Source organism: Chironomus tepperi, unplaced genomic scaffold (genome assembly GCF_022539635.2).
Source record: "Chironomus tepperi strain 1889 unplaced genomic scaffold, CSIRO-AGI_Ctep_v1 contig_19, whole genome shotgun sequence".
Lineage (NCBI taxonomy): Eukaryota > Metazoa > Arthropoda > Insecta > Diptera > Chironomidae > Chironomus > Chironomus tepperi.
The window spans coordinates 45,698-179,162 of NW_027226141.1; the positions used below are offsets into that span (position 1 = coordinate 45,698).

A 133,465-nucleotide genomic window follows, 5' to 3' on the forward strand; every position below is an offset into this window, starting at 1 on the left:
GGTTAAAGCATTTTTAAGGCAATGAAAAAATATTTAGAGATCAAGAGTTACTCAGTGCGCCGATTGGCTAAGTTCAAAATGTCATATTTTGACTACCTCTACCAGGTGCAATGAGCATCCGATTTTTATTTTTTGACATAATTTCCATGTTTCTTTGCTGGAATTAAAACATAAATGCCATATAAATGTTTTTTCATCCTCAAAAAGTTCAAATCAAGACATAGGAAAATCTCGAAAATGTGAGTCTTTTTGGAAAATGAGGTTTTTTATTTGCACCTTTAAATGAAGGAAAAAATACTTTTACGGTTAAATATTTTTAGTTCCAGTATAGAAATATGGAAATTAAACCAAAAACTAAATATCGGATGCTAATTGCACCCGGTAGAGGTAGTCAAACTTTGACATTTTTGACTTAGCCAATCGGCGCACTGAGTAACTCTTGATCTCTAAATATTTTTTCATTGCCTTAAAAATGCTTTAACCTTTCTAAAAATACCAAATTTATATCATAAAATTGAAAATTACAAAAGTTATGAGCAAATATGTCAAGTGTAGATTTTCAAAACCCTCAAATTTTTGCTATTTTTTCAAACTTTTCACTGTATTTAGGAGAAATTTTACTTTGATGTTACATATTTGGTATCGTTGGAAAGGTAATTGGATCTGCTACGCATAAATAAAGAAATTTTTTTATAAAATTTAGTTACAGTCCACTTAACCCTCAAGAAATAGATTGAAAAACATGAAAAAATGAAAATTGTCAAAATTCAACAAAATTACACTGTGTAACAATTTTTTTATTATGTGTATTAAGATAATGGATATATAAATATTATGTGAAAATTTCACCAAATTTCAATAATATTGGCAAAAGTTATAAAACTTTGAATTTCAAGGTACCCCCTAGACCCCTTGAGGTCGATTTTTGACAATTTTGTTGGTGGTATTTTTTTTGATTTTATTTTTTTATCTAGTAGTCCATTCAAAGTTCTAATATTATCAAAAATAAAATGAAACAGCTGGGTTACACCGTGGGACATATCTGGTTCTAAAGGGTTCGTACCTATGAGTTTTTCACTTATAAGTCGATTTTGACCATATAGACGTCAATATTTTTGTGCATGATGCAGGCAATTATTATAGATATAGATAGGATATATAATATAGTGTAACTTAAAAAAATAATTATTACACTATGCGATCAATGTAAATGAAAAAGTGTAAAAAATCACATTTTTTCGTACTTTTTTCAATTTTTGATCCCACAGTGGGTTAAAAGTATATCATGTGTGGTATTAATGAAAAGCACTTATTTATATCTATTAAATAAAAAAAGTTTGAAAAATTTTGGATGAGCTGGTAATGAGTTATAACATCTTGAATATGTCGAAAACACAAAAAATGTTTTAAGCTATATCTGGTGGACTTTGGACTTATGGCGGGAAAAATATTTTTCCAGTATACTACTAACTAGTGTCTATAATATAGCCATATCAAAACAATTATTGCCATACTTTTCACTTTTTTGCCCAATGTGGCTTACAAGAGATAAAATAGAAATTAATTGGAATGGATAAACATTGTCGTCCATTGCTCGTGTACAATTGTTGAACAAACTTTTTTTTTTTTAAATAATCTGATATGATAATGTGAATGCACCGCAATGACATCCTGTATGAATAATGGATGTTCTTTTTTTGTTGTTGTTGCTGGACACTATGATAATTTGATGTGTCTGCGATGGAGGATGTTTGGTGAATTTTTATGAATTTTTAGGTGGACTTCATGGTGGGGTGGAGGGTCATTTAATTTTAGTGACAAACTTCTACTTAGGAATTATCTTTGGGAGCTATATTTTGGATGAAGCTATTTTGTGCCTGTTTATCCAATATGCTAGATATTTCTTGCGTAATGAAATTGAAGAATCTTGTCCAAAAAGTCAGAAGTGACCAGGAGGGTTGGCCAACTTATCCTTCCGATACTCTCCTTCCTGACCAAAGCCTTTTGGAGACCTTTTAGAGAATCCTGTGGGTTTTTCTGCGTGTTTCCCAATATGTCATTGATCAACACCCGGAGAAGAATAGGAATCTATTCAACAGGATGCTTTATTTGCATTCTCAATTACTTCGCTGACTGTCCAGATCAATTGTGATTCATGGTCTCCCTGAGATGGAGTTTAAAAATGGTTCTGTTGCTGCCTACCGTCAGTTAATTTCGTTAATGATCTTTAATGGATATTTCAATCTTTTATAGTAAGCAATTACACAAAAATGCAAATTAATTCAAAATTTCTTAATAAAGTATCATATTGAGGTAAAAGGTCAAGCCTAAACATCACAGGGTGTTCGCAGAGTACTGATATGTCGATCCATTAACGGTGAAATGCGATGTTGCCCTATTGTTCCCGTAACGACTGATTTCGACTCATTTTTTCAGTTTGTCGTATTTTTTTGTTGAAAAAGATCAATTCAGCATAACAAAAACATTCAAATTCCCACAAAAAACAGTCAAAAATCATCCACTTAAAGCTCAACTGAATCACAAAAATATTCAAAAAGAAAAACCTTTCAAAAAATTCATCAAGCATTTTTTCCAGGGCGTGGTCGTTAAATTTAAAACACAAGAAAAAAAAAATATGAAAAAAAAAAATTGCCCAAAACACCATGAAGCATAAAGGCACAGTCAATGTGAATTCAAAATCGATAAATTTCCGCACACAAAAACACACAAATTTGATTTCAAAATTGATTTATATATAGCCATGCTGTGAAGCTTTATATCGGAATCGTCTTCGTGCTCGATGTGTTGCTTATATGTGCTGCTATATTGCCGAATAAAATATGTGGTTATGATGCTGTTTTTGTTTTTTTCGTAGAATCAAAATTCTAGGAAAAAATTATCAGTTTTTTTTGTTGTGCTGGATCAGGGGTGGGCAACCTTTTGTACTTCTTGGCACATCTTGATTCTAATCCTCTGCCAAAACCATACACGACGTACGGTTCATGACATTCCCAACAATCTTTAGAGTACCGCAGCACAAAGGTTGCTCACCCCTGCACTAGTTTGTTTAATATAGGAAAAGCACATGTGGGAATAATGGGGATATGATGGTTTTGTGAATTGTAACGGATCGATATTAACAAAAGGGATGAGATGTGATTTTTTGGTTATGTAAGCACTGCTGCCATATTGACTGTTAATATTTAACAGATTGGATTTTTAATTATTTTGCTTAGTTTTTTTGGGGGGTTTAGAGATGATAATTGGAAAGTTTTTTGTGGTGGAACTAAAAATATAGCTGCAAATCGATTGGTAAAGTTGTTCATACTCCCTTAGCAGGCAAAGAGCGTGGTCTCAAGAGCGGGTTACTCATTAACATCCTTGGATGGGGTGCCGATGGATCGATTGCTACATACTCTATAGCAGGCTCTCAAGAACAGAGTACTTACCTACTTTTATGGCTTGGGCGCTTAAAGGACAATTGCCACGCATAGAAGACGTCTCAAGCCGGCTAAATTTTTCGAGAACTGCGGCTTGCTAAAGACTTTAGCGTCCTTAACATTCACATCCAATCCAGGATTTCATTGGCCTTTCTCGAGATCTCTTACCATCCACAAAAGTCCGTTACTGTCACCCCATATACTGGGGCAACTTATGAGTGTTTGTGTGCATATCCAGCTCATCTCAAATGATTTATTTGGAGAACTGTAATGAGTAGAGTCAGCTGAGACCAACGCTCATGAGCGTTGGAAAGCTCTTTGCCTGTTAGAGCAGTGATGGACAACCTTTTTTTTTCGTGGCAAATCTTTGTGTTAAGACTCGAGCGAATTCGTACACGGCATGCGAATCATGGCAATTTCAAACATTTTTGGAGGCATATTAGAGCAGAGTTGCAAAGCAGGCACCTGTGACTGGCATAAACCGTACAAATTATTGAAGATTTGTGTGATTTTTATTACAAAACCATACAAATTATCAAGAATTTGTATGGTTTTTGCCTGTTCCACGTGCCTGTTTTGCAACCCTATACTAGAGTGGCACGACACACAGGATACCCACCATTGTGTTAGGGACTGACATCCTGACTGATTATCTTCTTTAATTTCCCAAAACTCTTAATACCCCAAAAAAACAGAAAATCCCATTCAAACTTGCAATACATGACTCTTATTTGCGTCTATAAGCAGTTTTTATTTATAGAATATGCTGTGCTGTGCGACAAAAAAGGGCGTTTTATAGCCCCAAAAAAAATTTTTTTTATTTATTTTTATGTTTCTGTGCTCACTCATAGGCACAAAATATCTATAAAAAAGTATATATTTGCATTTTTTGGTGGAGATGATAATAATATTGGATGTATTTATATCTAAAAATAGGAACAACACACTTCATCCAAGTGGGTACTTTTGGGTATCCTTTTTTTTGTGTGCTGCATCTTGTTGTTCGTCCAATTTCTATCGATATTTCTTCTCAATAACTGAACAAAGCTATTTACCGCATTGTTTGTTGATTGAATTGCGATCTCTGGATTCGCGGAGCTATTTGTTGATTTATGGTGTTGTTTTTTTTAGGGGGATAAGATATAGTATTGTTATGGTACAGTGTTAGGAACAAATAAAATAGACATTGAGAAGGCAATTTTGCTGTTATTTGCCATTATCGACATTTTCAGACAAAAACAAGAAAAGGGAAGAAAACGATTTACATTTTCATTTCTATTGTACTTAACATATAAAACAGGGTTGCTCAAACTAAGGGCTGTGACTAATGCGTCATTTAACCACTCAGGAGTGTTGTGAAATGAATACCTCTTAATATACATGGCTTTGTTTAGGCATTTTTTTACCCAGGCAGAATCTATGTCTAGACAACTTTTTAAGCATACGAGAAGACATGTCCATACGTAGATATTGCCTAGACCGAGCTGAAGGTTGCCATAATATAAGTAGGCTCCTATTTAACAATTCTGTTAAGCAAAAAGCTATGTTTACGCTAACCCGAGTTGCAAAATGCGGCAATTTACAGTTTTCGCTTTAAAATGAGTCAAAATCAGCCGTCATGCAGTCGCCTTAGCAACCTTTCGACCGTTAGTACGTCGACATTCTCGTTTCTAGCGAATACACTGTACTATTCGGATAGATACGTGATTTACTGCGTCGGCGTCAAAAAAGGTTGAGAAACACTGACAAAGATGACAAATTTATTTAAAATAGACAACAATAAATTTGAATGTGAACTGAACAGAACAGAATAGGTCCTTTGTTCCTGAATTTAGAGTGATTGTGACGCTTGAAAAGCATTTGAAGACATTTCAATGGTGGACCGTTGACATATTATGCAACGGCTTTGGAGATGATGAGAAGGAGGGGTCGAGATGTTGAGGTTTTTGTGCATTGTTTTTGATATGGAGGCTTCTAAATTTATTGTAGAGAGCTCGATTAAGTCTTGCAATTTCGTCTTTTAAGACTAAATGTATTGTTATAGACTCTTGGAGCATTGAGCTTCAAATGAAGCTCTTATTTTGAAGATTAGATAGTAATGACAGTAATTGAGTTGTTGAAAAATTAAGTTCTGAACAAAGTTTCAAATTAAGGACTAGATTCAAATGTGTTAGTTACTTACTTATATGGTAAAAGCACACGAAGGTCCATTGCCATATTTACAGTTAGTCGAAAGCTGGACCATTCTTTAGAAAACTTATGTCAGTTTCAAATTCCCAGCACTTTTGTATCGTTGTTTACACAATAATTTCATGAGCTCTTGGGTCTACCTCAAGATCTCTTTCTCTCCAGAAAGTAAGCAGTTGTTAATTTAAATATTGAGGTAACATTTGGCAGACATGATCAGCCCATTTTAACCGAATTATTCGCAGTACTTTCACTAAAGCAGTATCCTATAATAACTCATAAACTGTTAATTTGGCTCAAACAAGCGCTTTTGTTGAACAAGCTAATAATTGATAGAAGCTAGTCTTAGTATGGCAATCATTTGACAAGATCTCATGATCATGCTTCTATCCCATATCCAAATCAGCTCATCCTAATTTCTTCCCATCCATAACATCCTCATAAATCATAAACACAAGCATAAAATGTGTTAAACTAAAACAATTCTTGACAAAACCACGAAAATGATAAGGCATTCGTTAGCACAACCGCATTCAAAATATATTTTCCATCTCCAAACTAACGCCTAATCCTTTCTATTACATAGCATTATATTCAATATCGTGAATTGACAACAACGTGAACAAAATGAACAATATGAATTGCTTACTATCAGGCAGTTGTATTTATTTAACTAAATTGAATGGCATAAATGGGTAGTAAATTATCGAAAATTGCTGGATTATAACCATCAGTTTTAGTATTATATGATGCATAGATGAAAAGTTTAGTCAGCAGCAACAAACAACAACAACAAAGGCATTCCCTTAACAATACAAATTTGAGTTTTATTGTTCTTTAAACATTCCGTCCTTTTCTTAGATCCAGAGTTGCAAAACAGGCAAAATCCGTAAAAATTCTTGATAATTTGTATGAAAAAACATGCATAAACCATACAAATTCTCGATAATTTGTATGGTTTTGTAAGAAAAACAGACAAAAACCGTTCAAATTCTTGATAATGTGTAAGAGAAACAGACAAAAACCGTACAAATTCTGGATAACTTATATGGCTTTGTAAGAAAACAGGCAAAAACCGTACAAATACTTGATAATTTATACGGTTTTGTAAGAAAACAGACAAAAACCGCACAAATTCTTGATCATTTGAAAGGTTTTGTAAGAAAAATAGGCAAAAACCGTACAAAATCTTGATAATTTGTATGATTTTCTAAGAAAAACATGCAAGAAACGTACACATTTTTGATAATTTATATGGTTTTTGCCAGTAAAGCACCTGTTGTGCAACTCTGTTCGGCTCATGTCAGCGAACCTCACTCAACTTACACAATAATTTTCTCGGTGTGCCTCTTATAAGTAACTTATTCCATTCGTTACATTTTTCGACAGTTTGAGCTTTTTTTTGTGAGATGTCACATGTGACGGTAGCAAGTGAATTTCAAGGAAAAACAACAAAAAAGGAATTCCATCAGAAACAGATGTGGTTCCATATCAAATGGACTCATATCCCGTTAGGCATTTTTTAAACCATTTTTGCCATTTCATTTTCTATGAATGTTAGTCGGAGGCTATTTACTTCATATGTGGAACATGTGACAGCTGAAATAAATACGGGAAGGAACAAAAAAGTATCTAAAAATAAATAGAGGGACTGTTCAGAATAAGTTTTGGGAATTGTATCATAGTGAATTAAGTTTTGATAGACCATTGGATTGTTAGGGGTTAATATTGAGGAATTGAGGATGCTATTGAGGAATTGAGGATGCTATTGATGTTTAGGATGAAAATTGAAATTTGAATGAGAAGAATAAATTGATCGGAATTAAGGGGTCATCACTTTGTATTGGCAACTGTAACATAAGGGGATATTCTTGATGAGCATCTTATTCCGAACTGGATATTAACATGAAATTAAATAGTTTTACGGTAGTCACTCGGGTACTGTACTAATGAGCATGCTAAATAGGAGCACCGTCAAAAAGTTGATTAACTCGTGATACGCAATAATGGGTTATTCACGTATTACATAACGCTTAGAATAAGGGAGCAGGGGAGGAGCTAAGGGAGCGCTCTTAAGGATCGATATTTTGTGATGGTTCAAAAAATCAAGGAATGCAACTAAAGGATGCTGTCGTTAGAGACTTGGTATTGGTGATTGACAGAGGGCAACCAGCGATAAAGCTAGTTTTCGACGCCAACTAAGAGTTGCCATGGATCACAGCTGATCTGTGTGACCAGCGAAGTCAGCAATAAGTCGTAAACTGCTTTTAAAGTTGTATTATAAATTGTCGCAGTGGCACATGTGTTTTGAACTTTAGCACTTGAATGCTGTCTAACCAACACTTCATGTGTTGGTCGAATCTCAGTTCGAAACCCATGTTCGAATCTCAATAATAACTGACATAATGACAATTTTTACATCCAAATTTCCCCTCCATCCATCGATATGCTCCTTAATAAAATCACAGCATTTTTCAGTTGTTGTTATGTCTGTTGTCGTCTTATCGTTTGATACACACATGCATGAGAATAAGAATAAGAATAGAAATAAAAAGCATATATCCCCATTTTCTTTTCCATTTTATTTCGGGTCAAATCAAATGGCGAATATACACATGGAAGAGAGAGCGGAGTGAATTCATGAATTTATATGAGGATGAATAAGATAGCAGCAGCAAAATAAAAATGGATACAGACAGAATGGGAAAGAGAGAGAGTAAAATGGAGAGTGACAGAAGAAAATCCACTTGTGAATTTATTACTGTGATGAATTCTATTTTTATAGCTGGATTTTTTTGGTTTATTAATTTAAATTAAGCATTTTTGGATGAATACGAATCGAGGGATGAAGACGTATTTTGTGAAGAATCATTGAATCTTGAAAAGCTTTTATGCTTTCTACAAAGACTTCTTTTACATCGTCACATGATCACTCTCAAAGAGTTGAAGGACTTTTGAGATTTTTCTGTATATCCTCTGTAGATAGATGTGAGAGTGTCGTAGAGATATGAGATGTTGTGGATGAATGGAAGTGTGTGATGGGGATAATTGAGAAGTATATTGAAAGGATTTGATGTTCAAAAATTATGCTTGATTTATTTTGAATTGAGGAGTTGAATTGAGGTGTTTTCCTGATTTATTTGAATTTTAAAGATACAAAGATCAAGACTAGGATAAATGCAATTCTAGGTGAGAGTGGATAGGGTGCAATTTGACTAATTTCATGTCTTGTTCTAAGCAGAACTCAAAGATGATTTGGATTTTTGATAAAGTTTAGTCGACTTTTCCAAACAAAATCAGTGTCGGCTTTAAAATCTTGTTTCTAAGGATGATTTTAGCTGTTTCTCTACTAGGATGATATCAGCTGGTTTGACCCCAAAATCCCTCGAGGTTGGTTAGACCCTCACTAACTACCCTTTCTAAATTCAGTTTTGGGAATGAAAACTCTAATTTTAACAACCTTACCAATTCTTAAGTTTTAGAAAGACAAGAAAGCTCCAGAGGGATTCGAACCCAATATCCTGCATTCTCGATCATATGTCAAGTGTTCTAACTAACTGAGCTACCGGGAGTTGTTAGGGAGCCTAGCACAGATCACTCTTAAACCTTCTTCGTCATTTTGTAATCATCGCTTACCTCTTATCGTTGTTTGGGAGTCAAATCCAAGCTGGAAATCCAACAATTAGTCAACCACAAAACATTAAACATACAATTAGTCAGAACAATATAGAGATATTCTATCCAATTCAGAAGATATTGTAGAAATATTGAACTTTTTTCCTGTTTCTACAATATTCAATTCTGAATGTCAATGTCACCCTTCAGAACATTCAGTCAACATCCACTATTCCCATTCCACCTAGCAAATAAGAATTCAAATTCATGAAAAAGCTACTTAAGCTATAAATAGCTATCACAATATCATCAATAAAGCCCCATATTTAATACTAATCCAAACAACCTTCAAATTCATACCAACTTCCATAACTTTACTGATTACTTCCTTCTTTATATACTTGATACTACTTATAAATTTATGACCATCTGCAAGTATTGATTATTGCGCAATAAATTTCCTACCCCAAAAAAACCCAATCATGAATATTATCTTCACGTTTGTGCCATAACTGACAGTCAACTGTCTTTAATTTATCTTACCATAAAATATATATATATGAACATATTTGGACTGTAATGATGTTGTCCAGTGATAAGAAGGAAATATCAGAGTTTTGTTGGGAGATGGGGTTGATAATATTGAAGGTAGGATAAGTGACTCACCTACCTTGTTAGGCAAGAAACTGTGAATTTTATAAGAAAGTCACACAATACTGATCTAGATCTATGATAAAAGGTTAACAGCTCTAATGTATCTTAGTAGCACATAATAGATGATCATGACAGAAGTGTATTCAGGGTGGGAAGTGGGTTGGGGTTTGATGGAGGGGAAGGGAATGTTGGGGGTTTAGCGATCAAGCCTCGTCTTTTTATGGAAACCAATATTCAATTTTCTAGGATTTTTGATGGTAAAATCCAAAACCCACCATGCTTCTGCCATATTGACCTTTCTGCGTTCCTTCCATATTGATCTGGCTACTTTTATGCCATATTGAACTGGCTAAATTCTCGCTATATTCATCTGGCTACATTCCTGCCATATTGATCCGGCTACATCCATGCCATATTGATCTGGCTGCATTCCTTCTACATTGATCTGGATACAGTCGTGCCATATTGATCTGGCTACAGTCGTGCCATATTGATATGGCTACATTTCCGCCATATTGATCTGGATACATTTCAGCCATATTGATCTGGATACATTTCTGCCATATTGATATGGCTACATTTCCGCCATATTGATCTGGATACATTTCAGCCATATTGATCTGGATACATTTCTGCCATATTGATCTGGCTACATTTCTGCCATATTTATCTGCCTACATCTCTGTCTCAATATTGATTTTATAAAGTCATCAGCCTTACTATACATCAAACTTTTACTACAGATTCTGTAGTTTGTCTCAAATTTCATCTCCAAATTGAGAGTGATCTAAAACATCTGCTTGAAAAGAGGATGTAAAATAAGGAATGGAACATGAAACCATCAATTTCAATGTTGGTATATGTGCTATTTATAAAAAATTAAAGCTCGCTTCTTTTAAGCACATTTTCTTGCTATTTTCATTCACAACCAACAGCATAACTCGATAAAAATGAAAATATTGTTTACTTAGCCATTTTTGTAAGTTGATTCCATTCTTATAATATCCTTTACGCTCTCTTCCCTTCAATAGCTTATTTTTTGCTCATTCTTTACTTTAGCCATTTTTTCTTGTGCCAAGTTTGTCGTGTTATTGACTGTATCGTGTAACAAGGCAAAGAAGAAAAAAATAGAAAAAAAAATTATGGATGGATGGAATAATAAGAAGAAGTTGAAGAAGACGCCGTTTCCTCTTCTTTTTATTGCATAGCTCATCTTCATCCATGATTAAGCATATTGGTTGCAAGTGGATGAAAGCGAGAAACAAATGAAAAATTGATGATATGGAATGAAATGTCCGAATGATGCGGAAGAGACTTTAAGGATGTGACTGGAATTTTAACGTTTTTTTTAGATATTTTTAAAAATCGCTTAAAGTTTAAAATTCCTTAAAAATAGAATTTATAACTCAATAATTCGCATTTAGAATATACAACTCAGGGACGTACCCAGGGGGTAGGGGAGGAGTACTCCTTACTTATCCTGTTGTACAGATCAATTGTGGTTCACAATCTTCCTTAGATAACGCCTAATGCTGTCTGTATGGCTGGCTTTCGTCCCCAACCCAGGAGTATAGTCAGGGGGGTTGGGGTACTTAACTACTACGCTTGTTGAACAGATCAATTGTGATCCAGGGTATACCTCAGATGGCGACCAAACTTATCAAATTGCTCCATGACTCTAAGGCAGGATTTTTAGTTTTATCGCTGACTTTATTGCTTCATCGCTTGCTTTACAGCTTTTGCCTATCAATTGCCCATAATCCTTCCAAAAGTGGCTGTATAGTTATATCGCTGACTCTATGGCTCTATTGCCTTTTTTTCCGTCTGTTTATCGCCAAAACTACAGCTTTCTTCCAATAGTGGCTGTATAACTCTATGGCTGGATATTTTGCTCTATCGCTGACTCTATGGCTATATCGCTTCTGTCTGTCAATCGCCAATACCACAGCTTCTTTCCAAGAGGAGCTGTATAACTCTATGACTGGTTATTTAACTCTATGGCTGGCAATTTAGCTATATCGTTGATTCTACGGCTCTAACGCTTCCGTCTGTTGATTACCAAAATCACAGCTTTCTTCCAAGAGTTCTTTGGTCTATTTGTGGTATGGGGTATGGGGTCACTTTGAACGGATTACCAAAATTTAAGGGAGGTCTTGTGATTTTTGTCACGAAAAATCTTAAAAAAATTGTACAAAAAAGGGATTGAAGGGGGTTAAACCCACCCCTACCTCCTAAATACACCCCTGATAGCTCCAACCCCACTCAGACGACGCTCCACAGTCTATCTTCCTCTAAACGGCGACAAGACAAGACAGAACGTTTAGAATCTATGTAAATTGAGTAGTGCTGAGGCATGAATATTGTTGATTAATTATATCACATAGCAGTTAACAATTTATGTTCATAGATGTGTGTATGAAAAAAAAAAGGCAGCATGGAAACATTATCAAAAAACAGATGCGATCTTATGTACATAATAATAATGTATTTAAAAATATTCCGGTTATAAAATCGTTCCATCATCAAAGTTTGTGTGGAAAATGGAAATATCTCATTCTTATCAGTAAATATGTACGAGGAATGAAAAGGGTTTGAGTGTACGAAAAAAAAAGAAGATAAAATGAATAATTTGTACAATTCTAATTACTATCTGACACTCAATTACATTCATTTCGCTATCATCCATAAAATTCTTGCTTTCTCTCTTTTGTGCTTTGTTCTTTATGGAGCCAGAGTTGATAATTGGGTGGATTTTAGTGAATTTTGTAGGGTTTGCCAAAATTAGATGAGCATAGATGCACAGATGCAGAAAACTGCAGTCCTGCAGCAGACCTGCTCATCTGGGCGAACCCTAGAATTTTGTGTCTCTGAGTGTAAAATCGACTCAGATTTTGGATGGAATTTCGACTTGAGTTCATTTAAGATTTAGGTAGACTTGGAGCTCTAACTAGATCTCAATGACGTCCTCGACATCCTCTTTATCTGATTTCTTGATATATCCCTTCAATATTCACTAGAGTAGGTGTAAATTGAGGTTGTTCCATTGGAATATCAAAGAATCAATACCCTGGAGCTAGTGGCTTGGTTTAGAGATATTTAGAGCACTTACAAGGGTATACCAAAGAATTTATCAATCCATCGGACGCTGACTATGATTTTCTTGGGTTGCGCTCTTGAAGTGGTTTATCCAGGAGAAGCTGGTTAAGGGTAGACTCTCTCTTTCCTTGGTATACCAAATTCACTGATTTTACTGATTTTTTCGACGCAAAAATCCTTAAGATCTCTAAATTATTACATTCCAAACCAACTCTCCACCTCAAAATGTGGCTGGGTCCAAAACGAAATAATGAATAATGTTCTAAAAGATGTGAGAAAAAAAGCATTGTTTTACCATTCACATAGGTTAACTACCGAATTGAGCTTAGTTACTGCCGCTTTTTATCGTTGTATTTTAGATGTTGACTAGAAACCGATCTCTGATCTTTTTGAATAGTGTTTCTCATATTATCCTTTACGATTATATCAAATTATTGCATCTGCTTCTTAGTGTCTCGTTCGAACAACACAACTTGTTCGCTAGGGCATCGCTCCATCGGCATATTAACGGTAAGACGCGAAGTTGTCCTTATGGCACCGTGAAGGCAAATTTTGACACATTTTTGTAGCGAAAAGTGCACTTTTTGAGTCTCTCAAATCATAACACCCTTACAGACAAAGAGCATACACTGAGTATACTCACTTTTGTGAGCATGCTCATTTGAATGAAAAGAAGCATGCTTTGAGTATGCTCATTAATGTGAGGATGCTCTTTGTATTTTAGGTACAGCTGTTAATTAAGGTTTCCAAAAGTCTCGGTCTTGACAAACTCTCGAGACTACTCAGGAGTCTCAGTCTCGGTCTCAACATTGGGAACTCTTACTGCCAATCCTAATTGTCGCCAGAAGATTGCAACATTCTAAACTGCTCTATTTGACATCTTCATCAACTTCATCATTATGTTGAATATTATGCCAACTCTGCTCATCTGTACACAAAGCAACGACAATGACGAAATACTGTAATATTTGCGTCAGACAGCAGACTCTCAAGCTCATTCGAGTAATAAATGTTTTATTCATTTTATATCATTTCTATTGTCTATTTTTCTGCTTTAACGAATATATCTCCTCTCTTTTTTTGTGTATACATGTGTACAAGGGGCTGATGCTGTGAATTAGAGACTGAACCCTATCTCGTTACGACAGTAATTAATTGTTTCATATTCCATTGTGTATATTTCATTTCTATAGACTAAAAAATTCTTATTTTTAATCAAAGTTTTGGTTTTTTTGGCTGTGCGTTTAATTTTCTGTGTGACTGACTGTATAAAGCGTGATGTTTAATTCCATTTGTACATAATGTTTATTATTGATATGAAAAAGAGGCAGCTTCCGAGAATTTGGAATTGAGTTTTTGAAAATGAAAATTTTAATTGCCTTTTGGCAATAACCACAAATGGGATGCCTTGATGCTGTTTGCTGTTTTTCCATTGAAGTTTTTGCTTTTTTAGATGAAAATTGTGAAACATTTGTTGAAGTTAATTAATTTTTTGTGAAACAAATTTGTGGGGGATGATTGTGATGGATTTTTGAATGAGTTTTGAATTTACTATTTTTGGGGATAATTTAATGAATTCTATGCTTTCTAGTCTTGTAAAATGGAATTGGAGATTAATGTTGATTTTTAAAGAATATAACGACGTTGTATATTTAGAATATTGAAGACTATTGCTGAGTGGAGTGGATCAAACTCAAAATTTTGAAGGTTTATTGTGGGTTGCATACTTTTACAACTGTGTTATGCTTTGTTGCTTTGAAGCTTGCTTACTTACTTAATGGTACAACACGTATAACTTAGATCGCAACAAAGGGCTTTCCTCAAGCTTTCCTTTTAAAATTATCGCTGGTTCCATTATCAAATTTATAATTCTGAATAGCGGTACCCGAATGGGACTCGAACCTTTGTCCTAGTATTTCCGGATACATGCTTCTACCACTGAACTATCAGGGGTAATTCGACTATATGACAAAGTGCAATGTATGAATTATGCATTTTCAATAACCCACTTATTTCTGCATTCCCAATGATATACACGGTATTGTTTTAAGTGCCTTTAAAAAAGCGAAATCTTTGCAAAGTCAATGGCAATCCATATCAATACTGATAAACCGTTGACAGTTCATTTCAGAAATCCCATTCCAACAATAAGCTGACAATGTTTCATCAATGTTTTACGTCCTGTAATTTTTGCAGCTTCCAGAATGACTTTATAGCTTGTCAGAATGCAATTATATGATTTATTCGGCTTTGAACAGTGTTTTAGTCATCATTACTGGTGTGGCTTCATTAGGGAACATTCAATAAAAGTTGCAGACTCAGAGTAATCTGAATAATAGAACTAGTGCTTCCTGAAGTCTCAATTTTGACTAATTAATGAGATCTAGACCAATATTGAGACCAAGACCGAGTCTGGCTACAAAAGAAATTCATCGTAGTCTCGATCTTGAAATTTGTCAACATCTCAGTCTCCAAGACTTGGAAGTCATCGTCACAGCATCCAGAATCCATGTATGGAATCTCCAAGACATCTGTTTTTTGATACTTAAAACCCTTTTTTGAGCCGTCTCCTGAAAAACAGTACAATATAATGTGTTATATGAAGTAAATTAAAACTTTAAGGTGCCAGATATACTCCAACACCACCAACTCAACTTCATTAATTTACTTTCACATTCCAAAGCCAACAATTATGTTCCGAAACTACAATAAATTAAAATTTTTACAGTACATCCACTTGGATAATTTAACCATAAAAATAAAAGTTTTTTTTTGTTACATTTTTCAACACTTTCCATGTTTTGTACATTTTTGAATGCCTGTGTAAAGCAACAAAAGTAAGTGCACTTAATTCTATATATCCAGAACATTCCTGAACATTCGTGACATTCATACAAACCTGAAAATATTTTTGGAGATATGTTTCAGAGTAACATAGGGAGTTCAATGGGGAATCGCTATGTCCTGAGAGACATACATGAAGAAGACTCTGAAATGGAGCTTCTAAGGCTTATTTTTTGGCAGCCATATGAATGCTTAATAGCTCCGTTAAGTTCAACGGCTTCGGTAAGCGTACATATGGCTGTCATTGGGCTTAAAGGAACCGTTGAGCTAAACGAAGCCGTTCGGATTAACAGAGCCGTTAAATGTCCATATGGCTGCCATAAAAAAGCATAACGGAGTCATTGGACGTCCATATGGCTGTCTAAAATATGCTTTAAGAGGAAGTTTAATGGAACCAATGGACGCTCTTATGACTGCCTAAAATTAGCCTTAAAACGAGGCATAACAGAGCCGTTGGAAGTCCTCATGTCTGCCAAAAATAAGCCTTAAAAGGAAGTTTAACAAAAACGTAAATTTGGATGTTAAAAATAAGCCTTAAAAGCTCCGTGGCGGTGCCTTCTTCATTTGTGTCGCTCGGGTGTCGGCGTTCTAATGGAAAGACACATTTTAATGGCATCATAATGGCTGATTTTGACCAATCTAAACGGTAAAAAATGCAGTTCGCTGTATTGTGTTGCCAGGAGCTCACATCATTGTGTTGCTCGGGCTCAATACCCTTTGATCCACCTGCTATATTTTTTAAGCTGTAAATTTTTGAATTTTCCACTTCAAATACTATTAATCCATACTTCGATCCATCAGCCATCCATAATGATGTCACGAATATATTCACATAAGCTTTGCTGCTGCTCCTCTTCCATTCATCTACACATGATGTAACGGAACAAAAAGGAAGCAAATAAAATAAGAATTTTCAACAGCTTTGAACTTGTAACCATTAAAAGTAAATTTGAGGTTTCGTATATTGCATGACAATGTACACATATTCTAGGTATAAAGGAAGAATTGTAGCAGAAAATGACAGAAACTTTCTTTTTTCAATTTTTTCCTTTCATTTCCACACACAAAGCGAGAATGAAAAGTTTTTCTATTTACTTCTTTTTTTTTTCGCTTGTCTCGAGGCACTTTTCATTTGCCTAAAAATAGAACATTTTCTTGTTTCTGTTTTTTTTACTCTGAACAGAACATTTTCTCGGTTCTTCTGCATAAGGCATTATGCTAATAAAAAAATATGTCACGTGTAGCAATGTTGTTCGTTAGGGGGCATCTGCAGGATGAACAAAATATACAGACTGTATATATCATTATGCGGGATAACAGGATGAATGTGTTGTAAGGTGAAAAAGTGGATGGAGTTGAAGGTATGATATGAGATGAAAGAGCAATGGCATCAGGGGGGCAGGCAGTGACGGATTATTTTTTGTGGATGGAATTAAAGATGAGTAATCTCTAGAGCAGTGTTGGGCTTACGTTTTTAACATGTTTCCAGTTGAAAGCGCCTGGCTTGAAGTTAGGCTTGAAAATCAGCTTTCTAAGTGTGCTGTAATTTTCGAATGTTCCAAAGGATCTAATCCAGGAATTGGTCCCAACTCTTTTGAGATTAAGATTTGCATTTTTGGGTGTCAAACTCAATTTCTGAAGTGTACCTCAATTAATCCAGAACTAAATTGAATGATCCAGAAATGCCATCCAAGAATTGAATGCTTCAAATGTAGGAGCTTGGAACCTTGCTTCGACTAAAGTTCTACAGAATAGAGTACATTTTCTCACAACATAATCTGAGTGAGACTCGAACCCACTCTTTCTTAATTACATGTCAAGTGGTCTTAACTACTGAGCTACTAGGGATTGTAATGGGAGCATAGCACAATGTCCAACTAAATTTTAATTTTCTATACTTTATTGCACTTATCGTTGTATTGAATCAAGATACAAAATCAAACAGAAAATCCCAAAAATTGAGATAAATATCAGGAATTGAGTATGGCACCCCTATATGCATGGGAAACATTCAAACCTTTACTAAAATTCAAATCTATATTATAACATTCTTGCTAATCATGCTCCATTAGTGTTCCTCCGGTTTCTCGGCATACTCCTACTCTTAAACTTACCTCTAACCAAGGTATGCAATCACCCTTGCCCTTTTGTCCCTATCCTAAAATGTACCTTAGAAAATGCACCAAGTATACATAGATGTATGAATAAGTGTAAGGGTAATTGTGCACCAGGAATACAGCCCCTTCCCAGACTACACACCTACGTTAATATCATCCCATAAAGTACACATTTTAATGCGACACATTTAGTACCGTGAAGGATATAAAAAAAAATAAAAAATTCATTTCACATAAATAAAAAAATTTTAAAATATTATTTTTTTTCGTGTCCCCTTCTCATTTAGCTGGATTGCCATGCCAAGCTTATGAAGGCATCATGACATTTTTACATTATTATAAATTTACAAAGAAGAGGATGAAAAGTTTATATTCATATCTGTTGTGCAGGCACGGTGCACATGACAATCCATATGCAAATTCATGAATATTTTACGTGAACTTTTAGCTTTTTTTTTGGGACATAACCTCACTTTTTGGGTTCAAGCAGCATGAAAATGACTAGAAAAATGTAAAGTACATCCACTAAAGTACATCCACAACAATCCCAAAACTTTAAATATTTTCGATCCAAATACCAAATAAATTCCTACTCAATTCATGATAATTGAACAAATCAACGCCTTCACACCTCCTGCTCATCCATCCTCACTCCCCAAAATAAACTCTACAAACTAGGTCACTTGTTCCACTGCCAATGACGTCATTGCATTTTCGCCATTTCAATTTTTGTTGTTGTTGGATTTTTTTTTATCACAGCTTGTCTGGCTGTTTATTCGACTGCCAAAAGTTCTGCAACTGCTCATTCTCATTCCATGGCTCTTTGTGTACAGTATTGTCTCTCCATTACCATTTCCGTTTTATGTACTTACTATCTACATTTATTTATTTTGTATTTTATTCAATTACTGCTTTTGTTTTTTGGATGTTTTTTGTAATGCTTTCTGTTTTTAAGGGAGGAATTTTTTTTTTTGGAGAATTAATTGAATTTGTTGTTTTTATTTGGAGATAGTTTGAATCACTTTGAAGGCAGGGTAGGATGGTGTTTAATTAGGTTGATTATCTGGATTGGTGAAAAACAGTTTAAAAGTTATGAAACTTCAATTGTTTTTATTTCGCTGACTAGCTTAAGAGCTTAAGAGTTAAGATTCTGCTTAAGACCAGATGTAAGTTAAGACCAAACGTAATAAATGACCATACTTACATTACACCTGAAACTAGAGTTTTCAGACAAGACATGCATAGATAAAATCAGTGTCTAGCTAGACATTATTCTTATAATAATCTCCTGATCCACCTCGCCGATCTCCACCTCGCCAAATCAGACTCGCTTACATAAAAGATTCTTCAGTCAAGGTTTGGTATCGAAGTACTATGAGAGTCAAAACCTACTCTCGAGGTTGGATTCTTAATTTATTCGGGATACACTGCTAGGGATATCCTAAGGCACCCACATAAAATACCTACCTAAGCTATCCTAGGATGTCCACCTGAACACCTACTTTGACTTTTCTAGGATATCAACATAGAATATCTATCTAGGCTATTCTAGGATACCCATCTGAGTCCATTCCCAGGCTATCATAGGACACCCATATGAGGCCTTTCAGATAGAAATGCGAAAACCACAAATTTCAGAAATTGAACGATATTTCTAAAACTAGTAATTAAAAGTATGACATATTATATATTTTTGGAAAGGTCTTTCTTTTGGGTATCCAAAAAAATAAGTTATAGTTTATGAAATTGTCCAGGGTTGGAACACAAGAGCTTTGAATCATGACAAAACCATACTTTTTAATCACTCTAGTTCGGCATGTTCCAATAACTCAAAAATTTTGCTGTTATACGTTTATAATAGAACATCTACCATACTAAATTGCAGTGAAGAGATATTTTGAATACAACTCTGTTCAACTGAAATATCAATATTTCAACTCTGCCTATTTTTACATGAAATTTTCACAAAAATCAGCATTATTAATCACAGGAAGCGACATTTTTAATGATCTAAACGGATTCTGGTAGACAATTTAAAGTTTAATTTTATGAGCATAAAAGTTTTTTGATTACATAAATTTTGAATTTATAAAATACGTTAAACGCAATTTTTCAAGCAATTTTAAGTTTTCATTTATGTTTCACTTTTTATTATTATTTATTGATCAAAGCATATTTAAAATGTTTATTTTATTACTATGATCTTAATTTTTATGAATTAGATAAGAATTTCAACTAAATCTAAATTACGATAATAGTTGGGTAAAAATTTGGTAAAAATGGAAAAATGCATTGAAATTGCGTTTAACGTATTTTATAATTTCAAAATTTATGTAATCAAAAAACTTTTATGCTCATAAAATTATACTTAAAATTGTTTACCTGAATCCGTTTAGATCATTAAAAAAGTCGCTTCCTGTGGTTAATTATGCTGATTTTTGTGAAAATTTCATGTAAAAATAGGCAGAGTTGAAATATTGATATTTCAGTTGAACAGAGTTGTATTCAAAATATCTCTTCACTGCAATTTAGTATGCTGGATGTTCTATTATAAAAGTATAACAGCAAAATTTTTGAGTTATTGGAACATGCCGAACTAGAGTGATTAAAAAGTATGGTTTTGTCATGATTCAAAGCTCTTGTGTTCCAACCCTGGACAATTTCATAAACTATAACTAATTTTTTTGGATACCCAAAAGAAAGACCTTTCCAAAAATATATAATATGTCATACTTTTATTTACTAGTTTTAGAAATATCGTTCAATTTCTGAAATTTGTGGTTTTCGCATTTCTATCTGAAAGGCCTCATATTGAATACCTGTCTAGACAATTCTAGGATACTTATCTAGAATACTTGTCTATGCTTCCTAGAATACTCAACCTTTCCTAAAATTGCTCCGTGCTTAGAGTTCCTAAGATAGAGTTGAGTAGAGTAATTTAGGGCATCTAGAGTAGGTGGAGTATCCACTGCCACCACTGCCTTTTCAGATAAGATAGAGTAGAGGATCCCGGGTAAGTTAAGAAACCGGTCCACAATCAGCACAAATTTAAATTTTGCCAAAAAAGATGTCGAGTTGGCAGTATACTTAGAATCAAGTTTAAGTCACAAGGCACAAACAGCTAAATTTGCCACTTTGCAGTCACTAAATTCTAAAGAGACTGTCGCTTCATCACCATAGTTGCAACATTTCAATATGGGTCAATCGAAACTGCATCTAAATTTATTCAAATTCACAGAATGGAATTTTCAACAACTTCTAAAATAAACATTCTGTTCTTGGCAGTTCCTTTCCTTTTTCTCAGTCAATTCATTTCCAATTCCCTTCAGTCGCATCCACAAAAAAAATACAAACATTCTTTTGCATCACTCTGTTGCAATATCGCTTAAAGCTATCGCTCTATAAAAGAGCATATTTATACATAAGTTCATCTTGTTGTGTTTGTGCTTGTTGTTAATGTCACAGTTGGTTATTGTTGAAGTTGGCATGTATCGAATGATCTGATAATCTATTGTTCAATAAATTGAGAACATTTCGTATCAGCGTTGATTGATTCCATTTTTGTGAATGGATATAGTATTCAATAGAATTAACAGAATCGTGTATGTTGAGTATGAGGATGTTATGTCGTGCATATAAATAGACATACACATAAAAAAAAAGTTTTCATTTCCTTTTTTTTGTGTGCTGCTTATTTACCGAGAGTTGCTGACCTAATTGATCCCATTTGGGAATATTTAATGTTATGACATTCATTTTTGGAGCCAAAATGTATCATAATTTGTCTAAGTTTTAGTTCCACTATAGCTTATGACCCTATGAGCATCATTAGTATTAATAATATTGTGGATTGTAGACAAAAATCTTCAGACATTCCAAATTAGTTTAATGATATGAAATATATTCTACTCTAAATAGTATCTAGGTTAAGGGATATAAATGCTTACTCATTGTCTTCGTTTGTGCTAATGGAACTTATGCATTTTTTAAAAGCTGTTTTCTGGGAAGATGGGAAAAGCTTTTAAAGGATTATTTTGGATAGATTTTTATTAAATTTTAAGAAATTTTTGGGGGAAGTTCAGTTGTTAAGTAGCTCAAAAGTTTTTGACTTTTTGACACTTCCTTGATCTCTAAAGGGAAAAAATCATTGCATTGAAGGATAACAAAATTTTAAATGCCCTCCACCTTCTAAGGCAAGCGTAACAAGCACTCTAAGGTCCCTTGCACAGTTCCAATGGAATTTGGGTTCGAAACATTGCAATTCCGAGCTATCGTGACTTATAAGACCATCCACAAAGAATATTCCTTAACAATTCATATTTTTGGACTCACTTGTTCAGCAAATACGATTTAAAACTGCCGTATGTAGATATACTGACACACAATAACGTAATATGATTGTAATAGTCATGATGTGTCGCTTGGAAAATTACAGTGTAACTCAGTGTTGTCTAAACTTACATAGTTGTGTCATGACACACCTTGGTGGTAAGCCATGATTTGAACAAGTACACGGTATAAAATTCATGATATTTCCAGAAAATTTCTGCAGCACACAGTTTGGACAACACTGGTGTAACTTGTTGATAGCAATTTATTGTTTAGTTCTAACGTATTTCTGTTCTCCTTTCAAATAAAGGTTCTCAATACCGAGACCTAGACTTTTCGGTTTCGGATTTGTTATAGACGAAGTGCGGGAAGGGAATTTATTGTAAAAATCCACTCATATTTGGAAGAAACTCTTCAATTTGTTAATTTTTTTTGTGATAAAATCTAATTTTCTTCCTAAATGATTGCGATGCATACACAAAATTCAATACCCGGTCCTAAAATTCTCAAAATTCTAGCTACGATCCTGATTCTCAATCTCTAAAAATTTTTCGAAACCGTGACTTTAATATCCTCAAAATTTCAAATCCCTTTCAATCCCAGTAAGCCAAATGTTTCAACCTATCCCACATCATAGCAATCATAGTAATCAAAGTCAAACAACTCGTCCAAAAATATTCAACAGTTTTCAAAAAATTTTACTGTGCATCCTTCTGTGAATGTACTTCAATTTCCTCTATTGTTCCGAGTATTAAATGATTACAGTAGTAGATTAAAATTCCACGGACCATAAATTTCATGCATATAAGCATTCATACAAGTTAATTGTCTGTAAAACAATAATTGAAATGTGCTTCAAAATGAACAAAAAAAACAGCAATCCACAGCAGCAACAACAACACGAGATGAGGTTTATAGGATCAAAAAAAAAAAAAATTGAGATGAATCAACAATCCGCGTAAATAAATATTGAGCATCACTGCGGTGCCTGTATTTGAATAATAAAATAAAGTTTCTTGTTGATTAATTCAATTATGCTTTATATTTTGCAGTTAGCGCCATTATGTCAACAGCCAAAAGGCTGGTGTTATCATTAGCTGGTCGTAAAGATTCAAATCAAGCAACAGGCGCATCATCAACACGTCTTGTAGGCAATAGTCTTTCACCAGGACATGAATTAGATGAGATTGCAGTTGTATCAAATAGTGGCACAGAAGCGTGTGGTCGTGTATCATATGGAAGTCTATCGTTGAATGGTCCTCGCTATATACCTGGTAAGTGCAGACAATCAACAAATCCTCAAAAATAAGAAAATGCTAAGCATTATTGTGGCAAATGATTTATCTGTAAATTATCTTATAAGGAACTCACTCGTTCCTACATCTCTAGGCTTAAGTGTATATATCATCATTGTTGCAATGATTTTCGTGTTCATTGTAATGAATCATTCCTCCCTATGTTCTATTTCGATGTAATTTTACTTGCTTTTATCATGTCTGCGTGTGTATGAATCTCTTCCTGATACAACCGAACAATTCTCTCTCATGTACAGTCTTGTGAATGATGAGGATGATGGAAACCATTAAATATGATTGCTGTTTTGTTTCATTTTATTCACATTTATCTTCTCTTTTTTTTTGATCCCTTCTTCCTTGCTGCCATTGTATCAACTCTACTTACGATTTTTCTTCTACTTTACATTTTGTTTTATTTGGTTTTTATCTCTTTCTTGCCATATATACTTACCTAGACTAGATTGAGGGTGATTCTGTAGATAGATCTACTTGTCATCTGTTAAGTGGAGGCTTTGGCCTTGGTGTGCTTTTATGTTGTGTTGATGGAGAATTTTACATGGTTTGATGAATTTTGAATCATGAGACAGTGTTCAGGGGTCTATTCGGGATACACCCTTCCTTTACAAGGAATACCCTAAGGTAAGGGAGAGTCCCTTTATAAGGGAGGATAGGGTCAGGCCGATCTCAAATTCAAATGTTGTGTTCATGGATATTTACCACAAAGATACTTTACAGAGACATGAGGAAGTCTGTCTCTGACACTTTCTGGTTACTTACTTTCTAACTTGCCATGCACCAACTTGGAGCATAGGTTGGTCCTCCAATTAATTGTACAAATTCTCAGTTTTGACATCTAACTGACATTCCTTCAGCCATGTTGCTTATGTTGCCATCCCCCATTCTTTCTGGTTGGAACTCTTCAATTCAAATATGCTGTGTTGATTAAAATTTACTATATAGACATTTTAAAGTGGCATATCTAGAAGAAAAGAAGCTTGAATGAAATTATAGTCAAGCCTTCCTTTGCTCTCTTTTTGATTGAAATTCCTGGAATACACACTGAGTAGAAATTGTCCAAAACTGACACTAGGCCGACTTGACTCTAGCCTGAGGGTAAATTATATCGAATAAGGCCTGCAGCAGTGTCATGCTGGCCTGGGGTCGAAATTGCGGCCATTTCTAAACCGTGTGTCTTCTGGTATTCTTCAATTTGTCAAGGTTTATAGAGTCAAAAACTTGTCATGTGATTTTCCAAGTTTCGGTGGATTAGTTGCTAATAGTTGTAGTCCTAGGCACATAATAGGAATCAAACGTATGCCGTTAAGGCAAAGGTTTTAACCATTGCATTCGGTCACTTATACTCAGGGGTGGAGGTGGATTTCGTTATCTTTGTCGTCCTGAATACGCATTAGCATAAACTATACATTAGTGGCAGACAAGCCATGTGTCACGATACATTGGTGTACCATGTAAAACCCTAATGTCATGCTAATGTCATGAATCATATATCATGTGCGGTTTCATCATCAACTTAATCCGCGAGAAATAAATCCCACCTCTGCACTGTAAATTCCTCTACAAATAACTAAATAACTCAGAATCTACTCTGGTTAGTTAGTCTATATCATCCACAATTCATGAATTAATCTTGTCAATCATTCTTTCAAGTCTCCCCTCCAACAAAAAAACTTTTTCATCTCTTCCATCATCAAATCCAATCAGTTCCGCCCCATAAAAAACAAATACTCACTTTATCTCTAAAATCACCCAAAATGATAGACTAAACTAAGATGATGATATATGGAAAAGGTGTGAAGTTGCGTTGAATGGAACCAAAAGTTTATCTATGTGACAAATAGTTTTTTGATGTCATTTACTAAGTGAGAAAAATTGAATGGATGTATATCCCCATTGCCCTTCAATTTGCCAAAAAAAAAAATCATCATTTTTCTTATACAGTTTCTTTGTTCTGTCTTTTCATTCCATGACGGAAGTTGAAGAAAGAAAATTTATTGAAGAAAAGTTTGCAGCTTTTTCGACACTGAATTTTTCATTCAGTTTCTGTTATTTCTATTTGTGGATTGAGATTAATTAGGGCACTCAATTTATCTTAAATGTTCTTTTTGTTCGAAGCAAAAAAAGTTGGAAAAAGTTGCAGACTTGAACAGAAAGAAAAAAAAACAGAATGAAAGAGGTTAAAGCTTCAGAATAAAGTTTTGAATTGGGAAAATAAAACTTTGTTATTTTGTGGATCAGAGTTGGGAAAGGGTCGGGTATTGTCGCTTGTCAGTTCATGTTCCACAAGTGGATGCCTTCTACAAGTGGATGTCTTCCTCAAGTAACCTTACAGAGCTTTCGTTGATGACTTTTTCTTTAACCTGTGAAATGGGGTGGGTCATTCAGAATGGGTCATTGACGGACGGGACAGTCTTCATTAGGTCCCTTCGATCGAAAGTGGAAACCTTCGGAATGGATCATCGATTGAAGGGTTATCAGTGGAAGTTCACAACCTGCGGAATAGGCCATAGATGAAAAATCACAACCTGCGGAAGGGACCATCGAAGAAAGGAAGAAATCGACAAAAGGAACCAACAGCGGATTGTGAAAAACTGCTGAAGGTGTCATCGGAAGAGACAACCTTCGTTAGGGGCCATCGGCTGAAGAGACAATTCTCGCAGGGCAATCCTCCTTAAGGGCAATCGATGGAAAGTGAAAACCACGTGGCAGAAGGGATCATCGGCGGAAGGAACAACTTTCTTTAAGTCCCATCCATGGAAAGTGAAAATCTGCGGAAGGGGCCAACTGGGGAAAGAAGGTAGCAACCTGGGGAAGAAACCATCGAAGGAAAGTAGCAAACTGTGGATGGAATCATTGGTGAAAGGTGACAACCTGCGGAATGTGCCATTGGTGGGAGGTAACAATTTACGGAAGAAATCATCGGTGGATGGTGACAATCTGCAGTAGATACCATTAAATTTGTACAAGCTAAGTGACTGGCTCTGTCAGTCAGTCTGATGAAAAGCCTGATGTTGTTACCTAAGCTCCACATATGACCATGGTTGCAGTGAAGTAAGTAAGGTATCTACTATCGAAGGAATATTGCAACCTACAAAGGGGTCATTGGCAGAAGATGGCAATCTGTGTAAAGGGTTTGCGCAGAACCTATGATTCCTCGTCCTTTTACTGATTATTCCCACCTGCATCCCAACCCTTCTATAGATTGATGATACTAAATATCCCTCTATACATATTAGTATAAATTTGAATAGAAATGGAAATAAAATGACTTAAATCAGATTATTATGCTGAATTGTTCGTTTTTGGGTAAAAAGTTTTTGGGGATGTTGAATCATACTCAATCTTTAAATGTTGATACAAGTGATGAACTTCAACATTGTGAAGTTTGTGTTTGCAGTTCTTCTATGTTTTGTACTGTATTTGCACCTACTATGCTTAATTAAAAGTGAATTAAAATTAGATTGTATGCAAGAACTTGGCAGGAAAGCACGTGGTGTGGAAATGGCTGGAAATTTGAATCCAGGCAGACTTGACACTAGCTTGAGGTCGGGTTTCATCAAATCTGGCATTAAGCAAGAGTCATTCTAGACTGGGATTCAATTTTTGACCATTTATACACCATGTGCCTTCCTAATTGTAATGTACATTGAAAAAACCTCCATACAAAATTCAAATTTCAAATTTCCGTTACAAAATTCCAACATTCTTAATCATCTAAATCCAATTTTTAAGACAAATTCCAGCAATAATTCACAACAGAGTTGACAAATAAAATTCTTCATTACTTCCATTATGCCATGTTATTACAGACCCAATTTTTTGCCATTTCATATACAAATTGCCACGTGTATGTGATTTCCGATAATACTACGTGCTATACAGCACAGTTTATGAGACATCTAAGACTTTGTGGCAGCATAAAAAGTAAAATCTATTTTTAAATACGATGAAGATTAACTACAAAGAAATTGTAAATTTACTTGAGGAAATGATTGATTATTTTAATTTAATTTTATTTAATTGATGACTTGATATTTTATGCTTTTTAATGGATATAAAGAAGGGAAATAATGTGGAGTAGTCGTAGTTAAATTATGTAAAGTTGTGCTTATTTTTGGAATTTTTATAGTTAGGAGCAGAGTTGGCAGGACTTTGAGAGACAAAACTCCAAAATTCCAAAAAGTTTGGACTTTATGGAGTCCAACCCCACTGTTTTTTGGGAATCTGGACTTTAATTGAGTCGACTGCACTTTGGAGTCCTGCCAACTCTGGTCTGGAGTTGATTCCTTCAATTGTGGTATGGTACGGGACGATATAGGTACCAATTGTCTCTCAATACTGTCCCATCGTCCCATTATTACTATCCTGAATCAATGATGCACGAATACTTACTTACTTACTTCCTTGGCTGGGGCGCACGGGGGCCCATTGCCGCGTTTAAAGAACGTCTGTAGACAGCTCTATCTTTCGATAACTTCTGCCAATTAGGGATATTGAGAACTCTAGCGTCCTTATCCACACAACCAATCTAGGACATTCTCGGTCTTATGCACGACTACAGGTACATAAATCCACTCCTGTTTGTTTTATCGGGTTTGATCATTTTAGTAGGGTTTGGCCAAGAACCGCAGGCATGCATTTCCTGCGTTTTAGATACACAGGTCTCTAGTATTTGACTGTACATTATAGTTCGTCCAAGACTGCAAACCTGCATTTTTGCACGTAACATTGCAATTTTGGACGAATCATACATCTTAGTCGTTCATAAATAACGTCATATGTATATTCAAAAATATCCTAATAGACATTAAACATACTCATCTAAATGAGTATGCTGTTGAGTACCCTCAGTAAATATATAAGAGGATGCTCAATTTTGAGAGCATATTCCAGGGTTTGCTCCTTGTCTATTAAGAAATTCTCACAATTTCACTAAAAATTCCCAATATTATTTATTAAATTTTTTAAAATCCTTCCATAAAATACCTTAACTTTATGACAATCAGGATTGTTGTTTTTTTTTTCATCGAATTAAATGCTATACATTGACATTATATTCTATTAAGCTCATCATTATTATTATCATACGCTTATATTTAATTCCATAATTTTATTAATCGAATGTTGAATATTCAATTTACAAGTCCTTTTTTCATGTCCAATTGCGGACGTTCTGGATTTATGGATAATTAATTGAATTGAGGATGATAAAAAAAATAATTATTTATGAAAAAGTTTTCGATTAATTAATAACTGAAATTATGACAATGTATTATGGATATAATATTAATTATTTTTTTGATAAATTTGAAATTTGACCAGACAATTATAATAATTGGAACTAAGGGGAGCGGGGTATAGTCAGATAATTTTTTGTATGGATTGCAAAAATTTAAGAGAGTTTTGGGATATTATTCACGAAAATCCTAGAATATTGAACCTTGTAGGATGTAGGCAAGCGAAATTTGATCCAGAATCAACTCCTGCTCCTCTTTCTTGAATACACTGTTGTAGCTGATACAAGGAAAGCACATGGCGTATCAATGACCGAAAATCATGTCTCCAGTTAGTTATACTCTGTCTCCAAGCCAGATTCGATGAAATCCAGAGGGCCAGACCCAAGTTAACATGTGACGGGATGTTTAGTCATTTTCGAAGTAAGTTAAAGAATTTTGTCCAAAAAAATCGAGTTTTGACCCTCAAAACTCTTTGATACGCCTCTAAATGAGCATATTATCATCATCAAATATTCCATTTTATCCTTAACTAGAATGATCCCCCACCAAGCAAAGTATGAAAATTTTAATTTAACCATTAGTCGGGCTTTTATTGAGATTTATATAATCACAAACAAATCGCACAAAGTTTCCCAAATTTTGGTAAATTAAAGTTTTGCAAGGAAATTTGAAGTTTATGTGAAGAGAGCGGAGCTTATAGTGGAATGACAGACAGAAGGACAAATGACCTAAATTATAGTAATAATTGCATCACATATCTCAACTCCACACGAGATATTCCAATTTTTCAAAATATCCTCGGTCATTTCAGATACCCGAAAGGCATATGGTGTGAAAAATTCGGGATATTGTACCCTCAGGTAGGGATGACTCTGGCTTTGAGCAGCTTTTAGTAGGATTTTGCCAAATCCGACTTCAAACTTGAGTCATGTCAACCTGAGGCCACTATTTTAAGACTTTTTCACGTCATGTGCCTTTCAGAATATTTTCATAACTTCCACTCCTTAAATCCAATAATCCCTCATCCCTAACTGCATACATTGTCCCAGTTATTCCCCATAAAACATCCACTCCATAATCTGATGATTCTATATTTGCTTAACTTATGCAGACTGTTTACTTATCTCCTCACAATCTTTAATACTTCGATAATAAAACTAACAAAAGATCTCAAAAGCAAAACTATTAATTTATGGCAGCACATTCATCCTTTATATCCCATAGATAAACTTTTATTCTCACCAAAAAAAAGAACAGAATCATAAATTAAATTTATAAACTTTTTCAAGATCTTCTTTTTTGGACTTTTTTTTATTCGGTTCATAAAGCTTCTTGTGCCTTTCTTTTCTCCTTATCTATGTCTAAATAAATTTTTAAGCAATTCCGTATCAAGGAAACACGTCGAAGAAATTGGATAAAATGTGAAAATTTTATTTGCTATCTATTAACACTTTTTATTACTTTGTTGTTGTAAAATACGATTTTTTTGGGAAGGTTAAGGCAGCGAAGATTCTTCTTTTGAGTCTTATGGTCCCTTTCAACCATTTTTCATCATCACTCACCATGATACGCAGTGAAACGTTGCCTTTTTTTCGAGTTAATAAAGATTTTTGTATTTGGGTATGTGTGAAGGTTTAAACTTCCATGCTTGATATAAATGATAAATTGATAGTCGTTACTGCTATTCATGAATGAAGTAAGACTAAGGATTGTGACAAACTAATGGTTATGAGATTGAAGGGAAAGTTTTTTTTGGGATTTTTTTCTTATTTTTTTAGGCATTTTTCTTCATTTGTCTTTTTTGGTGATATTTGGAGTGACATGGAAACTTTATGATGGAAATTTATGGGAATATTCTGTTGATTTGATGTGGTTGAAAGGAGATTTTGATGATTTGAGGAATTTTTGATGAATTTTGTTTGGTGATTTTGTAGCTGATTGAATTAGGTGCTATTAATATTACTTCTAGAAAAATTTACTATTACTTGTCATTGATCAAAATTGTACAAAAGAGGGGGTTTGCCTGAAAAGAACTCGAAAAGCGCAAAAAGAAAAAATGAAGCACCAGGAAAATGCAAAGCCGAAGCAAAGTCATATACAATTAGAAGCTTTTTCCAAATGTGAGGGGAGGAAGTTATTTGACCCTAACCCACACTTCCTGAATATGTGTGACATTCTGTAGGTTCTAATGTATAGACTGTCGATACAATCTACTGTAACATTGTGTCAGTTTGGAGAAGGAGCGGAGTTACCAAATAAAGAGTACGGAATTACACTCATAATTATGATGATTAGTTCCTATTGATCCACTGTGAATCGTAAAACTTTAATAAAGCGTTTGAACAGGTTTCTGATCATGTCCAGAACGGCTTATTCTGCTAGTTCCTTGTGTTTTTGTTCTGCCTCCATGTCTATGGGTGTAAGACTAGTTATTTTTCTTCTACCAATACTACTCGGATTTTGCGTTCAAAAATTACCTCGAACAGAACAACGTATTCGTTAAGGCACCTAATCGATTGAACTGCTCCGCCCTATTAAGGATAAACTGGGATGCTGTCCTATTAACACCATGACGACTGAGTCCGACCCATGTTTTCGGCAAAAACATTGAGTTTGCCGCATTGTGCAACTTGAGTACCTAGATTTATTGTCATTCTATTGTAATTTTTCATATTTGCAAAAAATTCGAATTTAATTTCGAAGTAATTTTGAAAATTTTGAACTAAAACAGCGATAATCCATACTAATCTATACCATGATGATGCTTCCTTTTGCTTACAACCAAATAAATATTCTAAAAATACCATACACAACTAAGACACATCATTCACAACCCTCATTAAATAAATTATTCATCAACTTAATATTTCAACAATCAAAAACTAACAAGAATAAGGAGTACGCGGAAGTCAACAGCAAGCAAAGAAGTAAAAAAAAATCTGTTTTAAGCATCAGAAGGCGTGTGAAACACAAAATAAGAGCTTAACATCATGAAAGACTGAATGAAGTGAAGGAGATAAATATTCTTCTTTACATATTTAATCTCCATACATTCAACTTATGAACTTTCTCATCGCAAAAATACTTTGTTGTTGCTGCTTTTCTTTTAGTTATTTATTTCACTTCCTTTTTTTTTTTACATTTCTATCAAAAACATAATTTCACTTACTTACTTGACTTTCTTATAAAAAAAGACTTGAATACATGATGTTTATACATTTTGAACAGTGGTGAGCAACCTCGGTGCTGCGGCACAACAGTGGGCAACCTTGGTGCTTCGGCACATTAGCGGGCAAGCTTAGTGCCGCGGCACATAAGCGGGCAACCGAAGTTCCGCTTCATATTAGTGAGCAATATTGATTCCGCGACACATTAGCAGGCAACCTTGGTATCGCGACATATTAGTAGACAACCTTGGTGTCACATCACATTAGTGACCAACCTTGGTGCTGCGGTATATTCGTGAGCAACCTCGGTATCGAAACACATAAGTATCCCGCCTATAATTTTTCAGAACAGCCATATACAGTATGTCGTGTAGGGTTTCGATAATGCCTTTCCACCAAAATGTCCCACCAAAATCTTAGGTTGCCCACTCCTGATCTACAAAATTATAATAATATGTATATGTATACATACCAAACATTCAGTTATAATGTTTGTTTAATCTAAATATTGTACATGATTTTACTGAAAAATAAAATGTCGGCATTCGGTGATGAATGAGTATAAGGATTTAGGATGATTCGTATGTAAAATAAAAAGAATTATTGTAAACAATTTTATGCTCTAAAGAAGCGAAACATCCCTGCTAATCAAATATTTCGGGATGTCTTGATGAAATTTGGAGTGGTGGGGATTAAAAATTTGAAGAGTTGTAGGATATTGAGGAAGAGATGAGATTTTGGTGATTTATCTGATCAGCATATTGGGGTAAATTGCATTTTTTGCTGTAAAATGGATCAAAATCAGCCGTCATGGTGCCGTTAGGGCAACTTCGTGTCTTATCGTTAATTGGTCGACTCGGTAGAGGTGCTTGAATGAATACGTTGTATTGTTCAGCTTAAGGAAGTAGTTGGAAAAAAGATTTAACCAAAATCTGTCTTAATTTCCAATTAATGACTCGAACAGCATGAGCCGGTTAATCAATCTAAAATCAGGCATCAGAGCTGCATAATTCTGCCATGGTGCCAGATTTTAATCGAATCTAAGGAAGTAGGATTGCCAAAAAACAGCACTTTTCCTTGCTATCGGTTGTCAGTACTCGATTCTCAGTGCAATATTGTCTCAATCGACAGTCAATCGTCTCATGCCATGGTCTCTAGCTATGGTAACCTAAGCATTAATTCGCAGAGCTCAAAGTCATCTCGGATTTCGGTCGATTCAACTCCATATAAAATTCACGTAAACTTTTAACTCTCGACTAATTTCTGCAATGTCTCCCAAACTATGAATCCAAGAATATCCAATTCCATACACTTAATAATCCACGTTTCAGCTATCATTATGAAAATTACATCCAAAACTACCAAAAAATTTCCCCAAATGATTCATCCAAAACTGACTGCCAGGATACAATCCATTATGGAATAGGCGTATAAGAGCACTAAATGTATACATCCATTCATATTCTTATTTTTAGACATTTCTATAAAGCACATAGGAATTTTCAAGTAATTTGATGAACTTCTTCTATATTTTTTTTGTGGATGTAGTTTTGTGCCTTCATCTTCATTCATATTTATGTTTTTATTATTAAAATTATTTTCACTCTATTTTATGTGCAGACATACATAAATCAACAAACTTATTATGGAAGCATAAAATTTCTGTCTTTCGCATCATCCTTCCGCCTTTCATCATTATCATGCATGTTCTGTGTATATGTATGTACATACGCTCTTTGGTATAGACTTGAATATATATATAAATTATTTATTTAATAACTGTAGTTCATTTCTTGCTGAAATTCCATAAAGAAGAGTTACTGCCGCTTACTGTTTGTTTTCCTTTCATTATTTTCATTTCATCTGAGAGCTTTTTAGCTCAATTTCCGGGATATGTCGGTTTTGTCCACACTTTGTCTGTCTGTCACTGACTGACTGTGTCACTGTCTGTCTGACTGTCTCTGTCTCTGTCTGACTGTCTCTGTCTCTGTCTGACTGTCTGACTGTCTGACTGTCTGTCTTACTGTCTCTGTCTGACTGTCTGTCTGACTGTCTGTCTGACTGTCTGTCTGACTGTCTGTCTGACTGTCTGTCTGACTGTCTGTCTGACTGTCTGTCTGACTGTCTGTCTGACTGTCTGTCTGACTGTCTGTCTGACTGTCTGTCTGACTGTCTGTCTGACTGTCTGTCTGACTGTCTGTCTGACTGTCTGTCTGACTGTCTGTCTGACTGTCTGTCTGACTGTCTGTCTGACTGTCTGTCTGACTGTCTGTCTGACTGTCTGTCTGACTGTCTGTCTGACTGTCTGTCTGACTGTCTGTCTGACTGTTTGTCCGTTTGTCTGTTTGTCCGACTGTGTGTTTGACTGTCTGTCTGACTGTCGATCACGAGTCACAACATCCTTACTAGTTTTTAGTCGTTTGTAAGTTTTGTGCCTCATTCTCATCCTCAAGGGGACATAAAAATGTTCGTAATTTTCTCGCTAATTTTCCATCATCTTGTTGTTCTGTTTACCTTACCCTCCTGTACACCCAACCCACCCAATTTAACTAAAAGTCACGTAAAATTTTCGACTTCTTAAATGATGATTATTATCTTTCGTTGCCTAGTTTGTGCCACTCGCAACATTGACTCACTTGACGGTTAAATGTATGGCAATTATGAACTCATAATTCAATTTAATCAAAATGATAATGAGATGAGTTTCAGTCTTAAGTGTCACACGACAGTTTTTGATTATTTCCCTTGAGATCGTTAAAAATTTTTGTTTATTTTTTGTGTAGCAACTGACGGCTTTTCCATGTTGAGGTTAGGAAGTTTTGCGGGTAAAATAACGGAAAAAACTTTTATATCAGATAAATATGCAAATTTCTTCGTACCTTCTTCTGAACACTTCTATTATCATCTACTAAAAATAAATCTCGCTGTTCCTTTCATGACATAGTTTATTAGTCAACTTTATGTCCATTTGGTGTTGGAGTTGAGATAGTGTTACGAAAAGATTGGTCAACTGTCGATAAGATTGGAAATTATAGTGAAAGTTTGGAACTTGATATTGCTGATTATTTGTTAATTATCGCAGTTTAAGTATGCTTTCTTGAAATTCCGATCCCGACTTTTGAAATTTTTGGGATACCGGGATTTTTCGAGATGTCCCGGGAAATCCCGATCCAGAATTTTGATACCAGGAAGGCATACATTTAAGTTGTATTTAATATTCAAAGCTGAAAGCATCAGCAGTGGCGTAGTGGTTAGAGTGTCGGACAATCGATCCTAACGAAGTGGGTTCAATTCCAAGGAAATTCAAGTTGAATTTCAGGATGCTTTTTCGCTGATCTATGGGTTCGAATCTCAGTACAAACTTAGTGAAAAGCGGCTCTGAGCATTATTGGGCTAGTGACGGTCATGCAATCTAAGGAGTGGTTCTGATTCCCCATCCCTAACAGATAAGAAGGCATGCTCATTAGTATAGTCTCAAAATTGAATCTAAATAGTCAAAAAATACCTAAATAGCCTAAATAGCCAAAAATAACAGGATGAAGGCAAATTACTGTCCAGCAGATGACTAATTCTAACGTATTTTAGTCCACTTGGTAAGCATACTCAATTATATTGATTTATATATTCATGAATACGCTCATTTAATTGAGTATGTTCATTTTCCTGTTATGGCTATTAAATCTATAAGTCTACTGACTGCAATGGTCTTCGACATCCTTACTAGTTTAGCAATTATTACCCACTAAACGCTGTTGTGCTGCTCTAGATAGCAATGATCTTGCAGAAATGTAATATTTCTGAATAAGGAATGACAAACATTTTGTTTAGACCAGACATAGCCAGATATAGACTAGATACAGCATAGCAACTTGACATAAGCATGATTCTTAAATATATTTACGACCTAATTATGCATTTGAGTTAAAAACACTAAAAAACTTCATCATTAAAACTTCCCAAGCTATTAAAAATGAAGCTATCAATTAAATTTCAGCAAAGAATTTTAAATGCAAATATTTAAAAAATTTATAAATTTCCATCATCATCATCATGATGCAGGAAGTAAAACTATTTATGCTCATAATATGAATTTCAATTAAGGACTCTCATAAACTATTCAATAAACAACAAGATTTATGAATCTCATTCCAAAAAAAGGAAGAAAAAGAGAAAAAAACTTTTACTTAATTTCATGCAATAATTTTTCACTTGCGGAAAGTTTTCTTGTATAATTAAAATGGAAAAAAAGCAGAAAAGCATGAAAAATCTTTTAATCTATCAAATTTCCCCCTCGATGCAGCACAACTCAATGCCTTTTTTAATTTTTCATCTCATTTCTCTTTGTTCTTCATTTATATTTTACAAATTTTTCACCGTTATGAGCAGCTTCTGATGTACGAAGAGATTTTTTTTGGATAAATATTTTATGAAATTACAAACTTTTTTGGTGCTGGATTTTTCCTTAAAGTTTTCATCTTTTTTCGTGTCTACATTCTTTGAGAATTTTCATTCAATTAAGCTTAAAGCTATTTATACAATTTACCATTTAAAGGAATATAAAAGCGATGAATATTCAACGACCACAAGGTATTAGCTTTCGTATTAAATTATTTCCTGTTGTATATTTGAGGTTAGAATGACAATTATTTGCTGTTAAGGAATTAATTGTTTTGTGGAACTTGCTGGAAATGTACACAGTGAGTTTTTTATGTAAAGAGTAAATTATAGTTAAATAAAAGTTTGAAAAATGTTTAAATTTGAATGATAATTGACTCGATGCACTCATGAAAAAAATTTAAAAATTTTAAAATTGAACTTTTCAAAATTTTTTAAAAGTTTAAAATTCAAATTTTAGATAGTTTTAAAAATGAATTTATTAAAAATTATAAAACTTAACATTTTAAAAGTTTTGAAATTTAGATTTTTTAAGATTTTAAATTGAACTTTTAAAAAGTTTTAAAATTTAATTCTTTAAAAGTTTTTAAATTTCATTTTTTTAAAAAGTTTTTAAACTTATTTTTTTTAAAATTTTTAAAATTTATTTGTTTTTAAGTTTTGAATTTTAATTCTTAAAAGCTTTAAAATTTAGTATTTTTAAAAGCTTTAACATTTAATTTTTTAAAAATTTCATAACATGATTTTTTAAACTTTAAAAATTGAAATTTAGTTTTGAAATTTAATTTTTGTGAAGGTTCTTAAATAGAATTTTTAAAATTTAATAAAAAAATATGAGGTTTTGAAATTTAATTTCTTAAAAATTTAAAATTTACCCTTTTTAAAAATTTTAAAATTGAAACTTTTTAAAAATTTTAAAATTGAAATTTTTATAAGATTCAAAATTTAATTTTTTGAAAATTATAAAATGTTTTTGAAATTTAATTTTTTGAAAATTTTAAAATTATTTTGAAATTTAATTTTTTAAATCTTTTAAAATTTAATTTTTCAAAACTTTAAAAATTTAGTTTTGTAATGTTTTTAATATTTCACTTTTCAAATGTCTTAAAATTGAATTTTTTAATAGATGCAAAAATGGATTTTCTTTTAGCAAACCGAATTCCAATTCCAATTTCCTCTAAACTGACGAATCACTCTTCCTTATTTCTAAAAAAAATCACTTCTAACACACATAAATCCAAAAAACTGAAGCATTTTTCTTCCAAACGACGATAAAAACTTTCTAGATATTTAGATTAAATGATTTAATGTAATTTCTCACTCACCATTCAACATCACCTTCCATTTTTCACTTAACTCATTTTCCTACATCCTACATCTTCTTTTTCCTCTCTCTTTTTTATCGTATTGCCTAATTCAATTAACCGAAAATAAATTAATTTTTGCGTTTGCCAAAAGTTGTTTGTTTGCTGAAGGTGGATAGATGTAAAGTGTAAGAAAATAGAAACGAAAGAGCAAAAACACAAAAAAAAGAGGAAGAAATTGAGCAAGTTGGAAAAAAGTTTATTAGAAAATGTGTGGCGCAATATCATTATGATATCATCTACTGTTTGTATACGTGAGTTTATGTGTATATTTATTGAATGTAAATTGAGGCAGTAAAGGAATATTTTTATGAATATTTTGTTGCTGGCTGGCCTTGCGGTGTCCAAACTTTTTTGTGTTGAGGTGTTTGGAAGGAAAAAGTTTTTTTGTAAAAGTTTCTATGAGGTTGAATAAGTGGTTGGAATATAGTTTGTATGTGATCATGTGGGATTAAAGGAATTCTAATTTTAAAATAATTTGAAGCTTTGAAATTTTTTAAATTTGAAAACCTTTCTAGGATTTTAAATATTATGAAAAAAGTTTCGAATTTTTTTTTTTGGAAAATTTGAATTTTAAATGGTTTTTTTAAAATTTGGATTTTTAACGGTTTTTAAGATTTAAAGTTTTTAATGGTTTTCAAAAATTGAATTTTTTAGTTTCTTAGATTGAAAATTTTAAATTTTGAATGGTTTTTAAAAATTGTAATTTTTAAGTTTACGATTTTTTTTTCCAAGTTTTATACTTTTTTTTAAAAATTTAAATTTTATTTATTTTCTAAAATTTTAAATGTTTCTTAAAACATTTTTTTAACGATTCCTAATAATTTAAGTTTTAAATAATTTTGGTTAAATTTAAATTTTAATTTTTAATGCTTTTTTAAAAATTTCAAATTTTGTTTGATTCCAAAACTTTAGATTCAAAATTATTTTCAAAAAATTTTCAAAATTTCTAAAAATTTAACATTTTAAATGTTTTAACAAACTTTTGAATTTTTTGCAAACGATTTTTTATTTCAAATTTGAAAACTTTAAATTTTTTTTTGATTTATGAAGTATCAAAAATTCAAAAATTTGAATTTTTGAAGCCATTTCTAAATTTCTTTAATTTAAAAGCAGATTTTAAAAATTGAATTGTTTGTTAAAATTTTTATTAATTTGTTGAATTTTTTAAATTTTTACACTTCTTATGAATTTTTGAAATTCTGAAAACTATTAAGATTTTTTTTTAAATTTTGAAAAACTGTTTAAATCTCAAATTTTTAAAATAGTCCTTAAAATGCTCTAAAAACAATCTCATCAACATTCCAAAATCATAAACTAAGTTTTGTTATTTGACAAAATAAAGAAGAAGAAGATGAAGAAAAGTGAAAATATTTGAAAGACCGAAAAGAAGTCTTGTTAGTTGTTATTTTTGTTGTCTCATTGAAACTTTTCTTCTCATGACAAAAATTTTCATGATGTCTCATGTGACAGCTTCCATTCTTCTTTGTTTTTTTTTTGTTGGTTATATTTACATTATGAGCATGTAAGTTTATGTGATTATGTAAGGAGTATAGTCGTGCAAAACATGACTAATTGATTTAGGATAGGAAATAAGAGTAGAAAGGAATTCATGTAATATGAAGAAGATGAGGACTTGTTTGTCATAACTTCTGTTTAATAATTAAGAGCTTTTTGCATGATAAGAAAACTTTGTTCAATATAAATTGATTTTTGAGACATGACAAGGCTCTTATCATAATTACATGAATGTGGGTGCTTTGTTTACTCAAAATTGAGATGTTTTGTGTACATTTTATAAAGAATTATATTGTAATGAAAATATTTAGACAAATTATTAATATATTGAAATTTAATTTTGATGGATTTTGTAGAAATTTAGGTTAGAAATAGAAATAATAATGGAATTGTTAAATCATGAATTATTGATATATTTGAAATGTTTAAAAAGTGTTAAAATTTATGTTTTTCAATAAATTTTTAAATTTTAAAAATCTGTTTTTCAATAAAATTTTAAAGATATTTTGAGACTTAATAAATTTAAATTTTTGAAAATTTGTAAAAAATTTAAATTTAAAGTTCAATAAATTTTTAAAACGTCAAATTTAAAATTTTGAAAATGCTTAGCAATTCTGAAACTTTTGAAAATTGTTTTAAAAATTCAAACAAGATTTGAAAAGTTTAAATTTTTCAAGAATTGAAGTTTTTATAAGATTGTTAATATTTAAAACTCTTGACAAATTTTAAATAATTTTTCGAATTAAAAAATTCAAATTTAATTTTTTTTCAAAAAAATTCAATTTTAGAACTTTTAAAATTTCTAAACAATTTGTCAAATTATTTTAAAAATTTGAATTTTTTGAAGAATTTTTCAATTTTAAATTTTTTTAAAACTTGTTTTAAATTCTCAATTAATTTTTTAAATTAAGAATTTCACAAATCTTCAAATTTTATATTTTTTAAAGAATTTTTCAAATTTGATTTTTTGGAACATTTTTCAAATTTTTAGAGAATTTTTTAAATTAAAAATTTCACAAATTTTCAAATTTAATTTAATGAAATTTTTTTCAATTTCAATTCCTTAAGATTCTTAATAAATTCAAGCAATTATTTCCAAAATTATTTTAGTTTAAATAAGAAAACTTTCTAAATCTTTCAAGTGAAAAGCACAAGCTTTAAGGCAAATGAAACAAGACAACTTGATAAGTAAAATAATTTTTCGTGACGTTAACCATTTCCAAAAATAAAGCACGAAAAACTTTTCCGCTTCCTTAAACCAAAAATTTTCTATTTTCTACATTGTGCATTTAGCTGTAGAATTTTAGTTATTATGTATATATGTATGTAACCACGCAACAGCCATCAAGAATAAGAAAAAGCTCCGGATATAACAGCAGTAAAGTGTTTAAAATAAACTTTCAACAACGAACTTCATCTCCGTGTTGTTTTATGCTGCTTTTAATAATTTATTTATTTATTAATTTGAATAGACAAACTTTTTGGTTCGCTTGGTGTCGAACATGGAAAAAAATATTATTTAAGCTTTTTGCACTCAAAAGTTCCAAATTTATTAATTTATATTTGCACAGGGAAACTTCTTTTGTGGTTAAATACATGCGCTGTTATGCTGGTTGTGGAAGAACATGAACTCTTATGTTAGTGAAGAATTTGAAAATTAACTTAGTTTTTTTGTAGATTAAATTTAAGGATTTGAGAAAAATTCCTTAACATTTATACTTTATATTGCCTTCTTTGTACAAATTTAAGCCAGATTTGTTCCGTTGTAAGCTTTACCTACCCGACGAAGATGTCATGATAGTCTTTTACTCTATTCTTTAACGTTCTTATACCAGCACATAGCTCGGACTGCTACTACTGGAACCATGCACCTACTTGGAGCCTAAATTATTACAAAAGGCTTTCCAACTGGCTCTATTGCTGGTCAATTCATAAAGCATGTACAAATTCTCTGCAAAGGGGTGTATCCATGTGACGTTTGATTTGCTTCAGAGTCAGTCATTGGCTTCCCGAATCTTCGATTCCCCTAAAAACGGACCTTTTCGTTAAAAAGGTTATAATATGATTCTAAGCTCTAATCCAATTCTAAAATCTTTTGTATTTCCGTGTTAACTGTTATGTTATGACTCACTGGAGAGTAAAAACAGTTAGGTCTTAGTTGCAGGGTATTCAGGAATGGGGTAGGTAGGTTGTTTGATTATCAACTACTCCTTCACCTTTTCCTTTATGGAAAAACTATTTAATTTGATATAGTTTTAAGTGAAAAATCTCCAAATCGGTTGATCAATCCCGATCCATACAAGTGTTGGGCAACCTATGTACCTCGGCACTAAACTGCGTCGATTTCAATCGAGGCTTATCACTAAGATGTGTCGCAAAAAGAGGTAGTCTGTTTTTATACCAACTGCTAACTGTTTTCATACCAAAAATTTAGGCTACGCCCCTGATTGATGATCAACTTACCCCCTCCTCCTGTTTTTGCTAGGGTTTTGAAAAATCTATCCACGTTCTAAATTTTTGGGTTCCATAACGCATCCATCCCCTTGGGTACTCTCCTGATGATCCATCTTGACAATCCGACCATGACTTGACATCGACCTAACATCGTCTTGATGCTTAATTTTCCCTACTTATAATTCCAGAATATCATATATTCTAGATTATTTCTTAATTCATTCAACTTAATCAAAGTTTTAATGTATTTTAATTCAACGTTTAATTTAATTTCGCATACATAATGCTTAGAGGCATTAATCAAATAACAATCTCTTCATCATTGTGTTTTTTTCTGATGGCAAACAGATGAATAAGAAGGAAAAAAGTTTTCCCTCATTTATGAAAATTAAACTTACACATGCAATGTCATCAACATCATCACAATTTTATAATTGCAGAAAAATAAGAAGCAAAAAAAAACTTAATTTTCACATCTTTCATAACGTAATTAAATTTTTTAAAATGAGTAAGAATAGAAATTTGTATGAAAAAATGATTGAAATATTCTTTGTATGAGGAATATGTTGAGTAGAAAGTTTTTCATATTTATAAAAAGGTATGAAGTTGGAAAAAATTTGTTACAAAGAGAGTTTAATGGACTTTATTTTGCTGTATTTTATTGTACACCTCAATTTAAGTTCATAGTTCATTCAATTTACGGGTGAAATTTGCTTTTACTTTAGGAGTCGTTGACTTATTATGTATGCTTTTTAAGTGAGGAATGGGGTTTAATGGCTTGCAATAGACAAAATGGAGGGAATGGTTTTAAGGAGCAATTTTAATGAGAGAAGGAGATGAAATGGGTTTGCTGTCTCCAAAAACACTAGCAAATTGCAGAATTTTGTACCAACTTAATTTTCATGATACTTCTCAATGGGTTCAAAATCTGATGTTTTTGCGTATCAAAAAAGCGATTGTTTGATTGCTCAAATTCTGTGATGGAAAAACTGTGTGTCACGTTACACTAGTGCATCATCAAATATTTTTGGAAATGACATGTGCAGTTTTGATCGAGACTCACCATCAAAGTGTGTCGTGTTAAATAAAAGGTTGATAACCACTAATGGTTCGAGTTAAACTCAAGTAACTCAAACGAGAAATGTTCAATCGGACTCCATTAAGAATCTCTCATAGATACCATTCCTGAATGGATTGGGTTGCGATTAATCAAACGTTTGCCCAGCTATGATACATATATCCAGTTCATAATAAGTCTAACGGCCGACTAATCACAGCTTGTTTTTCCCAGTATTTATAGTCACTATATCGACTTTAGTCTACACACATAGCTCGAATAGCACAATTCAAGTCTTTACTGTCGTGATTCTGATATAATCCTGGATTTATACCAAAAGCGATAAGTAGAGATACACAAAGAGATTTTGAAAATTATGAAGTGTTGAGACTTCTTTGGGATGTTAGTGAGTTTATACGTCTTGATGAGTGTCAAGACGAAGCTTTGCTGTACTTTTTGCTGTTTTGGGGAAAAACTAGAGAAGCATAGAAATCAGAGCTCGAAATTGATTAGCATTTTGCATGAAAAAGTCGATTTAAGTCAACTCGACTTCAAATAATGTTCAACTCGACTTTAGGTTCAGATAAAAATAGATGCTTAAGATTAAAATTGATGCATTTTGTTCAATTTTTCCAAGAAATTTCGCCAAGAATCATCTGTTCAAAGTTATGAAATCAACTTAATTCCCGCAACCAAAAAAAATAGAATCATTCTTCATTTCACATCCAATCCACAAAAAGCACCAAAAATCTTTGCCAGAGACATTGAAAAATCCTTTATTTTGTTTATACATGCAACATAATAATACATCATCCATTCTACCTCTCCTTCTTTTTGTTCTTCTGCATCTATGAGTTTATAATATGTGATGCATATTAATGCCTTTCAAATCTTTCTGTTTATGCTGTTTGCATTGGGAAAATTATCCCATCTTCTGACTCCGCTCACTTTCCTATCAGACAAATAATTTATATTTCTTGCAAAAAAAGGAGAATTTCCATTTTTCATACGTCGTCGTGTATATGTACTGAATATGCATCATAAGATATTTTTGTGTTTATGCCAGAGTTGGAAAATAGGTGCTTGGACCGGCAAAAGCCGTACAAATTCATGATAATTTATAGTTTTTCTTACAAAACCATACAAATTATCAAGAATTTGTACGGTTTTTTCCTGTCACAGGCACCTGTTTAGCAACTCTGGTTCATGCAATCACGAACTACAGACTTTTTCTATTTTTAGTACGATTTTTTTCATATTAAAATGCTCATTCAAGAGTTTGAAGGAGGAGAAGCAGCAGCAAAAAAAATGAATTCAATATTGTTCTTCCTTCCTGCACTTTTCATTGCTTATTTCTTTCTATTCTTTCTCCTTTTTTTCAGCAGGAGTATATTTTGCATTGTTCATTTCTATTTATCTTCTTATTGCTGTTGCCTTGTTATAGTTTTCTTCATTTCATATAATATAGTGCAGTAATATTTTCTTATTTTTTCAAATCTAATGTAGGATTCACATAAAGAAACTGATTACAATAGATAAGTTCATTTGAAATGCTGAAATTGCATGATACATGCATGGTTGCTATGTTATACAATGAATTCTGAGATTAGATGAGGAATATCTTGAATATCTTGAGGATTTTGAGTATCTTTATAAATTTTTACAAAAATATCTCGATGACCCTTTATATAGCCACTCTTAGAGATTCTCAAATTTCTGTGAGTTGTGATGGGATATTTAGAATTACTACATAGACGAACACCCGAATAGCACAGCGTCTATCGCTAGTACTTAGTATACATGACGCGAAGTAGCCTAGACAGCACCAAGAAGTCTGTTTTCGATTCGCGGCATTGTGCTGCTGAGGAGAGACACTATGATATTTGCAATTAGTTGATCTATTGAAACGAGATTCCTGTAATGGTTGGAATATCTCAGAGAATGCGGTCATAAGAGGAATTAGATCACATATGTTAACTTTGCTATAAATCATAACCACCCCCAATAGCTTATTGGTAGGAGCATGTGACCGGAAATCTTAGCAAGTGAGTTCTAGTCCCACTCGGCATCCGTTATTCGCAATAATACTTTGTCTGCTAGGTAAACAAGATCTGTTGTTATCTCATTTGTTCTAATGATTAAATACAGTTTTAAGAACGTCGTAATGGAAAATGAGCTACGAAAACCAGAAATGACCTGGGATTGAACCCAGGACCTTTAGCAGCTAAGAGGACCTTTAGCAGCTAAGGCTAACGCACTTTAATTTAGTTCACTGTTACCATTTCCAAGTTCTTACAATTTTCAGTTCTAGCACTGAGCTTGATCGAATTATCAATATACTAGACAGTCTAAAGACAACCTCCATCTAGATCACATCACGAAACCACCCCGTTTAGTTCAAAACAAAAAACTTTTTTTCTCTCATTTGCAATTCTTCCACGTCACAAACCAATAATAAACTTACCTAACTTTTTTGTTGCTAAAAAATCAAAAAATTTCATTTTTTTAACATCCACATAAAGGCAAACAAACACAAAGAAAGAACAGCACCAAAAAATATAAAAAAATCTCTGAACAATTTTGCAAATTCTCACTCAAAAAAAAAAAAAAAAAAATTATGTTATGTACATAAACTTCATGCACACAACATTTGCCGCTTTTTTTTTTTGTTTTTTTGTTTGCCACTTAAAGAATACCAAGCAAGTTTATATTATTGTAGCATTAAAAGCATTTTACGAGATGAATTGTTTACTTGAATATTCTGACATGCAGGGATTTCAATATTAATGTATGAGTTTGGGGGTAGAGAGACTAAAAAGCATGATAGAGTTAAACTAAAAAAAGCCAAAAAATCTACATACGTATACATAAAAGATATATATAGTCTTTGTTTGCAACATTTTATGACGTTTCGTGTGTTTACATTTACTGTTGTTTTGTGTATATGCACACACAGAGAAACACTCACGAGTTAAATTTTTGTGTGTGCTAAAAGAGGGAATAACTTTTTTGTAAGATGAGTTGAATATTTTTTAATGGTGGAAAATTAAATAACGCACACTAACGTAGACTAGATGCTGTAACATGAGCTGAAAAAGGAGAGAATTTGGTGTTTTGAGATTTTTAATTGTAATTTTTTTCCTCCAGAACCATACAAATTATCAAGAATTTGTACGGTTTTTGCCTGTCACAGGCACCTGTTTTGCAACTCTGATTGGGATCCTACAGTACTAAGGTAGATGGGGCTGTTATGGGATACCACATCTTACTTACTTACTTACTTCGCTGACCGTACAGATCAAGTGTGATCCATGGCCTCCCTCAGACGATTCTTGAAGCTGGCTTTATCGCTGGCTACCGCTTGCCAATTACCAATTCCAAGTGTGACACTATCTCTATCGACAGCTTCTTTGATACCACAACTATGTGCTGTAACTTAGCTGCTCTTAGTTATCCTACCCCACTCTATTCTAGTTATCCAAAGGCTGCTAAGACAAAGAAGATCCTAGGAGAATAACATAACCGAGTGCTATCCGAGTAAGATTGTGAAGTACAACCTTGCTAGGGTAGCATACGGTATCCAGAGTACAACCCGGGTTAGGGTAGTGTGAGGTATCCCGAATGTACCCGGTGAAGAGTACTCTTAGGTATCCCGGATAGGGTAATGTTAGGTATCGCGAGTCAACCCGGGTTAGGGTAGTGTGAGGTATCCCGAACCTTACCATGTAGGGTAATTTAGAGTTATCTAGATCTACCTAGTTTGAGTAGTGCAAAGTATCAAGAGCCTGGCCATTTAGGGTAGTGTGGGGTATTTCGGGAATATTAAGAAACCGGTCTTTAACTAAGTGATAATCCAGATATTCCATCTTGGTTACATCCCAGAACCAGAATCATCTTCCAAGTCTTCCTATTCTATCCTATTACTTCCAATTTCCTTCGAAAACTTCTCTAAATTCCCAATTGACTTTTCCATATTTAATCGACTCAACTCCATGCATTACATTCAATCATCTACTAAATATGCCATAAAAAGTGATCAAATGGCAAAAAGAAAAAAACTCTTTTTTTTGTTCCCTTTAGTCAATGACTTTTTAATGCGATTTTCGATTCAATGATGTTTTTTTTTCTGCATCTACTCACCCATTTTTTTAATGCTACGGGATTCTCCAAAGAGAAATGTTTTTTTTCATCCATACATAAACTTGTCAGTGCGACAGCAAACAAAGAAACTTTTTTTTTTTTGTTACGTCTTAAATCCGCATTTTGCATTCATGGAAATGAAAATTATAGCACATTGAATTTGTGTTGGATGTACCGTTCACATATAACATATCGCGAGAGACAGACAAAGACAGCAGAGAAGAAAGATTCTCGTTTTCGTCGTAAATTTTTTCCATGTGAAAGCACTGTAAGCGATCTAAGTGTATAGAGATATGTACGCGGCATTTTATGTAACAAGAATAATGCCGTGATGCGGCTGTAAAATATTAATAAAATCAAATTGAATTCCCCTTTTCCTTTTTGCTTTGGATATCTTGTGATATATTCTTGTTGTCGTCGTAGGAAGGATTGGAGGAAAAGTTGTAGGGTTTGATGATAAGTTTGTCTTTAGGAGTAGCTTGGAGCATTAAGATCCATCAAAAAGGATTAGATTTGGGCAAATATTCGATTATATTACATTATATTTTTTTCCAACGCTATACAGGATAGAGTTTTTCACTAGGAATCCTAAATAAATTCAATTATGCTACCATATTACATGCTACACCTTAAGATAAATAGTTTTTCAAACCTACACAGTTTCTTAAGCTAGGGCATATCCATGCAATGTACCTAAGGGCACTCTAGACTAAAAACAAGATTTCTCAGTCTCGGTCTCGAAAATTTGTCCAAACTGAGTATCGCGATTCCATCAAAACCGAGATAAGGTAGCTCGAAAAATAACCCCAATCCGGGTTGTTAGAGTTAATTTTTTGACACTCTAATCGCAACGCATTGCTAAAACTACCACTCATTGCTTTAACTTTAAGCACAATCCCACTGTTGATTAAAAATTACTATTCTACTGGGTCTTGCCTTACAGTAAATGAGGAAAAATCTCCTAAATTAGCATGAACATAATTGTGTAATTTGATCAAGCTTTAAGTAGCATCATTCAAGCATTCTTATTAAAAGACTTTGGTTCAATTCCCATCCGCCTTAAAAGTCTCGGCATTATCGATCTTGTCAAAAATGCATTTAAAAGCTTATATTAGACTCATATAGCTCTAACTACAACTAATGCTGTTGTTTTGCAATTTAAGGGCCTTAAAACTAGACATAGAATGTCACATGAAACCTGTTCACTTTAGTACATCCTTTTTGAATTCCGCATAATTCAACCAATGTCCTGAGTATCCAAATCAGAATCAAACTGACCTAAGACTAGATTTTGGATTGATTAACCGATTTGTGTGCTTTTGAGCTTTTTCAGCATAAAAATTACCATATGCGTACCAATAACCCCTTACTTACTTAATTCCTTGGCGAAGGCTCACGGGGGCTCATTGTCACATTTAGAATTCGTCAAAAGCTGGATAAGGGGACCAATAACCCCTACATACCAATAACCCCAAAAAAACCAAATTCACAACTCCCTTTTTTATTCATTCTTCATCTCACAAAAAGAAATCACAAGGAACGAATATGTACAAATAAAATAAACGATGGCATTCATCGTCTATACCATGTAAGGTAGAAAATGACATTTCACATGGGAGAAATTTTTGCTGAATTAACTCTATCACATCCCACGTCAAGGAATAAAATATGTATGCACATAGACGATGAAATAAACCTCTGACAATACACAAAAAATAAAGAAAGGAATCAGTGCGCTATTAACATCAAATGTCTTAGCTGATATTTCTCATACAGACACACAAAAAAAGGAAGCATATAGAACGTTTAATGCTGCAATAAAAACAAAGAAAACTTTTTTATCTCATTTAAAAAAAAAAAAAGATTTCTTTTGAGTTCATCCTCAACTCTGTTGATTCCATTGATGTCTTGGTGGATATAAAGGAACTTTGAGTGGGAAGGAACTGAATGAAAATTGTGAAATGAAATGAGAGTTTTTTAATAATTTTGGCAATCACTAAAATGATGGTAATAATCACGGCATTTACTTTAGTTGCCATTGTCGTTATTGTTTCTGTGCTTGCTTTTAAGTGCCTTTTTACCTAAATATTCTTAAAAGTTCCAACATTTTTTGAGAGCTTTTTAAGAATTTTAAAGTGAAAAGTTGATGGAAGTTTGAGATTGTTGAGCTTTTGTGTATGTCGCTGGTCTAGACGACTGTAGAATAAGAAGGAATCATTAATCTTACTGGAGATAATGCAGAATTTGTTAAGAATTTTTTTGGCAATATATCGTCTGGGAGTTGACATAGTTTAATTGGATATGAATATGGAGATTTATTTCTATAAATTTGTCTTAATTTATGTATTGAAAAATTTCAAATGACACTCAAAAAGCGCATTGGGTTGAAATGGATAGTAATCCGAACCTAGGTCGACTTGACTCTTGCATAATTAACTTACTTATTTACTTCGATGACCGTACAGAACAAGTGTGATCCATGTCTTTTCTCAGTCGGCGCCTGAAGCTGGCTACCGTTTGCCAACTACCCTTGTCCATGTCCATGAGTCTTGCATAATACTCAGAGTATATCAATGCAACGTTTCTAGTCACAATTTGTCTAATCTAGTCTAGTGTCGCGAATCACACAAAGCGAGTTTGAGTGACTAAAACAGCGAAAAAGCACCCAAATTCAACTAGACTTAACTTGGGATTGACCCCGGGACTTTTTAGTCGACTGTCCGACTTCCTAATCAACTAGACCATTGCCGCTCTTTTGCCGCTTTTGCCTGAAGCCGGATTGCATTAAATTTGAACTGAAGTTAGAGACACACTGTCCTGTTGTCGGATTGTTTGGTCAATTTCATTCTGAATGAGAACTTTTTGTGTGCCAATACAATATCATTGCAATTTAAAGCTGTTCTTGGGCGTTTTTAGGTTTCTGTGCTTACTATAAAGTTCTCATGAGAGCTGTCTTAGGTTAAAGTAACGCTCATGAGTATGCTCGACTACTACATTTAAAGAAAGGATGCTCTTGTTCTTTGCCTGTTAGGCTTGATTTAATTAATCTCTAACATTCAAATGGAAGCCAAATTTTGCAGATCAAGAAAACAGGATGTCAGCTAATGCAATAAGCAAGTGTTTAGTACCATTAATATCTACTAACAAACCCCTCGTTTTTATATCAATTCCTCCCTTGTTTCATCTACAAATATTTATTAAAGAAAATTTTCTTCCACTAAACTTCAGTAAAGTGAAATTCTTCTTCTTCCTATTTCCATACCTTCCGTTAATAAACATTAAAGCTCCCTAGTAATAAAGCATCATCCATTATCGTAGTCCTTAAATTTTTATCACATTAAATTTTGATCAAAGAAAGATTTTTACTTAAAAAATGTTTAAGGCTCTTAATCTGCCTGCCACATTCCCATATTTTTTCAATTAACATTTTCTGAGGAATTTTATTTCAATTTTTCCCGACCTTAAAAAAAAGAATTTTTAATTTGGATCATGAAGAATTTTGTTTTGTTTGAACTTTTTCGGGAATATTCTCAAAATTGAGGATTTAAATTAATTTATGGAAATCCAAAAAAGTTCAAATTTGTTCAAAATATTTTTAAATTACCAATTAATTTCATGCATATTGGCAAAGCTATGCATAATAATTTTGTAATAATATTTTAATCCTCTTTAGTTCATTGAGTTGGATTATTGACACTCCTTATAAGTAATTATTGACATAATAACCATTCAATATGATTAAATTCCTTACATCATTTGAATATTGAAAGCTTTTGTGGAATTTTTGTTGATGGGTTGTAATTTTGGAATTTGATTGGTTAAGAGGGTGTATCCAAGGGGGTGGCCTGGAATTCCACCTTTAAACCCCCCATAAAATGGCCTCATACCCTCCCAAACTCTTTGAAAGACAAAATTCTCGTGAGACTGACTTAATATCGGATTCAATTTAAATCCTCAAATCCAACATCATGCCAAGAATTTAAAGCAATTTCAGCACTACACCAGGGTCACTTGGGCTATTTTAGCTTGAACCAAATAGTGAAAAACAGAGTTGTCAGATAGGTGTCTGTGGGTAGGTGCCTAGCTGTATCATGGTAGCTTTTGACTTTGTCTAGGCATTACCTATGGAAAGGCAAACAAATTTGCCTACTTGTAGGCTTACCTAGCCAAAGGCAAAATCTAGACAAAGGCACTGCCTAGCCAAAGGCAATAGTTTTTGCCTTTGCCTAGGCACGGCCTATAATAGGCATGCCTGTGGCTAGGCAAACCTAGCGTAGATTTAGGTAGGTGCCTAGTGTTTTTTGTAAAAATGAGAAAAAATCACGCACCTACTCAAATCTATGCTAGGTTTGCCTAGGCATAGGCATGCCTATTATAGGCCGTGCCTAGGCAAAGGCAAAAACTATTGCCTTTGGCTAGGCAGTGCCTTTGTCTAGATTTTGCCTTTGGCTAGGTAAGCCTACAAGTAGGCAAATTTGTTTGCCTTTTCATAAGTAATGCCTATGATAGATTTTTGCCTTTTATAGCCCAGGCTGAGAAACTCCGCGGTAGTACCGCGGTATCCATACAAATACCGCAAAATACCGCTAAATACCGCGGTATCCATACAAATACCGCGAAATACCGCCAAATACCGCGGTATTCCATATAAATACCGCTAAATACCGCCAAATACCGCGGTATTTCATATAAATACCGCCTATTATTTAGGACTCAAAAACTCAAATAGAAAATTGTGAAAATAGTGAAAATTAAATTTTCATTCTCGAAAAAAATCAAATTTCACATTAATAATCTCAATCCCTTGTGAATAAACCTCGGAAAAGTAGACTTTTTGGTCACATATCTTAATTTTGGGTGAAAATCTGTCGGAAAAGCCGAATTTTGTCTCAAATTTTCCCAAAATATGGTCAAAAACTCTCGGAAAAGCTAAGTTTTACCTCAATTTTCCTAAATTATGATCAAAAACTCTTGGAAAAGCTAAGTTTTACCTCAATTTTCCTAAATTATGATCAAAAACTCTCGGAAAAGCCAAGTTTTACTTCAATTTTCCCAAAATATGGTCAAAAACTCTCGGAAAAGATAAGTTTTACCTCAATTTTCCTAAACTATGATCAAAAATTCTCGGAAAAGCTAAATTTTCCTAAATTATGATCAAAAACTCTTGGAAAAGCCAAGTTTTACCTCAATTTTCCTAAATTATGATCAAAAACTCTTGGAAAAGCTAAATTTTGTCTCAATTTTTCCAAAATGTGGTCAAAAACTCTCGGAAAAGCTAAGTTTTACCTCAATTTTCCTAAATTATGATCAAAAACTCTTGGAAAAGCCAAGTTTTACCTCAATTTTCCTAAATTATGATCAAAAACTCTCGGCAAAGCTAAATTTTGCATTAATTTTCCTAAATTTTGATCAAAAACTCTCGGAAAAACTAAATTTTACATCAATTTTCCCAAAATATGGTCAAAAACTTTCGGAAAAGCTAAGTTTTACCTTAATTTTCCTAAATTTTGATCAAAAACTCTCGGAAAAACTAAATTTTGCATCAATTTTCCTAAATTATGATGAAAAACTCTCGGAAAAGCTAAATTTTGCATCAATTTTCCTAAATTATGGTGAAAAACTCTCGGAAAAGCTAATTTTTACCTCAATATTCCTATATTAAGGTGAAAAACAATTGAAAATGTTGATTTTTGTCTCAATTTTTCCAAAATATGGTCAAAAACTCTCGGAAAAGCTAAGTTTTACCTCAATTTTCCTAAATTATGATCAAAAACTCTTGGAAAAGCCAAGTTTTACCTCAATTTTCCTAAATTATGATCAAAAACTCTCGGAAAACCTAAATTTTGTCTCAATTTTCCAAAAATATGGTCAAAAACTCTCGGAAAAGCTAAATTTTGCATCAATTTTCCAATATTAAGGTGAAAAACAACTGGAAATGCCGATTTTTGTCTCAATTTTCCCAAAATATGGTCAAAAACTCTCGGAAAAGCTAAGTTTTACCTCAATTTTCCTAAATTATGATCAAAAACTCTTGGAAAAACCAAGTTTTACCTCAATTTTCCTAAATTATGATCAAAAACTCTCGGAAAAGCTAAATTTTACCTCAATTTTCCTAAATTATGATCAAAAACTCTCGGAAAAGCCAAGTTTGACCTCAATTTTCCAATATTAAGGTGATAAACATTTGGAATTGCCAAAGTTTCCCTCAATTTTGCAATATTAGGATGAAAACTCATCAAAAAAGCTAAATTTCGCTTCAATTTTCCAATATTAGGGTTAAAAACTCTCGGAAATGACTATTTTTGTATAGATTTTCTTTTACAAGAGTGAAAAACTACCGGAAAATACTATTTTTCATCTCGGTTTTCCCATATTAAAAAGATAAAACCTTAGAAAAAACCATACAACCAAATACCGCGAAATACCGCAAAATACCGCGAAATACCGCCAAATACCGCGGTATTTCATATAAATACCGCCGATACCGCCTAGTTTCTCAGCCTGGTTTATAGCAAATCGATAGGTGACAACTCTGCATAATATCATTGATTCAAAAGAGATTTTTATGCTTTTTAATTGCAAGAACTTGAAAAAATTCTCTCGAATGTCTTCAAACTTCCATGTGACCATGTGACCATGTGACTTGCAAATAACACCAAAAACAAACCTTACCTTTGACAACTATTCAGTAGAAATTCCTCAATAACTTCACATACCCACAAATCCAACAAAATATAACATATAATTCCCAATTCCAAAAACAAGCACATAAAAGTAAAGCATGAAAAATCATTGATTGATATAAGCTTCCTATCTCCTTTTGTGCCACATACATGTGTGATAACAACAGATTAAATGGCAAAATGAAGGAATTCAAAAGCAAAAAAAAAAAAAAGTTGAATTGAATACGTAAATAAGGATGTATCAAAATAGCTGACATATGAGCATGATCAATAATAATAGATGGAATCAGAGTAAGTCTCACAAAAAGCATTGCATAACGAATTAACCCGAAAGGCACATGGGTGGGGAAAAGGTGGCAAAGAGTGTCGGTAGGGCGGTCTGACTTGAGAATTGGGTCGGATTTTGGTGAATTTGACTTGAAGCTTTGGTTGTCGTTGATAGGTCCAGTAAGGTGCTTCGTTTTGGTATCTTAGCTTGTAGTTAAGCATGGTGGCTTGCAAGACATACGCACCACTCTTGCTGAACACCCCTGGATTGATGCTAGAGCCACAGCGACCTAAGAACCCTTAATCCCATCATTTCCCCACCATGTGCATCCCGGGAACAATCGAGCAAGTCGAGAGAGAAAAGGTAAAAAAGTCATAAAAAGTCTCATAAGAAATTCAATCGTTGTCGCAATTTTTTTTTTTGATTTAATGAGCAATTTGCAACAGCAGTGACATACATACAACAATAACTCACGCACATGTTGCCATGGAAATCCATATGAATGTTATAGATAGGGATGGAAAGATGAAATTTACATCACAATAATCAATTTTTTTTGTTGTTGTTGTTGATGCTGTTCTCACATATACAGGCAATTTATTTATTTTCATATTGAACGTAAATTTGATGTTGTGGGGGTCGTTTGGATGTTACGGGATGTTGGAAATTGGAGATTTTGTCGTTGTTTGTGGGATTTTTGTAATTGCTGATTCAAAGCAGCACAATAAGGCAAATAGCATTGCTTTGTCATAAAATTGGTTCCAAATTCACAGTCACGAAGCTGATGGGGCAACTTTCTGTCTTACCGTTAATACCCTAGCGGACACGGGGTCCCTACCAGGTAAAGACCGTGCTCTTAAGAACAGACCACCGTGCTCTTAAGAACAGACCACCGTGCTCTTTAAGAACAGACCACCGTGCTCTTTAAGAACAGACCACCGTGCTCTTTAAGAACAGACCACCGTGCTCTTAAGAAAAGACCACCGTGCTCTTAAGAAAAGACCACCGTGCTCTTAAGAAAAGACCACCGTGCTCTTAAGAAAAGACCACCGTGCTCTTTAAGAACAGACCACCGTGCTCTTTAAGAACAGACAACCGTGCTCTTTAAGAACAGACCGTGCTCTTAAGAACAGACCGTGCTCTTTAAGAACAGACCGTGCTCTTAAGAACAGACCGTGCTCTTTAAGAACAGACCACCGTGCTCTTTAAGAACAGACCACCGTGCTCTTTAAGAACAGACCACCGTGCTCTTTAAGAACAGACCACCGTGCTCTTAAGAACAGACCCGTGCTGCACCGAAGGGTGTTCTGGGGACATAAAGTCATTTATGAGTCAATTTTCAACCTCTACCCCTTATCTTTCATGAAAAGTCTGGCTATACCCCTGATAATACCTGCATCATCCATATATCTCTCAATATACCATTCCCCTAACATCCACTCAACCCCCTTTTACGTCACTAAATGCTCCATAGAATTTCTACCATAGTTAACCTTTTGGATGAGATCCAAACTCTATGCAATAGTCTATGAATATTCAAACTAAATTAGTTTACTATGCATATCCAGTAGAGATTGCACTCTTTCAACAAACTACTCAATAAATATTCTGTGGCAACTCCATTCATGACTCTATCATGTTACAATGTTTAATGTTAAAATTAAATGATTTAAAATTGAAATTGAATTTAATTACGTTTCAGCCACAAAATGAATTTTCAATTTTTGAGCTTATTCATTGATTTTTAAGCTAAATGAAAAGCTTTATTCAGGTGAAATTTTATTTCAAAAGACACTAATTGATAATAAATGTGCTCATTATATTTGAATTAATCCTTATTTTTATAAAATAGTAGAAATTTGGAGCTGAATTGCAGTAATTAGATTGATTTAAATAAAATTGGGTTTTGGGTGGTATAGGAGTGAGGGATGCAGGGGTGGGTAATCTTTTGTTGGTCGTAGAACACTGCCTACTAACTTCGCTGGGCTAACAGATCAGCTGAGGTCCTTGCCTCCCTCAGTTAACGTCTAAAACTGGCTTTATTGCTGGCTCTCCTTTGCCAATTTTCAATTGCTACACTGTCTCTAGGTTTCAACAGCCTTCTTTCAAGAGACCGATCGCAGGACACCATCTTGGGGCACCTTCTTGGGACACAGCTTCTTGGGACACACCATCTTGGGGCACCTTCTTGGGACACAGCTTCTTGGGACACCTTCTTAGGACACCTTCTTGGGACAGCTTCTTTCAGACACCTTCTTGGGACATAATTTCTTGGGACATCTTCCATGGACCGTTTTTTGGGACAGTTTCGTAGGGCATCTTCATGGGACACCTTCTTATGATAGCTTCTTGGCAAATCTCGACCAAATCTCCACATGGCATACGGTTCGTGGCATTTCCAAACATTTTTGGCAGCTATGCTTTCCCGAATTTTCGGTCCGAGAACGGGACTTTCCCGGGAATGTTCGCCTAAAATGTTTGGAAATGCCACGTTTTTCGGGAAAGTCCCGTTCCATTCCCCGATATTCAAAAAGCATATTCACGGCACAATGTCCCACGTCACATAAGTTGCCCACCACTGCAGCAACGGCACATGACAGTATTCATTGAAATTCAAATTCGATTCCAAATTCCTTTATACATCTAAAAAGTTAATACCAACCCATTAAATTGCTTAAAAATTATTCATTTCAATGCCATTCAGTTCAAATTCCATCAAATTACTCAATTAATAAAATGATTCTGCAGTCAATTATGTGAAAAAAAGAAGAAGCAGTTACCATAGTAACACAATTAATGATAATTAGTATCTAATTTTTGATAAATATTTCTATTTTCACTTCCATGAGCACAATTAATATTAATAGGTATGCATGGAGACATGTCCAATGATGTAAACTTTTTTTCATATCATCATAATCGTCGTAATAGCTTGGAAAATGCTCAGATACTTGGTTGTAATTAATGAGCTAAAAATAAACTTAAATATGTGAATTAATTATGTGTAACGATGATTGGATGATTATTTATAAAATATATCATATGAAATTATGGGTAGTTTTATTATACGAGAAAAAAGGATGTAAGGCACAATCATTAAAATAGAGATGAAAACCAAAAATTGCTTTCTGTTTTAACTAAATTGCTAAACATTTAACAAATGCAAGCATCGTCCATCATCAAGAGGAAAGGGATTGTTGAGTTCTGTGCTATCAATTGGGCATCCCCTAAAAGTCAAATAGAATTCTTTGATGGTCCAATAAGACTAAGGTACCTAATAGTCGTCGTTTTGGTTGTTATGGATGTGAACCGAGTTGAATATGGAGTATCTAGTCATAAATTGGCGGATCTGCCAGTTGTTAGAGGTAGGTCTCTGTGATCGAGTGACTAGGAAATAGTCTGGATATCTGTATTACTCGTTTGTAGGGTCATGGATTCGATTCTCACCAGAGATTGATTTTTCAATCAGTATTTAGAGTCTTTTCGATATGACAAGGATTAACTCAATGCTACTTACTGCTTCTTACTTTCTTGGCTGGGGCGCACGGGGGCCCATTGCCGCGTTTAAAGAACGTCTGTAGACAGCTCTATCTTTCAATAACTTCTGCCAATTAGGGATATTGAGAACTCTAGCGTCCTTATCCACACAACCAATCCAGGACATTCTCGGTCTTCCTCTTTATCTTTTGCCATCCATAAATTCTGCAAAGGTTACTCTATATACCGGGGCATCCTGTGTTCGACGCTACTCCAGAGCGTCACAAATGAGGACGGCTCAATCATGGAGCTTAAATGGATTCGCAATTCATATAAATGTCATTTGAATGGAAACTAGATGCGCCTTCTATGTGGTGTTAATCAAAGCTCCTAGTCGATTAAAAATATAATGCTTGAAAGGCCCTGCCTTATAAGCTAGAGATACTGCGATTTAAATCTGTTGTATCACACCCTGTAGACTTACAGTTTATGGTGGGATCCGAACCACTTGCACTTTACACTCATACTTTGTATCGAGTCGACTTTTTCATACAAAATTCGAGTCGAATTTCAGCTCTAGTTCTAATAAAAGAGCTTTAGCGAAGCCTTGAAGCTTTGTGTCAGAGTTTTTACATTCTTGTCGCTAGAATACCCCTAATTGTGCAACAGAATCATAAGATACCAGCTTCCCACCCATAAACATCCAAAAAGCCAGACACCAAGAACACCATTAGGTCAAATATATTTCATATTATTAAATATAAATGAATTCATAAAAGTCATGATCTAGAATTATTAAGCAGGACCATAAATTATGCAACATACTTAACAATTCTTATATATTTTTTTTGCTGTTTTAATTTAAGTCAACTGTTGACGATAATTGTCACTCAAGGACTCGTTCAAAAATAAATAAACATTTAATATTGCTTTAAAAACTCCCTTAAAAAGTCATAAAATAAAAATAATGTTTAGCAATAGATCCCAAAGGCACATTGCTTGTTTGGTTGTAAATGAGAAACTGGTATGGTGTTATGGTAAGGCACATAAATGTCATAAATATAACAAATATACAATTTGTTTCATTTAATTGACCTTACAACAAGGCTTCTTAAATACAGTGCTGGATATTATTAATACTGACTTGACTGCAAAGGACATTAGCACATTATTGCTTTGAACTTTGGCTTTTATAGCTTTATAAAAAAAAAAAGTGAAAGCATATGGCAATGTGCAAAAATTCACTACATCATGGAATACATAATATAGGAATATATAAACATGATATACATTATGCTGAGCACGATGATGAAAATGGAAATAGACAGCCTATGCCAAAAAAAAAAAAAAAATCAATATATAGTCATGCTTTCAATTTTTTTTCTTGGCATTTTCCAAGAGTTTAATAAATGTTACATATTTTTTTATATCTGGATATCATCTATGAGTCTAGGATATGGATTATGAACACATAATGCGGTTCAATATTGCCAATAACGATGTTTTAATAAATATTTATTTTCTATGCATGAGAAAAGCTTGGATAGCTTTATTTTAAGAGATAGTAATATTTGAGGGTAATTTTTGAATGGAATTAGGATGGATTATGTTGAGTTTTTACCTCAATTGTCTAATTTTAAGTTTTTTTTCTTCAATTTATGAATAGATTTTTTAGTAGGCAATGTTTTCTCAAAACATTCATTTTATTGATTTTGCTTCAATTGACGCAAAGTTTTGCTTCAAAATATTCATTTTATTAATTTATCTTCAATTTATGTAAAGGTCTTGGAGCAAAACATTGACAACTACAATATATTTGCTTCGAAACATTCAAAATTTCAAAGTTTTTGGCTTAAAACTCTTAAAATGTCAAGTTTTGCTTCATTTGATGCCAAAATTTCAACTTTAGACAATCAAATTTACAATTTTTATTTGAACTGATGTTAAGCATCTGCTACAATTCATAAATACAATTTTTTTCAACAGATGCAAATGTAAAGCTTAAAACATTCTTTTAACTAATTTTTACTTCAATTAATGTGGAAGCTTAATTGAAAAACATTAAAATTAGCCATGTTTGCCTTGAAACATTCAAAATGTCAACGTTTGCTTCAACTGACGCAAGATTTTTGCTTCTAAACATTGATAATCTCAAGTTTCGCTTCAATTTCACAGTTTCGCTGCAATGTTTTCATCTAGAAACATTCAAAATCACAATTTCTGCATCAATTGATTTCAATTTTTGTGTAAAAACATTCAAATTGATTTTTTTTGCTGAAAATGTTGCAAATTTTAATGTTTTGTAACAAAAAATTGCACAAGTTTTGTTCGGAATACATTCAAATTTGCAGTGTTTGTTTCTATTGATGCAAAATTTTGTTCCCAAAACATAGAAATTTGATGTTTTAGCTTCTAACGATGCAACGTTTTTGCTACAAAATATTGTAATTTGCAATTTTTACTACAAAACATTCATATTTGCCATTTCTGTTTTAATTGATGCAAAGTTTGGCTCAAAAAATTCAAATTTGCAGTTTTTTCAAACTTGAATCTTCTTTGCTACATCAAACCAAGCATAACCTATAAATATAAACTAAATCCATCAGAATCAGAACTAATTCATTCTAAGAAATCCACACAATTTTCCATTTTCCAAAATCCCTAAAGTATTTCAAACGAAAACGAGCTTTAACAGCTTCGCATTCTAGCTGTTAAAACATCCCTTTTCTTGGAAATTTTCCTTTCATTTCTGTTCAATCAGTTTTCCTCTTAATTTCCTTATAGATACATATTTATTACAAAGAATTGAAAGGAAGCAGATTTATCCTCTCACTCATTTTATTCCACAAACCATTTTTATTCAGAAAGAAAACAAACTCTTTAGAAGAAGGAAAAAGCATGCAAGATAATCTTAGATTAGAGGATTGCTCTATCGATTTATGAGAATTTCACTAGAATTTCTGTTCTCGTTATGCCTTTTTATTTTCAAGTGGGTGTTTGATATGATATGGGATTTATTTTGATTTGTCAATGGAATAAAAATCGTTACATTTACACAGAATGAATTGAAGATTGTTAATTATTTCGCACGTACGGGGTAGAAATAACTGATTTTTGTTAATGAAAAACGAGAAATTGAGGAGGCGAGGTTGTGTGCTTGTGGGCTTTTGGGAACTTCTTAAAGCTTTCATTCATTGAATATATCTTTCATTGAATGATGATCTGAAAGTGATGATTTAACGGGAATTTTAAATTCAAAATTTGTGGTTCTTAAAGCTTTGTTTAATATGATGCGAAAAAGTATGATTCAAATGATGCAAAATAATTTGCTTCAACTGATGCAAAAATGCTTGCTTCTAGAAATATTAAAAAATTTATTTAAAATGATGCAAAAATGCTTGATTCAAATGATGCAGAAAAGTTTGCTTCAAAGTTCAAAAAATTTGGCTCAAATGATGTATAAAAGGTTTGTGTCATATGATGCGGATAAGCATGATTTAAATGATGCGAAAAAGGGTTATTTTAGTTAATGTGAATAAGTTTTTCCTTTAATGACGCGAGACAATTTGTCTCAACTGATGCGAAGAGTTTGTTTCAAATGATTCAAAGAAGATTTGCTTTTAATGATGTAAAAATGTTTGCTTTGAACGATGCAAAAAATGTGCTTCAAATGATGCGAGAATTAAAGACAGCGAAGTAGCAGTAGTGTCTTAATGGTTAGAGTGTCGGCTTAATATTCTAATGACCCGGGTTCAATCCCAGGAAAAATTTAGTTGAATTTTGAGTGCTTTTTCGCTGTTTCTGGTGACACCAACTCAGTTTGTGTATTTGCGACACAAGTTGTATATCCTGAGTCATGCAATTATGCAGAGTTGGAATAACTCTAAAAAAAACAAAGATGCAAAAATCTTTAATTCAAATGATGCAAAATGGTTTGTTTAAATGATGCGAAAATGATTTTAATAAAATGATGCAAAGAAATTAGCCTCAAATGATGCAAAAAGTTTTTTTAAACTACGCTAAAAATTGGCTTGAAATGATGCTAAAAATTTATTTCAAGTGATGCGAGATAGGTTTGCTTCAATTTGCAATTTTATTTTATCTTCAACTGATTCAAAACAGTCTGCTTCTTTAATGGTAAACAAGGCTACTTTAAATGTTGCGAAAGCTGTGCAAAAGATGCAAAAATTGAGTAAAGCCAACTGACAGCCGGACAAACAAGCTTTATTTGATCAAATTTGAATAAAACCGTTAAAAAAATCTTCATTATTACTAATTAATAAGTTTGATTCAGCAAAAGGCAAGTTAAAGCCTTCAACAGACCCAAATCCAACATCCTTAAAGTGCGAAATAAGCAATAAATTTCCCAGAAAAAAGACATCATAAACTTAACAACCAAAACTTTTTTTATTTTATGTCTCTTGATATAAATAGAAAAATGAGAGACATAATAAATTAAAAAATAATCGAAAAAAAGAACTGAGCAGCTTCCTGACATAAATGAACAAAAATCCATTAAAATGATGATCACATAGAACCAAAAAAGAAACTTTTCAATCTACATTAATCTCATTCAATGCATCGTCATAAAAAAAAGGCAACAAATTGTAAATTGCCAAAACTTTTAACATTATTCATTGTCAATTATTATTAATATGAAAAAATTTTCCCACTCAAATGCAGAAGGAAATGAAAGGAAAAGAAAAAAATCAACAGATTTTTTGTGCCAATTACTCGGCAGAATATAAATTGAGTTTTTAATAGAAACAGAAGAAGAAAAATAAAAAATCTTAATAATGCCTATAAGCCAAAATTTGTTTCATGAAAATTCGATACGCCCTCAATTTTCCTTTGTAATTTTTTGGAAGCATTTGTATTAGGCATAAAGTGTCTAATCTCTGCATTTTGTTTGACTGTTCCATAAGTCCACTTATTCATTGTTATTCATCAATCTGGATACTTATGAACCCATTGATCTGACTGTCCATTCTTACATCTTTGAATCTGTCTTGTGGACTGTCTGCTCGTTGGTCCACTTATAAGTTACCCAACTTCTCATTTAGCTGTGCACCTGGCCACTATTTATCAAATTATCTGTCAATGTGCCTACTGATCTCCATGTTCATCCATACATTCTTCAGTTTGTCTCCCTGACTGTCTGTTCGTTGGTATAACATTAAATTATCTCATTTTGGATATTATTTTTCACGTTTCGCTAAAAATCGATTTTTTGATTACCAACCCCGACTTCCTCCCATGTCCCTGATTTATATTAATCATCCTCAGATAGTATTGTAATAATTGTCTTACATCCTGACTGCCACTATGTTTGCCGAGCTTAAGTTGCATTAACAAGCTTTCGATCTGAATCAGTTGTTTACTGACTTGCTTCTGTAGCAAGCTTCTCATTTAAATGCTAATCTTCTTGATTCATTCAATAAACCTTGAGAATCCTTCAGTAGCAGTGCAGCTTTTAGTGTAAACTTAAATGAGGATGCTATTTGTCTGTTTGGTTCTATATTTAAGTCGAATTCAACACATTTACATATTACCATGCATAAGTGGCTTAAGAATTAAGAATGATTTGAACTATAAACTTCCTCAACCATTTGAGTAGGACTCTAGTAAATAATTGTTTGAAGAATAGCATAATCTTCCAAGTAGTCCTCTCTGGCTTTGCCGTCTACTTTTGACAATCCTCTCATACAAACCAGAGAAACTGTCGCTTGCAAAGTATAAGATTTCATACAAACATTCTGAAAATTTCAATTATTTTCTTAGGAATGAAAAGGTTTCGAACTTAGTCAAATTTTACTTTTTTAACTAATTCTTATGCAAGAGTTTCGTTACAAATCTCCGAGTGGACAAAATTGGCACAATTTCTAGTTAAAACGTTTTCTCAGATAAATTCCGTAAAATTAGCCAATAGTCGACCTTAGGTCTAGTTATTAACTCGACATTGTGTCAAATTGTCAACTAGGGATCGAAGCTAGTGAATAGAGTTCCCGAAGCCGTTAATGGTGTCCAAAATTGAAAACGCTGTTTTTCACAAGCAGTACTAGTGTAGGACGCATTTTTCCCTCATACTCACCATTTTCACAACTGGCATAATTCCTTTAATTCCATCTAAATCAAGACGAGATGAACATTTTTTTTTATTCGACACGCTAAGAAAGTCATTAGAGAGATAAATTTAAAGAAAAAAAGAAAAAAAAAAAAAACAAAAAAAAAAAATTTTTTTTTCTAAGCATAAATTATGATGAGTCATGAAGAAATATTAATGGTATTGGAAGTAGCGTAAAAAAAAAAGTTTTCCTCTTTATTATTGTTATTTCTACGCCTCATCTTGTCGAACATCGAGAGATAAAAATGATGTAATAATTATTTCTGGAATTTATCTTTGAGATGTGAATTTTGCAAAATGAAGGAAATAGCTTAATGGCAATCGTAATGATTTGAGTAAATTAGGTATTTGTTTGTTTGAGTTTTGAAGATAAATTATAATTTTAGCCATCTTGTTTGGCAAATGAAGCATAATTATGAGAATTTTCCAATTTTGTAATTGGATGCTTGAAAGTTTAATGAGAGTTTATGGCTTGATTTTATGTGTAATTAGGGGGTGGTGTGTGATGGATTAAGACTTCAAAAATCATGATATAGGTCTGTGGTTCTCAAAGTTTTGGTAAGTGCAAGTGTAGAGGTGTGGGGTGAAAGTGGGGTCCAAGAGAACGTTCTGCCTATGTCTATTACACAAGCCATCTGGGAGGCTAGTTTTCGGCGATATCTGAGGGAGACTTTGGATCAAAATTGATCTGTACGGTCAGCAAAGTAAGTTAATTAGCTTCTCAAATTGTACTCTGTGATACACTTGATTAGGAATTCCTAGAGTCTCAGTCTTGACAAATTCTTGAGACCGAGGCTGAGACCGAGACCCTGGGAGTCATTAAGTGACATCGGGTACCCTTATCAGTGGGGGCAACTAGACCAGTGTTGAGCAACCTTTTATTTTCCGCCTCGACTGAAACTGCACACGGCCTACGGTTCATAACATTTCCAATAATTTTTGGGAACATACCAGCATGTCGTGGCACACTGGCTGCGTCCCACTGCACTAAACATTGCAAAAATAATGGAAATGCATCAAATTCACACTAGAAATGTGGTTTATACTGTGTTACACTCAGAGAAGTTTTGAAAAATGCTGACATAAGTAGACACTAAGCTACGACTTTTCTTCCTTCTGCTACAGATGACTTTCATCGACCATTTTAAATTCAAAGTTGTAAGCATTTTGCAAATAGTTCCTTGTCATATCGAGCAACAGTGTCTGTAATGGAAATGGGTTATTCCCAGGAAAACAGACAAAATGACACCTTTAAGTTCCTTCCTTCCATGAAAATCACCCTAAAAAAATCACATAATCCCCCCATCCACCATCCACCATCAATAGAAATATCTCAATTTATCCCAGACAGCCTATAGCATAATACAACACCTCAGGTGCAAGCCAAAACACTCATCACTTACAAATTCTAATCCAGTCTTAATAATATTCCAACATAAAACCGACAAACGACTGCAAATTATCAAAGCTTATCATTTATTATTCATCAATAATGTCAAATTATTGACTTTTATTATTCCCAATGACATCCAAAATTTCTATTCAATGATTTCCTATAAAATGCACAAAATGTCTCAAGCATAATTTTTTTTATTTATAATGCCTGAACCTTAACATTTTTCTCGTTTCATTTCTGCTCACGTTTGATTCTTTCTCATATTTTTGCATAAATATATTTATACATGACTAAATGTGTATGTGTGATTCAAACTTATTTATATTACAATCTATAGGTCGTGATGCATTGAAAAATCGGTTTTATGAAGAAATATCTCAATGTCTATTGGTAACATGTCTGACGCTTATTATGATTGCACCCTGGGGGTGAATTTTGGATAGATTGTTCTTGGAGATCGTGTTGAGTTTTAAATATTGGAGTCTGGATTAATGTTTGTGGGAGAATGTTTGAGATGAATTATGGAAATTGTGCATGGATAATTGGATTTGGATGGGATTTTGATGGAGATTTTAGGGGTGTAAAGGGGTTAAGTTAATGGTTCGTTCTATTGAGTATACTTGATTTTGACATTCAATTGCTGTAGTCTTGACTGTTAAGGTTGAGAAAAGTACATTATTCCAACATTTTGTTTCAAATGGGAATCGAACCTAGATCCTTCACTTTCTCGTATTATGCTCTTACCACTATCCTGGGTTCTTTGAAATCCTTGACAATATGCCAATTTGATTATTTTTGACTAACTTTGATGACTAAGACAGCGTCCCGAATAACATAAGTCGATTCAAAATCTGGCACCATACCATGCATAAATCCGGCATATTCCTGAAATTAAATTGGATCCGGCGCCAAGTAAGAAACATGCCTTTTTGGGGCAGGATTTTTGACCGATTAACCAATTTATGCTATTAGGGTCCATATTCCCGTTCATGACTCGTACCGACGTCTAACAATTTCCGGGTGCACGTTCCTTCCAATGAGCTAATAAAGGTTGTTAAGAACCACATCACAAAGCATACTAAAACCTCAATCCAGTGCTCATTGCACAGCTCTAATGAGTTAGTTGTATTGGACCACAGCAACGTCCAAAAATAGTGGTAAGGGAGATCAGTAGCTGTATATTATCTTTCTTACTTCCTTGACTGGAGCTCATTCTATTTTCTAATAGAATATAATTTGGTAGACAATCTTGATATATTTGAGACTACAGCTTCTGTCAGTCTTTAAAATCTTTAAACATCACCCAAAAAAATCCACAATTTTAAAGCTAAAAATCCCAAATTCACTAAAAAATCTGCTAAAATTTCTCTAAGGCGACACATTCTAAACGACAATCCACAAATTGAGGAAAAAATTAAATTTTCGCGGCACGAAAAGATGTATATACACATATATATATAGTATGAAGCAAAATAAAAAAACGACGCAGAAAAAAAGGAAGTTCAATTTACAAGTAAGGGATGAGAAGCTTTACATGACAGATTATTTCAATACATTTCAGCTTAAAATTTAATTATTTCTCGTCTTCTTCCTTACATTTCCTAGAAATTTTTATTTTCTGATGCCTACATTACCATACAGAATGAACTGAAATATTCCCTTTAATATACACGCATTTATACACATTCAGGGATGGAGCTGAGGGGAGGGAGGGGTGAGGATGTGGCCTTGAGTGTCGTGAACTGGAATCTTTGCTTACAGGGGTGTAGTTAAGGAGGTGCTTTTGCTAAACTTCCAGCTTCCACAGGTTGGCACCTTCCAGCTTCCATAGGATGGCGCCTTCCAACTTCTATAGGTTGGCACCTTCCAGTTTCCATAGGTTGGCACCTTCCAGATTCCATAGGTTGCCACCTTCCAGCTTCCACAGGTTACCATCGTGCAGCTTCCATAGGGTGGCACCTTCCAGCTTCTATAGGTTGCCATCTTCCAGCTTCCATAGGTTGGCACCTTCCAGATTCCATAGGCTGCCTCTTTCCAGCTTCCATAGGTTGCCACCTTCCAGCTTCCATAGGTTGGCACCTTCTAGCTTCCATAGGTTGTCACCTTCCAGATTCCATAGGTCGGCACCTTCAAGCTTCAATAGGTTGTCACCTTCTAGATTCCATAGGTTGGCACCTTCCAGATTCCATAGGTTGAATCCTTCCAGCTTAACCAGTCTGGCACCTTCCACCTTCTGTAGGTTGCCATCTGCCATTTTCCACAGTCTGCCACATCTGCCCATATCTACTTATGCCTCCTACACCCCCAACATCCACCAAATCCGCCCCTGTACACATGTATATATGAGAATATTTAAGTTATGCTATGCTATAAACATACAAGCATGCAGGCACTCGAGCTTTCACTGAAAGCGAGAAAAAAAAATTTCATCCATTTGAATTACAATTTCATTTTGCTGTTCCTTAATACAACATTCTATGTTAGCAATAGGCAGAGCGTGGAGAAGAAGAAGAAAAAAATCTCCAAAGTAGCTGTTTCTGACGTGTTCCTTTTGAACAATTTGCGGTTTTTTTTCGGCATATTCATTTTGACTGACTGAATTGGGGTTTTTGGCTGGAAGTGATGTTTAGAAGCACAACAGCACAAAAAAAGGAGGAAACGAAAGCAATTATCTTAAGCTGTAAAGCGTATAACATGCTACTTTTTTTTGTAGTTATGTAATAGAAATAGGGTTTATGTTTAATTTGGAAATTGAAATGGATTGGGGAAGTTTAAGGGAGTTTGTTCGGGATTAAATTTACTAAGGAAGAGGCATTTAAGGAACATTTTAATTGAATTGTGGGATGATAGAACTTTGTTGGTTTTACAGGCCAATATTGGATCATATCCGAATAGCACAAGTCGACTAACTAATCCAAAATCCGACACTAGGTCACGTTGACTCTGATTTCTGATTTAGATTTATTATTAGATTATTAGATTTACCATACCAGAGTCACACCGGCCTGGAACTGGATGGTTTTGATGGATTAATCAAATTTGTGCTATTCGAGATGGACTCCTTATTAGAAATTCTCGTTCTGATTTGCTAGAAAAATAAGAATAATTAGAAATGTAGAGTCGAATCTTTTCGACAGTTGTAATAAGAGTTTGCAAGGCTCCATTGTGAAGGTACCTCCAGTAAAATTCTGACTCCAGTTTTATGACTTTTTGAGCCCGGACTTTCAAATTCTTTCCAACTCTGATTTAAATGATATAAAACGCATTAAGTAATTACAATTATGACGTACTCGTGTCCATGTTATCAGCAGAGCTCACAAGAGATTTGAGTCAAACCATGAAGTACAGATCTAATTGGGCATGGTACATTTTATATAAATCACAGTCCCTCTAGCTCATTATGCCCTTCAAGCATTATAAACACTCTTATGATAATGACGGCATGAACTAGATTTCTCGGTTCTTAAGAATTGTAGTAATCAATCATAATAATGAGCTCAAGTTTTAATAAGCCAATACTGTCATATTTTGATTAAACTACAGCTTCTTAAAGTCATCTAATTAATGAAACACTTGGTGAGTGACTCCCGAGCGTCATGGATATTTTTACTATGTTAACAAAAGTAAACAGGATTGAGCCTTGTTGGATCCATGCTGGACCAATGCTCATTTGTAGCGTTTAATACTACATATATTTGCAAATTTTCCTCCTCAAAAGCACTATGTAGTTCCCAAGCGTTCCCTTAGATTCTTACTTTGAGATCTAAAATCTAGCATTAGGATCTTATTTTCCTAGGATGTTGTGACTCCTCATTCAATACAGAATGCGCCATAGAATTTCAATTACATCCAAAAAAGCACTCCTTTATTCACTCATCTTCATCATTATATTACATATTTTTTCTTCTATGAAAGTGAGAAGGTAATAGAGGGTGGAAAATATCATAAGCAATAGCTAAAAGCCTATGATTTTTTTTTGTTCAGGCAATTCTGTCATGTATTGTACATGTTATATTCGTGTGTTGATATCATGGGATTTTTGTCAATTGTAAAGACGACTGTTGGATGTAATGAATATTTTTTTTGGTGCCGTTGTTAATGGAATGAGAAGCAAATAAATTGGATGATGATGATGATTGTTGTATATAAGCATGTAGCATGTAGACATGTATATAAAAAATGTTAGGTTTCTATTGGATGTTAAGGCATAAGGAGGGTGGAAAATATAAATAAAATTCCTTCATCTTCCTTTACATTTCCTTTCTTATTATCATTATCGTACATGAACGTGTTTTAATCTACAATCATTTAAATATGTCTTTATATATATCCAGTCACTTGTCACATGAAGCACATCGACTACTTGTTTCTTGTTACATAAGCTGTCATGAATTCATTACATAACATTGAACAGCTTGAATGCAGCACATTTTCTTTAATTCATCCTTAGTCTACATCCATTGTTCATTGTACCAGAGTGTGGTTGTCTCAAAAACGACCGTTAATATTTTTCAATTGAAAATTTTGTAATTAAAATTCAAATTTTTTTTGATCGTTATTCTATTTTTCCTCGTAACGTAAATTTTTATTTTAAAATAAGTTGGGTTCGAAAAGTTCGAATTTTTCGACAATCTAATGTCGAAAAACTCGAATTTGAGACGGCCACACTCTGCATTGTACATTTATTGACATGCTGCCTTTCTTCTGGTTCTCAATATTTTTTCATTGATACAAATTTTTTTACACACATTTCTTGATCATCTTCAATGTGTCACAATATGTTGCTGCTGTTTTAGATAAAGTCATAAATTTTCTCATCATCAATTACGTTTAAAGTGTTTGACATGCTACGGGATTCCTTTACGTGCTTTTGTTTACTTTTTAGATTATTTTTCGACATTTTTCTTCACTTCTTTTGTTGTTGAGAATCAAGATTGATGCAGGTGCTGTGAAAATATTTGCAGGAGATTTTTGATGAGATTTGCAAGTTTTCTTTCTTTCTCTTTTAGTGTGCTTTTATTGATACTTAAATTTTATCGGATTTAAAAGAAGTTTTAGTCAATTTTGCTGAAATGTCATGATTTTTTATGGGAGAGTTAATTTTAATTTTGTTATGTTGTATAGCTTTGAAATTTGTAGGGAAATCATTATTTGGAGTTGTCCACTTATTAAGTAACGCTCTAAGGAAGGGAGGGTCTTCGTTAATCCAGTACAGTTTACCTCTTGTAGACTTCTTTGTATAATTAATTTCAGGAAAAGTAAGCTTGCAATTCCAATTCTGTTTGTGGGGCTGTTATCCCATGTAGCATATCTCTACATTCTCGTCCCTAATTCCTACACATACATAAGAGGTCCTTGAATACTCTTTTAATATATTCTTTAAGTACATATCCCGGCAATGCTCGGTTGAAAGCGGTATTTTCAGTGATAACAAGGAACACTACGTCAAAGTAAACACTTGACATTTGGTCCATTGACGAATCAGATTGATAGCTTCCATAACCATCCAGGAGGAGGGTAGTTGTGTCTCAAAGTCGATATACCGTGCTACATAATAAACCAGTAGTAAGTGAATGGTCCGGATTAGGAATAAGTCTAAAAATTATTGAAGCATGAACTCAGTGTGGAGAAGGGACTAAAAATTGTAGAGGAGAATCTATGAATTGCAAATTTTTGGATTTTTATCGAGAAAACTCCAAGAAAATTGAAAAACCAGGAATATGAGCATATTGAGAGTCAGAGTTGGTAGGGAGCTTGTGGGTCAACTCCCTTTTACATCCGAATTGAACTATAATTTTTCCTGCGATGAAACCCTGGACCTTTTAGTCGATTGCCCGATTTCCTAACAAACTTGACCAGTTCTGCTTTTTCGCTGCTAAGGATTACATTCTTTAATTTGCTAGGATTTTTTGAGGAAAATTCAAAATTCTCCTAAAACTTTTGAATAATTCAAAAAATAATTTAACCCTCTTCAGTGACTAGAACTTCACTCATTATCCCTGCATCATCCCCTGCATCATGAATTTCTAAAACTTCCATTAACTTTCCATCAAAAAACACTTTTTTTTTCCTAACATTTCAGTGAACCTTAGTAAAATCTGTAAAATTCACATGAAAGAAGAAATGAATCCAAATATTTGCCTTGTGGAAACAACAGAATATAAAAAAAACATCGTTTTTATTTTAATTAAGGAATTGTAAAACATGAATATTTACATGAGTGATAATATGAGATAAAATTAATTATAATTTCAATGAATGTATATATGAATATCAATAATAATGAGATGCTGAAACGCTCTGCATAATGAGTGAATGGAAATTGTAGCTTTAAAGGTGAGAAAGTTGATTTAATTGAGTGTCTGCATATACATAGGTTGTTTTTGCTTATCACGTGACTTGAGAATGAGAATTTTACAAACTTAATGGATTCTCGGAAGGTGTAATTTCTTGATAACTTCACTGGCCATTTAGATCAATTGCGATATATAGTCTCTCTCAGATTGCGTATAAAGGTGACTCTGTTGCTTGCTTCCGAAGAAACACAACAAAGAAATATCCGTAAATCTGGTCCAGACTCTGGTTTTAAGCCAAATTAGATGAAATCCTGCCTCGAGCTAGAGTCAAGTCGGTCTAAACTTAGATTTTTAGATTTTAAATTCTCGATAAGACCGAGTTCGTGTTCATTATCCTTACTTACTTACTTCTATGTATCAATTACATATCAATTGTGACTAATGGCCTCCCTAAGAAGCAGATTAAAGCGGGTTCTATCGCCGGCTTCCGCTTGGCAATTGTGTTCATTATCCAGAATGATTAAAAGTTGGCTTAAATTTGACAATAATCCAATATTATGCCGGATTATTGACTTTTAAACAAAGCAATCCTCTAGATCAGTAGTGGCCAACCCGTGTGCCACGAAACAAGTTGTCGAAGTGTGTCACGAAAGTTTTTCTAGGGTTGAGATCTGCGGTGACACAAAAAAGGGCTCTAGTAGCAATGGTGAGCAGCCTATATGCCGCGGTACTCTGGAAAATGCCATGAACCGTAAACCGTATGCGGTTATGGTCTAGGCTTATATCCAAAAAGGTGTCGTGACACAAAAAGGTTGGAAACCAATGCTCTTGATCAGTTATGGGTTATCTGAGCGCCACCGCACACTAGTGAGCCGTTGATTATTGTTTGAAATGCCAGAAATTATTAAAAGTGTCCCGTTTTGTTCGAGGCTTACAACCAAGGTGTGCAGCAGAAAAAAAGGTTGCCAACCACTGCTCTTAATCCACCAATGTCTAAATATATCCCCCAAAAATCAAAAACTTTTCAATAACACTCGCATAAATTCATATAAAGACAAGAAGTCCTCTAAACATCCCCCAAAAATTTTAAACAACATCATTAATAATTTATGACGATTCTTCATTTATTTCACAAAATAAGAAAATAAAGTGAAGGCAGTAAGGATGCCAAGTAATTTTATTAATTACTGCTTTAATTTACATTCTTCGTAAGTACTGTTAAGGTAAATAAGATTAATGATTAATGATGAAAAGTAGTTAAATATTGTGAAATTGAAAAGTAACATCAAAATATTTAAATTTTTTTATTTCTTTTTGCAGGCATTGCCTTCATTAAAAATTTTGAAATAATTGAGTTATATTTTATTAATGACGTAGATTGCTATACACAGACAGGATACGGTAGATAATCATAATTAATTTATGTTAATTTAGTCATATAATATGAACACACAAGTTCTTCTTGATTTTGGATCAGTTTCGCATAATAATCAGTGAATGGAAGTTGTTACTGTGTAAAAATGACAAAATTTATATTTTTAAGCTTGTTGATGATTAAAGCTTATTACTAATTGGGGAATTGAGGTGGATTTTGTTAGAAATTTTTTGAAGGGGTAGACATTTGATGTTACTTAAATTTGACTTTGTTGTGGGATGCAAGTCAGAGTTGGTATGCAGGTAGATATATGTAATCAACGAAAGCCCTTCCATTCGGAATCCAAAGCTTCTATGGCTTCCTCAAGTCGACCTTTAAAAAGATTTAAAAAGATTCCACAGGTTGTCAAATTTTGATGTAGATGATCCCTGCGGGGCTTTCACTGATTTCAGAAAACCTGAAAAAGATAAACTGGTAAGCGACAAAACCTGACTTTTGATAATTCTGGTGGATGTAGAACTTGAGGCCGACTCGATTCAATACAAAATTCATGTCGACTTCGAGCTCTGTTTGAGCTTTGAGCAGTAGTTAATATGGTTTACTGAAGGTGGGCTCTATGGAGCTTCAGTTAATATAAGCCAACCTACGGAAGGTAGCAACCTGAAGACGGAACCTTAAGGCGGAAGATGAGTTGGGAAGCGACATAACCCGGCTTTTGCCAACTCTGGTGAAAGCAAGAAATGTGCTTTGGGATTAAAAAAGTCTATAAATGTCACATATATGTCAGTAATTGAAATATATAAGGATCGGTTCGGCAGCTTAATAGATTAGTACTTAGATATCTAATCATTGACAACATCGAACCTGCAATTATGAGTTCAAAACTCGTGTCTGTTCCTTTTCGAATCATATGCATTGGAAAGGAGGTTTACAGCTTCCTATTGTAAACTATAGGCAGGATTTCATAAAAAGCGTGGTTTCGATTCCATTAAAACTGAAGGTAATGGACGTTATGGAGGAAATTTGAGGGGAGGGTGTTGGTGTTTGGGACTAAAACCTTCAAAAACTTTTGGACGAATTTTATCCGAAAAGGAGGTAGGGTGTGGTTTGACCTATTAATTTTCTCCTGCCTTTCCTTTTTTCTGAATTAGTATTTGCAACAGGTCATGAAGGAATTAAAAAAATTAAAAATCCATTCCTCTTACAATACAAAATTCAAAAATTACCTCCCCAAAATGCCTTTTAATCTTTCAACATTTTCCATCTTATCTACCCTCAATTCCACTAACAACAGCACATCCTCCGCTCACAATAAATTGAATAGAACTTTCAAGAGGTATAACAGAGAAAATTGATTGTTTGAGATTATGTGAGGAAATGGAGGGCATCAACAACAGACAACACAATATAAATAAAGGCAACAACAGCACATGACTCACTTCTGACGGATGTTCTCATTTTTGTGCAACATTAGCCTCAATAGCATTAATTAAAATTAATTAATTATCATCACATTGGAGAGGAATGAATGTTGTATTACAATATGATGAGATTTTTTTTGGCTTGTTATGCATGATGAGGCTAGTTAATATGGATAGACTTCGTTATGGACATAAAAAGTGATTTTTTTTTCTGTGGCTTCCATCAATTTTTTTTTTTGCGGTAAAATCCTCTAATTTAATACTGTGGTTTGGTGACGCTGTTGCGTTCGTGGATGTGATTGTGTTTGTTGATTCAGGCTTTGTAAAGAGGATTTAGATTGTAAAGGATTTACACGAGTCTTAAGCTTTTTTGTAAGATCTTGAACCAATGTGATAGGCTTTTAATGTTGATCATTAATTGCTTTTTTTTGGGATTTTACTTAATGTTGCTTGATGAAAATTGGAATTAGGCGTTAATTGAGTTTAAATCTTGTTAGATTTATTGAATTATGTACCCATACCCCCTCTCCTCATTAGTAGAATATTCATAATGAATAACAGGAATTTGACATAAATATCGATTTTATAGATTGCAATCTAATCTAATTAAAGTTTTGTCATTTGATTTAGATCAAAACCATGACAATTCATACGTAGCCAATACTATAATCCAAATCTAATATCACACACCAGTGGTTTGCAACCTTTTATTTTTCGTGGCATACCTCGGTGATAATCAGCAACTGAAACCGCACACAGCATACGGTTCATGACATTTCCAAAAGTTTCTTGGCACACTAGGTGTGCCGCGGCACCAAGTTGTCTACCACAGTCACACATGTTGCCCAATATTGTCACATAGGTTGCCCACTCCTGTTCTAATTTAATTCTAATTTTTAAATTCACATTCCTCAATTTGCCACCCCAATCAGTCCTCATTAAACGACTTTCCCATGTCTCACACATAACCAATTTAATGCGGCAATAGATATGACAAACTGATAAATTTGTTCCACTTTTTGTCTTCTTGCACAATTTACTGCGGTACAACTCAAATCTCAATTAACATTTTAAAACACAATTGTAATTTTGTACGTGGGCTTAGCCGCAAATAACGTTCCATTTTTTTTCAAAATTTCAACGGAAAAAAATAATTTTTTTCAAAAACAGATTGCTAATTATGTTAATTAAACTAATGTAAAGCATGATTTGCTTCCGTAGAGTAATCTAATATTAAAAAGGAACATAAAATCTTTATGCTCCCACAATTTAAATCATAATAAACACATAAATTAAGCGATTTTTATTAATTTTTCTGAAAAATTTTAAAAAATGAAACAAAAATTCACACTCAGTAATTGAGATATTTTTTGAATTTTTGCATTAATTAAAGCACTAATCATAGCAAATTATATGCCAAAATGTTGATTTTATGAATTTCTACAATTATAACTATCAAAAGTGATCCTAAAAAGTCCAACTAAGGAGAAAAATGCATTTAACTTCAAATTACTGAGTGTGAATTTCTAAACGGCCATGCCCACTTAAATATTTACATTGATAGACCAAAATTTCAATTTCCTCTCATGCGGAAGCTTTTGGTTATGCAACATTTTGACTGTAACATATATATTAAAATTTGTTTTTAATAACCAGATTATTTGCAATTATTTATAATGGAATTGTCAACATAATATTTACATTTTTGATTTAGGCGATTTATTTGTGTATTTATGGCTGCTTTTTAATTAAAATTCAATAAATTTTGCGTCGGTAAGCATTACAAAAAAAAAGAGTTTCATTAAAATCCTCAAATTTACTATTTTGACGATGCATTTAAATGTATGTAAAGTTATGCTTAATGTCGGTATTGGTTTGATTTAATCTGATAACTTAATGGTGAATTTTGTCAATTTTTCTAATATTTTTTAATAATTTTTGAGTGCTTTACCTGAAACAGAAGCTTTAATCAGAGGGTTATTAAGGGAGAGCGAGGCAAGAGGAGGTTTAGGGATCAAGCTGGGGATTGGGAGGAGTCTGAACTCTCAGCGTCATGGCGAGAATGGGTCCGAGAAGGAAACCAAGAACGAAACCAAGACTGTGAATCGTGACAGAGATAGGAATCGAAACTGGAATCGATATAGAGACTAGAATGGAAACCAAAACTGGAATGGACACCGAGATGGGGATAGGAACCGAGACCGGGGTAGGAACTAATGGGAATGAAAACCGAGATGGGGTTGAGAACTGGGAACGGAAATGGAACTGAGAATGGAACGGGAATTGAGATCGGAATGGGAACCGAGACCTAAATGAGAACCGTTACTGGGATGAGAATCGAGACTGAAATGGGAATCGAGACCGAAATGAGAAACGAAACCTGGATAGAAACCTAGACTGGGATGGGAATCGAGAAACAGATTGGAATGGGAACCGTAACGAAGACTGAGACTTCAAGGGAATTTTTCGACAAATCTCAAAATTGAGAAAGGGAAGTCCTGGTACAGTCTTAATATCGATAACTCTTAAATCCCATTTTCTTTGTTAAAATGCTGTACACCATTTTAATCAACCCTAACTCTCAAATTGCCTCCATCTGATTCTGATACTTCATAATTTTTAAAAAGTACAAAAAGGCATCAAAAAAATGCCGCAAATGCAGTCTGCAGGAAGCAAATCAATCTTCAGTATTGATTACAGTTCATATTTTTCATGTATCGATGCGGAAAGAATGAAAAATTAATTATGAATTGAATAATTCAGCTTGATGACAGTGCTGAAATGAAAGGAACAGGAAGGGACAGAACAAAAAATATTGATGGATGTCAGGGATGGATTGGGGTTTAAGAAGGAAAAATCTTCAATTTTGAGTGAATTGCTACATTTTTCTGCGGATGGATACAAAAATATGGGGTTGGAAGTTTCATGTTGCATCAGTGGTGGACAACCTTTGTGTCGCGGCACAATAGTGCTTCCAGTTCTATGGACAATGCCACAAAGCACATGCAGTGTGCGGTTTAGGTCGTGCCTTCCAACCAAAATGTCCCATGGAACAAAAAAGGTTGCGCACCCCTGACCCACATGCTCTACATCCCTTAAAAAATACCCCAATATTTTTTACGACCGACTGTACATTTCTCATGAATAATCTGTTTAATTCATCAATTCGATTAATATCTGAAAAAAAGTAAGGTAAATGATCAACGAGAAGCGATAGGTCAAGAATTTTTTGAAGAGTATGAAAAATGATGAGGGAACGTGAACTGTATCCCACATTAATCTTTTATAAGCATCATGAAAGATATGAGATATGGCAAATTGAAAGCATTTTTATGTATGAAGTTATGCGGATCAGAAACAGTGTATGGGAATGGGTCAGATTTTTTGAAATGAAGGAAAGGGATCATATGATTTTTGATTGAGGGGGATGTGGAGGTTACCCGAGTGATACAAGTGTAGATGGTAAAGACATGGATTTTTTAAGGCTTTGGTAAAGTTCTTTATTCAGGCTAAAAGGAAGTCGCATCAGTTTGGCATTCAAATGGTTGCCAAATTCAGTAAGCTGCTTCCGTATGGCCTTTATCAAATCATGTGCCCTCCATGAGACGGTTTGTTATTCATATGGTCGCCAAATTCAAGAAGCTATCTGCTTGTGACTTTCATCAGGACGGTTGAGCTCCATGAGATGGATTGAGGACTCATTTGACCTCCATGAGACGTATTGAGGTCCCTATGACTTCCATGAGACAGATTGAGACCCTCATAGAGGCCATACGGCCTGCTTAAGGCTACATGGATGCTGCTTCCTGAATTTGACAATTATTTGAATGCCAAATGAATGAGTCTTCCTCATTTGTGTCGCTCGGGGCTGAGATTAGAATCAAAATTTAGCCATTATGTCCAAAAATTCAGGATTTTGCCAATTTCGGTTCAAAATTTTATCAATTTTTAAGCTACTTCCTCCCCATATCTAATAATTCCTATCAAAAATCCACATTTTTTCATCGATTTCCATCCAAAATCTTATCAAAAAAGCCCCATCCGGTCATTGAGAATATAAAGATGTTATGGAAGCTTGAAAAAAGGGAAGGAAATAAAGTTTTGCATTCAAAAAGAGCTTTTATTTATGTTGAAATCGAATTGGAATCTCGGGAGGTTTGGAGAATATGCTTGTTGTAGAATGATGACGGGTGTGAAAATGAAAAGGATTCGATTTGCTCTTTAAAATTCTCTATTCATATGCATGTACAAGTGTTTGCATCGAACAGATAATTTTTCATCCATATGGAGCAGGGGTGTCTAAACTGTTTTGAGGCATAGCACATGTTGGTGGGAATTTACGGTCGGGATTGCATACGACGTACGGTTTACGTCATCAACATCATACGCACACGAAATCCAGTCTTAAGTGAACTGCTATGTACACGTTGAGCATGGAAATGGTCGATTGTAAGCCTTACCGTCCCCAGTATGATTCCTTAGTCTGATCTCTAGACTACCACCCTTCAGACAAGGTGCATTGCCCTAACAGGCAATGATCATGATCACTAGTTTGTGATTGCAATCGCATTACAATCACAAAGTGTTTTTTCATGATCACAACTTGTGATCACAATCATTATCGTATCTGATCGTGATCACTCTGAAAAAATGTTATCATCACCGTATCATAATCACTGAACATAGTCACTGAGCGTAATCAGATGTCATCTGAGTACGATCACTCCAAAAATATCTGAGCATGTTCACTGATCGTGATCAATGAGCGCAATCAGATGTGACCTTATCATAATCACTACTGGAAATTTTCATTTTTAAATTATCATGTTCACTGATTGTAATTAGTGAGCGTAATCAGAGCATAATCACTTCCAAAAATTTTCGAAATTTTTCAAAGTCATATGACCATGTTCACTGATTGTAATCAATGAACATAATCAAATGTGTTCTGAGCATGATCACTTCAATCAGGGGAAGATTACTTGGCGTGAAACATATACGTAAAATTGGCGTGAATTCACGAAATTGGAAGTGACTTTGACCTTACTGGATCTTGGTTTTAGTTCGTGGAAGTGACTTTGACCTTACTGGATCTTGTTATTTAATCGGGAAAGTAACTTTTACCTTACTGGATCTTGATTTTAGTTCGTGGAAGTGACTTTGACCTTACTGGATCTTGGTATTTGATCGTAAAAGCTACTTAGATTCTACTGGATCTTGGTTTTAGTTCGTGGAAATGACTTTGATTCTACTGGATCTGGAGTTTTGTTTTTAGAAATGACTTTGACCTGACTAGATCTTGTTTTTAGCTCGTTTAAGTAACTTTAAGATCCAGAAAGTCCAAAGTCATGTCCACGAACTAAAAACAAGATCCAGTAAGGTCAAAGTTACTTCCACGAACTAAAATCAAGATCCAGTAAGGAAAAAACTACTTTCTCAATCAAATAACATGATCCAGTAAGGTCATGCAAGATCCAGAAAGACATTAAAGCAAGATCCAGAAAGATTTAATTAATGAAAGTCATTTTCAAGGAACTATCATTAAAAAAACTTGAAAAAATGTGATTTTTGAAAAGATTTTCGCAAGATTTTCATTAGGATGAAAAACGATTGAAAATTCATTTTTGATATCGATTTTCCCAAGATTTTCCTATGTTTGGATAAAAACCCTTCGAAAAGTGATTTTTCGCCTTAATTTTCAGAAGTTCAAATGAAAACCCTATAAAATGTAATGTTTTGTAGTTTTTTTAAAAATTGGAATGAAAATCTTAATAAATCCATTTTCCGCGGAATTTTAATGAAATTAGGATGAAAAACTCAGGAAAATTTGATTTCCATCTTCAATTTTTTTTATCATATTGAATAATAATTTTTAACGAATCACAAATTTGTCGAAACCTACTTTTTTCATAATCACATGATTATGTTCACTGATCATGATCAGTGAGTATGAAAAGAAAAAAAGTTAATTAAGTTAACTAATAAAAACAAAATGGTGTCCGAAGTGATAGAGTAACATTACTTCCTGAAGTTTGCATCATCAAAAAATATAATAATTTAAATATGTCTTTTGCCATATTTTTATTATTATATATTTACAGATGGTGGCTTCAAGGAAAAACGTGAGATCTCGAAAGTTAAGCAACGCAGCAATAAGATGGGTGACCGAAAAAAAATTCTAAGTTTAAAATTTTTAAAAAAAAAATTAATAATTTCTACTAACACACATACAAAAAAATACTTTAAAAAATTCAACTAACACCAAAAAAAAATTTTTAACTTAATTAATTTTTTTGTTTTTTCATGATCAGTAACCCGAAGTGATCATGATCACTGATCACGCTCAGTGATTGCAATCACTGATCATGATCATGATTGCGTCTGATTATGATCAGTGACTATGAAAGTGAAAAAATTGCATGCAAGTTTGCACTTGCATACAAGTTATGATCATAATCAGACGCAATAATGATCATGATCAGTGATCATAGTCACAAAAGCGCGATCGCGTCGGTACCGTACCGTCATCAAATAATGTATGGAGTGATGATGAAAATTCATCATGATCACAACTCCATTTCATCATCACAAATATCGTATCTGATCATGCTCATTGCCTGTTAGGGTTGCATACGCCTTGTATACTCTATCCTTTATTGTACTTATCTAGGCACAAAGCTCGGTCGGCAGCGGTTTATTAAGTCAGTTATCAGGTAAAACCACGAGAAGCTATACACTTGACATTTGGACAGCTTATGATATAAGAGATCATTGATTGTAGTGCCGATTTTGCTATAAGCAACTCCAACATTTTATTCAGCTTCGGAGCCTCAATTCCTAGCATCAACAGTCATCGGCTTCCCCAATTCCCAATTAAACATACCGGTGTGGCTTCCCCACATACGGTTCATGGCATACAGCACACATTGCAGGGCCACGACACACAGTTTGGCCAACACTGCCACATAATGAAATATTTAGTTCCGAGTAGGATGTTCAATCCTCATTCTAATGCTGATGCTGGATAGAATTGAAGGATTGAGTTGCAAAAAGATCGAAAATTACATGATGTGAATTTTTACACATGATTATTTCAACATAAATTGATGTTAATAAATTCAAATAATTTTCGACCGTTATTTCCAACCCCTTATTTTTCTGTCAAATTTAATAATGAAAATGTCACCGAAATCTCATTCAGCATCCTACACACTTACTCATAAAATCAAGATAAATTGTTTTGTGTGAAATTCATAAGAAAAGGTTTTTTTTGTTGTCCTTGACATGAAATCACAGACCACCTGTTTACTACTCCCCATAGAACATTCCACCTCCTTCCCCACATCACTAAAGCCAGAAATCTGTGATGAGATTTTGTGTATCTAGAAGCAAAACTTACATTCTATCTGATTTTTTTGTTGTACATAGATTGTGTTAGGAACTGAAGCATGAGAAACCCGAAAAAAAAGGCTAGATGGCAGTCATAAATTAAATGAGATTTTTTTTTTTCTCCTTCATTTTCCTTTTACTACAGATCTCGCAGCATATAACTAAATAAAATGACGAAAATTCTCTTACTAGTTCTTGCTTACATGTTTATGCCTTACTTTTTTTTGTTGTTGTTTGAGTCAAATCCCCACAATACATTTGAGTATTAAGATATATACACAGAAATGAAGCACTAAATTTTTACGTAGAAGCGTATACAGCTCGGAAGCATTTATAACCTGATAACATCATAATAGTTTAGACCTTAAATTCTTCTTACTTATGTTCAGCCGTGAAAAGGTACAATTCACATATTGTTGGATGTGATGTGGCTTTTGTGTTTAAAGCTACAAGAAATTACTGAGAAAATCTGGAAATTTGTACTAGATTTTTGAATGAATCTTGAATTTTGTACTAGAATTTTAATTAAATATGAAATTTTGTACTAGATTTATGAAAAAAAAAAAATAGAATTTTGTACTAGATTTTTGAATAAATCTGGAATTTTGTAATCGATTTTCGAATTAAGCTAAAATTTTGTACTAGATTTCTGAATAAATCTGGAATTTTGTACTAGATTTTTAAATAAATCTGGAATTTTGTACTAAATTTCTGAATAAATCTGGAATTTTGTACTAGATTTATGTATAAATCTGGAATTTTGTACTAGATTTTTAAATAAATCTGGAATTTTGAACTAGATTATTGAATATTTCTCGAATTATGGACTAGATTTCTGAATAAATTTGTAACTTTTCTCTATATTTCTGAACCAATTTGGAATTTTGAACTGGATTTTTGAAAAAAATCTTGAATTTTGTACTAGATTTTGGAATAACTGTAATATTTTGTACTAGATTTTTGAATGAATGTGAAATTTTTTAAGCTAACCTAGAATTTTGTACAAGATTTCAAAAAAATTCTAGAATTTTGTATCAGATTTCTGAATAATTCTAAAATTATGTACTAGATTTTTTCAACAAATCCATCAAATTCTCCACATTTCTCTCAAACTCATCACCAGGATCATTCCATCCACAAGTTCATTTCATCTCGCAAATGTTAAAGCGTATAAAGTCCATTAAATGTGATTGAATGCCTTTGTGCTACGGGGCGTCAATGCCTGCTCCCACCACCGCTCTTAAACTTCAATGTCATTCTCCATTTTAATTTAATCGTGTACGTTGTATGTATGTGGATGTTTGTGAGGAAAAAATTATTTGCGATAGTACGTGAAAAAAAAGGCAAAAGAAGGAGTGAAAAGTTTTGCGTGTGATGGCAATTATTGTATTGTTGTGGAAAATTTAATGTGTTATATGTCACCATTTCACTTTATCCACTGGGCTATAAAAAGATTGAAACGTATTTTTTTTTCACTCTCTGTGATATTGCTGCTGCTGCTGCTATTACGCTTTAGTATTTTTTTTTGTTTATTTATTTATGTATACGTATATGTGAATGTGCTTATATAAATGGCATTAAAGTGAAAATAAGGGAACGTTTGGATGTTGTGTAACGGTTCTTCTTTACCTGGGTAGATCAAAGATACTAAACTCTACCATACCTAGGTAGACCAGAGATACTCAACTCTACCATACCTAGCTAGACCAGAGATACTCAACTCTACCATACCCGACTAGACTCGGGATAATCTACTCTACTCAGCTGTGTAGACCCGGGATGTTCTACTTTACCCTGCCCAGGTGGGCAAGACTATCCTAGGATACCCATCTCCTCTATCTTAGCTACCCTAAGGTATCTATGATAAGGTGGCATAGGTTAACATTAGATAAGGGACATGGTGGGGTAGCATAACCTGAGATAGCTAACCTAGTACCATCACTCCTCCTAAACGTTACTTCATATCCAAACCTTCCCCAATATAAAGAATTTGATGAAAGTGGAACCAAAGAGATCTTGATAATCCAAAGGCACGACAATTTCTCGCATTTGTTTCATCCTTTGTTATCCATTGTGTAATTTTGTAAAGTATATTGTTCTGTAAAATGAAGAGGCATGGAGATTTCATCCTTAAAAAAGTCCTCCAAACAAATGAATTCAAAAAATAATGAATATAAAAAATATGCAAATAAATATGCTCAAAATGTCGTAAATTATGTAAGATATTAAATTACATTCATTAAAATTTATTTGGGTTTTATCAACTTTTGAATCAGTTTTTATTCCACTTGAAAGAATTTTTTTTTGTACATTTTGCAATCTCAATGATTTATAAATCGTGGGAAAAATTCTCATATTTATGCACATGAAGCTTTAATTCTTAGAACTACTTTAAACTAAATCAAATTTTAGCATGGGAAAGCATCTTATATTCATTTCAATGGATATAATTCTTACGTTATTTGATGAAATTTATGTTCAAATTTTGAATAAGGAAGTACTTCGGGGGTGTACACCGTGACGATACATAGTCGACAACGTGACAATTACCCAATTGACACTGTGACAATTACCCAATTGACACTGTGAAAATTACCCAATTGACACTGTGACAATTACCCAATTGACATTGTCACAATTGCCCAATTGACATTGTCACAATTGCCCAATTGACATTGTCACAATTGCCCAATTGACATTGTCACAATTGCCCAATTGACATTGTCACAATTGCCCAATTGACATTGTCACAATTGCCCAATTGACATTGTCACAATTGCCCAATTGACATTGTGACAATTACCCAATTTACATTGTGACAATTGCCCAATTGAAACTGTGACAATTGCCTAATTGAAACTGTGACAATTGCCCAATTGACATTGTGATAATTGCCCAATTGAAACTGTGACAATTGCCCAATTGACATTTTGACAATTGCCCAAATTGACACTGTGAAAATTACCCAATTGACACTGTGACAATTGCCCAATTGACACTGTGAAAATTACCCAATTGACACTGTGACAATTACCCAATCGACACTGTGACAATTGCCCAATTGACACTGTGACAATTACCCAATTGACACTGTGACAATTACCCAATCGACACTGTGACAATTACACAATTGACAATGTGACAATTACCCAATTGACATTGTGACAATTGCCCAAATTGACACTGTGACAATTACCCAATTTACACTGTGACAATTCCCCAATTGACACCGTGACAGTTACCCAATTTACATGGTGACAATTCCCCAATTGACACCGTGACAGTTACCCAATTGGCACCGTGACAATATCCTATCGACACCCAAATTTGGCCAAAACCCTTCAAGATCCCCAAACCCCTTCTCTATTTATAAATTATTCCAATCAACACTTTCCACCCCTAACTTCCACCCATTCAATGACATAATCAAATTATACAATTTATTTTTTTCTAATGCTCATCGGAAGAGTGATAAGTGAAGCTGCATAGCAAAAAATATTGTTGAAGAGCTTTTATCCTGATGGGAATTTTCCAAATTGAAATGAGAAGCAATTTTTTTTGCTTCTCTCAAATGCACTTAACTATGCAGTATTCATCTGACCGTATCAATAAACATGCCAGAATGAATTTATAACAGAATTTGTAGTAATTTTTTTTGAATGGGATATGAAAGCATGAGCATCAATTTTTCGAGCATTAAAAAAATATCGAAAATTGGTAGACAAGTTGGTCGATGATGTATTTATGGGGTAGTAAAAATAGTAAAATTTGTGGTCCCGAGTGACATAAATTAAGAAAGCTTTGAAAAGGCGCTTTTAAAGCTCTGAAAAAGCTCATTTACCAGAGCCACACAAATGACATTTTGTCACGTCTCCCAAATTTACAGGACTTCCACTTGCTGTTAATAAACGAGGTTCAGAGGAGCCTTTAAGCTTCCGTAGCGGAGTCTCCTTCATTTGTGTCGCTCGCGTGACTTTCACCAAATGGATGCCATCTCCATGTGGCATCCATATGACTACCATTTGACCTCTACCTTGATCTCGGGCTCCAATTCAACCCCAATCTACAAATCACACCCCTAGCTTAATCCAATATCTATAAATATCAAAATACAAAGCTTCACATTTAACCCCCAAATAATCGCATACATGAAAATCAATTTAAGCCAAAAAGTAAAGAGCACAAAAAGAAAGAATAAAAAAATTTAATGTGAATTTGCTTACATGATAGACATAAGATTGAAATGCTTAACGTCAATTGCTGGCAGAATGACAGACATCTGAAAATTAGAATTGAATGTAGATATGTATAGAATTGCGTAATCTTTTCAAATTGTGTTCGAGTATGTATAAATTTATATCGTGAAATGAGAACATGGATGTGATCCTAGTATGATGCAGGGGTGGGTAACCTGTGTGATGTGGTAGACTTAATTATGTCACGGTAATCAGTGCAGTGAACTCAGGTGTGCCGTGGCATAATGCAGTGTGGTGTGCCTTGATATAATGAACTGTGTCATGTGGTGTATCGTGACATAAAGCAATGTGCCGTGTAGTATGCCGTGACATAATGCCATGTGGTGTTCCTTGACATGGTGCAGTGTGGCGTGCCGTGACATGGTGCAGTGTACCGTGTGGTGTACCGTGTGGTGTACCTTGATATGGTGCAACATGCCGTGTGGTGTGTCTCGACATTAATACAGTGTTCTGTGTTTTGTGTCTTGACATAATGTAGCATACCATGTGGTGTATCTTGACATAAATGAAGTGTGTCGTGTAATGCACCTTGAAATAATACAGTGTGCCGTGTGGTGTGCCTTTACATAATGTATTGTGCCTTGTAGTGTGACATGCCATAATTCACTGTTTCGTGTGGATTTCCTTGAAATAATGCAGTGTGTCGTGTAGTGTCTTGCCATAATGCAGTGTGTTGTGTGGTATGACTTGACCAAATGCAGTGAAACATGTGGTATTCCTTGACCTAAGGAAGTTCGCCGTGTTGTGTGTCATGTCGTGTGCTTTCATATAATGTATTATGCCGTGATATCTTGAAGTGTGTCGTGTGGTGTGTCTTGACATAATGCAATGTGTCGTGTGGTGTGCCCTAAGCTAATGTAGTTGTCTTGACAAAATGCAGTGTGTCAAAACACACAGATTGTCCACCTCTACTATAAGTATTGCCAAAAGTTTATTTTAGATTATAATCCTATATTGAAAACTATAATCCATTGATGCATCTCCATTAAAACAAGATGATGTTAAAATTAGAGCATGCACGTACAATATCAAGTTTCCATAAACTTATACTACCTTTTAAAGCAATCTATAGACAAAACAAATACGATACATGTCACAAAAAAAAATCAGTTTAATGTTTAACTTTTTACCGACACATTTAGCCATCAAGTAATGTCGGGATGATGTTAAAATAAATCCAAGCAACAGAAGGGATGCAATGGAAAGAAAAATCACTGTCTACATGTCCATAAAACTTGATAGTTTAAACAATTTCATTTCTTTATTTTCATGCAGTCATTAAAGTTTGAGGAAAGAAGAAAAGTTTTTTATTTCTATTTACAAAAAAATAGCAAATGGAAGTGGAAGAATTGAGGGGATGGAATAGATGACGATACGACTGTGAGCATTTAATATTAAATATTTGATGAGGTGTTTAATGCCATTCGACAATCATCACTTTAAGATACTTAATGTTTCTTATGTCTCGTGACATTTTATGGAGTTTTGAGTTTTGTTATGGGGTGGTCAGTGCCGTTGGGGGTCGTTTACTGTTGTGTTGTGGAATTTTGAGTCGATTTAAAGGAAATTTGAGGTTTTACTTACTTAATTCACTAGTAGGTCAGGTCAATTATTGCCGATAGCTTCTCATAGTTGGCGTATTGAACTGGATACATTGCTAGCTCCCGCTTGTTAATGGCAAGACTTTGCGTCACTTAGAGACAATTGTACGTCTATTGAGGGATTGTCAAAAAGGCGATTCCCGATTTTTCAATATTTGAACATCCTCAAACTCATCAAGAGAAGCTGTTGATAGAGATAGTATAGCATTTGGTTTCGCTAATTGACAGACGGAAGCCAGCAATAGAGGCAGCTTAGCTGACCTAGTTCGTCAGCGATTGAGCCAGCTTTAGAAGGCGTCTCACTTATTTCGATGGCCGTACAGATCATCTGTTATCCATGGCATCCCTCTAAAGGACGTCATGGACTACAATTGATCTATCCGACCAATAAAGTAACTATAACTAAGAGCGTCCCATTGATTAATGTCATTTGTTAATGATCCCTTCAAAAATTTCAAACATGCTGTTGATCCAAAAACGATACAGACACATCACATTAATAGCCTCAACCCCCATGAATCCATTATAAACTTTTTCGAAATTAATTTATCTCCAACACATTACAACAAACCACACAATTTCAAGCAATAAACTTCAAGATATTCATTCCATTTAATGCAGCTCGAAAACAGAAATATAGCCACTACTTTAATTAATTACACTATACTGAACTGTCACGATACATAAATAGAAGTGAAATTGACTGCAATAAAGTCAGTTGCCCTTTTTTTTTTGTTGTGTAGTAGACTCTAGACTATTTATTGTGCGCAATGTGTCAGTGGGAAAGCTAATGTCATTTACTGTTGCCCATTTTCATTTATCTGTACATGTCCCGCTGCTTTACTTATAAAACTTTCTATTTAATGTGTCTTTTAGCTTGCTTTTATATGGGATGTTGATTATTGTTGGATGAGTGTCTGGGTGATGGTGTTGGACGGAATGTTTGGTTGGTGTTGGTCAAGAATTTGATGAAAAAGTCTCGGGTGGACAAAATTGTTTTAGGACTAATTGATGACAAGTTTATAATGATGGGCAGGTCATGAGCTGAGACAAGAATGTGGGTGATAAGCGACACAAGCGACACACATCGTATGTCGACACATGTGATAGTCAATACATGTGACAGTCAACACATGTGACAGTCAACACATGTAACAATTGACGCATGTTACAAGCGACACATGTAACAGTCGATACATCTAACAGTCAACACATGTGACAGTCAACACGTGTAACAAGCGACACATGTGACAGTCAATACATGTGACAGTCATCACATATGACAATCAACACATGTGACAATCAACAAATGTGACATTCGACACATTTGATAGTCAACATATGTGACAGTCGACATATGCGACAGTCAATATATGTGATAGGCAACACATGTGACAGTCAACACTTGTAACAAGCGACACACGTGACAGTCAATACATGTGACATTCAACACATATGACATTCAACAAATGTGACGGTCAATACATGTGACAGTCAACACATGTGGCAGTCGACACATGTGACAGTCAACAGGTGTGACAGTCAACACATGTTACAAACGACATATGTGACAGTCGACATATGTTACAGGTTGCATGTGTGATAATGCGCCTCATTCATCCATTTCTAATAACTTCATATCATCCCTTTTTATGCACAGTCTCTGTGTACACTCACTGAACATCATGTCCTGTAATTGAATTTAAAATTTCATCCTTTTACTACAAAAACTCTAAAAACCATAAATGTGTGCTAAATAAATAAATGTGACTGTGCTCAATTTTTAATGATCCAAATCCTTTTCCCGTTCCCTTGTTTTTGTTCTTCCTATTCACGTTCACATTCTTATCTATCTTTTTAAACTGTCCATATATGTACAATAAAATAAAACTTTTTCCTATTCTCGACTATTCTCTATCGTATCTGTCACTGACCATTCACCATTGTCATTCTGCTTTTTTTATCATCATTTCGTTCGATTGTGAATGAATGTTGAACGACGAGTTGTAAAGTTGTGAAGTTTGAAAATGATTCTAATGGAAGTGAACCTTTATTAATTATTAATCGTATTAAGTCAATGGAGAGTTTGTAAAGTTTTGATACTTTTGAGACAAAATCCTCAGATGAGGATGGCTTTGAAGTTTCTTATTGTGTGAGATTATCATGTGGCATTTTTGGATAGACCTGGTTATGGTTGTGACTGGATATTCCTTGATATGCTTTGAAGTGTCAGCGGAGAGTAGATTTTGGCGTTACCATTTATAGACGAAACTGCTAGTGTGAGAATAAGACCTCTATGGCTGCGTGGCTAGCCAACAGATCGATTTACTGTTTAGCTCATTTGTGAGTACGTGGGTTCGATTCCTCCCTGAAACCTATCTCTCAATTAATGTATAGCATGTTCTCAATATAACCACAATTGGCACAATGCTCACATTACATACAAAGTACTTGTTCCTTTTCAGGGATTGAAGATTGGTATAGGTACCCATAGCTGCTTATTTGATGAGTACTAGAATAGTATAAATTTGTTAATTAATCAAAAATACAGCATCTGAACAGAGTAACTCTACCTTTGTGCCATATTCGGTTTGAAACTTGCACCGTATCATGCCAAATTCACACCGGTGAAGTGCTACATTTGACTTAAATGCTGTATCATGTCTGTGTCACAACAGCGCGGTGCCAGATTCATCTTAAATCCAGCATTATGCCAGGTTTATGTCGGTATGGTGCTATATTCAGTTTAAATTTGGTACCATGCCAAAGTAACGACGATGAAGTGCCAGATTAGACTTGATTCCAGCACCATGCCAGAGAAATGTGATGCCAGTTTCAATTTAAATCCAGTACTTTGCGAGAGTCATGCCGGTATAATACAAGATTCAGTTTAAGTCCAGTATCATGCTGGTGTTGTGCCAGATTTGATTTAGAACCAGCACTATGCCAAGGCAGTGCCGGTCTGGTGCCAGATTCTGTTCAAGTTCAGAACCATGTCATAGTAAAGTCGGTCTGGTTTCAGATTTAGTATCGATTATTCCAATAGTGCTATTCGTACTTTGTGTCTACAACTGTCTAAAATATTATGCAATTTACATACATATTAGCTAATAACCTGTCTATCTCATCTCAGAGATTGTGACAATTAAGTTTACATCCAAAAAACCACTCAAAAGCGCATATTTATGCTGTTATGCTAAAAGCAAATATGGGAATCAGTATCCATTAAGAAGCATTTCAAATGTTAAGGATAAATTAAACAAGATTATAATCATAAAGAGATTTCTATTTACCATTTCAAAAAATGGTAAGCATTAAGCTTTAAAATTATGTGCTTCATTAGTGAAGCTTTGCCATTTAATGATCACATTCCCACATTTAGATCTACCCCGAAAAAAAAAATCAATTCTGTCTCTTCCTCATTCAGTGTTTTTTTATTTCCCGCAATGCCTCAATGGTTTTTTTTATTTTTAAATGCTGTGTGCTTTCTCTGTCTCTTATGCTTGTGCTCTATCTCTTCGTATGCAATTAAAAAATATATAATTCCACAGCATTCTTAATTCCATTCTCATTCTCATATAACAATTCTATTTTTGGTTCTTTCTGTCTTTTTTCTCTAAATCGTCCCGGGTTTTTTAATTTGTGCTACAATCACGTCCTATAGCATACAATTTCTGCGTTCCAAATGACAATAATAACCTTAGGTCAACACATGAATGTCATTTTATTGAGTCTAAGAGTCCATCGTTAATGCATTTACATCATAAACAGCAACAACAGCGGAAGCAACATCAACTTCAATTACGTAATCGTATTAAGTCAAGTGATTTTGATGATGCTAATACAATGCACTTTACTGCACCATCAAAGTGCAGCATCAATACAAATTTTACTAATATAAATATAACGAATGATACAAATTGTGAGACGACATTTAGTCGACAGAGCTTAATAGGTGAGTAAAGTGGCTGTGGTTGATAAAAAAAAGGCCAACTTGATGGATATAAAAATGCTTTTGATTTACTTTCCAATGTGCATAATATGTCTTTGATGTTTATCCTCCCTTCTTCCTTTTTTGATAAACTTCACACATGTTGATGACTTTGCGGTTTGTTGTTGTTCTTTTTACCACACTTTTTTATCCGACTTTTTCCTTTAGATTATATCATTTTTATGGTATTCGCAGTGTGAGATACTAATTTAATATGTGCAAAACATGGAGAGTGTATTGACATTTTTCATGGGCACATGCCTTTTTCTGTCAAAGCAGGAAATAAGTTGATGATGTTGTGATCAATATCTGTTGAAGATGAAACGCATTTTTAGGTTTTTATTAACAGAAGCATGAGAGATACATGACTGATACACGACATATACATAACAAATCAGTTCAGACATATACAGAACCATTACAGATACATGACAAATACATCACAGACACATGACAAATACAAGACTGATACATGAAAGATGAAAGACGACAGATACAATACAGATACACGACAGATGCATGACAGATACGTGACAGGTTTACACTACAGATACATGACAGATACACGACAGATAAACGACGGATACACGATGGAAAAATGACGGAAACATAATAGATACATGACAGATAAATGACAGATATACTACAAATACATGACATATACATGACAGATTCATGAGAGGTACACTGCAGATACATGATAGATACACGACAGATACATGAAAAATACTCGACAGATGCACGACAGTGACACCACAGATACACGACAGATACATGACGGATACAAGACAGATATAACACCGAGAATTAATGGATGCATGGCACATGCACAACATACACACAACAGATACATGATATTTACACAACAGACGCAACTCAAATACATGACAAATGCACGACAGACATTGAGAGATGCATGACAGATAGAGACGACAGATACACAACATATAGACAACAGTTAGACGACAAAAAGACAAACTAATAATAATCACATCCAATATCTCCAACCATAAACCCCAAAAAGTATATTTGACATTTGAAATGATTTTATTGCATTTTTTTTCTATCCTAAATCTCCCATCTCAGTTGCGTGTGTCATTTGGATACACACAAATAACAAAAAAATTTCCATCAATTTCCTGTGAACTACTGTTTTATATCATGCTGGCTTGACTGCGCCCCTATGGCTGAAAGAAATAAGATTAAACTTTTTTTTTGTTTACTTTCATTCTTGTTGCTATTATTCCAGTTCCATTTGTGTGTGTTTTCATTCCTGCATATCCATATTCATTCATACATTCAGTTATTTGCTGTTTCCAGTTGAAATTGTAATTGAAAAAAAAATTCTAATGGGAAATTTTTGAAGGTAAAATCGATTGAAATTCATCACATTTTTGATTGAATTAAGCATCAAAATTCCTAAACTCGTTTGCTGAATCAATAAACTGTAGTGGTCAATGAGTGATGTCCTGTTGAATTGTTTGAAGTTATTTAAATGGAACAAATTGTTTTTTTTTGAAGGTTTAAAGGCTTGTTCAGTTTGACTGTTTAAATGGTGTTTAAAGGTGAATATTTTGTGGGTTTTTGGGATTTTTGTCTTCAAAAACCTTAAAAAAATGAAGAATTTTTAACAATTAGGTTGGATGGTTGCTGACCTAGTTTATCCCGTTTTTGAATACCCTCAAAACCACCCTCTGATAACCCCGTTTATTACAAGGAAGCCATGAAATGTCTAAAAGTCATGTGATATACCGAATAGCACAAATCGAATAATTGATCCAAAATCCGGCACCGGGATCGGCGAAACTCTGCATAATGTCACATGGACCAATCAGAGTCATACCGGCACGAGTGCCAGATCTAAATCGAATCCAGTCTGGAGCTAGGTTCAAATCAAATCTGCCACCAAGTCAGAGTCATGTTAACTTGGAACCAGATTTAAAGCCGAATCCGGCCCTAAATCAGAGTCATACTACTCTTGTGTTAGATTTAAATCAAGTTTTACAACAAGCCAACGTCATGCTGGCCTGGCGTCGGATTTAAATCGAATCCGGCATCGAGTCAGAGTCATGACATCTTTTGGCCGGATTTAAATCGAATCTCAGTACTTGATCTCAGAGTAATGGCAGTCTGGGATCAGATTAAAATTGAATCAGGTTCCAAGTCAGAGTCATGCTAAAGTGGAACCAGATTTAAAATCGAATTGGGCACCAAGTTCGAGTCATGTCATCTTGAGGTCAGATTTAAAATTGAATCAAGCACGAATTCAAAGTCATGATTGCTCTTGAATCAAATTTAAATTAATTCCGGATTCTGTCCAGATTCATGGCGGTCGGGGATATGAGTTAGGTCGAATTTAACACCAAATCTGAATCATATCGTCCTTGTGCCGTCCTGTTCCGAATTTTCGATCGATTGTGCTATTCTGGTACATCTAATAGCATACAATTAAATATCAAGTAATTCCAAAAAAAAGCTACCAATTTTAAAAAGTTCAAAATACAGACCAATTAAAAATAATAAAAGTGAACTGCTGAATATTATTTTTATTTTCAGAACTAATTGAAGTCAAAGGCTTGTACAGTCATGATTCTAAGCTACTTATTTTCAGAAACTTATTTAAATTAATTTTGTAAAAATTTAATTGGCTTATGAACTTCCCAATAACAGTCATTTATGGAATTCCATTCCCATAGCAACATGAAAGTTCATAGTGCCTTCAACCTCCTGTCCATGATGTTTATTACCCACAAATTATGCCTTATAACTTTATCTCACCAAAATTTCCTTTTTTTATCCATTTACAGACATTGTTAATTCAAAGATTGGAATGCAAAGACCCCAAATTGGTCAAAGCATTAGTCAGCAAGGATTTTTTTCATCACGTGATAGCTTGTCAGTACCATGCGTATCACATCCATTACATTCCTATTCAGCAACAACGTCTGATATGGATTTATCGCGTAAGAATGAGAGCAAAAGTAGTAGTAAACTAAAAGCAGGTGAACAGCCATTACTTGGCTCATGGAATCCGTCAACAGGACAGCGTGAATCGCTTGCACATCCGACTGCCACATCAGCATCGACCAATCATTTAACTAGCAATAATGGAAATGGTGTCAATAGTAATAATAATGCAGATAGGTGAGTGTAAACTTGATTATTGTCGGACAGCATTTACATCCTACATATTAACTGTGTCTGTATGTGCTGCAGTGCGGTTAAAAAATGTAGCCATTCATGATGATAATCAAATTGAAATGGACAAAAGAAGAAACTTTTTTTTGTAAAAAAAAAAATATAATTGAATTTGCCGATTGGGCTTTCCATTCATTAGCTATTAAGGCATACATACGATGTACAACATGAATGGGTCATTGCTTGTTGAATATCTCGAATACACAACAAAGTTGTAACTTTTCTACAATGGACCAATGGTTAAATGAAAAGGATATGCTTGCGGCTAGTTTGCTGAACAGAACAAAAAAAAAAATGGAAGTAAATAAATATAAAAGCTCATGTTCGTGACATGTTCAATTTGCTACATTGAAGAAATTTTTAAGTAGTCTAATCAAATTTGTTTGGATATAAAAGGGTTTTATTGGTAATATAAATTTGTATTGTCAACAGTCGCTTTGTGATATTTTGGATAGAGCTTGTGTAGGGGTGGTCATTGCTGTTTCGATTGCAACATTGTAGATTCAATTTAATTTAGATTTTTGGGTTATTTTTGAAATGTTCATTTGAGTTGATATTTGCATTAAGTTTAAAATAATTAAAATACAAGAAAAATTCAAATATGTCTTTCAAATATTTTCACCTGAGAACGTTCACCTAACTACTCACACGTACTCTCCTAAAAAGTACGTAATAAATGAGCGGTTTTACTGAAGACCTTGACATTGTACTTCTTGATTCATCAAGTCTAAATAGAATACTAACAATTTTTTCGAAATTTCAGAAATTGTTAATTATTTCAAAATGTGTCCATATTCACATGCTTTTATTCTCATATTAAAAATTTAAAACTCGTAATTTACTAATTACCAATCAGCTTTGCAATTTCGATTGTTAGTCATGTTGATTCGATGAGCCGAACAACAAGACAAACCTTGTTTTGCCATAAAATGGTTCTAAATTAAGATGATCAGAGGATTTACCCAAAATATCGGTGCTCTTTTGCAAAAAATCGGAGCATTCTAAGTTTGAGCTTGAATCTTGACCTTCCAAGGACCTTGCAAGGAAAATGTTCATAATTTATCCAAAAATCAGGACATTTTGAAGTTTTGTCAGGACACAGCAGCAAGGAGAAAATTACAGCCACGTTCCAACAAAAATACTGCAGATCACTGGACAATATCATGTCGTACCTTTAATCCGGCAAAGCATTTTTCGGTATAAAAAAGTGTCAATTCTTAGAAGGGTTTCATATTCGACATGGCTCCAAACTCGAGCCATTTGGCTATCCCTCCGTCACTGAGTAAGCTCATAAAGAAGAAATGACAATTTTGTGTATTTAAAATAATTTTTCAAATTTTTATTAAGCTCATCAAAATCGCTAATCAAAAAGTGGTATGACACTAAGTATAAATTCAGAATTCACAAGGACTGCAACTGACAGAAAAATTTTAATTATTCCAAAACAGATATTGAGCATTCTTATTTGTATACTCACAAAATTAAATATGCTCAAATAAATTGATTGCGTACCCTAACAAACAAAGAGCATACTCACTTTTGCGAGCAAAAAGCCAAAAAAGCTTCTGAAAATGAGCATCTATGTGAGCTTGCTGTTTTTATGTCTGGGATACCCTCATTTAAGTGATGAAACTCACTGTCAGTTATAAATTTGCTTCCACTTAGTTCAAATTATTTCACAAACTGAATCACATACATCAAAAATGAATAAGCAGCTTGCATTACATCAGTAAATAATTCCATATTCACATTCCCGATAATCGGTACGGATATACAATTAGTACATTGACAGACGCAAAGGAACTGCAAAAATATTTTCTTTTGGACACTATCCAACTCAAACCATGGAAATTCTTGAACTGCAGTCAATAGCTTCCCATTTTGAATCAACACTAATGTTCCTTCTACACAATGCATGAACACTTGAAGTGTAAAAACCATTCCAGCTGCAATTCCAAATGATATTGATGAGAACTTGATAATCACCAAAGATAGTCCAATTCCAATGAAATTCAGGTATAAAGTCGTGAATGTAATCAGCTCTCTAAACGACAGCATTTGCGATATGTAGTCATTAAAGCTGCTGTGTTCCTTTATTAAGCTTATAAATTCCCGATTTATATGAATTTTCATGATTTTCAGCTTATTCAAATTGGAACTGATTGTCGACTTTAAAATATTTTGAGCTTCCTGTGGATAAAGCTGGTCAGATTTGGTCTTCATCTTTTTGGACAGTGACATATCATTTTGAATTTCCAGTTCCATTTCCCGAACTTTTATCAAATCTTCTCCAAGGAACTGCAGCTTAAGCATGAATATATCAACCATTGTGATTGTCTGTAGACTAAGATAAAGGTTGAGTGTATCTCCAGCAGCAATAATGAGGAATAATGTTGTTGACACTAGTGCTATAAATGCCTGATAGAATATATAGCCGAATATTGTATTGGAATCGATGTATGGGAATTTAATTGGCACCGGCAATACAAATTCTCCAGTCATTAAAGTCATTAGCCATCCTGATGTGACTGGCAAGTGATAAAATATGTAGCAGGCTATCAAATACGATATGATGACTTTCCTGAAATACCTGACATTCGATACCAAATTTGGACAAAATTTCTCATTTTTTTCATTTTCATTAAAAAATCTGTCAATAATTCCGAACATTTCCTTCAATGCCTTCTCATCATCTCTTGTGAATCTACTTATGCCTCGAATGACTGATTGAGTACTCAATAGATAAATAGCTGTTGATCTACATAATTCAGCTGGATTTGGCCATAAATGAACAAGTCCGTACACTTGACTTACGAGTGCTATAAGTTGAATGATCGTTTCAACTATCTGTGGAACTGACAGAAGAGTTCCATCTGGTGAATATGCACCAATTAGGCGGAGCATTATGACAATTACTCCTTTGAGTGCTGGAATAGAGAAATATTTTTTAAATTTTGGAAAGTTTAAAATTAACGGTCAAATTAAATTCGAATTTCGGAGGTTGAAGTCGATTTGAATTCGTTTCGGCTCGTTAAAAACCAATTGAAATTTGTATGCAATTTTTTTTTCTACTGGCTCTTGTGAAGTATAACATTTCCAGTTAGTCATCCTGCCAGTCAGTCAGCCAGTTGCAATGTCAGTCAGTCAGTCCGCCTCCCCGCCAGTCAGTCAGCCAACCACCCTGCTAGTCAGTCATTCAGTTAACCCTACCAGTTAGTCAGTCAGTCACACTGCAAGTCAGTCAGTCAGTCAGCCATCTACCCTGCCAGTCAGTTAGTCATTCTGCCAGTCAGCCAACAAGTCACACTGCCAGTCAGTCAGCCAGCCACTTTACTAGTCAGCTAACCAGCCAGTCAGTTGCACTCCCAATCTGCCAGACAGCCAGCCACGCTTCCAGTCTGCCAGCAAGTCACCCTGTCAGTTAGTCAGTCAGGCTCCCTTCCGGCTAGCTTCTAGATACTGCTAAAATCGTCCGAAGCTAACAAATCCATGCTATATTCACTCTAGTCCAGCTTCAATTCCAGATTAACTGTTCCTTAAAAATCTAAGAAACACAAAACTTCAACTTACAGTCTTTCTCTATCGATGGCTGCCCCATTTTCAATGTCTTGCTTCCAAAAGACTCAATATTGAACTAATTTGACTAACAATGCCAATTCATTGAATTACTCAATATTACAAAATATGTTTATGTTCACAAGATAATTTACATTGAACAATAATAATACCTCATGGGCATGTAATCATGCATACAGAATAATTAGCAATTTTTGAACAAGATATTATTTTATGTTCTAAATTTTGTGTAACATGATATGTAATTAGTAATCAAATTAAAATGATGTTTTGTGAAATTCCTAGACAGCTCTAATGGGCCAGTGTTGTTGAAGCTTTTTTGTGGAACTGCACATCTTGGGAGTACAGAATGAAAGTTGCCATATAAAGCATAAGGTTCATGTCATTTTGAAAAAATTGCAACGAAAATCTAGTGTACCGTGGCACAAAGATTTGGCAACACTGTATTAGACAAAGAAATTGAGCAGATTCGATATAAGTTCAGCAACATGTCGAGTAATATTCGGCACCAAAACAGAGTGGGAACCACCATCGATTAATCAATCAACTCAGTATGATCCAAGCTGTGTGCCGCGGTACACTAGTGTGTCGTGAACCGCATGTGTGCTGTTTCAATTGTTGCTTACTACCTAGAATGTCGGAACAAAAGATTGGACAACACTGGATTAACTTGGGATTAACAAGTTTGTGCTATTCGGGATCAGTGTATTACAAAGCATATGAATGGTTCCATACAGACATCGAAATATGGAATTATATCGATAAGGGGTCAAAGGTTGTAGGATAAAGGATCCATGACATAGCTGTCTCTAAATTCCCGAGTAGAACTGGCTTCGATTAGTCAACCATGTGTGACACAGGCTGTGTCTACTATAATTCTTGACATAAAATGGCAAGTACCACAAATGAATAGTTCTTAACTAGACTTTATGACTATTAATTGCAGTCTGTTCCATTTGAGCTTGTTTGGACAAACCCCCAAGATTAATTCTTCAACCCAAAAAGCCTTTCAGACAACAGATCTCGAAGACAACTCGGATATTGTATGCAATTGTCGACTCAAGTAAAATCTGAGTCAACTTCGAGCTCTGCCTTTAAAACATCAAACTTTTGATTATCATCGCCGCACACATTTAATTTAATTTCACATATATTTTAATGCATTCCCATTTTTTCCCTACAGACAAATACGTCGCTCAGTATGTGCCACAACAACATCACATCGAAAGTCTTCACCAAAATGGACATTTGTGTTCGATCCCGCGGGACGTCTTTGCTATTACTGGTCAATGGTTGTGTCATTAGCATTTTTATATAATTTTTGGGTCATCATCTTTCGTTTTGCATTTCAAGAGATTAACGGCGAAACGCTACTTATGTGGTTCTGTCTTGACTACTTTTCCGACTTTTTATATTTACTCGATATTCTATTTCACTTTCGTACGGGATATCTTGAGGATGGCGTACTACAAACGGATTCATCGAAAATGCGTCAACATTATATGAATTCGACGACCTTTTATATCGATTGTCTGTGCTTGTTACCATTAGATTTTTTATATTTGAGCATCGGATTCAATTCAATATTAAGGTCATTTCGATTAGTCAAAATTTATCGATTTTGGGCGTTCATGGATCGTACGGAACGTCATACAAATTATCCAAATCTTTTTCGTTCGACATCGCTCATACACTATTTACTGGTGATATTCCATTGGAATGGATGCTTGTATCATATAATTAATAAGAATAATGGATTCGGTTCAAAGAATTGGGTCTTTAGCGATTCAGAATCAGTTGATGTTGTTAAACAATATCTACAAAGTTATTACTGGTGTACGCTTGCTTTAACGACAATTGGTGATTTACCAAGACCCCGATCAAAAGCTGAATATGTTTACGTGATATGTCAATTATTGTTTGGATTGATGCTGTTTGCAACGGTTCTTGGGCATGTTGCTAATATTGTCACGTCGGTTAGTGCTGCTCGGAAGGAGTTTCAGGGTGAGTTGATGGTTTTTGACTTAATTTAAGCTTTTTGAAAATAATTGAGCTTTTTGAAAATAATTAAGCTTTTTGAAAATAATTAAGCTTTTTGAAAAAAATTTAAGCTTTTTCAAAAAAGTCAAGCTTTTTGAAAAAATTCGAGATTTTTGAAGAAAGTTAAGCTTTTGAAGAATGAGAGCTTTTTGACGAATGTTGAGCTTTTTGAAGAAAGTCAAGCTTTTTGAAGAAAATCAAGCTTTTTGAAGAAAGTCAAGCTTTTTGAAGAAAGTCGAGCTTATTGAAGAAAGTCAAGCTTTTTGACGAAAGTTAAGCTTTTTGAAGAAAGTTTAGCTTTTTGACGAAAGTCGAGATTTTTGAAGAAAGTCAAGCTTTTTGAAGAATGTCAAGCTTTTTGACGAAAGCCGAGCTTTTTTAAGAAAGTGAAGATTTTTGAAGAAAGTCGAGCTTTTTGAAGAATTTCAAGCTTTCTGAAGAAAGTTAAACTTTTTGAAGAAAGTCAAACTTTTTGAAGAAAGTCAAGCTTTTTGAAGAATGTCAAGCTTTTTGAAGAAAGTTAAACTTTTTGAAGAAAGACAAGCTTTTTGAAGAAATTTGAACTTTTTGAAGGAAGTTGAACCATTTGAAGAAAGTCGAGCTTTTAGAAGAAACTCAAGCGTTTCGAAGAAATTGAAGCTTTTTGAGAATAGTCAAATTTTTGAAAGAAAGTCAAGCTTTTTGACGAAAGTTAAGCTTTTTGAAGAAAGTTTAGCTTTTTGACGAAAGTCGAGATTTTTGAAGAAAGTCAAGCTTTTTGAAGAAAGTCAAGCTTTTTGAAAAATTTCAAGCTTTCTGAAGAAAGTTGAACTTTTTGAAGAAAGTCAAACTTTTTGAAGGAAGTCAAACTTTTTGAAGAATGTCAAGCTTTTTGACGAAAGCCGAGCTTTTTTAAGAAAGTGAAGATTTTTGAAGAAAGTCGAGCTTTTTGAAGAAAGTTAAGCTTTTTGAAGAAAGTCAAACTTTTTAAGAAGTGAAGCTTTTGAAGAAAGTCAAGCTTTTGAAGAATGTCGAGCTTTTTGAGCAAATTTAAGAATCAAATCTAATTCAAACTTATTTTAATTCCAGCAAAACTCGACGGCGTGAAAACCTACATGCGAATGCGTCGCGTTCCAAATCATTTACAAGTGAAAGTCATCAAGTGGTTTGATTATTTATGGCTCACCCAAAAATGTTCCGATGAAGAGAGAGCAGTCTCTTGTCTTCCTGATAAACTTAAGGTAAAATAACTCTTCTAACCTTAATGCATGACATCAAATGACCCAAAAACCGCAATATGATAATATTTTTAATATATTTTGTTGTTGTTCCTCTCATTACAGGCTGAAATAGCTATAAATGTTCATTTAGATACACTCAAACGAGTGGAAATATTTCAAAATACCGAAGCTGGTTTCTTGTGTGAACTTGTGCTGAGGTTACGACCGGTGCTCTTTTCACCCGGTGACTATATATGTCGGAAGGGTAATAAATAATCACATACATTGAGTTATAAGCTCCTCATTTTTGCCATCTCATGATTTCTCAATTTTCCTCCTTTTTTATACTTGATGCTGATTATGACATTTTTTTTCTGTGCCTTTTTTTTTACATTCTCGTTCCTATATACTCGGCAATATGTCAACTCATACAGGTGAAGTGGGTAAGGAGATGTACATAGTAAATCGAGGACGTTTACAAGTGGTTGGTGATAATGGTAAAACAGTCATGGCATCACTTAAAGCTGGCTCGTATTTTGGCGAAATTAGTATACTGAATATGGGAACAGCAGGTAAAGCTCTTGGTAAATATCGCGGCCAAGCAAACATTAATGATATTAATCAGCATATTCTTTTTTTTATTCTATATATTTTATGTATAAAATCATGAAAAAAAAAAAAAAAAATCCATAAAATTCACATATTGCATCATCAATTGTATATACAACATATATATTTTGATTCAAATGTATGCAAGACTGCGCATATTGATTGACAGTAACATATATGATCAATCAGAATCTCTCTTTCTGTGTTTGTATTGCTGACAAAATGTGTAAAATCACCAAAAACAACTTGCAATAAAAATTGTGACTGACATGAGAGCACAGATATGAAAAAATAAGGCAGTTCAAGATAAACTACAAATAAATTTTGAAATTGAACTTTCTATGTTATTAGATGTACTTTTTTGGTTATTGATTAATTTTTTTGAAGATTTTAACTTTTTTAAAGCTTTTTTAATTTTTTTTTATTTGTTTGCTGGGGTTCTGGTGATTAGTAAACTCAAAAACGAAGCTAGAAAAGTGGCTTTTCTGAAGAAAAGCTAACAAATACCCAACCCAAGCTTGTGTCAGACTTTATTGTAAAGATCGTAGAATTCGTGACTTACGAAAGTATCAAACCCTAGTTGCCAATCGCTTTTTATGGTCATGATATACTTTGACTCAAGGATGTCTTTGTATGGAATGGAAAATTTAGGGGAATTTAAGATAATTGTAACGAAAAACCCAAAAAAATTGAAGAATTTTGTCCAAAAACGGGCGTTTTCGGTCCCTAAAACAAACCTCCAATTTCTCCTCACCCCTCCTGGAGTAAAGTCTGCTCACGTCACTAATAGAATTTCAACTTGACTTTGAGCTCTTGATTTTAATTTTGTAAGAGTAGATGTGTCAAGTTCGGAATACACCTTTTTGACTTTTCAAGGTCGGAGTCCCCAAAGTCCTGCCAACTCCGATTTTGGATACCTAATTGAGTTTATTAATCTAAATATTTTTGATTTGTAATGTGAAAACTTGATAATTTTTATGATTTTTAAGTATTTAACCATGGCATACAAGAGCCTTTCCTTTAATAAGCTATGGCAAACATATTGCACACGAAATGCTCAAAACACCTCTAGTTACGCCCTTGGATAAATTAGAAGAAATAGTATAAATTCCGTAATTTTACAGTCCTTAACGTCCCTTTTTAAAACTTAATATGCTTGTTTAAAGAGTTGGCATGTCGGTCCTGTTGGGCGATGCTTTTCGTGGAAAATAGTCGCTGTTAGGTATCGGTGACAGAAAGTGGCAAAGGACAGTTGTTTTTTTAACTCTGCTCTCTTGCTTGTAAAGTCAATGAATAATCACCGATCTCATTAAAAAGTAAATAATTAATGCAACAAATTATCAGAACCTCAGAATCAAACATTTCCCTAACAGGCAAAGGACATGCTTTCATGGTACCGAAATTCCACTAAAGTATCTAAAAGTAGTCTTTTTGCATGTTAGGATTTTCAGCTGCTTATAATTTTCTGTTCTACATGTGGCTTTAAGTAATTAAATTTGACATTTTGAGTGTAAATGAATCTAAAAATAAAAGCTTTTAATGATATAAAAATATACTTCCTATAAAGTTTGACATTTAATAAAATTGAATAGAACAGCGCTTAATTTTAATAAAGCAATAAACAGCTTGATTTTCAATTTTAAATATCAGCATGTCAAGATAGATTGAAAAATCAAAGTAGATTGATAAAAGTGTGTATTTTATTAATATTTTGTTAGTTGGATTTGAAAGAAAATGTTTTTAAAAAAATTCTATTTTTATATAAAATTAAAAATTTTGCTAAACTTTTTTTAAATAAATTTTTCAATTTTCTAATTTTCCTACACAATTTGAGATTTTTTTTAAATTCATTCAAAAGTAAATTAAATGTCCGTAATTAGTTAGAATTACTTGCTTATTAAAATTTTAAATTCAGATATTTTTTTTATTAACTTTTTTGATGTATTTGTGTAACAGTTGTTAAGGCCTTATAAAGAATAAATTAAAGTAATTAATGTTAGGCTGCCTCTTCGATATTTCAATAAATTCTACCTGCTGTCTACTTCCTTACTTCCTTCTTATATTCTTATTAATATATTATGTGTTTCAAATATTTGATGTTGTCGTATTAACTTTGTGATTTTTTGTGCATTCTTTGAGAATTTAAATTGAAAATCGATGAAAATTGAAATGAAGAAGATTTCTCAAAATATTCAAAAATTTATGTTTTCAATTTATAAAAACATTTGAAAAATTGAATTTTAAAAACCAAAAAATTTAACTTTTTTTCAAAATTCAAAATTTATTTTTTTAGTTTTTAAAATTCAACTTTCTGATTTTTAAATTATTTTTTTTTTTCAATTTTTGAATTTCAATTTTTTTAACATTCTAAAATTAAATTTTTAATAGTTGTCATTATCTCATTATTAAATTTTCCTTTTTAATTTTTTGAAATTAAATTTTTTGATTTTTTAAAGATTCAATGTCTAAACTTTTAAAATTCAACAATTTAAATTTAATTGTTCAATTTTTTAAAATTCAATTTTTAAATTTTTTCAAAATTCAACTTTTTAAAATTAAATGGTTTTGATAATTTTTTTTTAAAGTTCGTTTATAATTCCAATTTTTACATTTTTTTTCAATTTTTAAAATTCAATATTTATTTTTTTGAAAATTCATTAAATAAAGTTATAATTTAACTTTTAAAAATCAATTTTTTAATTTTTAAAATTAAATCATATAAATTTTCGAAATTAAATTTTTAAATTTTAAATTTAAAAATCACTGAAATTTTCAATTAAATTTTCCTTAAAGAATGCACAAAAAATCACAAAACTTTTCCATTTTATTTCTCAATTTTTAATTAAAATTCAAATTTCTAATTCAGTGTCACTAATTCAATATCACCTAGTAGATTAGAAAAATCATTACATTTTTCACCATACACACATCCTTTTTATTCCTCTATTCATTTATTTCATGTTATGAATGACATTTTCAACTAACAAAATCGCTTTGCTTGGCTCGATAATTATCCTATATAAAAATAAATCTATAAAATATATATTTAACATCTCTATCAATAAATCTATCCAAAAAAACAAGAATCTAATATAAATCATCAACAAAAAAATATTCACACTGCCACAAAATGACTACTTGTGCTGATTGAACTTTCTGCACGAATGAATTGCAACATTTCTTTCTCATACTCGAGTCCGTACATCAATATTGTATGTTCAGATATGCGGAAAATTCTATCAGCAGAGAGCATAGCAGATAAATAAAAATTGAAAAAAGAATTTTTCATCTTTTTTTTCACTTTTTTTTTTGATCTGGTTACATAATGGATATCTGATGATGATTCAGTCATTCATGAGAATGGGGGGAGGAAATTGATATATAAAATTTAAACAGTTAGGAATAAAGCAGGGGAGTAGTCAGGGGGAGGGGGGTTTCCTCAATGACCTCTACTCCTCCAAGAAATGGATAGCCGATTATTTTATAACATTTTTTCAATTTTTAAAATTTTAAAAAAATTGGTTGGACCCCTATAAGGAGGAGGTGGGGGTCATTGCGACACGCCCTTCCCTCCGAAAAATGGATAGCCGATTCTTTTATAACGTATTTTTATTTCTAAATTTTTTTGTTTTAATTATTACAAATTTCAAAAATTAAGGTCGGACCCCTAAATGGAGGGGAAAAAGGGGGTCATTTCGGCACGTCCGTCTTCCGAAAAATGGATAGCCGATTATTCTATAACGTTTTTTTATTTCTAAATTTTTTTGTTTTAATTATTACAAATTTCAAAAAAAAACTGTCGGACCCTATGGAGGGTAAATTGGGGGTCATTTCGGAACGTCTCTTTCCAAAAAATGGATAGCCGATTATTTTGTAACGTTTTTTAATTTTTAAAATTTTTGTTTGCTTTTTTAAAAAATTCAAAAAAGAAACGGTTGAGTCCCTTTGGGCCTCTGGCTACCTCTCTGGAATAAAGACTTTTGTTAAAAATCTACAGGAATCTGAAAATATTATGACAAAAGAGAGCAAAAATAAAATAAATTTTTTTATGTCAACCACTTGAATTAATTCAATTTTATACGAGAATGTTTTATGACTTTTATGATTCATTGACGTTGCCAATTATTCTAAGAATTTTTTAATATAAATGCAACAATGTTTAAAGAAGAAGATGATTGTGACCTAAAATGTGTGTCTCAAATGCATTGACATAGAAATAAAGTGGTTGTGGAAATTGTTGAAAGACTTATGAGTTATGGGAGGGTGTAAAAATTTTTTTATTTTTTATTGGGTAGGAATGGTGCATAAAAATGAGTTTTTATTTGAAAAATATTGACATCAAAGTACGATGATGTGTAAGAAATTGAGACAAAATTGAGGTATTTATTTTGATGTGTAAATTGTGTACCGAACGTATTTTCACATATTAAATTTAAATCATTAGAATTATTCGGAAATTTGAGTTTTCAACGTACGTATTTTGAATTGCGAAGCTTTACGTACGTTTTATGATATGTAATATTCTAATGTACGCATTTTCATATGTAAAATATTTACGTACGTATTTTGATATGTAAAAAATTGGTGTACATATTTTGATATGTATTATTTTCAAGTACATTTTTAACCTTGGCGTAAACTTTTTAAGTTAGTAATTCGACATGTAAAAATTTTGCGTACGTATTTGACGTACATTTTTTGATATGTAAAATATTTAACGCACGTATTTTCGTGTGTAAAACTTCATAGTACATTTTTTAATATGTAAATTCATTAGCGTACATATTTTAATATGTAAAACTTACGAATCTTTATTTAAAACGTAATTTAATTAAGTATATCTTTCAAACAATACAACTAATTTCTATGTCAATGCAAAATAACTCAAATCCTTCTAAAACTACATTTAATACCTTAAGTATCCATAAAAATCAGAGATTTTAACTACCAAAATCTATCAAATCTCAACATCAACTCCATCAATGACCATAAAGTTGTTCATTTTACGATTCTCAACATTAAAGTAGAATCCCATATTAAAGATTCAGACGTTGAAAATTAAAGGGGACGATTACGTGTTATATAGCTCTCAAAAATACAGAAAGTGCTAAAATAGCAAGACAAAAAAATATATAAACTTGAATCTTTTCACACCTTTATTTTAAACTTAAAAAAATTATTCGCATCCTTTTGTTGGCTCGTAAATCAAGTATTTTATTTCTATCGGATACCCTTTTTCTCACACCTCTCCTATTATTTTATCTTCTTCTTCCATTTTTCGCTCTCTATAATTTTTCCAATTTTTTTTAACTCTACAATAAATTAGATCGTAGCGCATAAAGTCTCTGGAAGGAAACTTTTTAATTAATTATACATTTTTTTTTCTTCTCACTTTTCCTTTCCTTTCCCTTTTTTTAACCATTTCTATATATACTATTGAGTCGTGAGATATATATATACACATATACACACATACGAAGTTGAAATAATAAATTTTCCATTATTATAAAGTATTCTTAATGTATGAGCTTTAAATGTCAATAATTCTACGTGTACTTTTACCATCTTCCCTTTTTTTTTCTTAGTGAGAACTTTTGTTTTCTATTTAAATGATGCGCTTATTTGATTCACTTTGGGTTTAGCGATTGTGTTGGCGGGGTGGAGTGGAATCTGGGGTATTGACCAATATTTTGGCGAATCTGCCAAAGCGAAACTAAAGTCTCTGTGGTCTCTGTGACCTAGAGGCTAGGCAACAGACCGGATATCTGTATCACTCTTTTGTTAAGGGCGTGTGTTCGATTCCTGCCAAAGATCGATCTTTCAATCAGTACAAAAAGTGTTAACAATATCACAAGTAATTGCAACAATGCTTACAGCATTTCTGAGTCGACAAAAAAAACGTTACATCTAGGATTTGGCCAAAAACAGCCTGTTGGTGTGGATTTTTAGCGTTTAAGATCCATAAGCCCTTCAGTTTTGGGCTGTAATTTATAGTTCCTTAAAGACTGCAGGATTTCGTTTCTGATCTGCAGTTTTGAACGAATCCTAGTTAAGAGCAAGTTAATGTCTACTTGTTGTCTAGTTCTATCGTATCTTTGTCCACTCAGGAGCAAACCGATATACACTATAAAGCGATAAGATAATGGGATTTGGAGTATAATCAAATAAGTGTGCAGGTCAGTCTACGATCAATTATACAGTACGCTTTTCGTAGTAGGCTTTTTGTAGTAAGATACATAGGATAAGAAGACAGAAGTATAGGGTATAGGATAAATAATGGGATACGGGCGCAGGACAAACAGAAGGGTTAAATGTTAATCACGCAAAAGCAATTGTAGATTAAAAGTCAAATAGACAAGATATGATAGAAATAACCTGGTTTGTTCAACACATATAATTAGGGTTCGGTAAAGAACCCATTTTAAGTAGGTCTGTAATTTTTGATGAATCTTAGAGCCAGTAAATGGCAAGTTAATGCTCGGTTAATGATTAGTTTAATCGTTTTTTGTTAACTCGAGATAGCCTCCTTTTTGCTTACCTACTTGTTTCGCTGATCGTAGAGATCAATTGTGATCCATGCCTTCCATGAGATGTCGAATAAAACTGACTCAATCGCTTGCTCGTGTATTTCCTATATAAATAAGATACATTTCTTCAATTTGATATCTACAGGTGGCTAACTGATTGACGAATTACCTGAGTCATTGAATCTTTCAATAATTCTATTGTTCATCCTAATTGCTGATCGGAAACAAATGCGCTTCAATAGATTGATCATAAAAATGAACAAACGACAGTTGTTTACTAGTTCCATTCTTCGTCCTATAAAGAAAAAGAAAAGAAAAGAAAATCCTTTTATTCTCCTTCATTGCTCGATTTCTCTTTTATATTTCCGATTTCAATTCCTTTTCCTTTATTTGCTTTCGGTGTGTATAATATCTAGATATATATATATATAGAACTCTAATATGACCCAATAAAAAATAAAGTATAATGTGGAGAGGTTTTTAAGCATGCGGTATACAATTTTTTTTAAACCATTACCATATATAGCAATTGTACAATATTTCCTTGTCAGATCCAGTAAACTGCAAAGAAATAAAATAGAAATTTTTTTTATACTTAATTTAGCTATCAAGAATTTTCCCCCTTAAGTGCATTTTTATGGCTTTTTTTAAAATGAAATGAAAAATTCTTTGCATCTTGAAAATAAATTGAATAACTTTTTTTTACATCCTTTAAATTTTTCTATATCCTCCTCTGTTTAAAAATTTAAAAAAATGAATTTTATATTAACAACAATTTTAAATAATTTATGCGAAATAATATCGATTGAATGAAGGTTTCTCAAGGCATTTTAGAATTTTATAAAATTTTTTTGTGATGAGGTTGATGAAGCCTGAATTTTGCAAGTGCGAGAGTAAGTGAAAAAATAGTTTTTGGGGGTCATTTACGAATGACATCCTATATTTTTTATTAACTTCTTTAGCTGGCACCCCTCTACTCACTCCGAGCGGCATTCACTAAGTAGTCTCTTTCATGGAGCTTTTAAGGCTTCGCTAAATAATCAAATGGCTGCAATTTAGATGCAACACCGAGGAGGCCTCCATTTTGTGTTAATAAAAGAGGTTTGGCGGAGTCTTACAAACTCCGTTTAAGAGTCTTAAAAGCTCGAAGGCGAAGGCTTCTTCATTTGTGTTCTTCGGGCATATTTCAAATTTTATGAAACCATAAATCTCTCTTCTCATCCCATAAAAGCCTAGATTAGGAGCCTTGGTTGCTTCGAAATGCCTTCCATATGTCTCTATTGCTGGTCGAATCCCGAAGATTGGACAAATTCTCAGTTTTCACATCTAATTGGCATTCCTTCAATACCGTCTTACGTCATGTTGCCAAAAAGCGAACGTAACAAGTGAACGACCTTAAAGAAGGCAATTTTGAAATTCTGAAATTTTTTGCAAGTTACAAGAATTTAATAAGTAACTATACTAGACAATTTATATCTCTTTGTTCATATTAAGTATCCTTAAAGACGTTTTCGGATACTTCTAGATTCGCAAGTATCTAATACAACTCTTTATTGTCCATGAAATACTCAACCAGAATTTTAAGAACCTTTTCTGAGTTTTAAGAACAATTTAAGACTCTAAAGAACTCTTAAAATTTATAAGGTCAATTTCATTTTAGTGGATTATCCTCAAAATTGGATCATCTACTTCATTTTTTCAATATATCTCGAGAGTCTTAAGATGATTCAAAGACATGCTATTTAATCTTTGTAGAATAAGTTGACATAACTTGAATTGTCTCATATTTGGACATTTTGTTTCTATGTTATTGATGAATGTTCTAGAGAGCGAGGCCAAGACTTTTCGAGTTTCGATTCCAAGAATTGTCAAGACTCAAAAGTTGAAGAATTTCTCTTTAATTCTCGACCTTGATCTCGGTCCCGAAAATTCTGCCAAACCGAAACATCAAGAATCCTAAATTATTGAAGAATAATCAGCAATAATTGAAGCTAATCTACTAAATTAGACTATAAATCAATCAACTTTCATGAATGAATGAAATCTAACTGAATCTAACAGGCAAAGAGAGCGTTTTTAAGGCACGCGTTGGCCTTTCTGTACCACGAAAGCTTATTGAGGAAATTTTCACGTCTTTACACTTTTATAACCGAAAATCAGTAACATATTAGCTCTTAAAATGCTTGAGACATTTCCAAGAAGCTGCTAACTAAAATCGACCGATAAAGTTTCAAGAAAAAGTCAATTGAAACAGATATATATAATGACTGAAGGGCCCAGCCTTATGAGCTGGAGGCACTGCGATTTTAAATCTGTTGTACCACACCCTTTAGACCTACAGTTTATAGTGGGATCCGAACCACTTGCAAGCTCTGCACATTGCAAAGACACGAGTACGTCATAAGACCTGATGTACCCTGCAATGTACCTAGTTACAATTCGTGTGCGCAAGATTTCGTAATGAAAGTCATCCAAATACTAGTATATCCTTGTATACCTAGCAGTGGAGACACATTGTGTGCCAAAGACCTCAAAACTCCACCCAACACACGAACCGAGCTTCATAACTAGAAACAGAACTTTCAGTTCCAAATTTATCGTCAACAGCTCACATTGCAAATTCAAATGTCAAACTTTAAAATAATCCCCAATTCACCCCAAAAAAAATTATAAGCTTGCCAAATTAAAGTTTTTAAAATTGGCCCCAAAAAAAAAAAAAAAAAACGGCAACGACTTGCAATACTATACGTCTGTCTAAATACTTTTTGACAAAAAAGCTCATGTCAAACTTTTTGTAAAATTGCTAAAAGTGCAATGAGAAACTTTTTCATTCATTCGAGGAACTAAAGAAAAACTAAAAAAAACTGCATTAAAAGACAAAAAAACCAACAAAAAAATATAAACTTGATTCCTTTATTTAAAGAACATGAATGATAGAAAAATAAGCTCGATACCATGATATTAAAAATTGGCAATTTTCCATTTATTTAATATTAATCCATCCTATTGCATGAATAAAAAATTGATTCCGCTTTACCCATTCTCTCTCTCTCACTCACTCTATTATAGTATAAATCTTTCTCACTTATATGATGATTCAGTATTCAGTGTTGTTAACTTGGTAAAAGACTTGGTCAGATGAAATTTGGGAATGTAGCAATTTTGCTTCCAGAAGAACCGAAAACCGATCAAAACTATACGCACTTTATTCTAACAGGCAAAGAATGTGCTTTTATGATACAGAAATACGGTATCTGTCTGTCTGTTAGGATAATGCCATAATCTCGATCAATCAGGATAGTTGTTGAAAAATCTGAGAAAAGGAGCACCTTCACATCTTATTACGCTACCTCACTAGGGTTTCCGGCATCGGTATCGAATGCCGGTATCAAAATTCTTATACGCTATTGACCCTGAAACTCATTAATTATCAGAGGACAAGACAATATCTAATATGTTAAAACCTGACTTATTTACTGTAAGCAAGCTCCCACGTGGAGCCTTGGCTACAACAAAAGGCTTTTCATTTGACTCCGTTTACTGACTCTGTCACTCAGTTTGTAAAAATTGTCTGTCCGAATATTTAGCTGACAATTTTTAATTACTGCTTTTTGTTAAGTAGCTTTTGGAGATTCAGGTCGTTTTTTCCCATGCAGATTCCAACTAAGTGTGGTGCAGCAAATTGGTCAATACCTCAATAAACCTCAATATGACATTATGCCATATTTGAAGCAACTCTCGAGTAGCACAACTCGGTTATTTAATCAAAATCGACGTGACCTTTACCTGGTGCCGAATACGATTTGAATTCAGCATCATGCTCGAGTTCCTCTGGTCTGGTACCGGATTTTTGGTAGATTAACCGACTTGTGCTATTCGAGAATCTCTATTAATACATTTGAACATGACTATCACCCAACTATCCATGTTAACAACACTGAAATACAAGAATATATTCCAGAATATAATAAAATTCAGTTGTTTATCTTCTCTTTATGTGGCGGCACTTTTTGTGCTGCCAAAAATTGATAAAAACTAATTAAAATTTATATTTATATTTTTACTAACAAAAAGTTTTCATTATTTTCTCTCACAATAACAACCAAAAAAAAAATTGCTTTCCAAATCCATCGATGAATCCAAAAAAAAAAATGTAAAGGCAATCGTCGTACCGCAAGTGTTCGTTCCGTAGGTTACAGTGACCTATTCGTATTGAGCAAGAAGGACATGTGGGATGTATTAAAAGAATATCCAGCAGCACGAGTGCGACTTGAGGCAATTGCTGTAAAGCGATTAGAAAAATATAAGAAGGCACCGCTTGAAAAAGGTGAGTAAAAGTTTATTTTATGTATCTGGTCCCTTTCTATGCTATTCTCCAAAAAAATGAATCTACTCCTATAACCCAATTTCTGAGAAAAAAATATTACAATAACAATAACATCAACAGCAGCAAGAATAAAAAAAAATTACACTTCCATAAAGTTACGGACAAACTTTTATTTGCCTTGACTAAGTTTTTTTTTTCTTTTTGTGCTTGTTGGATGCGAAAAAATATCAAAATTTTAAGAAACACTTTTACTCCTTTCAATTTCTTTCTTTTCTTTTCTCCTCTTTGGGGTCTGTTCACTTGTTATGTAACTTGAGGATTTGACTTATTGACACCTCTCTCCTTCCTCTATAGCAGTGGTGGGTAACCTAAGTGCGGCGGCACACCAATGTACTTTAATGTGCACTAATGTGCTCTATTGTGCACTATAGTGCCCTAATGAGCTCATAGTGCACTAATGAGCCCTATAGTGCTTTAATGTGCCCTTTAGTGCCCTAATGTGCACATAATGTGCCTAATGTGCCTTATAGTGCCCTAATGTGTCCTAATGTGCCCTAATGTGCCCTAAAGTACCCAAATATGCTCTATAGTGCCCTAATGTGCACTATACTGCCCTAATGTGCCCTATAGTGCCCTAATGTGCCCTATAGTGCCTAATTTTCCCTAATGTACTAATTTCAAGGGTCAGACACTCCAATGTATAGTATTGTAATTACTGTACGTTACTGTACGTTACTGAACGTTACTGTACTTACATATAAATTCAACAAGTTCAGTAAGTACAGTACTGTAATTTTGGAGTGTCTGATCCTTGGCCAAAAATGGCTGAAAAAGCCATGAACCATATGACATGTGCAGCTTATGATGAGGTTTACCAAGCTATTCCGCAAAAAAAAAGGTTGCCCACAACTGCTCTAAATGAAGAATCTCAAATCCCCTCAAATTTTGAATTTTTGACACCCCTAAGACCGTTCGTTACCTAACATCTGAACAGCCCCCAATTTACACATTCTCCTCTCATTTTTGTGCTGAACTATGAAAAAAATTATATAAAAACTTTCCTCTCATGCTCGTTTCTGTCATGCCCGTTTGTTTAAGGACTATGGTGAATATTTTTTGTATTCTTTGTTATTTGTTTGGGATGTCCTCCAGGGTGTGCCAATAGAGAATTAATATTTCATCATTTTTAAAAGGAGGGAAAACATAAAAGTTTTATTTGAAAATGTATTAAGGTATGCAATTGGTTGTGTTAAGGACTGAATTTATAATGAGATAAATGCTTGAAACTATTGAGAAGGTTTTTAAAAACTAATGAATTTGGATATCTTGATGAATTATTTAGTAGTTGAAGTTTGGTGTATAAGTGAACTCCCTCATTTGGTAGAGCAGTCACTAGTCTAACTTAGTACTTCCTTTGCTGACCGTACAGATCAACTGAGATCCATGGCCTCTCTCAGTTGACGACTTAAACTGGCTCTATCGCTAGTTTCCTTTGTTAATTGTCAATTCCAAGTGCAAAGGATTTAAAACAATCTCAAAATGCACAAGATTTTGAAAAAGCGAATTATTATGTCTACAGGTCAGCGTGAATCTAGAATGGAATTGGACTTTGTAAATTCGAGAGTCACGTTGACCTAAAGACAGTATGTTCTGTATTTTACATGCCCTGTGCCTTTTAGGAATTTTCACAATAATTCACCAATTATACATTAACCAGCAAGTAAATTAGAGCATGTAACTCGGACATAGATAAAATTCTGGTATCTCTAAGGTACCCAAAGACACCAACCTAAGAAAATAACAAGAAAATTTCAATTTAAAGATCCAAAATTCTTTACAAATGACATACTAAATAATAATCATTCCGACAATAATACCTGGCACTAAAACTCAATTACCTAATCATTAAAATTCAAACCACTTAAAACTTTGTCCTACTTTCAAATGCAATATAATCCTGTTGGCAAACTCTAGAGATTATCCATTCTAATGGTTTGTGGGTCTCTTGAGAATTTTCCAGAACATTTCCCTTCTTTTTTTTTATTTTTGCTGAAACAGAGTAATTTAAGTTATTTTCTTGTTATGGTTTTCTGTAGCTTTTTTAATGGATGTAAATGAATTTATAATATTTTCACATCATTTTGGGGATTATTGCTTAGTTTTTTTGTTGAGAATTTAAAAGGGATTATTAAAATAAATTTATTGATTTGGGATTTTTGGAAATTATTTACACATCCTGTATGGGGTTGGTCATGGATGATGTCCATCAGAAGAAGATTAGACAATTTTAAGTCAATGGCATATTAGGGAGCAATTGCTTTTGGCTTACTTACTTACTTACTTCGCTGGCCGTAAAGTTCAAATGTTATCCATGGCATCCCTCAGTCGACGCCTGCTTATTTTGAGAATAATTCCAAACAGATAATAAGCATGCTTATCTAAATAAACGCATTCTCTGACGGTCAAAGAGCATGCTTTTATGAGCTTACTCAGCTAGGGCTAGGCTATCAATATAACTGAACATTTTCAATTTTGTGAGCATAATCCTTCTCTGTTTCGGAATTTGATCGTTGTAGTCAAAATTTTGCGATTCAAAACAATTTTATTAGTAGAGGACTGAAAGGCACAGACGCAGAATTGACCGAAAATTTGGTAACATGATAGCGTGACTCTAACATCAGCCTAGATTTGATGTAGTCCAATTCCTGACTAGAGTCAAGTCGCTCTTTGGTCAGATTTTTGGTCAATTCTATGTCGTATAAATTCCAGGATCCTTTAAACTACTGGTGCCAATCTGTTTAGTGATTTAGCACATCACTACCTTAAAAATTGATCAAATGCTCAAAAAAGAGCACAAAATTAGAATTTGATCAACTTTTGCTATTCAAATCTGCTCAGGTTGCTCACCACGGCCATAAAGTATGGCTTTTAGATTAATTATATAAGTTGAAATGTCTATTAAGGTTTCTTAAGACTAAGATCAGGACTATTCAGTCTCAGTTTCGAGATTTGTACAAGAACAACCTTGTAATAAAGGTTAATGATGCTAAAACTAAAGCCGATACTTTTCGGGAAGTCTCTGGGTGTTCTCGGTCTTGAGAATTGGTTGAGCAAACCGTACCTTGTAGTCTCGGTTCCATAAAACTCTCCAAAACCGACACTTCGGGGAATTCAGGAAAACTTTCTACCTTTCTGGTGTACCATATCCCAATTTTAGTAGACTAGACGTCATTTTTGTTCACCCATTTTTGTCTACTTGACACTTTTTACTATAAAAACTTTAACTGAAAGACCATAAACTATCTTAATATATTGCAGTCCCGAGCATCATGCAGATCCCTGACTAAGTAAATCAAAATTACTGTAATTTAATATTATTTATTATAATTTCGAATCTATGCACTTATATCTAATGTTCCTTATTACATTTTTCTATTTCCTGACCTTAAACTCAAACAACTGTGCACATACACAAGTTCCACTCAATGTTCAATGTAAATACAGCATGAATTTTTCTTTTATTGTTATCTGATTTATATAATTTGTTCGACTTTATTTCCGTTCCTTAAATGTTTTGCTTGTTTGTGTCTCAAGAGACCATACCTTTGTACATGCACAACGAGAAACTTTTTTCCCGATCCTTAGTTTCTCTTTTTTTTGGCTGTTTTCTTGTTGAAATAAAGTTATTCGTCCCGAAAAAAATTACATGACAGACAACAAATAAAACAATCCTTTTCCAAAACTAAAGTAGCACACGACAAGAATAATTTTCTTGTTCCATTCAATCCCTGAGTCAAGTCCCTAACAAAAAAAATACAAAAAGTTCGGAGAAAATTGAAAAGAATAAAAATTTCGCTATCTTTTATCAAATATTCGTAATATAATTTAATTAAGTTGCTATGGGTCGCTGCCAATCGACTCCAGGTCTCGTGGAATCAAAGGATCGTACGACTGTTGAGGAAATGTGGATATCACCGCAACCGCTACCTTCTGTGGCACCATCATATGTTACACAACAAACGTGAGTATTATTTAATTATTTTAGTTGTTGGGTGTTGAATTTTTAATTTTAGCGCGTTTTTCTCAATTGGAAGGGATTTTAGGTAAGCGGTGAAAATGGCATCAGTGGTCTTAATGGTAGAGCGTTGGCCTTACGTGCCAAAGGTCCTGGGTTCAATCACAGGTCGTGTTTAATTTTTGAAGCTCTTTTTCCATTTCATCGTTTTAGTTACGAAGCTCGGTTCGGGTGTTGGGTGGGGTTTTGAGGTTTCGGGCACAAAATGTGTTTTTACTGCTAGGTATTAAAGGATATTGCTGAAGACGAAATCTTGCACACACGAATTGTAACTTTGTAAATTGCAGTATAATTGTATATATAGTGATGAATGGATATTATAGGATAGCAGCGAAAAAGCAGCAGTTGCGCATTTTGTTGCTGACGCTGGTAGTGCTGGTAGTGCTGATACTGGTGGCGCCGCTAGTGCTTTGAGTGTCAGTCTACCGATCCTTATGACCCGATAAGGGAAAGTTAAGTTAAATTTGGTTGCTTTTTCTCTGGTATTTGCGGTTATTGGTGTACCCTGCGTCATGCAATGTGCAGAATCGTCACTGAGGTCATTGTGGGGTTTATAGTCGTTTTCATGTTTATTCAGAATCCTCAAGTCTTTGTGACCTAACCTAAAATATCTCATGTAGGTCATGCAATGTGTAAAGTAGGGAATCTATCGTCTCTATGGCCATTGTGATCATTATAGTCATTTTAAGGTTCATTAAGAATCTCCAGATCATTGTGGCATAACCTCAAAAAAACATCATGTCGAAAAACGCGCTCAAATTAATTTATTATGTCCATTTCGACACCAACATACCCTTTTTTTTTCTATTTCCAACTGTCACTAATTAATTAATTTCACATTCTCATTTCTTTTCCTTTCTCCAAACCCATACCCGTAACACACAATTGTAGTAATTTACATTATAGTCCGAAATCACATCGACGTGAAAGCAATGCGAATACGGAGAGAACGAGAATAACTGATTCACCGGGCTCTATGAGTCCATCTGTACATAGTTCCGAAGAACGTCCAAGAAGTAGAATTACGTCACATTCATCACGCCTTCATTCGCAGCCATGTCGAAATGGTAAGTGTTGATAATTGAAATGTGTAGTCAAATTTTTTAGATTCTCATTTACGGTTTCGGATGGAACTAAGGTTTAATTTTGTGAATTTGAATAATTAATTTCATCTTGTTCGGGTTCATACGGTGAGAGGCTCCGCAATTAACATTGAATTTTTAAACAAATTGTTAATTAAGACTGCAATTTCTTTTGAATTTTTGAAATTATTGTTGATGAGGATATACATAGTGATATGATTATTAAGGTACAATGGTAATTGCGGTGATATAGAGAAAATTAAATTATGTTTGAGGATAATTAATGAATTTTGAGGTTGATTTTTCATGTAAATTTGAGGAATTGATTAAAGGGCTCTTGAACATTGTGGATTCAAGCTCTATATTTATAGAAAGAGGTTGCAGAATGCTAGCTCATTGCCTAACCATTTGGTTACTAAGTTTATAATCTGGTATATTCGTATTCAGAGCTGGAATTAGACACAGATAAAATTCGATTCAACCTCGAGTTGTGCATCGTCTTTGTATTCAGATTCAGCTGTGCTTCAAAAGTGTCAAGATGAGTCAAGATGTTCATTACTAAAACAGACTACTGGATAATATTGTGCCATGACTTTAGATGGCATTTTAAGCTATATATTAAATTAATTAAAAGGTATTTATCATCTAACTGTAAGCTAAAGTGGCCATGCTTCGGTATTTAATTATTGCACATTGTGTAGTGTTCAATTTTAGGTAAATTGTGGCTCAGTGGAAATGATTCAGTACTTTGGGACTTAATCATTACAATGCCGAACCCTAGCGATCATGTGTTTCGAAACTCGGCATGAGAAATTTTAAATTTGTCGTTCTTTGAATCATATGCACTAGTAACGATAAGTTACAGCCATTCCTTTGTAGACTATGGTACAGGCATAAATGTCACTAAAAGAGGGTTCAGATTCCACTTAATTTGTAGATCTAAACTTGAGCAAGAGACTGATGAATTGTCTCATTAATTGCCACTAAATTTACAATGTCTACAAATTGCAGATATGGATTTTACCCAAAGGACATGACGTGAAAAGGTCAGAAAATAGTGTTGCATGCAACCATGACTCTATTAAGCATTGAATTTTGCCGAATATGACTCAAAATGATAGTCACTAAAGCATGATGCACTATTTTCTGAATTTTTCATGTCATGTGCCTATAGGGTCAAGGTCTTATCAATTGTTGTATACCATATACATTCAATACTGAGCCTCAAGTATACGCAATAACTTCACTTTCAAGAGCCCTTTTATTTCCTCCTAAAGATGAATTTATTCACAAAGTTTCCAACCTGGCCGTCGTTGACATAACTTTATTAAATTTATAGGAACCAAAAAAAAAAAAACTTTTAATGTTTTCCTTACTTATTCGATTTAAAATATTTACCCATAAAATTTATTCAATAAACTTTTAACATTAATTTCCTTTCGACTCTTTTTTTACCCTCCAAAAAAAAAAAAATATCCTTAACCCAAAAAAAAAAATTATATCCAATAAAAAAAAAATAAATAATTTTTGTAGTTGGTTCCCTAACACATCTGGAATCAGGCGCAACACCACTGCTTGGTTCACACGAAGCTTTAGAAGACGAGATAAAGCGATTACGTTCCCGTCTCCATACGGTTGAGTCAGAAAATATATCATTAAGTACGAAACTAACACAACAGCAATGGGAAGTTGAGCATCGATTAGCGGAAATTGAAATGCAAATTTGCGGTGCATCATCGCGCGGTTCTGTATCAAGTCAAGAGAATGAGCAAGAAGACACGGAACGTAATCGTGAAAGTATCATATAACACTCTGGAGACCAGCACCATATGTCCGTCAACAGTAAACATTTAGCCGCCTTAGTTTATGTACGATGTATGACATAAGATGAAACACAAAAAATGTTTAAAACAAAATGGAAAAATTCTCTCTTTCTATCTCTCTCTCTCTCACTCACTATACTGTATCTGTCTCTCAACACACAACATTCCACGACACTTAATTCTGCAAAAAAATATACACACGCTTAGATGGAGATAAAGAAAAAACTTTTTAAATTTGTCACATTCCGCGGGTAAAATTCAAATAGACATTTTTTTAGATACACACATACATACAGACCTTAGCAGGCAATGAGCATGCTATCAAGAGCAGAGGAAGCTTTGAGCAAGGCTCACGAACATGTTCATGTTATCCGGAGCGAGATTAATAAGGAAGGGAGCTCCACCACGGAGCTTTTAAGGCTCTACTAAACCTATTTTACTAATATCAAATGGAAGCAGCCTCCGTTTGACATCCAATGTTGGACCCCATATGGACGCTATGTGGACCTCCATATGAACCTCCATATGGACTCCATGTGGACCTTCATATGGACGCCATGTGGACCTTCATATGGACGCCATGTGGACCTCCATATGGACGCCATGTGGACCTCATATGAATGTCATGTGGACCTCATATGAATGTCATGTGGACCTCATATGAATGTCATGTGGACCTCATATGGATGCCACGAGGAGCCCATATGGACGTCATGTGGATGCCATGTGGATCCCATTTGGATGCCATGTGGATCCCATTTAGATGCCATGTGGATCCCATTTAGATGCCATGTGGATCCCATATAGATGCCATGTGGATCCCATATAGATGCCATATGGACCTAATATAGCCGCCATGTGGACGCCATGTGGATGCCATGTGAATGCCATGTGGGCGCCATTTGTCCTCCACATGTAGGCATGCTACATGGCGAAGCTTTCTTAATTTATGTCCCTCGTCTAGTATATCAACCTCTCGACAGCATCCTCATTGCCTGTTAGGAAGATATACACAAAAGATACACATTAACTTGTAAATTAAAAATGATGAAAAAAAAAAATTGTTGAATAACTAAGAAAATTAGACAAAAAAAACGAATTAAACCCCATAAAATGGATGTGAGGAAGAATCATGTATGAGAAATGTGAAGGAACAAGTTTTAATGAAGAAAGAAATTTCAATTATATTCGAAAAGAATAAAAAAGATGTGAGTTCTTGATGATGCAAGTTATGAAGGTTGTCAGTGACTAGAGCGCATTTTTTGGGGGGGACGTGATTTTGTGAGTTTTTTTGGTTGTGGGGCTGATTGGAAGGAGGGAACGAAGCGTATAGAAGAAGAATAATGTGGTCCTAGAGTGTCGAAGCCCTGGCGTGGGTCGAACTAAATGAAATCTCCTTCTTGTGACGTTTAGGAAGGCTGGAAGTGGACGATTCCTTTATTATTGGTTGAATGACCTAAAAAAAGCTTCAGCAGAGCTTTAAAAGCTCCAAATTGCATTATTCCACTCGGAATTGCTTTCAATTCTTAAAAAGTCAAGCTTCAAAAAATCTAAAATTCCAATTTTTGCTCAAATATTTCCAGCATAAATTCTCAACACCAGGGCAACAAAACATTCTCAATCTGTTGACAATTTCTACACAATTCCGTCAACCATCAACTTTTGTTTGACAAAACTTGTGTTCATTAAAAATAAAATGAGCCAGAAAACCGCATTTTTGAATTAAAAAACTTTGTTTTTAAAACAAGTGCAGAATTACAAATTTTTTTTTGTGTGCTGGAAAAGAAAGGAAACGAGAATGACAAAAAGTGAATATCCAATCAAGGCTTTTGTGCTTTAAATGCTTTCGGTTTTTGGTGTTTTTAAAAACTTTTTTCAGCATTTTAATTAAAATTTGCAATGTGAGAAATTGAATATTAATTGAGGATGACTTAGGAATGAATTTGGGGAAGTTTTGTGGAAAAGGAAATGAAAATTGAGGAAAAAGTCAATAAAATTGGAATTTTTTATCCTCGATTAATTTTTAATATGGCTTTATTAAGACTTTGAAATTCTGAAAAAATAAGGAAATTTGAATTTTATTTTTTTTAAATTTTTTAATTTTTAAAATTTTCCATTTTTTAAGTTTTTGAAATTTTTGACTCAAATTTTTCAATTTTTTAAAAAATATATTTTCTAAAAATTTTAAATTTTTTAACTTTTTCAATTTTAAATTTTTTAAAATTTTCCAATTTTTTAAAAAAAAATTTCAATTTTTTTTTCAAATTTTTCAAATTTTTTTTTTTCAAATTTTTTTAAAATTTTTCAATTTAAAATTTCTTATCATTTTTAAATTTTTTTAAATTTCTTTCAATTTTAAGTTTTTCAATTTATTTTTAAATTTTTTAAAATTTTTTAATTTTTAGCATTTTTCAATTCTTTTTAATTTTTTTTTAAAATTTTTCTAATTTAAATTAAAATTTTTCAATTTTTCAAATTTTTAAATTTTTTAATTTTTTAATTTCTAATTTTGTAAAACTTTTCAAATTTTAAATTTTTTTTATTTTATAAATTTTAACTTTTAAATTTTTTTCAATTTTTTTAAAATTTTTTTTCTATATTTTCAAAGATTTTAATTTTTCAATTTTTTAAAATTTATCAATTTTTAAAATTTTTTCCAAATTTACTAAAACTTTTCAATTTTTTTTTAAATTTCATATTTTTATATTTAAGTTCTTATAAAACATCATCAAAACTTCCACATGCCAAACTCTCGTTTTGCTAAGGTTTTCCATCAAAAAGTTCATCCCCTGCTGATTTGAAGCCATAAACATATTCATGAGAATTTGATTCACGTAAATCCCTAATCTTAAGATCCAAAGCAGTAGGTTAAAGCACAAAGTTTGAACACATATTTCCAAGAAGGTAAAAAAAAATTTCTTTAAGTTTAAATAAAAAAGAAGGAAAAGAAAAAAAAAACAAATCAATTTAGTCCAATAAAAATTCAATTCAAGTATTTCCGCCCGAAAATTTTCAATATGAAATCTAAATAATTTTTTTTTGTTGGATATTCTTTGGAAATTTGAAGGGTAAATTAGATTTGAATAGGTCATGTTGACCATGAAAATAAAAATGATATTTGTCGGAATTATTCAAATACTTTTTATATTTTTAAGAAATAATTTAAAAATTTATAAAATTCGAAATCTACAAAATTTAAAATTTTTAAAAAATTGTAATTTTAAAAATTTGGATCTTTTAAAATTTTAAGTTTAAAAGTTTAAAAATTTAAAATTTTAAAATTTAGAATTTAAAAAAAATTTGAAATTTATAAAACTTTGAAATTTAAAAATTTGAAAAAAATTAAATTTGAAAAATTTTAAATCTGATTAAATTTAAAATTTGAAATCTGAGAAATTTATAAATTTGAAATTTTTAAAATTTTAAATTTAAAAAATTTGAAATTTAGTAAAATTTGAAATTCATAAAATTTGAAAATTTAAAAAATTTGAAAATTTAAAAATTTGATTTGTATAAAAATTGAAAATATTAATCAAATTTAAAAATTTCAAATTTTTTTAATTTGAAAATTTTAAAATTTATAAATTTAAAACTCATGAAATTTAAAAATTGTTAAAAATTTAAAAAATTTTAAAATTTCAAATTCCATTAAAAATCAAATTTTTTCAACTTATTTAATCTAACCTAAAATTTCCCAAACCAAATATTTACGAATTGCCAAGTCAAAAAATCAAGTCCAAAAATTTCTTTTCCTATTTTCTCTTTCATTTATTTACTCTCCAAATTACGAGGTTGACAAGGCAGCAAACTAACGACAACCACGAAGGAGAAGCAACAAAAAAAAAAAAAAAAAATAAGAAATTCAAATGAATGAAAATTTTCATTTCATGTAAATCTTTAATAGAAAGCCACAACCAATCTAAAGGTGAGGGTGGATGAGAAAGAGATTCAGTCTTATTTAACTTTATGCTGCATAAATCAGAAGTTGGTAAACGAAAATGAAATCACTTCTTTTTGCGTCCTTTCTCGGTTTGCATTTCCTTCATTTTCACTTTTTAATTTTGAGGACATAAAGTTGAGGATGAAGTTATATCCATGGAAGTGATGTTAATGGTGTTTTGTGGTGTATTTCATGTTTACTGACTTACTTGCTGTAGGCGTGTTGCTATTTTGAGTGACACAAGTGAAGTAGACTCCGACAAGGGACTCTGTGGATGCTTCGACATGAGGCTCCATGGATGTTCCGACATGGGAATCTGTGGTTGCTCTGACATGGGGATCCATGGATGCTCTGACATGGGGATCCATGAATGCTCTGACATGAGGATCCATGAATGCTCTGACATGAGGATCCGTAGATGCTCTGACATAGGGCTTCATGGATGCTCCGACATGGGGATCCATGGATGCTTCTGACATGGGGATCCATAGACATTCCGACATGGAGTTCCATGGACATTCCGACATGGGGTTCCATGGATGTTCCGACATGGGGAATCCATGGATGTTCCGACATGAGGATTCCGTGGATGCTCCGACATGGGAAATTAGTACAGGATCATACCTACTTGACTTCAATTCTTAAATGCCAAACAGCTTGTTCCGACCCATTTCCTTTAGGCCTATCCTAAAAATCACATCAATCCCCATAAAAAGGCGCTATAAAGTCATAATTTCTTTATGGCTAAAGGTCACTGACATCAATTGAATTGTAGATATAACAGGGACAACATAAACTTTTTAACATGGGCAGCTGAAAACATAACTTTTTGTTGACTTTTACAACAAATATAAAAAAGTTTTTACTTTCCTTAAAGATGAGATGTATTTTATTTTTTTTTCGGGAGGAATTTATGAACTGAAATTGGAGGGAAGAAAATTTATAAAAATGTCAATAAAATAAGTTTGGCTTTAACAAGGCATGATTTTTTTGGGAGAATTTTTGTAGCATTTTAACCTACATTTTTATGAACGCGTCAATGATGTTGAAATATGTTTTTTGACATGAGGTGATCCGTAGGGTGCATATATGGATGATATTTGTTCCGAAATGGGGATACCATTGGATGCTCCGACATAGGAATTAAGTGGATTAATCTTTTTCGTAATATAATCTTGACATAGAAGTGCATCCAAGTGGATGCTCCAATTGGGGTTGAATGGATGAATCCGATCGACTTCATGGAAAATGCTTCAATTTACATGGGGATCAATGAAAAGTCTCTGATTATGGGGATCCATTTGTTAAGGAACCTGCTCTTTTCAGGCATTATCCATGAATGCTCACAAAAAGCATGGTGGATCCATGGATGCTAAATTTGGAACTCTTCTCAAAATATTTCAAAATACGCCTCTGTATATAGATCATCTTGTTTCTGCAATACACTGTCACTTAAAGGTTAGCATACTTTTAAATAAGCGTTCTGATCTCGATATAATATTATAAGTAATAAAAAAATTCCAGACAGTTTAATCGGTCGTAAATTTTCTGATATTATTAGACAAACAAATTTTTGCGGTTTGGATTATGATAAGTCAATTAAAGTATGAAATGTCACTTTATTTATTGCTAAATTAAAACTTAGCTTCAATATTAAACTAGGATGACCAATATTTTCTGAGAAAAAACTGGAAAACATAACTTTTAGTTGACTTTTACAATATACAAAAGTTTTTACTTTCCAAAGATGAAGTATCTAAGAGTTTTTCCAGGAATTTATGAACTGAAATTGGAGGGAAGAATAATTTGAGTACAAAAAATAAGTTTGGGAGATAACAAGAGTGGTCATTTTTGAAATTTTTGTAACTATTTTAACCTACATATTTTAATGAAATGCGTCAGATGTTGACATATGTCTTGTGACAAGGGTGACTTTCAATCAATTCAAAATCTAGGGATGATATTTGTATCTTGTGAGCTTTGATACCATTTTGCACTGTGAATAAAGTCAATCAGAAACATATTCAAAGATGAGGGTCTGCTTCCATGGGGTCAAATACCTCTAAATTTTGGAAAAAAAATAACTAATGCAAAAAACTTTAAATTCAAAAATTCGCTTCCATCCCTTCAACTTAAAAATCATAAATTCCTCCCCAAAAAAAATAAACTTCACATCAACTTCACATCATCCATACAAAAAAATAAATACCCAATAATTGAAATTTCTACGATAAAAAAAATGACAAAAAAACCCTTAAAAAATACTTAAACTTAAAAAAAAGAGAGAATCAATAATTACCAGTATCTGGTCAAAAGTAGGACCAAGTAAGCAGTTACATTACAAATCAAATAAAACAAAAAATAAATGTAAATAAAAATATTGATGCTGTCAAAAATGAAAAAAAAAACAAGAAAAACTCCGTAAAAAATAAAAAAAAAATCGATATTTAAATTTTTTTTCCTTTTTTATTTAAGTAAATTTATTGAAAAAAAAAGAAAAAAAAATTTCCATAAAAATGATGAAAATTTTAATAAAACTAATAAAGTATAGTAAAGGTTAGGTACGAAGAAAAATTTGTAAAGTAAATATCACAGCAACCATCCAACGACGACGAAGATATAAAAAAAAGTTAAAATTGAATAAATAATAATAAAATTTTCAGTTTTTCTTTTTGCTTGAAGAGAAATAAAGAAAAAAAATTAAAAAAAAAGTCGCTTCCAAAAAAAGAATGTCGAGTAAAAATAATATTTCAATGTTTTAATAATTCAATGTTTCATGAGAAATGAAAAGAAAAAAAAAGAAAAAGTTTTCGTCCCTTCAAATCGATTAATGCAAAAAAATGTTTTATTTTTCGCTTCCCTCGATTTCATTTCTGTTATTTTTAGGATGCAGGGTGTGTGCACTTGAATTAGTGATGAGCTGGGATTGATACTCAATTGATCGGTTTTCAAGCACTTGAGCAGAGCTTGAAGTTTATATGCATTAGGTTAGGTTTTTGACTTTTCAATTCAAATTCGAGAACTGACAGAATTTGGTCTAACAGAAATGATGAACAATCAATCCAAGTCGATTCGAGTTCTGGCATTGAGCATCCTTAGTAGATTTTCGATTAATATTAAGTAACTCGAATACTTATAAGTATTGATAAAGTATAATCATATGATGCTAATTCATCTCGAAGAACGCAGGTCACATAATTGATCCAAAATCCGACATTGAGTTGCCGAAGACTTGCGATTAAGCGATTGTAGCGATTATGCGATCAATTTGTCGAGTAAATCTTATCAAAAATTCTGGCATTAGCCAAAGCTTGAAGTTGAATCATTTGGTCAAGTAGATCTGATAATAGTTCTTGATCGGTGCACTATGGGAATCTAAATCAATTGCCGTCAAATGAGTTGATAACAGCAATGATGGTACCGTACAGATCAATTGTTATTCATAGCTTCATTCCTTAGATGAGGCTTAAATCTTGTTCAATTCAAGTGCACTTCTGTCTGTTAATTTTCAGTGGCTAAATATAACACTGCACGCTGATGCGTAAATCAGTTAATCAATCGAAAATTAGGCTTCAGGCTGGCTTGACTTCTTGGCATTGGAGTCGGATTTGGTCTCAAATCCTGTGGTATGCCAGAGCAACGACATCTTAACGACGGATTTTTTGATTATTAACTGATTTTTGCTATTTGATTGTATTTCAATAGCTCCATTATAAGGACATAAGGCAGTAGTCTTTTTCTATGCGCTATATTCGTACTTGATCATCACAATCTTACACTATAGTTCTTGAAAATGCTATAAATACAAACACTGAACTGCACTATAAATACAAAAACATGAGTATGAACTGATCAAGAGATGTCTATATAGTCAGAATCATTCTTAGTATCAATTTTCTGACCAAGACTTCATCACTAATTTCAAGAACACACTCACCTGCTGATGTTAAAAATCTCTTATGTTTAACTTATGACATTTATGACAAGGAATTGCAGGGAAGTTACTTAAAATTATTAGAGAAACAAATGAAAATAATTCTTGAACACTTCATGACAATCTCCTTGTTTGCACAAAAATACGAAAACGATTCGTGAAAAAATCCCAAAAAAAAGTGTAAATATTTAAAATTAAGTTGATAAAAAAATCTCATTTATCTTTTAAGAAAAAAACAAAGAAAAAAGCAGTGAAATTATCATGAAGTATTCAAGTCTTGATTAAAATAAATATTGAAAATATAAAAAAAAATGAAATTTTATAAATAGAAATATATTTACCATAAATGGCAACGAAGAAATGTTTTTATTAAATTATTAAATTTTTAAGAGATTTTATCGTGAATTTTTTTCTCGTTTTTTCCCTTCCCAAAAAATATGTAAATTTTCTGCTTTTCATTTTTCGTTGAGTTTTTAAAAGTGCTTGTCGTAGAATTTTATTGATGACAATTTAGATGTGAATTGAAGCTGTGACGGATGTAGATGTTTGCGGTAGGGAATTATTCGAAATTTGGTCGAATTTAAAAAAGGTCTTCTGAATGGAGTGTTGATGAATGCTGGGATTAGTGGATGGTATGACTAGTCATACTATGGCTAATTGTGAGCTTGACAAGGTCGAATGAAATCGTACTAGTATAGCACGGTAGTTGGCTTGAAACTGATAAAACTGAGGTTAACTTCTCCTGGAGTGATTTGATCGGCTGTATAGGCTTACTGCTAGTCGCTAGTACAATTAGCAGAAATTTTGATCGAATCCGTTGCTAAAATAAGCAAACATTTAGCCACTGACCTTCGACACGTTTGTGACTTCGATCTCTGGTACAATAGTTCACCTAATATGGCAAAGTGGTACGATAGTACGAGACTAGCATCAAAGGAGTACGTACCTGACTCCGAAGCCAACAAGAAGTCAGATTACATGATGACCTGGGACACATGATTCATACATGATCTCGCTTAGTAATTGATTTGCAAATGTAATCAATTTCATATTATGCAATTTGGGCATATTATGCAATTTGGGCATATTATGATTCAGTACAGCACATAGTGGGTAGCACGTAATGGGTTTAAATAATTGACAAAAGCCCGCAAATTCACATTTTTCAATAAAAAAGTCCACAATTTTTACAAAGTTTGTCGGTATCATCAAAAGCCATGCAGGAGCCATAGACGCAAGTTGGCAACATGCAGAATGGACTACCTGCAGAAGGTAGCGATTTTGATAGTAACCATCTGCAGTAGATGGCAATCTATGGAAAGTGGACTGATAAGCGGCAAAACCTGGCTTTTGTCAACTCTGATACGAAAACTTAGCGATCACGTTATGCAATTAGAGGTCAAAACAAGTCATTTCGGCATCAAAAATTGTACCGTAAAAACTAAGGAAAATTTGGAACAAATCAGAATAATTACCCAATAATTGTTCTCATTTCAATTGCACAACGATGCTTCCAGTTCCTTATTTTGTGCATTCAAACGATTCAAACAATGCTAATCGACAATGAAGCATTACATCAAATTTCCATTTTTCAACTATTTTAATAATGAAACTAAATTCTATAGAAATCACATGCTCAACATTTTAAGAAGATGTATCAAAAAAGCTTGAGCAAAGAATTTAATATTCATGATGTTGAATTAATTTTTATTGACAGCATTGTTACAGTTTCTCAAATATTTTTTATCGTAATATTTCATAAATTTTTTTGCTGTCGATTTTATCTATTTCAACTATAGTGAATGGAAGAAAATAATAGATGGGTGTAAAAATGATGAAATTTTTGTCAGAATCTGTTTAAGTTTTGGGGCATTCCTTAGGGCATTCCTCAGGGCATTGCTTGAGGGATTGCTTGGGGCATTGCACGATGGTTTATTAAGGATTTTTGATGAGAAAGACGATTGGAATTGACTTGATTCTATTTAGGATTCTAGTCGATATAGATCTCTGCTTATAGCTTTTGATTAAGTATTCAGTACTGAGATCTGCCAAATTCTCAATCTTACGCAGTAGAAGTAAGTAATTCCATGGCTGGGGCGCACGAGAGCCCATTTTGCCGCGCGTAGAGAATGTCTAAAGACAGCTTGGTCTATTCGCAATATAGACAAGATAAATGCCAGGTAAATGGAGAAGATTCCTTAGTAGAACCATCAAGTTGTATATTAAGTACAGAACCAAATCCGGAATCAGGATTGAAACTAGATGGCGAAATAGGTCCGGATCTGACCATGATATTTATTCCAACACTCATTTATATCAGTTTCACAAAGAATTGCTCAAAGTCACAGTTTTGACGAATATTTGAGACTAAGATCGAGAGCAAGATCGGAATCGAGATCAAGATCGAGATCGGAACTAAGACCAAGACCGAAATCAGGACCGAGACTGAGGCTTCAAGAGAATTTTTCAAAGTATCAGTTTAAACTTCTTAGATTTTCTCTCGAAACCGAGTCTGAGATGTCAATGACCCTTTCTCGAGATCGAGTCTGGGATGTCCTGGACTCGTTCTTAAGACTGAGTCTGGTTTTTCTTGGACTCAGTCTTTAGACTGAGACTGGGACGTATTGAACTCGTTGTCGAAACAGAGACTGGAATGTCTTAGACTCGAGACAGAGACTGAGGCTGAGTGCTCTTGATCTCAGTCTCAAGACCGAGAATCGAATGTCTTGGTTTTGGGTTCGTTCCCAAGAACTTTTAGTTCCACACCCCAAATTCTAACAAAATCATCACAACATAATCCCTTAAAATGCTTCATATTGCACTCAAACTTTTTACCGCATTGGGTCTTATGCATTCACAAAAATATCCCTACAGAAAAAAAGGATGCAAGAAACTTTTTCATGCTTTCTTTTCAGCATCAACTTAAAGCAAAAAAACTTCCTTATTGGAAAAAAATTCGTTGCTTGATCAACAAAAAAAGGCAGCAAAATCGATTCGCAAGTTGTTATCAATAAAATTTACAGCTTTAGTGAACAACAATTCTGACATGACTTTCTATAATTTTTCATAGACAAATAACAAACTGAAAATCTGTGTTCATCTATACAAAGAAGTGCTTTTTTCATTCGTGCTATGAATTTTAAAGAAAATTGTCATGTTGGAAGTGAAAAATGCAAAGCTTTTTAAAATTGACATTTTTCTTTTTCACATTGGGGCCAAAAGTGGAAAAGATGGCAGTAATTCATCTGATATGCCTATATTATAGACACTAGTGAGTACTATATAGGAAATATAAAATTTCTCCCCATGAGTGCACTATGCGCGAAATATGAGGTAAACGTTTTTTAGGTAGAAGGCTTTCAAATCGCTCTAACTTCTCACTGCCTTAGCAGATTTTTTGGAATTTTTTATATAGTAGGTATTAGTAAGGCCTTTCAGAAAAATATTCATATGTTACACTCAGGGTCAAGTCGAGCGTGAAAACCTCAAAAAGTTCAAAAAAATGCATGTTTTTTAGTATTTTTCACTTCCTGTGGCTGCATACTGAGCTATAACTGTTGACAAGTTACTGCATATGAAAGATCTTATTTATATCTACAATACCTACATACATCATAAAACAAAAAAATTCTGTACAGATAGTCAAAATTAGCTTTGAAGTTAAAAACTCGTGGTTCTTCTGCCTTCTAGGGTCAATATGACCCCCCGAACATGACCAGCGGTTTTTTGAACCTAGTTATATTTTTACCTAATACACTTATCTATCTAATAAAAACAAAAAAATATCAATTTTTCTGCCAGCGCGATATCGAAAAATTGACTTGAAGGGGGTCAAGGGGGTACCCCAAAATTCAAAAATTTCTAGTAATTACCAAACTTGATGAAAAATTTTGAAACTTACAGATCTTATTTAAACACTACTAATATTTATATTGATATCAATAAAAATTGTTACGCAGTGTAATTTTGCCAAAAATATTGAAAAAACTGGTTTTTGTGTTTTTGAATCTACTAAATGACCTTTGAACGTACTATAACCAAATATTTTCTTAATATCTCATTAATTTATGTAAAGTGCATTAAAATACCTTTCCAATGATATATAATATGTTACATGATTTAGCACATATCGAAAAAACCAAAAAGTTGTCAAAATTTTCAAATCTGAAAACCTATAAGTTGCTATTTTGCCCATAATTATTGTAAATTTCAACAATATTTGATAAATTTGGTATTGTTGGAAAGCTAAAAGCAATATCTATGAGAAAATAAAAAAATTATAGCTTGAGATGTACTCGGTGCACAGATATGCTTAGTCAAAAATGTTGTACTTTGGCTATCCGTCCTAGGTGCAACGACTATCCAAATTTTATTTTTGAAAGTGATTTCCATATTTTACTCTAAAAACAGGAAATAATCCCATTTTACACCGTAAAACCTGTAAATGACAGAAAATGATTCAATCCAAATTTTTCGAAAATTTTTCCGAATTTCAATTTTTCCGTTTTACTTATTTACAGGTTTTGATGAGGCAAAAAATCGTTAATTTCTGATTTTAGACAGTTTTAGGTAAAGACTGTAGTCACTCAAAATAAAATTTGGATGAGTCGTTGCCTAGAATTGAATAGCCGTAACATTTTTATCTGTGCACCGAAAGTACATCTCAAGCTATAATTTTTTTATTTTCTCATAGATATTGCTAGCTTTTCAATATGCCAAATTTATCAAATATTGAAATTTATGAGCAAAATTTATAGATTTTCAGATTTGAAAAATTTTGACAACTTTTTGGTTTTTTTTCGATATAAAAAATAAATGACATATTATATATCTCGTGGAAAATTTAACTGCACTTTACCTTTAAATTAATGAGATATTAAGAAAATATTTGGTTATAATACGTTCAAAAAAGGTCATTTTGAAACCAGTTTTTTCAATATTTTGAAGCAAAATTACACTGCTGTAACAATTTTTATTGATATCAATATAAATATTAGTAGTATTTGAATAAGATCTGCTTAATTTCAAAATTTCAATAGAATTTATTACAGAATTTGAATTTTATACAACCCCCTTCAATTATTTTTTCGATATGCATTTTTAATAAAATTATTTTTTTGTTTTTATTAGATAGATAAAGTGTGTTAGGTAAGTATAGCTAGATTCAAACCGCTGGTCATGTCGAAGTCTATTGACCCTAGAGCGACCACGAGTTTTTTCAAAAACTATTTGTATTTATACAGAATTTTGTTTTATGATATGTAGGTATTAATAACAAATAAGATCTCATTACTTGTCAACAGTTATAGCTCGGTATACAGTCACGGGAAGTGAAAATACTAAAAGTATGCATTTTGAACTTTTTTTGAGGTTTTCACTGCATTGACACTAATGAATATTTACAAAAAATTGAAATTTACTAATACCTACTATAAAAAAATTCCAAAAATCTGCTAAGTTGTGAAAGTTAGAGCGTTTGAAAATGCAAAAAACGTTTGCCGCATTTCACGCATAGTGTCCCTTTCATGAAAATTTTATTTTTCCTATAGTACTTCACTAGTGTCCCATAATATAGGCATATCAGGTAGTTGTACCATCTTTTCCACTTTTAACTAATATGTTTTTGTTGAACTCTTTTTTGTGCTTGATAGAAATTGATGATGCATAGTTTTTGATGAGATGCACAATAAGAAAAATGTTGACAAAGTTGTTATGAGATGAAAATTTTAGTTTATTTTGACGCGTTCTGTTTTGAGAATGGAAATGCCGGATGAAAGAATATATTGAATTTTTGTTTATGAACTTCCGGGTGGAACTAGGAATGGACTTTTTTGCTTTCCAATACAAGAATATAAAAATTTGAATTAAAATATTAATTTTTAAGAAAATTTAAATTTTGAAATTTTAATTAAAAAAAAAATAAAAAAATTT

At 33.3% G+C, this 133,465-nt stretch overlaps 2 protein-coding genes across 2 annotated transcripts; both read left to right on the top strand.

Moving 5' to 3' along the window:
* Positions 1–23,345: 23,345 nt before the first annotated feature.
* LOC139093497 (cyclic nucleotide-gated channel alpha-3-like) lies at positions 23,346–116,705 on the top strand. Its single transcript, XM_070644235.1, has 8 exons — positions 23,346–23,556; positions 94,012–94,348; positions 99,162–99,982; positions 101,087–101,238; positions 101,341–101,482; positions 101,652–101,789; positions 112,513–112,680; positions 116,575–116,705. The coding sequence occupies exons 1-8, from the start codon at positions 23,346–23,348 to the stop codon at positions 116,703–116,705; spliced, it is 2,100 nt and encodes a 699-aa protein (XP_070500336.1).
* A 993-nt stretch (positions 116,706–117,698) lies between these two features.
* Positions 117,699–119,892, top strand: LOC139093506 (uncharacterized). The gene is made up of 2 exons (XM_070644248.1): positions 117,699–117,822; positions 119,371–119,892. The coding sequence occupies exons 1-2, from the start codon at positions 117,732–117,734 to the stop codon at positions 119,643–119,645; spliced, it is 366 nt and encodes a 121-aa protein (XP_070500349.1). The 5' UTR covers positions 117,699–117,731; the 3' UTR covers positions 119,646–119,892.
* Positions 119,893–133,465: the final 13,573 nt, after the last annotated feature.

Bases quoted from the DNA above. Each gene is read 5' to 3' on its own strand.
- LOC139093497 (XM_070644235.1), top strand. From the start codon at position 23,346: ATGTCAACAGCCAAAAGGCTGGTGTTATCATTAGCTGGTCGTAAAGAT. The intron at 101,483-101,651 runs GTAATAAATAAT...CAACTCATACAG, and splicing joins TGACTATATATGTCGGAAGG to GTGAAGTGGGTAAGGAGATG. The intron at 101,790-112,512 runs GTAAAGCTCTTG...AAAAATGTAAAG, and splicing joins ACTGAATATGGGAACAGCAG to GCAATCGTCGTACCGCAAGT.
- LOC139093506 (XM_070644248.1), top strand. From the start codon at position 117,732: ATGAGTCCATCTGTACATAGTTCCGAAGAACGTCCAAGAAGTAGAATT. The intron at 117,823-119,370 runs GTAAGTGTTGAT...TAATTTTTGTAG, and splicing joins TTCGCAGCCATGTCGAAATG to TTGGTTCCCTAACACATCTG.